At 52.3% G+C, this 137974-nt stretch overlaps 7 protein-coding genes and 2 long non-coding RNA genes across 26 annotated transcripts; 4 read left to right on the top strand and 5 right to left on the bottom strand.

Annotated features, from left to right (window-relative positions):
- Positions 1-36795: 36795 nt before the first annotated feature.
- Positions 36796-41732, bottom strand: Kazald1 (Kazal type serine peptidase inhibitor domain 1). Its single transcript, XM_006988182.4, has 5 exons — positions 40721-41732; positions 39745-40294; positions 38496-38656; positions 38266-38413; positions 36796-38078 (listed from the first exon to the last, which is right to left on the bottom strand). Exons 2-5 carry the CDS (start codon positions 40274-40276, stop codon positions 37990-37992), a joined length of 930 nt encoding a protein of 309 aa, XP_006988244.1. The 5' UTR covers positions 40277-40294; positions 40721-41732; the 3' UTR covers positions 36796-37989.
- A 7650-nt stretch (positions 41733-49382) lies between these two features.
- Positions 49383-53748, top strand: LOC121824129 (uncharacterized). The gene is made up of 3 exons (XR_013048378.1): positions 49383-50889; positions 51148-52162; positions 52874-53748. It is a non-coding gene; the product is annotated as an uncharacterized LOC121824129 (long non-coding RNA).
- A 10955-nt stretch (positions 53749-64703) lies between these two features.
- Sfxn3 (sideroflexin 3) lies at positions 64704-74751 on the bottom strand. Of its 5 annotated transcripts, XM_042264282.2 has the most exons (12): positions 74441-74743; positions 74184-74338; positions 72194-72357; positions 71587-71757; positions 70828-70926; positions 70268-70343; positions 70045-70130; positions 68985-69112; positions 68751-68800; positions 67166-67215; positions 66560-66607; positions 64704-66330 (listed from the first exon to the last, which is right to left on the bottom strand). In XM_042264282.2, the coding sequence occupies exons 2-12, from the start codon at positions 74250-74252 to the stop codon at positions 66234-66236; spliced, it is 1038 nt and encodes a 345-aa protein (XP_042120216.1). In that variant the 5' UTR covers positions 74253-74338; positions 74441-74743; the 3' UTR covers positions 64704-66233. The 5 variants fall into 5 exon arrangements, with proteins under 5 accessions (XP_042120216.1, XP_006988243.1, XP_042120229.1 ...); XM_006988181.4 differs by lacking the exon at positions 74184-74338 and having other exon boundaries at positions 74441-74751; XM_042264295.2 differs by lacking the exon at positions 74184-74338 and having other exon boundaries at positions 74473-74495.
- A 96-nt stretch (positions 74752-74847) lies between these two features.
- Positions 74848-94242, top strand: Pdzd7 (PDZ domain containing 7). 9 transcript variants are annotated; one of them, XR_006065875.2, is made up of 18 exons: positions 74850-74916; positions 75513-75907; positions 81367-81507; positions 81717-81891; positions 82415-82591; positions 82815-82962; positions 84247-84307; positions 84649-85044; positions 85525-85722; positions 87282-87373; positions 87625-87703; positions 88084-88259; positions 90892-90983; positions 91106-91197; positions 91352-91423; positions 91824-92414; positions 92638-92738; positions 93140-93382. XR_006065875.2 is itself a non-coding variant. In XM_076563179.1 (17 exons), exons 2-17 carry the CDS (start codon positions 75679-75681, stop codon positions 93395-93397), a joined length of 2958 nt encoding a protein of 985 aa, XP_076419294.1. In that variant the 5' UTR covers positions 74848-74916; positions 75513-75678; the 3' UTR covers positions 93398-94242. The 9 variants fall into 9 exon arrangements, 3 of the variants coding, with proteins under 3 accessions (XP_076419294.1, XP_076419293.1, XP_076419295.1); XR_006065879.2 differs by having other exon boundaries at positions 74857-74916; positions 87625-87675; XR_013048374.1 differs by lacking the exon at positions 74850-74916 and adding an exon at positions 75272-75409 and having other exon boundaries at positions 87625-87675.
- Positions 94051-105505, bottom strand: Lzts2 (leucine zipper tumor suppressor 2). Of its 4 annotated transcripts, none has more exons than XM_006988176.4 (5): positions 105258-105505; positions 99159-99608; positions 97217-97879; positions 96473-96730; positions 94051-95379 (listed from the first exon to the last, which is right to left on the bottom strand). In XM_006988176.4, the coding sequence occupies exons 2-5, from the start codon at positions 99564-99566 to the stop codon at positions 94687-94689; spliced, it is 2022 nt and encodes a 673-aa protein (XP_006988238.1). In that variant the 5' UTR covers positions 99567-99608; positions 105258-105505; the 3' UTR covers positions 94051-94686. The 4 variants fall into 4 exon arrangements, with proteins under 4 accessions (XP_006988238.1, XP_015862161.1, XP_006988239.1 ...); XM_016006675.3 differs by having other exon boundaries at positions 105268-105405; XM_006988177.4 differs by lacking the exon at positions 105258-105505 and adding an exon at positions 102428-102563.
- On the top strand, positions 104066-104973 carry LOC121824112 (uncharacterized). The gene is made up of 3 exons (XR_013048375.1): positions 104066-104194; positions 104524-104649; positions 104842-104973. It is a non-coding gene; the product is annotated as an uncharacterized LOC121824112 (long non-coding RNA).
- Positions 105506-107964: 2459 nt separating the features above from the next.
- Positions 107965-114989, bottom strand: Twnk (twinkle mtDNA helicase). 3 transcript variants are annotated; one of them, XM_076563182.1, is made up of 5 exons: positions 114867-114989; positions 111663-111903; positions 110991-111098; positions 110608-110749; positions 107965-109086 (listed from the first exon to the last, which is right to left on the bottom strand). In XM_076563182.1, the coding sequence occupies exons 2-5, from the start codon at positions 111782-111784 to the stop codon at positions 108766-108768; spliced, it is 693 nt and encodes a 230-aa protein (XP_076419297.1). In that variant the 5' UTR covers positions 111785-111903; positions 114867-114989; the 3' UTR covers positions 107965-108765. The 3 variants fall into 3 exon arrangements, with proteins under 3 accessions (XP_076419297.1, XP_042120174.1, XP_076419296.1); XM_042264240.2 differs by lacking the exon at positions 114867-114989 and adding an exon at positions 112721-114592; XM_076563181.1 differs by lacking the exons at positions 107965-109086; positions 114867-114989 and adding exons at positions 109386-109552; positions 112721-114553.
- Positions 114608-115750, top strand: Mrpl43 (mitochondrial ribosomal protein L43). The gene is made up of 3 exons (XM_006988173.4): positions 114608-114785; positions 114885-114991; positions 115109-115750. The coding sequence occupies exons 1-3, from the start codon at positions 114655-114657 to the stop codon at positions 115348-115350; spliced, it is 480 nt and encodes a 159-aa protein (XP_006988235.1). The 5' UTR covers positions 114608-114654; the 3' UTR covers positions 115351-115750.
- Positions 115751-117508: 1758 nt separating this feature from the next.
- On the bottom strand, positions 117509-132330 carry Sema4g (semaphorin 4G). Its single transcript, XM_016006672.3, is given in 16 exon segments — positions 117509-119182; positions 119184-119800; positions 122188-122249; positions 122399-122559; positions 122660-122775; positions 123007-123229; positions 123355-123499; positions 123789-123958; positions 124032-124195; positions 124429-124542; positions 124689-124782; positions 124895-124993; positions 128338-128400; positions 128634-128782; positions 128880-129394; positions 132197-132330. Coding segments are annotated over 15 exon segments (2517 nt in total). The 5' UTR covers positions 129004-129394; positions 132197-132330; the 3' UTR covers positions 117509-118966.
- Between the last annotated feature and the right edge of the window lie 5644 nt (positions 132331-137974).

The following is a 137974-nucleotide window of genomic DNA, read 5'->3' as shown; positions in this document are numbered from 1 at the left end:
AACTGGGGTTATCTGGAAGCCCCATTGACTCTCCGCCTACACTCACAGCCCATGATTACCAATTTCCCTGCCCTGCCTTCTTAATCTGGCTGCCACCTTTTCCCTGGACCATAGCCACAGCCTGGTCGCTAGTATCTGATCCCTAAGCCCATCTCCCATGTAGCCACTGAATAATCTTTCTAAACCCTGTGTCATGAGCCTTCCATTAGCTTCCCATTGCCCCAGCATCAAGCTCTTAGCCATGGTTTATCTTGCCAATGCTTTCCCATTACTTCTTTCTCCTCATTTACACTCCAGCTGCATAGAACTGCTTACAGTCTCTCAAGCACCCCACTCACAGAACCCCTGAACTTTGTGTGTATACATGTGGTGTATAGCTGTGTGGTATACCTTCAGCGCTCCCTGGTGATTGGAATCACCTGGGCTATTTATCGAAAATGCAAATTCCTGGGGCTGGGAAAATGGCTCAGCCAGTTACAGTTTTTGCTTTACAAGTGTAAGGACCTGATTTCAGATCCCCAGCTGGCAGGTCAAAAGCAGGACGAGGTAGGGCAGAAGGAGGAGACATTCCTGGAAACGTGTTGGCCACCAGCTTAGACTACTGTGTGAAGTTATACCAAAGGAGAGACAAAAAGAGATAGGAGAGGTATTGAGGTAGAATGTGCCTGAGGACCAACACCAGAGGTTGTCTTCGGAAGGGAGGGAGGGAGGGAGGGAGGGAGGGAGGGAGGGAGGGAGGGAGGGAGGAAGAGGTATCAGAGCTCGGTGTATCGGCTGGGTGAGGTGGAGGAGATGCTCCTCGAATCTTGAGCAGACCAAGGGGGTGCAGTGCAGAGAGAGCGATGCTAGGTTTGGGGACCGTCCCCAGACGGAGCTGAAGTGGACAGGTGCGGTGGCTCTGCCCGCTCACTCTGCCTGTCCCCAGAGCCTGGAACCCCAAGCTTTTTTGTGTGAGCTGCAGTTCTAGAGCAACACGCCATCCCAGCACTTGGTGGGGACACCGGTGTGTTATGGTCGGGGAGAAAGGGCAGCAGAGGTCAGTAGTTCATTGTCTAGACAACTCACAGACACTAGACACATTATAAAGCGTTTCCCTGCACATGTCTGCTCTTGGTCCTCACTGCTGCTCTGGGAAGGGCGTTCTCCATATTTGTTGCACGGCCTCTGGACATTCTGAGATTTCCTCGAAGACGACTGAGAGCAATCACCCATTGCATTCACATTTGTATCCTTATACCCAAGCACCATCAGTTACACTACTAAGTCCTCATGTCCCACACAGTTGCACCAGCACATCTGCTTGGTCACTCTCACTTTTCAAAGAACCACATCTTCATACTTTCACTGGTGCACATGTTCAGCTTAGCTCCCTCATGGGCATATATCTACACACAGTCCTCGACAAACACACCCAACTCCTAACGTGTGCCCACTGCATCTACATTCACCCTCATGAGCTCTTGGTGGTTCCCCCTACTTCCCAGAGGCTACTTCCCCTGCCACACTTCCCTGACAGCATGTGTGTGTGTGTGTGTGTGTGTGTGTGTGTGTGTGTGTGTGTGTGCGCAAGCGTGCACTAAGGCACAGGTCAATACCAGGTATTTTCTTTATTTGTTGAGACAGAGTTGGTCACTGAACCCAGAGTTCATCCATTCGTCCAGGACAGCTGGACAGTAAGCACCAGGCAGGCATCCTTCTGTCCTGACGCCCTTACAAACACCTGCTGCCACAGACGGCTTCCCACATGGGTGCTGTGGATCCACCCTCAGGCTCTCAGGCTCCATGTCTGCACAGCAAGTACTCCGTGTAAGCAAGCCATCTCCCCAGCCCCAATTATCCTTCCAGATGTTCCCAGGTGTGTCCTATCAGACAGACAGACCAATGGCCATTCAGGCTAAGCAATCCTTTCCAGGATAGAGAGGAAAGCCTAGGGTGGGGTAAACACAGGTGTTGGGTGGGAATTCAGAGAGCAGTAGAGGGGGGGGGTCTCCCACCTGGGATACAGCACAGTTAGGGGGTGCTGAGCATGAACCCCTGATGCCTGCTGCAATTTCCAGTGGAGCTGGAGTCTCTTCCTCATTCCTGGATGTCTGGTATAACCTATCTTCAGAAACCCTAGGTAGGCCCTGCGTGGTGGCCCACACCTTTAATCCTAGTACTCAGGCAGAGGCAAGCGGATCTCTGTGAGTTCAATGCCCAGCCTAGCATACCTCGTGAGTTTGCCGGGGTTACCTAGTGAGACCCTGTCTCAAAAAAAGAAAGCAAGGAAGGAAGGAAGGAAGGAAGGAAGGAAGGAAGGAAGGAAGGAAGGAAGGAAGGAAGGAAGGAAGGACAAAAAAGGAAAGGAAGGAGGAAAAGATACTCTAGCTAGAAGGCAGACCCTCATCAAAGACCGGTTCTCCTCTGTGTCTCGTCACCAGCAGCCCCAGTGGCTCTGTGCCCTGCTTCCCATAGTTACCCAGCAGTTTCCTTGTATATTCCCAGACAGTTTGGGAGGAATCAGGAGGTCATCTTCCATTCATTGGCCTACCAGTGGGAAACAGGGACAGTGTTCGAGGACCAGAGTCCACTCCACAAGCGACAGACCAGCAATGGTGACGGGACCACTCCTCCCATAATGAGGACTTCCTCCACCTCAGACCTGGGGGTGCACCCAACCGTGGACGTTCACTAGCCGAAGGATGGAACAGAGCAAGGAATGAGGGATGTTGGGGGAATAAGAGGATGTCGGGAAGGGAGTCCACATTCAAGTGTGTTCATAGCGCCCACGAGCACCCAAGGTCTTAGCTCCAGAAGATTAGGCTATGTACCAGGGCCCTCTGGAGCTCTGCAGAGGGTTGGGGCAGAGCGGGAAGGGGCGATTCCCACTCTTCTTTCCTTCTGCAGACACAGACTAAGGGCTGAGAGGGAAGGGGTAAATGGTCTCTATGGGCTGGCCTGGGTTCAGGAGTCAAACTTTTTGTTCTACAGAACTGAGGCCAGACTCAGCTAGCAGCTCGACAGGGAAGCTTTTCCCAAATCACCACACTCCCAAACTTCCGTTAGATGAGACCGCGGGGACACTGGAAACGGTGAAGGAATCTCTGACACCGAGACAGTACCCCTCTGTGGCCTAGCCAAGGAGACCAATTACCCACGAGCCTCTAATCCCCAGGGCCCCATCACTAGGAACAGCTCTCATCACCTCCAAGCCCAAGCGGATCCCCTTTATCACGCCCCCTGGCACCAGCCTGTCTGAGCCTCCCCCACCTCTGACGCCCAGGACCTTTGTTTTGGTATCTGTGGTGGCTGTGGTCAGAGAATAATTGGGGCTGAAATACACACCCAGACCCCCTCAAGGATAAACAAGTGGGGTTGGGGCAGCCTTGAAACAAATGTGAAGAAAGACACGAAGACAGTGGGACTGGGCAGCCAGACAAGCTGGTATGGAAAGGCCAGAGGCTGGCAGAGAGGAAGGTACCCGGATGCAAGGCCAAGGAGGTCAGCCAGGCGCCCAGGCCCGGGGCAGCTGCTGTGGGATCCAAGAGCCTCTAGTCACAGTGCCGGCCTGCCGTCCGCAAGCTTCGGCCTTTAGGAAGGCTTTTGCCTGGTTCTGAGGGTCTTTGTGCTGTGGTTCTCAGACTCACCTTCCCTGTACCCCCAAACCTGTAGCCTCAAGTTGAATGGTTTTGAAGCAAGCATAGAAACCATACCTGGAGAAATGTTGGTCTTCACTGAAGGTGTGACTTAATTTGATGCTGGCCTCAGGGCGCCTGACAGCAGGAATAAGCATCCTGACTGGACTGAGTTCATCAAGACCCAAAAGCGCTGTGAGGAGTCAAGGGTCCGCTCCATGACTCAGTTAATATACTCAGAGAGCTTGGGAAGTGCTTAGGGAAAGGGTACCCAGGCAAGGATGACCAACAGGATGTAAAGTTCAGAGGGTACCGGTACTCTCCGGCCTTTGAGGCTGTAGGAGGCCTCCTGACTTCTTCAGAGTCCCCTGTGTATTCCAGGTTCCCAGGATTTAATGACCAGAGTCTTGCGCCTTGGTGGGGGAGGCAAGCTTCTGCTGGGCAGTCATGCAATGCTCTATACACCATCAAAATGTAGTGCTAGTCCCAGTCTCAGTGGGTGGGAGAAGATCATCCCTTCCAAGTGTACCTGGGAGATGAAGGGTTGGAGAAATGTCAGATTTTGGGCCCTCTGGCAATCTCAAACTGACACAACCAGCCTCCTGAATCCAAGGACCTTTTCAGGTCTTTGGGAAGCTCACCGCTCTCCAGTCAGGAAAGGGATGAAGGGCTGGGCCTTTGGGGGGCAAAGATCCAGAATCTGGCTGGATAGTCTCGGGTTCTGCCACTTTGTATGAGACAACATCCGGGAGCTCCAGATGCTGAGCTATGGGCTTCACTGTCCCCTCTGACCACCACACTCACAATTCACATGGTGGCTGCCTCCAGGGGTCTCCAGACCAAGAGAAGAGAACTAGGAAGTAACGGAGCTGAGCCTGAGACAAGCTGTCTGCATGTTCTACAGGAGAGGTAGGCCAGGGCTAGTGACTCCTTGGTCCACTATCTACAAAGACTCTCTGGGCTCAATCCTTCTGAGATGATGACATTGTGCCTGTTTTGATATGCAAGACATGTTTTGTCCTCTGGTCTCACTGAAGCTAAGAGCTGTCACTTCAGTAAGACCCCCCCATCTCCACCAACTTCCTGTCTTCCTAATCCCCCAGTGACCCCTCCAGACGCAGTTCCTTGCCCAGCTTGCCCAGGTCTTGTGCCACTGTCTTGGGTTTTAGGACTGCCATCTGGTGGACATTGCTGTAACTACTGCCACCATCTTCTGAGGCCCTTGTGGCCTTCTCCAAGGCTAACTTAGCTGGAGACAGCAGTTAATACCCTAGGGCAGGGCAGGCCAGGGGCACTGGGCAGGGGACACATGTGTGCAGGCTTCCAAACCACAGGAGCTTGCTCTCACATCCTGTTGCCAGGATACAGAACTTTCACAGGCTAGGTCTGATTGGCCGGTGGAGGGCAGGAACCTGCAGAAAAAGGCTCCCCTTGCTCTATTTGCCAGAGCCTTGGAAAACCCAGAGGCCAGCCAGAAGTACCCCTTCCATTCTGTCCTCACTCCTCGCCCACAAATGGGGAGTCTCTAGAAACATAGCCCTCGTTTCCTGGAGCTGAGAACTCCTGTAGGTACCCTGGGAGGACGGAAACGCTTGAATATGGACACACACACACACACACACACACACACACACACACACACACACACACACACCATCCCCAATTCCCTTGTTCCGCTTCTTTCCTCAGCCAATGAACTTCCACAGATGGGTGGACCCGGAAGCCTCAGGATCAGAGGACAGAAGTCATCATTACAGGGTTCCTCCAAGCAGCCCAGCAATGGTGAATAATTTATGTACAAGGTGGAGAAGACAATAAATCAGCAGCAATGATTAACATGAGCTGTTTTATGTGTGAGAAAGATATATGGCAGGATGCTGCCAGGTTGCTGGTGATTAATGCCGGCGTTTGCATTAGCTTCTGGGCCTTTATATTCAATTATGGACTTGGAGTATGTGGGGGGTCCTTGGGGCGGCATCCGCAAGGCTCGACACACAAGGAGGGAATGTTAGATGCCTAAGATCAGAGGTGTGCAACCTGGTCCTGAGGAGGTACCTCTACCACGAGAAGTTAAAGCGCCGAGGTGGAGTGGTGACTAGTTTTGTAATAGGGGTCACTTTGTCCCTGCGATCAATTCTAATGTTAGTCAAGGGTGTGCCCAGGGAAGGGGACACAGAGACTCGAAGTCATTCTTAGGAAGCTGGCTCTTCACAGTTAGAGGCTGGGGTTTCTGGGCTGCCTCCTTCCTCTGCCTCCATGCTGTCTCCACAGCCTGGAAATGAACAGTACCGGGCAGCCAGCTCGGAGGCCCAGCGCTGATCCAACGCTGGGACACTCCCTGTTTGGCATCAGAGCCAGGGCCTCAAGTCCTGTCTCCACACCCCAGGGAAGGATGGCGCTCGGGCAGACTAGGGAAGGAGGTTCCCAATGTTCTCCTCCCAGCTGACCCAGGAAGTCCTGGGAGGCCCCCTCCCCAAATTCCCACACTTGGGCCTCTGGGTCTTCAGCCAGCTCCAGCTGGCCCCCATCAGTGCCTGGGTTCCAAAGATGAATAGTGGCTTTGGGGTTAAGTGATTTCTCCCTGCCCTCCTAGTCCTGGCTCCCATCAGCCTCTCCTTCCTCCTCACCCTCCTCCTCTTTGGTGACCTCTGGGCAGTACGACCTTGCCTCCCCTCAGAGCCCCGGGGTTTCATGAGGCCCAGAGTGGATGTGGGAATGCTTCTGGGAGCTGGGCTGACAGTTGGGCTCAGGGGCCCTCCGGACCAGGTTAGACTGCAGAATACGGGGGGCACACTACTCCTTTCTCAAAGCCAGCCCTAGGGAGTGTTCTGAGCTACTGTGCTGGAAAGCTTGGTTGTGGGGGGGAGTTAGGATTCCGGGGCTGGAGTGGGAAAGGTGCTGGAAAAAAGGAGGGGGGGATATCATTGGCCTGGGTGGGACAGAGAAGCGGCAGAAGCAGTTGATGGGGCTGAAAAAGCTGGCCAGCTTTCCCCTGGGTGACCTCCCAAGCCTATCTTTGTGTACCCCTAAAAAACGGAGAAGCCAGTTCTAAGTCCCCCTAGAGTACTTGCCTGGGTGAATGTGACTGTGCTTGGATCTCTGACCAGTGTGTGGACCCGAGAGTGGTCTCAATCCCCTGGACCCAGCCTCCTGCACAACACTGCTCAGCCTCTAATCCTAGGCTTGGTTGGCTCATCCCCGGGACTCTTTGGGCTCCATTAATGAGCCCTGGCCACCCCAGGACAAGTCCCAAATTAACCCTGCTGCTGACCCTGACATGGACACCTGTAATTAGGCCATGAGCCAGCCACATGGAAGCCCCTGGGGGCTCAGTGGGGTGTGGGTGAGGCTAGCCTGCAACAGAGGCCTAATGCCCAGGAATGCTCTAAAAGCTGTGCCTGGCTCCAGGGCAGCCACTCTGCTCACCTTTAATTCCTCACAAAGCCTTCAGACCGGCTACAGGGGGATTACCTCAGGGGCTCTGGAAGTGTGTAGAGCAGGTCTACTGGGCAGGCCCACCTAGGGTGAGGAGGCCTTAGGCAGCAGAAAGCTGCGTCCCTTTGCACAGATCCTAACAGTTGAGCTGCAGGGTCCTCAGACTCTCAGAGCCTGCACCTTGAAACGGCGGCAGCGGCGGCGGCAGCGCCAAAGCCAGGCTAGAGGTACACCCGCTCCCTAGCTGAGAACCGGCTCCGCTCCTCTCCCCTCCCCCAACTTGTTTTGTTTGCTTTGCTCAGCTTGTCCCGGTAGCTCCATCCGCATTAACCCTTGACCCCGACTGTAACTCTCCCTCCGCTCTGACAACTTTGTTTACCCGGGGTGGCGGTCTGTGATGCATCCCCCCCCCCACACACACACACCCCACGCTCCCTCCCCGATCCTGCCGCCAAGTTGCCAAGTTTTGCTCTCGCTGGTGTGCTTTTCTTGAGACTCCAGCATCCCTGGAGCTGTGGAGAAACCAGTCCTTTAGAGGCAGAGAGCAAAGTGGCTCACGATCTCCGCCTCTCAAACCAGAGGTTGAGACCAAGGCCTCACACATGCTAAGCATATGCCCTACCATTGAGCCACACACCTAACTCAGGCACAATCACTTTTCCTCCCTTCCTCCCTTCCTTCCTCCCTCCTTCCCTCCCTCCCTCCCTCCTTTCCTTCCTTCCTTCTTTGCTTTGTTTTTCAAGACAGAGTTTCTCTGTTGACCAGGCTGGCCTTGAACTCAGAGATCCACCTGCCTCTGCCTCCTGAGTGCTGGGATTAAAGGGGTGCGCCACCATGCCTGGCTCACGATCATCTTTAACATGCACCCTGTCTATATATCAAAGGATTTCAATGAACTTCTTTTTTGACCTGAAAATTGCACTTTTAAAAATGTGTGTCTGTATTTATTGCAGCACTGTACTGCTGAGGACTGGAAACAACCTAAGAATCCAGCTATGGGATAGAGCTGACAAAACAGCCTAGGATAGAACACTGCGCAGCCGTTCAAGAGAACAGCACACGTGTCTCCACAAAGAATCGGGGCCAGCCTGGTTTACAGAGTGAGTTCTGGGACAAAAACAAAAACATCTTTTAAAAAGACAGAGGCTAGAGCAGTGGCTAGGGGTGAAGAGCACTCACTGCTCTTCGAAGAGCCCAAGTTCAGCTCCCGGCACCAACATCAGGCAGACTTTACCTGCACCTGCAGCTCCAGGGAATATAGTGCCCCCTTCTGGTTATTTCAGGCTCCTGCATGAATATGGTGTACATAAACTCATGCAGTCACACACATACCCACAAAAGCAACTAAATTAATAAATCTTTTTTTGAAAGACATGAAAACAGCAAAATGTAGATTTTTAAAAATATACGGAACAGAGGTCAGGGTGCCACTGCTTGGGGTGGAAGAAACTATGCAAATATGTTCTCAAATCAAATTTGATTTGTGTTGTTATTGCTAAGATGTTTCAAAAAATTATGTATATGGGTGTTTTGTCTGCATGTATGTCTGTGCACCACTTATATGCAGTGCCCATAGAGGTCAGAGGTCAGAGGCAGATGTCTGATCCTCTGGAACTGGAGTTAGAGATGGTTGTGAGCTATCATGTGGGTGACGGGAATTGAACCCTCGGTCATCTGTGAAAACATCCAGTTCTCTTAACCGCTGTACCATCCCTCCAGTGTGCCTTTTTTTTCTTTTCTTTTCTTTTTTGAGTTTCACAAATCCTAAACTGACCTCAAACTCACTACACTCACTATGTAGCCAAGGATAAACTTGAACTTCCAGTCTTCATGACTCCTCTTCCTGAATACAGGTGTGTAGATGTGACCACCAAGCCCGGCTTATGCAGTGCTGGGGATGGGACCCAGGGCTTCATGAATGTTAGGCAAGCACTCTACCAGCTGAGCTACATCCCCAGTCCTTAAAACTATCTTTGAAAAGATAAATCCTATCATACCCTGCAGTGGTGGCCTGTGGGAAGAGGAACTGAGTGCACTGAATGCAAATAAAATTCTACAGTTAGCTATACGCCTTGTACTTTATGAGGTCTGCCTTCTAAAACGATGCATTATGTACACAGAAATAAACAAACTGTACATTCCCTTCAACTCAACTGTTCAGTTTTCTAGCTCACAGAAATACGCAAATACACAAAGATAGTACAAGAATGACCTAATGTCCAAATGCAGACATTCTGGAATCAACCTATGTGCTTATCACTAGGTAACTGTTTAAATAAAAGACAGTACATTCCTCCTGTAGAGCAGCAAGCATCTAGAAGCCCAGTGTGGAGTGAGCAAGGAACATAGCAGGAGGGTCTTGAGTTCAAGGCCGGATTGGGCTACATATCAAGACCTTGTCTCAAACAAAACAAACAGAATACTGAGTAGCCAGAGACTAGAGAGGGCCTGCAACGTCTCACTTGCAAAGACTACAAGGACAAATGTAAGTGAAAAGAGCAAGTTACAAATCACTGAAAAAGCGCCATCCCATCTGAGGAAGGAAGGAAGGAAGGAAGGAAGAAAACACATTTTCCATGTGCGAATGTATAAATGTATCTCTAAAATTCTAGAAACATAACCACCAATTCAATGGCGGGGACCGACAGGCTGAAGAGTCTCTGAGCTTCTGCAAGGCGAGAAGAGGGCGTCCAGCATTCCCTGGGTGATCACGAAGAAAACGAGTAAAAACCATAGACCAAAGAAGAGGTCTACAGTTATTCACCTGGTTTCTCCCACCACAGGGCCTCTGGTGTCTTTGCAAGCATAGCATCACAGAATGGGAAACTGAGGCAGCTCACGTTACAAACACAGACCAGAGCCATGCTCTTTCTGCCCTCTGTGCTCAGAGATCTTCTTTCTTCCCTGTCCTGAGTCTCTCTGCAGAGGTGTCTTGGGCAGGAGTTAATAGCTTCCCTCTGGGCTTCGTGCAGGCAGCACATAGTGTTTCCTTCTGTCCATGTCACCCACTCCAGATCCCAGAAGGTGTGCAGGGGACGCCAGCCAGGGGTGGCTCTGGAAGCCAGCACAGATCCAGCCCCGACCTGCTTGCCAGATTCCCGGTCACCTGCTCTTCTTCTAGCACCTTTCTGCCAGCGAGAGCCCGGTGCCTATTCCCCGCCAACACCCCCTCCTCATCACAGAGCACCCCCTTAATTATACTTAATGGCAAAGACCATAAGAGCTTTATTAACTTTATTATGGACCCAATTAGCAGCTAATGCCCCATGACTACTGTCCCCCCCCCCAATAATCCCATTAAACATAATGAAACAGCCTTTCCCACTTCCCTGCTGGGCACAAGCTGGGGGGACAGGGAAATCCATCTTCCTGGGCCTGATTCTGCCCCTCAGGCCCATTGGACACCAGCTCAGGCCCTGGAGCTTCCCAGGGACCAGAGCTGGGCATGCCGAAGACAAAGATTAATCAGCAAGTATTCTGGTGCCAGCCACTGCCTACACACACACACACACACACACACACACACACACACACACACACACACACACATACACCCATACACACATAGCCTGGCTCATATCCAAATAGTTTCTCTCTCAAAACAGAGATGTGGAACACACTCATTCCCCAAGCATACCCACGTCCAGCACACGGATGTTCTTCTTGTCCAAGAGCATTTCAGAGCAGAGAATGTTCAAGTTGAAGGTCCCTGCCTGGGCTTGTCCCAAAGTGCAGGATGGGAGAGTTGGAAAGAGAGAAAAACCAACGGAGAGTGTCTCCCACACCCTCCCAACAGCCCAGGTTTTGCCTGATCTTGCTGATCAATTCCAACACTAATTCAGCACCGGGGCCCTACACCGGGCCCTGCATACAGCCATTACGACAACCTAAGGGAGGAGGTGTCCTCCCAATGTGCAAGTGAAGAGAGAGAGTCACCCAGAGATGGCCAGTATTGTGTATGTGTGTGGTATATGTTCATTCGGGTGTGAGTCCATGTGCACATAGGTGAGAGTCCACACATGCACACAAGCGTGTGGAGGTCAGAGGTCAGCATTTGGTATCTTCCACAATTGTGCTGCACCTTATTTTCTGAGACAGAGGGCTCTTTTTCGTTTTGTCTTTAACGGGCCTGTGTGTATGTATGTGTATTCACATGTGTGTGATTGCATGTGGCAGGTTGATGCTCAATGTCTTCCTCAACTGCTCTCTTCACTTTTTTTTTTAAAGCAAGGCAGAGTCCCCTGATGAACCCACAGTTCACCAGTTTGACTAGTTAGCAGCCAGCTTGCCCAGGGATTCCCAGGACAAGGCCTTTCACTGAATCTGGAGCCCCTGCCCCCTAATTCAGCTAGACTGGCTGGCCAGTGAGCTCCAAGGATCTTCCTGTGTCCTGTTCTCAGTGCAGGGATTGCAGATGCAAACAGACACAACTGGCCTTTTCTATCCTGGTTTGCCTGGAGCTCACTGAAGACCAGGCTAGCCTTAGACTCACAGAGATCCACCTGCCTATGCCTCTTGAGTGTTCTGATTAAAGGTGTGCACCACACTAGACCTGCATCTGGCTTTGGAATGTAGGTTGTGGGTATCCTAACTCAGCTCCTCCTATTTGTTCCTCAAGCACTTTCCCAACTGAACCATCTCCCCAGCCCTGATGACAAGTATTTTGAAGCAGATTTTCTCTGTGATTTATCTTAAAGATTCCCCCCGCCCCCCCAGGCAGAGGTATGTCGATCTTCATGAATTCGAGGCCAACCAGGGCTACATAGTGAGGCTCTGTCTAAAACAAAACAAAACAACAACAACAACAACCACACACACACACACACATACACACACACCCCTCCCCTCTCTCTTTCCTCTGTCCTAGGAAAGAAGAGGCAGAAATAATGGAATATTACCTCTCCCCTAGATGTCAAGGCACAGATACCGTGTGAGGACAATCACGGGAATGTGCTAAGACAACTCCCAGCTCTGATTCCACGTCAGACTTTCTTTTTAGTGCTGAGGCTCAAACCTCGGGCCATACTCGTGTGAAGCAAGTGTTCTAACCCCAGGCTATCACCCTTGTATCCCTCTTTTTTGAGACAAGGTCTTGCTAAGCTGCCCCAGCTGGCTTTGAACTCACTATGAGTTCACTTTTGTCTTGGACTTGAGATCTTACTGTCTCTGCCTCCTGGGGAAGAAGAGTTAAAGGTCTGTGCCACCAGGTCCATGTTCCATATCAGCCTTGCCGGGGAAGGGAGCACTAGAAAGCATGGGACACTTCAGTGCCTACCAGAGGGGCCTGTGTGAATGAGCAGGTCAATGGGACCAGCAAAGGGTAAACCGAGCAGTCACCCCGGTTAGTACCCCCAGCCATGGCAGCAGTCAAAACCCCAAGACTGAGGCGTGGTGAGGTGGTTCAGGGGTCAAGACACTTGCCACCAAGCCTGACGACCTGAGTTATGGGATCCAAATACAGGAGAAAGGAGAGAAATGATTCCTACAACTTACAAGTCGTCCTCTGAACTTCACACACGTGCATGTACACACACACACACACACACACACACACACACACACACACACACACATACACACACGCCTTTCAACCTAGCACTTGGGAGGCAGAGGCAAATGGATTTTTGTGAATTGGAGGCTAGTCTGGTCTATCTAGCAAGTTTCAGGACAGCCAGGGCTATGTAGAAAGACCCTGTCTCAAAACACAAAACAAAGCAAAAATAAATCAGTAAATAAAATAAATAATGAATGTGGGGTTGGAGGGATGGCTCTGTGGTTAAGAGTACATACTGTTCTTGCAGAGAATCCAAGTTCACTTCCCAGCACCCATGTCAGGCGCCTCACTGTGACTCCAGCTGCAGGGAAACTCAGTGTCTCTGGCCTCTGCAGGTCCCCGCTCTCACACGCATAAACACGCCCATCCACTCACACTGCTCCCCCCCCTACACACAATCAAAAACAAAAAAGAAATTTTTTAATTTTTAAAAGAAAGAAGCTGGATGGTAGTGTTGCATGCCTTTAATCCCAGCACCCATGGCGGCAGAGGCAGATCTCTGAGTTCTAGGCCAGCCTGGTCTACAGAGCGAGTTCCAGGACAGCCAGGGCCACATAGAGAAACCCTGTCTCAAAAAAAAAAAAAAAAAAAAAAAAGGAGAGAGGAAGAAAAACCTTAACCTGGGGTTGTAGTTCATTAGTAGATCATTTGTGTGTCATGAGCTAGGCCCTGGGTTTGATGCCCAGCCCTACTCCAAACAAACAACAACAACAACAACAACAAAGCCTTAACGCTGGAGGGCACCCAGCGCCGAGGGTCTTCATCCATCTATACTTTAGGCTCAAGAACCACCTCAGATAGGGTCTGGGAATCCACACACAGTCTCCAGGAACTTGTGCCTCTGCCTTGGCCTCGGCCCACATAAGGAGTAAGCACTGAGATGGACAGGAATGAATCGAGGGCTGCCCTGAGCAAGGCGGGCTGGGCCCAGGAAAGGAGACCCTTGAACCGTTGCTTGGAAAAAGGCTCTCTGTTCCCGCTTCCCCTCCCCGGGCAGACCAGTTCTGGAAGAAGCCACTTGAAATGAGCCCCGGGAGAAGGGCTGGCCTGGCTCCAACTTCGACTGCTACCACCTCAACCCAGCCAACTTCTCCAGCTCCCCTCTAGTCCAGCTCCTGCAGGGAGTCCAGAGGTAGAAACAAGAGATTTCTCTCTAGGCTTGCCCACATCCGGATGCAGCTGAGCCCTGACCCCCAAACAGGGACATCCCTCCAATTGTTCCATCCTGGAAGAAGAGGGCCATACAGCACCCTCTCCTTTCTTAGGAGGTTAACACCTGAGGGCAAGGCACTGGGGAGTCCCCCCCTCCCCATACTCTTTTCTTTGCCTGGGATGAGTGTTCTCTGACACTAGGTTCCTGAAACCCCACCCTCTAAGCAAACAGTAGGACCCCACCCCGCCCCCACCCACTGTGCCTGAAAGAATGAGCAGGTGTCTGGGTACCCTCAAATGGAGACAGAATCAACCAGCAAGGAACTCTGGGGGAGATGGGTGAAACTGGAGGGTCACCAGGAAAGTTAGGTTATGTGGAGACTGCAGTTGGGGAGCACACATTGGCCTTACTGTTTTCTGGCCGTGTGGACCACCCTTCGGCAGGTTTCCCAACCTCTCTGAGATTTTCATTTGTAAGATGGGGGTAAAAATAGAATCAGCCTCATAGGACTTTCTGTGATTGCTAACCTAGAACTGTACAGCAAGCCCTTTGAAGGACTCTGGTCCTTGGAACACAAGAACCTGGAGTTATTGTTACAGAACTGCCCTCTGTGTGTGCGTGTGGGGGAGGCAATGGTCCCTAGATTAGTAATAATAATGATAGTCAGTGAGTGTCTAGCGTTGTCAGGGCCTGACACAGTGGCACACGTCCATAATCCCAGCAACCATAGCTTGAAGCAAGGACTCTGAGTCCAAGGCTAGTTTGTCTCAAAACAAATTATTATATTTAATTTGTCAAAATGTATATATTAGAGCTAGTGCAGAGACCACAGCCTGGCACTTATGGAGGAAGGAAGGACTCACACCAGCTCACCTCTGTTCTAAACCCACCTCCCCTTCCCACCCTCCCACCTCCCCTTCCCATCCTCCCACCTCCCCTTCCCACCCTCCCAACACCCCCCCACATCCCCCCATATACCTATAGCCAACCTTTTCAGACAGCGGGACCAGGCCCTGGGCCACTCCCAGGAAACGCTAAAGGTGGTTCCACTGAGTCTCTGCCTGTACACATGTTCTCTCTCCCCTCCCCTCCCCTCTCTCCCCCCTTTCTTCTCTCTCTCTCTCTCTCTCTCTCTCTCTCTCTCTCTCTCTCTCTCTCTCTCTCTCTTCCTTTCCCTGGAGCTAGGAGAAAGAGACATCAGCTTTGAAGGATGTGAAAATTAGCTGGAGCTGAGAGAGGTGTCAACTTCAAGGCGGCACCCCCACTCCACCCCAGCCCTTCTTTGCCCTAGGGATGGTGTTTCCACAAGTCTCTGCAGGGGGACCCCCACCCCACCCCCAGGTGTGGGCTGAAACTGTCAGGCTGAAGCAGAGTGAGGGGGAGGGGGGGGAATGGCTTGCCAGGAAGAACAGGGCCACAGCTCAGGGGCTTGTGCCAGGGATGGGGCCCCCATACACCCCACCCAGAGCCTGGATTCATGTGCAGAAGTGTTAGCACCCAGAGGGTTTTCTCACACCTTCTGGCCCCCAGTTTCCTTGGCCAGAGCTGAGAGGTTAAGCTACCTGGTTGGCAGAGAAGATGCCGGGTGGGGGCAACTCTTCCCAAGAGATGGAAGAGATCTACGATGTTGTCCTTTATCCCAGAGGACCTTCCTAGCCCCATTTCTGACCTCTCTGAAGGTTTCCTTAGAGTCTCCTCCTTCAAAGGGGGACCAAGAGCTGGGATCTGCTCTGCTTCCTGGGAGGGTCAAAGTGAGCAGGGGTAGGCGCTCCAGGCGGGGAGACTTCGTCCTGTCTCCGTCATCGTTAACAGCCACAATTATTATTATTTAGAGAGATGGGCCGGAGGTGGTCAGGGACGCGGTTGGGGTGAATGAAATTTAGTCCTCTGTACATGCCGTCTCGCCAGGTTAATACTCCTGCCTGTCACCCTGACAGCTGCAAGATTGATTACCCAGGCCTCCCGCTCTTTATAACTCGATCATTCGAATTAATCTCTGGCTGTCGGCCCATCTGATGCCTGAATCACAAATTTAATTTGGAGGTGTGCAGCTCCTCCCCCATCCCGTCTCCTCCTCTTTCTCCCTCCTCCCATCCTCCCTCCCTCTTCCGGCCTTCCTCCTGTGCTGACCTCTTTCCTCAGTTTCCTGCCCACTGGTCTTATGCCCAGGTTTCCTATTCCTCCTGCCCCTCCTCCTTTCCAAAGCCTCTCAGGTCCCTCCAAGGGGCAGCGGCTGAAGTAGGAAACAGATGAGGGGGAGTGGGCGGCCCTGAGTCAGCAGCCCCTCTGCCCAAGCCAGGGGAGGGGTCACGTCCCCCACCCACTGGGTGAGGTGCCCACCCTATCAGACTCCACCCCAAACAGAGGAAGAGGCTTGGCTGACACTAAGTAAGACATATTAATGTACTAAAGACTTAATGAAGTTGGGGAGGGGTGACGGGTGGAAAGTGCTTGCTTTATTAGTTTATGGCCGATTAATGGGGACGCCATTACTGTGATAGAGATGGATTGCTGCTGTCAGCAGCCTGGGCTGAGGGCCGGCGGCCGCAGCTCCTTCCCTCGCGTGGTGGGTGCTCAGACAGAGTCAGAGGGAACTTCATTAGAAGCGTTGTTCACGGGATCCTGCCTGAGGTAGGGGACAAGCTCAGCTTGAGGCTGGAGGGACAATGACGGTGCCTTCTAAGGTGTCGGCACAGGAAGCTAATGTGGGTTGAGAGTTCAGACACCCAAAGGTAACAGCGAGACAGAGGGGTGCTGGGGCTCTGGACCGGCGTACAACAGGAGCTTGAGAGTCACCTCCAACTAGAGGAGAGCTTGCCTCCTCCTCCTTCTCTCCCTTCATCCTGCTGAGGGTCTCAGGAGAAAACAAGGAAGAAAGTTCTCCTCTTGCCGCTTTCCTCAGAGAGGGACCTCGGGCCGGCCGTGATACCAGCTCTGCTAGCCCAGAGGTGGGGCAGTATGTCACTGGGACCCCCAGCACCCAGGTTGAGGACTCTGGGATGGAGGCAAAAGGTGTGTCTCACTTCAGCTGCCTCCTGGCTCCCTGATCCTCGGGAGGCCAGTGACAATCAACAAGGTAGAAGAGAAGTCTGAGGGGCTGAGGAAAGAGCTGAGAGTGTGGGAGTCAGACTAGTTGGCTTTTCAGTTTTCTTCAACCTAGGGGACAGGAAGTCCTGGTCAGTGGACAGCAAAACCACGCAAACATTTCCTGAGGGCTTCCCATCCCCTCAGCTCCTTCTTATTGACATGCCTCCCCATTAACATTTATTTTTTCACCATGAAAGGAGAAACAAGGGCTGGAACCAATCCTGTCCAGCTCCAGGGGGTCACTTTTGATCAGGAAGCCTCCACATTCCCTCAGAGCTCGGGGCCTTTTATGAGCTCATGTCTCTCTCGGCAACGTCTGACATTTTAACATGGCTGCTTTGATTCACGGACATTAAACTGAGTTCAAGTTTTTATTTTTTAAAAAATTATATTAGCAAGTGATGTTCAAACAGGTACCCCACAGGCTGCTCTAGAGCCCAAGCTTGTCCTAAGCATTGCCTCAGTCCAAACCCCATCCCAGGGAAGCATCAGAATGAAGAGATTCTTCAATAAAGAGACTGGCTCAGTCTGACCAAAATACACAGTCCTAAAACAGACATTCGTACATATTTTAAGACATTAAGTGAACCAACTGTGGGAAATGAGCCCAGTTATTCTCTTTAATTTCTTTTCCTACCTCGTGTATGATTGCCCACAGTGGGTTGTAGTAGGCACCCGGTGCCATATGGCCTCGGGCTCCTGGAGGACCTCTACCTGTGTAGGCTTGGGTGTCCATCTGCTGGGCACTGAGGTTGCTGCTCTGTACCCCTCAAGCCAAGGCCCAACCATCAGGCCAGGGGTCATCACCCAGGCACACTCCCCAAGGTAGGAGCTACCTGCTCAGCTAACTGAGAAATAAATACCCTATTTCTGAGAGTAATTTAATTATTGGCTCCTGCGGACTAGTGGGTAATTAAATTCTGTAGCTCCCAAAGTAATTAATTGCTATGCAAATAGTAATGCCCTCTGCTTTAGAGGGAAGGATCCTGGCCTGAGTTTGCCCTGCAATTAGAGGCTAATAATTACCCTGTCAGTTCCCAGCTTCTTCTGGGTAATTGTCTACTGGAGCCCCACTGGTCACTGAGGCCTTTCCTATCACCTGCTGCTATAGCTCTGACTCTGGTGGCCCCAACAGCCAGAGCAAGGGGTCCTCAGAGTGTTGGTTAATTTCAAGGTCCTCTCCATGTCCCTCAACTCTAGGAGCCCTATCAAGACTCCCTGATTTCTAGCCAAAGGAAACAGAGACTGAGCCTTCTCTACCATCTACTCTCTAGGAGGCAGCTCAGCTTCTTGTGGGGCAGAATTCCTGGCAGACAGGTTTGCGTGCCCTACACCGAATGATCTTGTGTGTCAGAGACTGTCCCAAAGACAGTCTGGTCTGTTAATGGTCACACGGAATGTCCCCTGGTGGTTGTTTCGTTTCAGTGTCAACCAGACTAGACAAAGCTATGAGAAGAACATGGGAGCACAGAGGCATTCTGTAGCTTGTAGGCAGATCTTAGCTATGCAAGACCCACACTAATCGATGGCCTCTGTAAAGGGATTTGGAAGCTGTAATTTAAGCCCCTAATCAGTTGACTTTAACCTGGGGAGACTGTTTTCCTTGAGTCTGTTCCATTCAAATGAGTCCTTAAAAGGGTCTGGGCTCTTCCTCATCAAGGAGACTCCAAAGACTAGGTGGCTCTCCCGTGGCTCTCCCGTGGCTCTCCTGTAACTCTCCCTTGGCTCTCCCATGGCTCTCCCGTGGCTCTCCCATGGCTCTCCTGTGGCTCTCCTGTAACTCTCCCTTGGCTCTCCCATGGCTCTCCCGTGGCTTGTCCTTGCCAGATACCCAGCCTGGCTGTTTGTGAACAATAGCTTCGTCAGTACCCAGGAGACTCTATCTTGTCCTGACTCCCATGTTGGGTAACTCACCTGTAACTTCAGTTGCAGGAGATCCAACACCCTCTTCCAGATCTGAGAGTGCTTTTCATGTGCACATACCCACACACATATACTCATAATTAAAAATAACTTTTGAAAAGGAAGATAACTTAAAGGAGGAAGGGTTTATGTGGGATCACATTCTGAGGGTGCAGTCTGTTAAATGGAAAGATCATGTTGGCAGAAATTTGAGGAGGCTAGTCATACTGTGTTTGCAGTCAAAACACAGAGGGATGACTGCCTTTGTACAGCTAGGATTCTCCTTTCTATTCATGTGGAGACCCCAGTCCATGGATTGGTACCTCCCACACATAGGGCAGGTCTTCTCACCTTGGTTAAAGTAAGCTAGGTGATGCACACAGATGTTCTCAGAGGTCAGCCTAATCTGCATAAACTCTCAAGGACACACCCTAATTTGCATAAACTCTTGAAGACACGCCCAGAGGCTTGTCTCCTTGGTGACTCTAGAGCCTGTTGACAGTGTTAACCTGGTATAGCCTACCTTGGACTTGCCACTGAACAGAAAACAGTAATACCTCTGGTGGAGCGGTTTCAAACCTCATTTCCCCACTTACTAGCTCTGGAACCTGCTCAGACATGAAATCTGTTTTATTTCTGTTTCCGGTTCCTTAGTTTCTAAACAGGAATGTACCAGTCAGTCTGAGAATCAGGACAGGTAAGTGTTACAAAGGACAGCATGATCATGGAAGCTGGCAAGCTATGTAGTTGGTGCTCTGGCTCCTTCTTGAGAAGGTGGGCCTAGGCCAGGCAATGGTGACAAATGCCTTTAATCTCAGCCCTCGAGAGGCAGAGGCAGGTGGGTCTCCGTGAGTTTGAGACCAACCTGGTCTACAGAGCAAGTTCCAGAATAGGCGGAGCTCTTACACAGAGAAACTCTGTCTTGCAAAAAAAAGAAAGGAAGGAAGGAAGGAAGGAAGGAAGGAAGGAAGGAAGGAAGGAAGGAAGGAAGGAAGGAAGAAGGAAAGAAAGGAGGAAAGAAAGAAGGAAAAGAAAAGAATAAGAAAGAAGGTGGGCCTCATAGGGTAGAACCCATACATGTAGATAAAATACCAACCAATGAACCAACAAAAACACACTTCATAAAACTAGGGATGTGTCTTTGTGGTAGTGTTTGCCTTGTATATGCAAGGTCTTGAGTTCAATCTCCAGCACTGCCAAAAACTATTAAAATACTAACAAAATCTTCTCAAAGAATTGACTTACTCAATTGTTGGCCAAGACTGTCTGAAATGTGTAGGGCAGAGAGTGAGATGGTAAAGATGTGTCCTCTGCGAGAGCGGCACACGTTCTGAACTGCTGAGCCACCTCCGCAGCCCCGAAGTTTGCTTGTTGTGGCTGTTTTAGGACAACAAGAAGACAAGTAACTAATGCCAACAGCATCCAGTGCAGAAATGGTAAATAGTCCAGGTAACCACTAAGATCCCTGTGGTTCCGGTCAGTTCTCATCTCCGCTCTGGCTCTTGCCATACCCATCAGCCCAGCAGCTATTTCTTGCTAGTCGCTGATTCCCATCTACAGATGCGGAGCTGAGAGTGCCCAAAGTCTGTGATGTGCCTCTAAGGCACAGGCTTTTCCCCTTAAAGCATAGCTCATGAGTTCTCAGGACCATGTCCAGGATTAAAGACCAAAGGCAGGAGTGTCAGGAAGAGCTTCAGACTTTGAGGCCAAAGTCTAGCCCTGTGAATGTCTGGCTTCTGGTTCAGACATATCCTTGGATGAGACTGAGCTGCCTCAGGCAAGACCTCCACACCACCACCACCACTGCTGGGGAGAATGAGAGGGATGGACAGTAGAATGTGGCACCAGGAGAGCCAGAGGTAACCAAAAAACTGAATTTCCAAACTTCAAATGGGGATGTGGACAAACACTATGCACAGGGAAGTGAGTGTCCATGGCTTCCAATACCAGGAAGCAATGTCACCTGATATTAGAGAAGGGACTCATCTATTTGGGAAAATCTGACCTTGGAGAAGAACTTTACTGTTCCCTCTCCTCAGCTTCACCTGGTGCCTGTGCACGCGCGCGCGCACACACACACACACACACACACACACACACACACCACACACACCACACACACACACACCACACACACACAAACACACACACAACACACACAAACACACACACACACACACACACACACACACACACACACACACACACACACAGGTAATGGTGTCCCATGGTCTAACATCTTCTACTTTCCATTTCCCGCCAGGACTGGAGTGAGTTATGCTCCCGTGGGCCCTTCATGAGAAGGGAATTGATTGCCTCTTGCTTGAGATCACTCATGAGCCGCTGCTCTTTGGAGAGCTAAGCCAAGTGTCTGGAGCATGGGAGCAGTGCTCCCCAAATCAGACTGGTGGCTCCTCAAAGCAGGGTTTCTCCTTAAACAGGGCCTCTCCAAGGCCTTGGTATTCACCTCTTCCCCCTCAGTGCTGACCCTGAGGCCAGAGGTTCTCCAAGGACCTGGCAGGTGCACAGGTGTGAGCCCGGCTGTGTCAACTGGTGCCCCTGCCTGGCTGCTGTGACGACCCCTCCATTGACAGCTCTTTAGAATCCATTCAGAGTTCTGGCCCTGCTGTAATCTCTGGATGATGAATATTTCCCCTAATGAATGGATGGGAATTGAATTAGCTGGAATGCCCGAGTGCTTAGACTCTCACTGATTAAACCCCCAGCTGCACAAGGCCTGCCTGGGAGTAGCTCATTACAGCTAATTTTTTCTTCTTTTTTGTCACGTTTAAATGTTGGTGTAAAGTTATTATATAGTGAATTTGTTTAATTGACTTAATTTTTATCATTAGTAGATTACATTTCCTCCTATGGATTTTTTTTTTGAGAATACTGCACATGAGCACTGTATTTACATCATTTCACCTCTCTCTTCCTCCTCCAGCCCCTCCCATGTTCCTACACTCACTCTGCAATTCATGACCTCTTCTTGTTTGTTACATATGTGTATGTATGAATGCATGTACATGTAAATACATGTAAATACAACCTGCTGAGTCCATTTAGTGTTGACCGTATGTATGCGTGTTTACACTGTAGTGTTGACCGTATGTATGTGTGTTTACACTGTAGTGTTAACTGTATGTATGTGTGTTTACACTGACCACTTAGGACTTGATAAGCTATGGGGGGCCCATCCTTGAAGAAGACGGATTCCTCCTCTCTATATCTCTTAATCTATGGGTGGAGCCTTTTAAGAGTCCCCCACTCCACATTAACATGTCAACTGGTGTTATCACTGTTCCGTCTTGTTTAAGTGTACACATAATTTTTTTGGTTTTTCAAGACAGGGTTTCTCTGTGTGGTTTTTGGTGCCTGTCCTGGATCTTGCTCTGTAGACCAGGCTGGCCTCGAACTCACAGAGCTCTTCCTGGCTCTGCCTCCCAAGTGCTGGGATTAAAGGCATGTGCCACTACCACCCGGCCACATAATTTTTAAAAAAGACAAAATAATATGATATTGTTATTGAGTTTCTCTTGTTGCTGCTGTTGTATTTGTTTTTATTTTAAAGATTTATTTTATTCTTAGCTCTGTGTGTGTGTGTGTGTGTGTGTGTGTGTGTGTGTGTGTGTGATACATGTGTGAGTATGTGCACTTGTGTGTGGATACCAGTGAAGACCAAAAGAGGGTGTCAGATCCCCTGGAGCTAGAGTTATAGGTCACTGTGAGCCACCTGACTTGGGTACTGGGAACTGAACTCAGATCTTCTGCAAGAACAGCGTGTTCCCTTAACCACTGAGCTGTCTCTCCAAGCCTGCCTTTGGTTTGGGGTTTAGCATTCCCACTCCACCCCCAGTCCTGGGAGCTGAACCCAGGGTCTTGCAATCACTGGGCAAGCACTCTCTCATTGACCATGCTAAGATCCAAACACTGTTGTTTGACTCATACAAGAGAATGGGCCTGGCAGTGGTGACGCACGCCATTAATACTGCACTCAGGAGGCAGAGGCAGATAGATCTCTGTGAGTTCAAGGACAGCCTGGTCTACAGAACGAGTTCCAGGACAGCCAGGACTGTTATATAAAGAAAGCTTGTCTTGTCTCTGAAAAAAAAGAATGGGAGAAAAATCGAAAGAAAAAATATTTTTTTAAAAAATGCCTGGTTGGTTTTGTTTATTTTTTAAGACAGAGACTCACTAAGTAGTCATGGCCAACCTGGAGTTTACTGTGTAGACCAGGCTGGCCTGGAACTCACAGACACTGCCTGCTTTTGCCGATCTCCCCCAACTCACACTGCCCAGCATTGTGATTAAAGGCATGTGCACCTTGTTGCTTTTAGTTGAGCTGGGTCAGGACTTCCCACCATAGGGCCTCACCCCCACTTTCCAGTCCATTTATATCATGAGCTAGTCTCAGGCTAAAGAACTTCTGAGGCTCAGGAACCCACATCTTTCTCCAGGAGCCCAGTCTAGGTTACTTCTGAGTTCACACCAGCGTGCAAGGACCACTGACTGAACAGGGAGTCGTTTTGGGGAAAGGCAGGAAAGGGAGAAGGTGTGGAAGAGAAGCCCGGCCTGGCCTGAGTACCCATCAGACACAGCTCTAGCCCTTTGTCCTTCATCTGGAACCATCCAGCCACCTCTAAAGGTAATTACAGCCTTTGGGGGTCCATATAGGCCGGGTGCCCCGGTGCAGTCAAAGATCTGTCAGGACCAAGGACAGCGCCCCTGGCTGCTCAAAGCTCTCTGATCTCCAGATCTTCATGCAGCCCTCTTCCTTCTCTGAAATACTTTCCCCCACTTGGTAACAGTCTCTTTTCTTTTCCTTCTCTTCTCCTTCCAATTATTCCTCTTTCCCTCCCTCCTGCTCTTCTTCCTCTCCCTTCTTGTCCCTAATCCCAAGGACAGAGCCTGGCACCTTAATTCTTCACCCCAGAAATCCCTCAAACACAGTTAGTCAAGCTCCTCCAGGACCCTCTGTTGAAAACTGTGTTCCCATGACTGTGTCCTCCCCACCTTATGTGAGCACGCACACTGAAACCAAGCATTCATGTGTTGAGCAGGAAAGAAGGTCAGGGTGAGTGTAAAGACTCTGTGTCTCTCCAGCAGGGCCGAGGACCAGGCTACCTGACCCTCCAGCATGTCCAAGGCTTTCTTTCATTCCCCAGCCCTCTCTTCCTCTCCCTGCCCCCCACACTCTTCCCCTCCCTCCCCCCCCCCCTCCTCCCCTCTCCTCTGTGTCTCTGAAAAGTGGCAGCAGCTGCAGGAGAAGGCGTACCCTTCGATGAGTCTCAGCAATTGCAGTGACTGAGTGTCCTAGCCTTCTTCCCCAGTTAATCTAACTTGGGGAGAGTTGAGGTGTGTTCTGGCTCTGCTGCCCGTGAAAGGCAGAGAATAAATAACAAGCCAGAGGCATAAACAGATGTGCAGATATATGCAGCTGGTACTTGGCTGCCAAATTACCACGGACAGAATGCTGGCGGGGGGCCAGGATGCCTCCCCCTCTGTTTGGAGTTCGGCCACCAAGACCCATCCAAGCTCACTATCCATTTGGCAACCTCTGAGTGAGAGAAGGGATGCCAGGAAAAGAATAGAGAGGCTTCAGGTGCCCTTGGGCTGGGTGAAGAACTCCAGAGTCTTGTCCTAATGACTCAGGCAGGTGGGAGCAACTTGAGGGAAGAAGAGGAACCTCAGGCCAGGGCACCCTTGAGTGGTCTCCCCAGGGTGTGGCTGGGAGTGACTTAAGGGCCAGTTTTTATGACATTGCACCATTCTACATTACCTCCCCTTCTCTCGATCCCAGATGGGGTGTTCCTGGATTTTGATGGCTTCTGACACTGCTTAGAGTTAGTGTGCGGTGCAGGGGGCAGTCCACAGTCAACAGAGCCGATTGGGAACTCCCTACCACAAAAGCACATTGCTGAAGACTCCAGGCCTGGAACAGGGTCGAAGGGAGATGGAGACAGGCTAAGAGTGTGCTGGAGTCAGGAGACCAAGCAGACGAGCAGGAGAGAAAACATGGCTGAAGCTTGTTGGTGCATCAGGCCTTTCTCTAAGGATGCCTCATATCTGAAGTGAGAGGGACACCAAGCACCGCTCAGGAGTTAAAGGTGTCTAGCCACGAGGCTGATAACCTGAGTTTGGGTCCTGAAACTCACATGGTAGAAGGACAGAACCCATTCCTGAAAACTGTCCTCTGGCCTCCACATGTATGCCATGGCATGTGCGTACTTATGAACACACGCGCACACACACACACACATACACATACACACACACACACACACACACACACACACACACACACACACACGGAGAGTAAATGAAATAAATGTTTTAAAGGGAAGAATTTGAAGAGATGGCTCAGAAGTTAGGAATATTTACTGTTCTTGCAGAGGACCTGGGTTCAGATCCCAGCACCCACATCAGGAGGCTCACAATTCCAGTTCCAAGGGACCCAGTGCCCTCTTCTGGCCTTCAAAGGCCCCCGAGTGCATGTGACTTGTATACATATGTTCATGTCAGCCACAAACACATGCAAATACAATAAGGTGAGTGAACCACTCGGATTTTAAAAGATTATCACAAGCAAGGTGCTTGGGTAACAGCATTCGTAGGGACAATGCTGACCACAGCAAGGAGGCAAAGTGGGGGGAGGGGATGGAGGGAAGCAGGAAATGGGCTGCTGAGACCCAAGTGCTCACCCCATTCACCAAGAGCAATCCCGCAGGCCACCCTCTTCCACGCATCCGCATCCGTGAGTGCTTGCTTTAAAATTTGTTTCAGACACACCGCACGCATGTTTGGACTGTCAAAGAATAAATGATAGTAAGAAAGAAAGATGTGTTTACAACTTGAAAGAGGAGTTGGGCATTTAGCTCAGTGACTGTGTTTGCCTAGCAAGAGCAGGACCCTTGGTTCAGTCCCACGAAGAAAACAAAATGAAAATAAGGAAACAAACTTGAAAGACAAGTCAGGCTTAGGAAGATACTTTCTTTCCTTCTGTTTTTGTTATTGGTTTTGTGGCAAATGCTGAACTATGTGGGTTTTTTTGTTTTTGTTCTTTTTTTTTTTTTTTTTTTTTTTTTTGGTTTTTCGAGACAGGTTTCTCTGTGTAGCTTTGCACCTTTCCTGGAACTCACTTGGTAGCCCAGGCTGGCCTCGAACTCACAGAGATCCACCTGGCTCTGCCTCCCGAGTGCTGGGATTAAAGGCATGCGCCACTACCGCCCGGCTTGTTTTGTTTTTTTTGTTTGTTTGTTTGTTTTTGTTTTTGCCCATTAATGCCACTTCTAGAATATGGAACCATAGAAATGCTCATTCTTGTGCTAAATAACATGCTAAGGATACCACAGTGGCATTATTTGTACCACTTGGAAACAATCTAAAGGTCCATAAATAAATAGGGACCACAGCCCTGTGAGGATGTCACATAAAGGGTGAAGTGAGGTATCTGTCCCTCACCTGGAAAAAGCCTCTGGTACTTTACATTGAAAAAAGAAAATTATAAAATGATATTATTCTCTGATAAATCTACATAGTGGTTGTTTCAAAGTATGTGCATGTGTGTGTAGGTGGGGGGGTGGGGGTGGGGGGGTGTATTGAATATGTAAGAGGCCAGGAGAACACACTCTGAATTATCCACAGCAATGACTTAAGGCACAGAGTACTGTTTCTACACACACTTTTGAACTGTGTTAGGCATATGCTCATAGATTACATTTTGTTTGTTTGTTTTTCCAGACAGGGTTTCTCTAGACAGGGTTTCTCTGTGTAGCCCTGGCTGTCCTGGAACTCACTCTGTAGACCACGCTGGTCTTGAACTCAGAGATCCACCTGCCTCTGTCTTTACTTTATTGTCCTTTACTTTAAAAATGTAATCTATGGAGTTGGGCGGTGGTGGCACACACCTTTAATCCCAGCACTCAGGAGGCAGAGGCAGGTGGATCTCTGAGTTCAAGACCAGCCTGGTCTACAGAGTGAGTCCAGGACAGCCAGGGCTACACAGAGAAACCCTGTCTCGAAAAACAAACGAACAAACAAGTAAAGGGTGACTAAAAAGTGATTTTTAAAGGACAGACTAAGGAGTCATCTTGTTAAATAACAGGTGAAGGATTGGGTGGAGAAGAAAGCAAAGATGGGACTCAATCCTGAGACTTGCTCTCCCAGAAGGGGAGGCTAGGAGAAGGAGATGGGCCAAAAGAAAGCCAGTGTGGCCGGAAATGGCGGCACATGCCTTTAATCCCAGCAACTGGGAGGCAGAGGCAGGTGGATCTCTGTGAGTTCCAGGCCAGCCTGGTCTACAGAGCGAGTTTCAGGACAGCCAGAGCTACACAGAAAAAAACCTATCTTGAAAAACCAAAACGGGCAGGGGGTGGGGGGTGGGAAGCAAGCCAGTGTGGCCCAAGAAGCGCTTCAGGCCCCTAAGGTAGGAGATACCCAAAGTCTGCCCCCCAGATGAAAGTGGCCCCACCATTGCCTACCCCTCCTGAGCTCCGGTTCTCCACAAGAGCCCAGCTTTGTCCCCAGGGTCCCAATGTGTCCTGGATTCCAGACTCCTGCTGCCAGGAGAAGACTCTCACCTTCATAGTGGCCCAGAAGACTAGCTCAGAGCTAGGCCTGACCCAGCTCGGGTGACCCAGCTCCTGCAGAGGCGGTCCCACCCCTCTGGGACCTTAATTTCTTTCTGCTCCTCTCCCCCATGCTGTCAAAACTCCCAGTGTTTCTCCAGATGAAGAAACTAATAGCCAGTAATGAACTGCATCTCAGAAAGGCTGTGTGTGTACGTGCTGGGTGGGGGATCCAGGGCGGCAGGCCTCCTGACTCACAGGGGCTCCTCCCCTGGGGAGATGGAACCTGGCAGACAAGGCGTGGGGCTCTTCATCTGAGGTGACTTCCTGACAGAGCTGTCAGCTCCTTTCACTCAGACTCAGCTCTCCCAGCAGCCGCCTTTGCAGCCTCTCTGGGGTTTCTCTCTCTTCAGGGCGACCTCTCGAAGGCTGAGCCTTTTCCCCTGTCCTTTCCCCCAAATAGCAAGCCCTTTCCAGTGCTAACTTCCTGTCCTGCCTCGCCACTTTCCAGCTCCTAGGCTATTTTCTTCTTTTTCTTTGAAAAAGATTGCGTAGTGTCAGCTCTTTTGGCTGGGATGCCCTGGCCTCTGGCTCCTTCCCAACCACAGCAGATTTTACAGATGATTTGAAGCCCGGGGATGTATGGGGAGCATCGATGGGCTTACCCATGTTGGTCTGTGCCTGTGCTGCTTGTGGGTGATTTACAGGACGTCTTCATGTGTAGAATCTAAAGAGGGTCTCATCAGCACCCCCACCCCACTGATAAATGAGAAACCTGGGGTCCAGAAAGGCTGAGTGACCTATTTCCCAACATAGAATTAACTAGTGGTCAAACTAAAATTAGAACCCAAAGAACTTAACTCATGGCTGAGGCTGTGTCCACGGGTCTGTTGGAGTTACTTCTCAAACACGATCACGAAGACAGATTTGACTAACAAGTTCGCAGAGAGGTGGGAAAGCTAGAATCCTGTGGCCTTCCATCTGCACAGGGGCAGGGCCATGTCCCTCTCCACCTTTCCAGCCCCACTGTGGGGCCTCTCCTCACCATTCTCCCCTGCACAGAAGACTCCAGGATCAGCTCCTTCCCTGGAGCGCCAGCTTGGGAAGACTGAGAGTACTCGGCCCTCCTGGTCCCATCTGTGTCTTCCGAGACCTGGCCCACGACACCTCTGTTCCCCTACTGCAATTCCAGCCACCTCCCAAGGGCTTGGCTTGCTTTTCCCTGTCCTTTGTGTCCCACCTAAGTCTGGACTCTCCTTTACCCACACTTCCGCCTTCCCTGCTTGGAAGAAACATTGGTCTTTATTTAACACAAGCTCTAGACATTTGCCATCAACGTGTAATGCCGGCACGGTGTCCCCAACTCCTGCACAAGCCCAATGCAAGTCTCTTTTCCGCGACTCTGTGTGCTCCTGCTGACACCGGATGCTCTCCCTTGGCACACTGACCATCACCTGCCCTCTTCAGAAGCGGTCAGAACTCCTCCGATGGGAGGGGGAGTGAGGAATCTGGGCGCTGCACTTTCTCCATCCTTCTCATCCTCTCTCGTCTGCCCTCGATTCCCCAGGATCAGCCTGGGAGAGGAGGGTTGGCCTGGCGAGAAAGGAGTCAAGGCCCTTCCGGTGTGCTGGCTGCACTCGGGCTGCCCGCGCTCTCCCTCGCCCCTCCATCTCCTCGGCTCCCTCCCTCTGCCGCAGCCCCGCAGCCCCAGCTACAACCCGCATTCAAGCAGCAGCATTTGGGGGTTGAGGCGGGAGAGGTTAATTATTGCTCCCCCGCCCCCCACGCCCCCCACAAGATGTATCTGACTGTCAGAAGGGGTGACAGATGAAGACAAAGTACAGGTACGGCTCCCGCGAACCCGGCCTTCCGTGTACCAGCCGAGTTGAGGTTGGGGGGCGGGGAGCTACCGAAGTTTTAACCCCTCTGACGCCGGTGAGGTGCAGTGTGTAGTCGCGGAGTGTGTGGGAAGCTGGGGTTGGAACCTGGGTCCCGAGGAAAGCCAGTTGAGCCCGGGAAACCCGTAGGGCCTCCTCCTGACGTGCCTGAGTCATCAGGATGGAGGGCAATGCACAGAAGAACTCTACCAAAGACTGCAGAATCGAGGCCACGAAGCCATCCTTTGGAGAAGCTGGCAGCAGGGTCGGAGGCCAGGTGTCTGGAGGAGTCTGGATAGATTTGGGGGTCCAGGAATACTCTTCTGCCTTCTCCCCTCACATGAGTCTGTCCCCAAGGGTCCTTCCTGATCAGGGTGTGTATTTCAGAAAGAGAGTGTGTGTGCGGTGTTGGTGTCTGAACCCAGGTGTACCTGTGGTGATGTAACTCAGTAAGCCTGCTAGTACAAGAGAGGGACAGATAGACAGACAGAGAACGAGAATGCACGCTTGTGGTGTCAGCGTGTGACAGAAAACTAGTACAGCTGTGAAGGTGTGTGTCCTCAGGAGAATGTGGAGCAGGATTTGCAAGTACCGGGGTACCTCTATTGGGGGCGGGGAGCACACCAGATGTGTCAGCATAGAAGGGCAATGCGGGCTGATGTTCGTGTGTGAGCATGGCTGTGTGTGCATGCGTGCTTCAGGCATGTGCATATGTGTGCAGTGCCAGTCCGAGACAGAGGCCTCTTCTTCCCTCTTGCTGGCGGCTCTCTCTTTCCCTGATCTCCTCTCTCCATAAGCAAACAAGGTGAAATAATTACTTTTCCATTTAAACGCCCCATGTTCGAGCCAGAATGAAAACAAAGTGATTTAATAAAAATGTCTTTAAAAAGGAGAAGAGGAAAATGAACGTCCTCTCTGCTCCCCTCCCCGGTGTTCAGGGAGGCCCCAAGCCCTTCAAAGTTAATTAAAACAGGAACTAAAAAATCACAGATTCACTTACCAACCCTTTCCCCATCTCTGCCTTAAAGGTAAGGTGTCCCCAGAACCCTGTCCCAGGTCTGCCCCTAGAAGGGCTACCCTAGCTTGTCTTAACCTCCCAGGAGCCACCCCTCCTTCCTGGTGGACACCCCGTCTTCCTTGGACCCTTTCCTCGGGAGGAATCTTTCTCTTCCCCTCCTCCCAAAGAGTCATCAAAGGCCTTGTCTGGCCATCTGAAGCCCTTGATGGCCACTGGTCCTCATCAGAGGCTTCCGGCCCTGCCTCCTCCGAACAACCTGCCTTCAGTCCCCGCTTTGCCTCCGCAAGGGTCCCCTGAGCCTTCAGCTGCTCTGAGCTTTATCTTTCTTCACTGACCCCTGGCCCTGTCCTCAGCTCCAGCTCAGAGCAGTTCTGGCAGCTTCCGCCTGGGCTGTGTCTGTTCACCATCAGAGGCCCCATTGGAGCTCCGGCCCTTCAGCAGCCCAGATAAAAGAGATGGATGGAGGTGAGTTTGGGGGATGCCCCTCCCCACAAGCCAAAGCTAGAGCCCTGAGTTCCAACAGGGGCTCCCTGTAGAGGGCTGGGGGTAGGGGTGTCCTGCTAAGCTCTTTGGAAGTCAGGTCCCTGTGCATCTCTACCCTGCCTCAGCCCTTCCCCTTCTTCTGAAGGCCCAGTTCCTAAGGCCTCCTCTGGGCAGGCACAGAGTTGCAATGTACTTCAAAGGAGGTCCTGCACTGGGCACTGTGTCCCTTTTCAGCAAACAGGCCTAGAAATGACCTTGGTAGGGTTGACTGTTGGTGGAACACCTACTGTGCCCAGCTCTGACCACTGGTGGAACACCTACTGTGCCCCAGCTCTGACCACTGGTGGGACACCTACTGTGCCCCAGCTCTGACCACTGGTGGGACACCTACTGTGCCCCAGCTCTGCCACTGGTGGGACACCTACTGTGCCCCAGCTCTGCCACTTGTAGAAACGCTAGCACCTGTGAACTGTTGTCATTGTCTCACAGAGGATGGCACAGAAGAAGGAATGTGAAGAAACTGGCCCTGGAGGCTGGGGAGATGGCTCAGCCATTAAGAGTCCTTGTTACTCTTCCAGAAGACCAGCATTCTGTTCCCAGCATCCATGTGGAGGCTCACAACTGCCTGTAACTCAGGGAACCTGACACCCTCTTTTGGCCTCTATGAGCAACTGTATGCTCATGTGCACACACACACACACACACACACACACACACACACACACACACACACATTCTCTCTCTCTCTTTTAAAAATGTTTTAAGAAAAAAAGAAGCTGTCCCAAGGCATGAACTAAGAAGCTGCAGAACTGAGGCTCAGACCCATTGTATGACCCCACAGCCATGCGCCGGCTCTCCCTTCGAGCCCGCAGCTCTGCTCCTAAGACCCATCTCTACCCTTCAGAGCCTATGCCCTTGGAGGTCCCTGCTGCCATCCCAGAATTCAGCCCCTCTAACGCCAGTGCCCACGCTGGGGGAGGGGCAGGAGACCTGGAGAAACCCAAGTCAGCACCTGGGTCACTGAGAGGTCAGTTTAGCCAAGAACTATGGGACCTTCTGCCCAGCTTCAGTTACCTAGGACAGGGAGCAGATGAGAGACAGGAAGCCACTGTCCTAGAGGCCTCAGCCATCATCCCTGGAAGGTCCAGCCCTTCCCTCAGCCCCTCACTGCTTCTCTTAGGGGTTCTTTCTTTTCTCCTTGGGCACTCAGGTGTTTTTTTCAGTTCCTTGAAGTCTGTCCTGCCTCTCAAGGTGCCCTACACTCCGTGGATGGGATGACACTTGATGGTGGGACACAGTTGACCTAAAGCTTGTGTCCCATAGCTATCCACTCTGTCCTGAGAGACTTCAGTTGCCTGGATGGCAGAGAAAATGTCAAGAATAAATCCAGCCTGCATCTGTAACCCCTCCTGATGTCTGAGGGAAAAGCCCAGCCAAGGTCTCAATGCTCAGACTGGGTGTGGTGGTACCCACCAGTAATCCCAGCACTCTGGAGGCAGAAGTGAGCAGACCTTGATGAGTAAGGCCAGTCTGAGTTCTAGGACAGCAAGGCTACACAGTGAGACCCTGTCCTTACCCCACCACCACCACCCTAAAGACCTCAACCCTAGGAAGAGGCAGGACTACATGGAAGAGAAGCAGTGAGGAGGCAAGGGTGAAATAATCGAGCAAAGGTGGGTGAGAAGGAAGGGGGCGTGTCTGCTTCCACAGAGACTTGGGTAGCGCCTGACTCTGGGCCTGGACAGCATCCTTGTAGCAAAAAAAAAAAAAAAAAAAAAAAAAAAAAAAAAGGAAGCTGTGCCCTGATTCAGCCCTAAGGGTGCACTCATGGGGATTATGTTTTCTTCCAGGGCCTTACCCCGCCCTTGTCTGAGTCCCCTGGATTGAGTTTAGACCAGAACTGTAGTGACAGCGTGGTAGGAAATGACCCAGGAGTTGGGACAATGTTTCATGGAACACTGGTCTTGAGAGTCTGCTCCACCTTACCCTCCAGTGAGTCACCTAATTTAGGCTAAGCCCCAAGCCTTAAAGCTCTCCTCCTCTGCACCCAGAGCATCTGAATCCCAGCTTAAGCACAGAAAAGGGGAGGGAGGGCTAGGGGCCCCCTCAAGGGGAAAGGAAGTGGTGGGAAGAGGGGAGGGTGACTTGTCTGAGCTGGCTTCCAGCCTCTGCTCGGCACTCATTGTACCCCTGCTACCAGAGCATCTGTCTCCAGCACCCCCACCCCAATCTAACTCAGTCCCTGAACCTGGCCTCATTTCTTCCCTCAGGTCCTTCTCAATCCCTCCCCAAGCATCCCCCTCCTGATCTGCAACTAACTTAATATCTTTCAGACCTGATCCTTGCCAGTCTCTAAGTGACCCCCACACTGCCCTCAAGCCCACCTCCTGCCTGTGGCCCTTTCTTGAAGGTGCTTTGCCTTGAGAGGAAGTGAGCTGTGACCTGAATAAACTTTTGTTACCACAAACAGGCTTCTATAGCTTCTCCTTCTTAAGAAAGAAGAGGGGAGCTGGCGGTGGTGGCACACGCCTTTAATCCCAGCACTCGGGAGGCAGAGCCAGGTGGATCTCTGTGAGTTTGAGGCCAGCCTGGTCTACAGAGTGAGAACCAGGACAGGCACCAAAACTACACAGAAAAACCCTGTCTCGAAAAACAAAGAAAGAAAGAAAGAAAGAAAGAAAGAAAGAAAGGAAGGAAGGAAGGAAGGAAGGAAGGAAGGAAGGAAGGAAGGAAGGAAGGAAGGAAGGAAGGAAGGGAGAGAGGAAGAGAGAGAGAGAGAGAGAGTGTGTGTGTGTGTGTGTGTGTGTGTGTGTGTGTGTGTGTGTGCCAGAGAGATGGCTCAGCAGTTAAGAGCACTGACTGTTCTTCCAGAAGACCTGGGTTCAATTCCCAGTACCCACATGGCAGCTCACACTCATCTGTAACTCCAGTTTCAGGGCATCTGATGCCCACTTCTGGCCTCTGAGGAAACCAGGCATGCATGTGGTATATAGACAAAATACTCATACATGTGTTTTTTTTTATTTTATGTGCATTGGTGTCTGTGTGAATGTGTCAAAACTCCTGTAATTACAGACAGCTGTGAGCTGCCACATGGGTGCTGGGAATCGAACCCAGGTCCTCTGGAAGAGCAGCCACTGCTCTTAACTGCTAAGCCATCTCTCCAGCCCATCATATATGCATTTTAAAAATAATACATAAATGTCAGAGGGGGGCGCATTTGGTCACTCAGAGGGCTGAGGAAACGCGCAAATATATTCTGAGGTAACCAATGTCTCTTCAGCACTTCTTTCTCTGCCTCCTGATGTCTGCACACCCAGGGCGGGGTTCTAGACAACAGAACCTCCATTTTGTTTTGGTTTTTATGTATTTTACCTATATGGGTGTTTGCCTGCATGCATGTAAGCACACCATGTGCATGCAGTGCCCATGGAAGCCAGAAGAGAGCATATGATCCTCCAGAGCTGGAGTTCCACATGGTTGTGAGCCTCCACGTGGGTGCTGGGAACCAGATCTGGGTCCGCCTCAGGAGCAGCAAGTGCTCTTCACCTCTGAGCCATCTCTGCAGCCCCAGGACACGTGTTCTTAATTATTCTTGCATGTGTGCATGTTTGTGAGCAGAGATGAGCACCATACATGTGGAGGTTCGAGGCAAACTTTGTGGAGTTTACTTCACGCGGATTCCAGGGATCAATCCCAGGTCAGCAGGCTTGACATCAAGCACCTTTACCCCCTAAGCCATCTCACTGGCCCAGGGTCTAAGTTTCTGAATAAAAATCCAGGGACTTTTCTAGCCCACCAGAGTGTAGCCCACCAGGCCTGTCTGCCCTTCACACATACACGTGCAGACAGTTACATGTACTGTGCACATCATCCTGAAAGTACACCCATAATTAGTTCATGTAAATATGTGTGCATTTGCACATGTCTTAAACCAGAATGTAAGCTCCTTGAGGAAAAGACTATTTTTCTCCCATGATATAATCCCAGTTCTAATAATAGTCATGGTTATGTAACAGATGTTCATAGAAATAACGACATTTAATGAACACATATTTGCAAAGAAATGCATACTAATATATCCACATATGCAATGCCTACGCATACAAATGTGTCTATACAACTCAATGTTACCCACATGTATATATACTTGTTTATTTATTTTTATTTTTTTGAGACCAGGTCTTACTATGTAAAGCAAGGTGGCCTGGAACTCACAGAGATTTGCGTGTGCTGGGATTAAAGGCGTGCTCCATCACACCCTGATGAATCTTTTTTTTACAGCCTTTTTATGTAGAATTTACTTGTTTTTATTTTATGTTCATTGATGTTTTGCCTGTGTGTATGTCTGTGTGAGGGTGTGGATCCCTTGGAACTGGAGTCAGAGACAGTTATGAGTTGTCATGTGGTGTGGCTGGGAATTGAACCCTTGTCCTCTGGAAGAGCAGCTAGTACTCTTAATCGTTGAGCCCTCCCGTGAAGCGTCTTTGCACACGAATTTTTCCAATTTAATGAAAACTCTCAAGGTCCTTAGCCCAGGCCCAGCTGCCACCACCGGAAATATCCACTAGATGGCAGCCTTTCCCCGGCGCCTGTACGCCTAAAACTTGCCAGAGAGGTCGCTTTCCCCACTAAAGACACCATTCTCGGTGTTAGATGTACAGAATCTGCCCCCTTCACCTTCAGCTGTTTTGTGAGCGCGTCCTCGGTCCCCAAAGTCTGCAATGTTGGCCTCTTCAAAATCAAGTTCTCCCTTTTCTCTCAAGCTTTCAGGCTTCTATTGGATGGGCGGATCCCCCCCACCCCCGAAATCTCCAGTTCCGTCCAGTCCTCAGATCGATGTGTGTGTGTGTGTGTGTGTGTGTGTGTGTGTGTGTGTGTGTGTGTGTGTGTGTGTGACAGAGAGAGACTTAGATAAGCCCCACACCCTCGATTCCGACCAGCGTGGAGGAGAGAGCCCTAGAACCTTATTAAGCAGAAGGGGCCAGAACAGCGTCTGCGTTATAACCACGGAGATGGGGTCGGTGCCTTTAGTACACATGTGTCTCTCACACACACCTGTACATACAATTTTCTTCACACACCCTGCCCTGAACGGAGGAGAAACGCAGCCGGAGTTAGCCAAAAGCAAAAGAACAGCCCACCCCGAAGGTCGGAGGCCAGGACTCAAGTTGGGGAGGGGCTTGATTCGTATTAATCCTGCTGGTCCGCCTCCCAACCTCCAGGTGGGCGCAAAATGGAACTCACTTGCTACACCTTGAGCAAACTTCAACTCCCAGAGGTGGGCGCTGGGGGTAGGGTGGTGGTGCACAGGGCATCTCCCACCTCCAGGCCTGGGCCTCTCTGGTTCGGCTCTCCACGAGCAGCACACGGCGGCTGTGAGCTGGTGAAGAAGGCTCAGAAACCCGTGGGGTTGCGGAGGAGCCGGGAGTGCCAGCAGCCGCTCGGCTCCCCCGTCCTCCTCCCCTCTGCTCCCTCGGGAGCGGCGGGAAATTATTTATTAAAACACCGCCCGCGCTCTCATTTATTTGCGGTGAATAATCCTAGGCATCTCAGCGCGTTTATTAAACCTTTCCCGTCCCCGCGCCCGCATTACTTTAATAATAAATCGCGTGTCACTTTCCGGCGACATTATTAAACCCCGTCCGCTGCGGCAGAGGCGGGGTGCGGGGAGGATGAAGGCGGTGGGCCGCCGCGGCTGCGCGTCCTTTCACTCCAGGCTTCAGGGCCCAAACCCTCGAGGCGGAAGAGGGGGAAACTGAGGTGTCAAGAAGGTAACCCCCTATAGAGCCTGCCCACGCGACAGATTTCGGGTTTGGGCGAAGAGTCAGCCTGTGCTCTGCAGGTGGGTGAGAGGAGACAGGCAAGCCACAGGGGCACCTTGGCGCTCCCACCGAGCAAAGAACAAGCTACGATGGACGATGGACGCAGGGACCCAGACCCGGGTCCCTTCTCGCGGGGGGTCGGGGGGAACCTTCTTGAAATCACACAGCAGGATGCTCCCCAGCTCGACCCAGTTCTACTCTCCTACTCGCTTGCAGTTAGTTGCAAGTGTTGGGCCCAAACAGCGGAGCATGACCACCGGGGACCACCGTGAGAACCCGATTGGAAAAGTGGCTGCCGCCAGGCAGAAGCTGTTGAAAACGCAGTGCACACGCGCTGGAAGGGTGGCCAGCCCCGAAGATGGGGTTCCCGGCCACGCCCCTCCCAGGGGGCCCAGCAGCTTGCCTTGGGTCCCACAAAGCAAACGCAGACGCTGAGCCAAATGCCGTTCCTCCCTGCGGTGGCGCCAGCTCGGGAGGAGCCCGGGGGCGTAGGAGGTTGTCGCTTTCCACACACAGCCTCTTGGCCTGATGACTAACTCCAACCTACCCTTAGACCATCTCATAAGCTCCTCAGTGTCCCTGGGCTAGGTCCAGAGAATGGAAGGAGAAACTTAGGCCAAAGAGTGCTTTTGTGAAGGACTTCAGATCAGATAAGACAGGTCATAGCTGGGACGGTTGGAAATAGGGTTACTATGATTTTGGGGTTCAGCTGGGAAATGGGAAGGAAATGGGGGAGCAGAGGGAGGGTGTGGCTAACAAGGGTGCCACTTGTTAAACCACTCAGTTTAAACATTCATATTGGGGTCCCACTCACACAGACCTGTTTCCCCACTTTGCCTGGGGAGAAGAGAATAAGGACTAGGAAACAGGTAATCTATCCCTATACCAACGGGGTAGAGGGGATAACTTCTGCCCTCCCTCCAACCAGACGGCTCCAGGCTCCCTCACTAGAGGACAGGAGAGGGCAGTGTAGGCCTGAGTGCAAGCCTTCTTTCCCAGAGCAGGCCTGTTCAGGGCTTGTAGTCACTTGATGCTGGAGTCCTGTTGGAGTGGGAGACCACTCAGGGGGTCTGGTCTTCATGTGCACATCTGTGAGAACTGTCTGCAGCAGTGTGGCTGTTTGGCTATTTTTTTTATTGGTGCCCACTGTGTCTAGTCATGTGCCAGGTGGGCTTTATCCACTGGAGAGGTATAAGACATGGGCTGACCCACCCTCCCTCTGCATTGAACTAAATCAGTTCTACTGTGCTCACACTACAGAAAGGACTACAGTTGGTAAGTGTCCCTAGGAACTCGGTGAGGTGGAAAGCTTCCAGAAGATAAGTTTTGAGAAAAGGTAAACTGAGGCTACAACGAGCATTAAACAATCCATGAAAGGACCCTGCTCGCCCTTTCCAGTCTTCTCCACATCTTCTCAACAGCAGGGGTGGATACCTTATCCACACACCCACACCCACAAATCAGAGATCTGGATCTAGTAGTAATCCTCTTCACTCTCTGCCTCCTCCTGGGGAACCAAATTAAGTGACTGCAGCTGGGAGAATCCTGTGGCGTTCAGCTGGTCTGCGAACACATGTGATGAAGGAGAAAGATCAGAGGAGGCCCAGACGAAGCAGACAGCTCAGTGTGTGGGAAAGCTACGCCTGGGGGGCACAACATTCCCATGCACACTGCTCCTTACACCAATTCAAGGATCCTAAGACACCCCATCCTCCCAGTGCCCAGAGCCCAGAGCTTGGGGCTCCCTTACCTGGTGTGAGCACTGTCAGGGTAGCAGAGGCTTCCACTTGGCCCAGGGCGTTCCGGGCAAGGCAGCGGTAGGTGCCTTCATCACTAGGACGCAAAGCCTGGATCTGTAGCCAGCCGGTCACCTCAAACTTCTGAGGTCCACCCCTAAACTGGAGCCAGATGTGCTGTCAGCAAGGTCATTTGGGGAAGCCCTAGGTTTTCCGAGAGTACGCCCCTGCTCCCTGTTCCTACCTGTACAGAGATATGGGGGTCATCCCCTGGCAGCTGGATGTCCACGCCATCTTTCCTCCACTCAATGGCGGCCATGGGATAGGCAAACACCTCACACCCAAAGATCACATCCTGTCCCGTCACATTCCAAATATTGTGAGGCTGTGATAGGATCTGGGGCTCTGGGGCAGGGGGATGGGAGGGCGAGGCTTGAGAACAGGAAGCTGTAGCCAGCTCAGCAAGAACACAATTTACAAATTAATGCGCACATGTTTAGGGCAGAACACAACTCATGCCGAGGTGAACACACATCTGCAAAGAAAATGTTCCACAAGCACAGGTCCAGACAAACGTAGGTGCAGAGACACACAAGAGCGCAAAAGCAGGAACAGAGATGCACAGGTACACGGAGCAGTGTGCATATTGCACAAACATGCCTACAGACCCTAGCTTAGCTGAGCAACCACACTCTGTCCTGGACTGCTCCCCTGTCCTCACTCTACCCTGGGGCCCCTTTCCTGCGGGCTGTGTAACCAACACCTCTCTCCCCTCCTTCCCCCTTTTCTAAGCAGGCCCAGTTCCCAAAGGCCTGAAGAGCAGCCACATTCCAAATGTCGTGAGAATGTGACACGGCCTGGGCTCTGAGCGGCTGGAGGTGGGACCGGTGCCGAGCCAGGGGAACCTGAAACCACCTTGTTGCACCGGGGGAAACTGTTGGGACCCCCTAGGGGCGCGTTTGTTTTCACTGCAACTGCTGCAGCCCAGCTAGACTTCATTAGGTGGAGGCTGAGGAAGTGAGAGCCGCCAAAGAAAACCTCACTCAGTCTTGAACACCCCCCAACCCCAAGGATGAGGGGCGAGAGAAAGCAAGAAGCCATCTTCCTTTCAACTAATCCCTAAATGCAAGAGAAAAGGGATAGGCGGGAGCTGTGGTTAACAGGCTGTAAAATCCCTCTCGCAGGGCTCCAGCAGTCTGGGCAAAGTCTCGGGGCGGAGGGGGGGCGGGGGGTTGTCTTGGGGTCTTTTCAGTTCTGACCCAGCTATTGGCTATGTGCCTGTTCCCTCGGAAGGCTGGTCCCTGCCAGTCTGGTTCTCAGGCAGCTCATTACATTAAACCTGCCACAAATCTCGACCTGCGTTTTAGTTGGCAGCCTTTGAGCCTCTCGGGCTTACTCATCTTTTCTCTCTGCTGACCAATCCTGTCGGGGATCGGGGAACAGTGCTTTTAGGACGCCCGAGTCCCGGTACAAAGAGCCCTGGGCTTGCGTACCCGATTCACAGGGCCCGGGATGCACCACAGTGAGGTTAGCGTCGGGCCGAGCGCGGGCGGCCTCCTGCAGGCGGCAGATCTGCGTGTAGGTACGGCCGTCGGAGCCACACAGTGGGCGCTGCGAGCGACAGGCACACAGCGGCTCCGGCACCTCTCCTCGGTTCAAGTCACCGCTCGCGTCCAGCCGGCACTCGAGCTGCTCGCCGCAGCGCCCGTAGAAGTTGGCGCTGGGGTCCAGATCGCAGAGCTGGCCCTCCAGGTTGGCGCACTCCCAGCAGCAGCCGCACGCATCCCGCACCCGGCCTGCTAGGCAGCCCCGCGGCGCAGCGCACTCTTCTGGCCGGCAGGGAGCACAGCCCTCGCCCTCGGCTAGGAGCCGCAGCCAGCCTCGCCGCAGGTAATCAGTCCCTGCGGACCGCCTCGCGCTAATGGGGAGCGGGGTCCACACCACCAGCAGTAATAGTAGTAGCAGGGGCAGCGCCAAGGTAGGTGCAGCATGGTTAGCTGGAAGCCCTTTGAGCACTCGGGGCATCAGCGCGTAGGTGGCACCCTGCCAGGAGAGGGAAGCCAGGTCCGGAGGTCAGAAACAAAGCCAGTTCGAAAAGACCAGCCTCACTGCCCCTCGTACAAAAGCTCGTTGCTAACACTGCCCCTTCCTCTGCTACCTTGGAGCCAACTAGAAGCCCCAACAAAGTGTCTGGTTACTCCCTGGGGATTATGCCAGTGGACTGATCTGGTCTTGGGGGAGAGAGAGTGAAGAGAGGTGGGGTGATAAAGCTCGGGATGTGGTCCCTAACACCCATGCACGTATACACACACACACACACGCACGCACGCACGCACGCACGCACACACACCAGCACCCTCTCCATATACCACCCAACTTTGATGCACCATTGCCCCAGAGGTGTACAAAACTACACCTGAAGTAAGTTCAAGGTGGGCTGATGATGATGGGGGAGTCCCAGCGACTCACCTAGTGCCTTGGATTAGGCCCTTCGTAACAGCTGTGATTTCCAATCCTAAAGAACCGGTAGAGGGACTGAAAAGAGTTGCATGCACGCCAGCCAGACCCGCTAGCCACCTCTGCTTCTGTTGAGAATCGCCGGCAGCCCACCGGCTAAGATTCAAAGGGGAGCTCCTCCGCCCCTCTCTCCGCCCCTAGACGTCGAATACCCGCCTTCTTCCCAGGTTCTGAGGCCGGTAATTTTATCCAGTCACAGAGACCCTCCCTGGGCCTTCTACTTCCACCCTAGCCCGAAGTCACAGTGAGTGCACAGGGCAGCCGCAACCAGACACCGAAGCTGGGAAAGCAAGGGTGTGAGAACTGGGGACGAAGAGTCGGGGTGGGAATAGCCGAGGAGCTCAAGCTGTTGGCTGAACCCCTAGGTCCTGTCTCTTCTGATTTAGTTCCTGAGAGCGGCAAACAGCTGCATGCATAATGGGAAGAAGGAAGGGGTTCTGTTGCTAAGAAAGTTTACGTTGGTGTTTGGGCACTTCTGGAGGGCAGGCCCAGGGCCGGCCTCCTCCGGGGACAGTGTGCCGCTGTGCCCACCCAGTTTCTCCACCGGGGCGCAGACTCGTCTATAAGCGTCTCCATCTGCCATGCCACATCTGGCCACCTCCCTCCCACTATAGGGCAGGTGCTTGAACCAGCGAGGAGCCTGGTGATTAGAGGTCGGAACTGGCTAGCGGCCGCAGAGAGGCCGGCGGGCAACTCCCCGTAGGGCGTCTCTCGGGGTCCGGATTACAGGTTGCAAATCTGAGGATCTCAGGGCCAACAGTGTTCAGCCTGGAGACGGCCACCAACGCCACGGTGGCACTTTGGGCTGGGGGCAGGAAGCAGAGCATCCCCGGAGGCCCGCCCACCACCCTGAAAAAGGCAGGCTCCGCCCCTGCCAGCCCCTAAACAGCTTCCAGAAGCAGCGATCCTCCCGGGGTAGGAAACCCGGTTTTCTGGCAGCTGAGGGGCGGGGCTTGTCTCGGCCCCGCCCAGGGGGCGTAACGGGGCCTGACTGCGCGTGCGCACGGGGCCCGCAGCGGCCCGGCTCTCCATGGCGGCCTGAGGCCCTCCTCTTGTTGCGCGGGTCTGAACTCCACCAAGCCCTCCTCAAAGGAGCGCTCCGTCCGCAGAGACGCCGCTCCTGGCCGGAGGGTTCCTGACCAGGAAGGTGGACGAGGGCTGTACACCGGCAACCCCAACCTCCGAGGGAACGGGGAACAAATTTCACGCGAGGTTTCGGAACTGTCGCGAGAATCGGAACGGGAAACGAGGCGTCCAAAAGGAAAAGCCCGCGGGTTTTAAGCCAGGGAAGAACTGGAACCGGCAGGTGCCGATGGTGGCACTAGGCAGTCCCTTGGCTGGGGGACGCATGAAGTGTTGACCTGCAAGCAGAAGTGAACCGAGGGTTGCAGAAGGTTCTGGAAAAGGCGCGAGGGGGCTTGCCTGGCGGAGTTCGGAGGCCCTCGGGGAGGTCCCTGCTGTGGCCGACAGTGGCCCTGGGGTGGCGATCGTCCCCCCGCCGAGGTAGAGCGGGAGCTGTCCAGGAGAGCTAAAGGACTGTGAGCGTCCAGCGCTGGCAGCCCCTGCCAATCAGCAGCGTCAGGGGCCCAGGCGCCCCCTCCACCTTGTCGTTCCCGGTGTTTGCTGTTAGTCTTTGCCATACCTTGCGCCCCTACTAGAAACCACGCCCGGTTCCCCACTGTATTTTATGACTCTCTACCCCCGCGACAGGCTGCTGAGTAAGTTCTTGGGAAGCATTTGTGCATTAAACGTGAAAGACTCCCCGACTCTGAAAGATGACTTTTAACTGAATTTGCTGTCACTGGTGAGAGGCTAGGGATTAAATCGACGGAGAACGAGCGCCCTCTGGTGGGTTTGCAGCGGCGGGGACTAATCACAGTTCATACTGTCTACACTAGGTCTCCTCTGTAACTCTGAAAACCTTCCTACTGGAACTTTTGCATAGCCGATGATTAAACCCGGGGCCTTTTATATGTTAAGTCAGAGCTATGTCCCTTAGCTGCAGTTCCAGCCCTGAAGTAATATTTTAGAAAGGATTTGTTCGCATAAGAATTTGAAAGCCTAGCTAGCGATTGCGGCTCTTCTATTTACTTACTTACTTACTTACTATTTATTTATTTATTTTTTTGTTTGTTTGTTTTTGGAGACAGGGTTCTCTGTGAAACAGTCCTGGCTATCCTGGACCAGGCTGGCCTCGAACTCACAGAGATCCGCCTGGCTCTGCTTCCCTTGAGTGCTGGGATTAAAGGCTTGGGGCACCACCGCTTCGCGAGGCTCTTTTAAAACACCTTTAAACGACAACGGTGTACAATAGAAGTAGCAAAAGGATTTGCGTTACTTATGCTTTAAACTTGACTTGGTTTGACCAGCTTCCTGTTGTTGGGCCAAAGGAAGGTATTTCTAGTCCATAGTCACTACCAGACAGCATCCTTTGCATGTCCAGGAGGGAGGCAAGATTCAGATGAACTCCCGATGGTTAATCTTTTTCTAAAAGTTATTATTGTGCTGTGTCTATCACGTGTGTGTATATGAGTGCAGGCACATGCATGCCACTGCACATGTTTGGAGCTCAGGGGATGATTTTCAGGACTCGAATCATCAGGCATCGTTACCTGCTGAACCATCTTGCTGTTCCCTAATCTTTTTTCTATATTTGTTTTTGTGTTTGTGCATGCTCAAGTGCATACGTACACACTCTGTGCACACGCATGGGGTCCGAGAACACCCTGTGGGAGTGTTCTCTTCTGCCGCCTTGTGAGCTCTAGGAACTGAACTCAGGCCATCAGGCTCTGAGCCATTGCTCCAAACCCCACAATTTTTTTTAAATATGATTATGGCACATGCCTGTAATCCCCGACCTCAGGCAGGAGGATCAGGAGTTCAAGGTTGTCTTTGACTACACAGGGAGTGTGAGTCCAGCTGGGCTACACAATACTTTGTCTCCAAAACCAAACAACAGGGAAAACTCTCGGGACTACTTGGGAGGACTCACTTTATGGCCTCTACTTCATGAACTTTGTTTTGGTAGTTATTGAAAATAGTGGGGTATCATTTTGGGAGAAAGTAAAACACATGGTCTACCCTGGCAGAATAGATACAGATGAACTGTGCTTCCTATAAATATTAGAATCAATTAAGTCAGAAAGGCTCGAGATAGATAATTAAGATGAAATGCTTTGTATTGACCTACGATGACAAATTGGTGCTCTCATTAAAGCAGAAAATACGATTAAAATAAGTATATAGATACTGATCACAGCTGTAGAAAGATATCATAAATATCAGTAAACACCCTGAGAGAATTCTGAATGAGGTTGAGTGTAATGCTCACTATTCTTTATTGTGTAAGATTATTTTTATAATGAAAGAATAGATGCCAATCTCCCATACCACCCCAAAAAATGAATAGAGACTATTTTTTAGGTAAATTAGAATGTTTAAATAAATATAGAAAATTGAGTCAGCCAAATAGGAAGATAAATATTGTAATTTAGCTACAAATAGCATTACAAAATGAAACTAGAATAGCCAGGAGCTGGCTTCTGTAAAACCTAGGCATTCAGACAAGCTGAATAGGTTTTAAGACGTCTAGACAAACACCAGGCTAATGATTTCTTTAGTTTATCCTCAGGGCGGTTTCTTTCTGTCACCCACACCTAGCTTTACTATCTCCTCTTCAGCTTTTGACCACCTGATGACCAATTTTTTTAAGAATAAAGTCAGAAGAGCCGGGCGGTGGTGGCGCACGCCTTTAATCCCAGCACTCGGGAGGCAGAGCCAGGCGGATCTCTGTGAGTTCGAGGCCAGCCTGGGCTACCAAGTGAGCTCCAGGAAAGGCGCAAAGCTACGCAGAGAAACCCTGTCTCGAAAAACCAAAAAAAAAAAAAAAAAAAAAAAAAAAAAAAAAGAATAAAGTCAGAAGGAATGTTTGAAGTAGTTAAATCTATGTTTATTTAAATATTTTATTTATTTATTTATTTATTTATTTATTTTGGTTTTTTGAGACAGGGTTTCTCTGTGTAGTTTTGGTGCCTGTCCTGGATCTTGTTCTGTTAGACCAGGCTGGCCTTGAACTCACAGAGATCCCAATTGCTGTGATTAAAGGCGTGCGCCACTGCCACCCAGCCCATTTATTTAACATCTAAATGACTCTGTGTAGGTGGTGTGTGTGTAAGCACAGATGCACACACACTGCTGCAAGCAAGTGGAGGCCAAAGAACAACTTTCGAGAGGTGGTTTTCTTTCTCCTGCCATCGGATGTGGGGATTGAACTCAGCCTGCCAGGCTTTACAGTGAGTACACACAGCTTCTACACACCAGCGTTTACACACAGCTTCTACACACCCCAGCTTGCCTTCCTACATTTGTTGTTCCAGCTCCCCTCTTTAGACTCACTATGTAGTCCTGAAACTTGCTATGTAGAACAGGCTGGCTTCAAATTCACAGATAATCACTGTGGAATAATCCTCTTGTACACTGTAAAGATTTGTCACTCGAATTGGTTTAATAAAATGCTGGTCAGCCAGTAGCCAGGCAGGAAGTGTAGGCAGAGTGGAGTCAGGAGCCACCAGCCAGATGCAGAGGAAGCAAGATGAGAATGCCACACTGAGAAAAGGTACCAAGCCACATGGCTAAACATAGATAAGAATTATGGGTTAATTTAAGTGTAAGAACTAGTTAATGATAAGCCTGAGCTACCGGCCAAGCATTTATAATTAATATAAGCCTCTGTGTGATAATTTGGGAAGTGGCTGCCAGGTATGTGGGAACAAACGAGCAGGAGAGAAACGTCTGTTTACAGACAAGGACAACTCGTTCCTCAATACACCCTTTATTTTGTTTCCCTTTCCCCTCCACTTCCCCTCCCCCCACTGTGTGGAAACATAACTAAGACAATCCCTAGGCTGCGGATATAGCTCAAAGGTAGAGCCCTTGCTATGAATGACACTGAAAACTAAATTCTCTGAGACATTCCTGGAAGGAAGGAAGCCATCTTCCTGAGAGCCCTACCAAGACCACCTGGGCCAGGAAGAGATCTTGTACTCCACATGTTTGTAACATCTGTTTGAGACAGGCTCACATCACACCTCCAGCCTTTGCTCTTACGATGTAATAAAGTCTAGCCTCTTGCCCCTGGCTGTCAGCACGCAGGCTGCTCAATCCTGGAGTTATGATAAAAGACCATAAACCATCAGGCAGCCTTCACCTAAGAGCCCAAGAAGCCAAAAAGTCCCCCAAATGGGTGGACACTGTCTTGCTGGCCAAATATAAAGAGTTTGCTCCCTATGATGAGAACAGGTTCTACACGTGTGCTGTTTTTGCAGCCCAGCATCTGTGTGTCAAGAGCACTGCAGGGCTTTGGCACCATGACCAAGACCGATGAAGGACATAGAGAAACGCTGTCAAGCCTGGCCATTCCAAGCAGCCGCTCTAAGACTGGGTCTTCCAAGCCCTGAAGAGGTGGAAAATGGCAGAAAGGGACCATGATGGGGTGACACACTAACACCCCAGGTGAAAAAATGGCAGAATTGTCAGACAGGTGGCAGCTGCCAACAAGAAGCACTAGAGCAAGCCACCATGGTAGCACACACCTTTAATCCCAGCACTCAGGAGATGGGGCAGGCAGACCTCTGTGAGTTCAAGGCTAGCCTGGCCAACAGAGTAAGTTCAAGGACATCCAGGGCTACACATAGAAACCCTGTCTCAGGGTTTAAAAAAAGCACTAGAACAAAGGATTCTGGGTCTATAAATTCCCTCATTCAAAACAAGTACATATAATGGAGTCTAATGTTGTCTTCTGAGGAGAGCTGGGAAGTAAGTTAACATTCAAGCTTCTCCTGAACTGACTGTTCTGCTGGCTGAAACTAAAAAGCCCCAGGTAACTGCATTCAGATCTCCAAGCAGAAAAGGTGGGTGCTTTGCCAAGCATTGGTTACATCACCTGTAGATTTTAGGCAACCAGATCCAGGGAGGATCCTGATCCCCGCAGAGCACCTGATATAACCATTCAACGCTGAGTGTGTTCATACGTTTGTAAGCCTCACGTGTGAACATCTCCAGCTTCACAAAACCCGGTTCTCCATGCCTTTTCTGTCAACTCTCCCCTAAGGCAAGACATAGGAAGAGGTGGCGATCCGAACGATGCTCAGCAAAACCGCTCAGTGTAGTCCAAGTGGCAGACCTGTAGAATCCCATCCCAGTTGTGCTCACAAAGAATGCAGAACCGTGGGGCTCCTGGGGCCTAGGGCTTGGATTGCAGTCACATTTCTCTCTGCAGAGTTTAAAAGTAATGTGGCTGGATCACAAGAGACAAGGATGCTATGACCCAGATCTTGTGCTTACGGAGCTAAGCTCACAAAAGTCCACCCACTTTTGTCTGGCACTGGGTGGAGCTAGAGACCCCAAAGTCTAGGAAGGGCCTCTTAGGAGACATTATGTTAAATTACAATGTGAGTTTCCTTGGGGCTACGAGGTCTCGCAGAGGACCTGAGTTGGGTTCTCAGCACTTCTGTCAGACTACTCACAACCACGTGCAACTCCACCTCCAGGGGAACCTACTGCCCTCTTCTGGTCTCCAGTTTCAACTGCACTCAGACAAAAGCACATAATTAAAATTAAAAATAAGTCTGTGGGGGGAAAAGGCTAGACTCCCAGAATTAGCTTTGCTAGTAACAATTACCTATCTAAACTGTTTCTTCCGAAAAAACTAGGGAGCCAAAAACAACTAGTGGTGCCTGCCTTTAATCCCAGCACTCGGGAGGCAGAGGCAGGTGTATCTCTGAGTTCGAGGCCAGCCTGGTCTACAGAGTGAGTTCCAGGATGGCCAGGGCAACACAGTGAAACTGTCTTAGGGTTTCTATTGCTGTGAAGAGACACCATGACTACAGGAACTCTTATAAAGGAAAACATTTAGTTGAGATGGTGGCTTACAGTTTCAGAGGTTTAGTCCTTTATCATCATGGTGGGGAGCATGGCCGTGTGCAGGCAGACATGGTGCTGGCTACACATCTTGATGAGAAGTAACAGGAAGTGGACTAAAACACTAGGTGGTATTTTAAGCATATATTAGACCTCAAAGCCTTCCTCCGCAGTGACCAGTGACGCACTTCCTCCAGCAAGACCACACCCGCTCCAACAAGGCCACACCTCTTAATAGTGCTATTCCCTTTGGGGGCCATTTTCTTTCAAACCATCATAGAAACCCTGTCTCAAAAAAGAAAAAAAAAAATGGAGTGAACTCAGCCTTCAAACATACTGAATTTGTCACTGGGTTTTTAAAAATAGGTATCTTATTTTTTTTTAAATTTTTATTTTATGTTCATTAGAGTTTTTAATGCATACATAAATGTGTGAGGGTGTCAGATCACCTAGAACTGGAGTTATAGACAGGTGTGAGCTGCCATGTGGGTGCTGGGAATTGAACCCAGGTCCTCTGGAAGAACAGTCGGTGCTATTAGCTGCTGAGCCATCTCTCCAGCCCCTGACACAATGGTTGTTTTGTTTGCTCGTTGGTTTTGTTTTTTGATTTTTTTTTTATTTTATTTTATGAGACAGGGTTTCTCTGTGTAGCTTTGTGCCTTTCCTGGAACTCACTCTGTAGACCAGGCTGGCCTCGAACTCACAGAGATCCTCCTGTCTCTGCCTCCTAAGTACTGTAATTAAAGGACTGTGCCACAGCCGGGCGGTGGTGGTGCACGCCTTTAATCCCAGCACTTGGGAGGCAGAGCCAGGTGGATCTCTGTGAGTTCGAGGCCAGCCTGGTCTACAGAGTGAGTTCCAGGAAAGGTGCAAAGCTACACAGATAAATCCTGTCTCAAAAAACCAAAAAATAAAAAAATAAAATAAAGGACTGTGCCACCATAGCGCAACTCTAGCACAGTGATTTTAAAGTTTTTCTGTAGGTGGAATTTTCCCATCCTGGGAGCCACTTCCAAATTACCACACAGAGGCTTAATGTCATTAAATAAATGCTCAGCCAATAGCTCAGGCTTGTTAGCAGCTAACTCTTACACTTAAATTAATCCATATTTCTTATCTATACTTTGCCACATGGCTTAATACCTTTTCTCACTACATGCCTATCTTGCTCTCTCTGTATCTGCTAGTGACTCTCTGACTCCGCCCTTCCTCAGCCCATCATTCTCAGTTTGGCTTTCCCACCTAACTTTATCCTGTTCAGCTATTGGCCAGTTAGCTTGTTTATTAAACCTATCATAGCAACATATATTCACACAGTATAGATAAGGATTATTCCACTTAACTACTAATATTTAAATATAGAGAAATGTATATAAAAACCCAGAATTTGGGGTCAGAATTGTCAGATCAAAACGTTTAGAGATGACTTAAAGGGAACCCCCAGATAGTGCTGAGCTAAGGGGGCGGGGTGAGAAAAATCAGAGCTAATATCTAAGTTACTGGTGCTTGCCAGATTGTTTCAAAGATAAACAGCAAACAAAAATGGAGAATTAATCCCATTCAGCAGCAACCAAATGGGGACAGGAAGATAGCTCTCTGGTAAGTTGCTTCCTGCAAAAATACCAAGATCTGAATTAAGTCTCCAACACTTAAGAAAAAGATCAGGCTGGGTGGTGGTGGTGGTGGTGGTGGTGGTGGTGGTGGTGGTGGTGGTGCACGCCTTTAATCCCAGCACTTGGGAGGCAGAGGCAGGCGGATCTCTGTGAGTTCGAGGACAGCCTGGTCTCCAAAGCAAGTTCCAGGAAAGGCTCCAAAACTACACAGAGAAACCCTGTCTCCAAAAAAAAAAAAAAAAAGGGGCTGGAGAGATGGCTCAGAGGTTAAGAGCACTGACTGCTCTTCCAGAGGTCCTGAGTTCAATTCCCAGCAACCACAGGATGGCTCACAACCATCTGAAATGAGATATGGTGCCCTCTGCTGGTGCGCAGGCGTACATGCAGGCAGAACACTGTATACATAATAAATAAATAAATCTTAAAAAAAAAAAAAAAAAAAAAAAAAAAACCAAAAAAAAAAAAGAAAGAAAAAGATCAGGTTTGATGATCAGGCTTGATGGATCCCTGGGGCTCTCTGGTCATCCAGCTTAGTATAATTGGCAAGCACCAGGTACCATGGAGAGATTCTATCTGGAGGAGGGTGAGCAGGCAGTCAGAAAAGAGAAAAGAGAGGTGGATCGCTCTTGAGAAATAATATCCAAGATTGATATCAGGTCCACATGTGTACTTCCTGGCATACACATACAGGTAACTGTCACCTGCTATTTTGGATAAAGCTGCCTTCTCTAGCTGCAGCAGTCTCTTCCTGGCCTGCTTCCCCCATTTACGATTCCTGCCTGCCCCTGTAGTGTGGTGGTAGATTGTGGACCCTAATAAGATTTGCCTGAGGATCAGAGGACAGAGCCAGCCACTAGATTAAACATAGAGGCCAGGCAGTGATGGCACACACCTTTAATCCTAGCACTCGGAGGCAGAGATCCAGATGGATCTCTGTGAGCTCAAGGCCACATTGGGCTGCATGAAATTAACTCAGTCTAGGAGAGAAACAGAGCCAGGCAGTGGTGGCACACACCTTTAATCTCAGTACTTGGGAATCACAGGCCTCTAACCCCAGCAAGGTATATAAGGTGGGAGGAGACAGGAACTAAAGGGTTTTTCAGGCTGAGGAGTTAGTGAGGTGAGAGGTGGCTGTGGCTTGTTCCTTTGTCTCTCTGATCTTTCAGCATTTACCCCGATATCTGGTACCAGGTTTTTTATTATAAGACCATTTTATAATCCTTGGTGTTTATGTTTCTTGAGCTAGATGGTTCCTTCTGGTCTCCCACTGCAGTAGTACTAACAGCTATCAGTTAGCAAATAGTCACTTACAGGGGCCACCCACAGCAGCACACAACTTACATATACGAGCTTGTTTCAGACTTGTAAAAAGCCTGCAAGGTAAGACTATTAGCTTTACCCCTTAGATGAAATCCGAGGCCCAGATCCCTGGATAAGTTTGCCCACCGTCAACACTAGAGAGCAACATAGCTAAGACTTGAACTTGGACCTGCCCAGGCCTGAGACACGACTCTCACATCTCACTGTTCTGATGGGTACTTATCTGTCAACCTGCGGCTGGAATCAAAACTGCGGTGCATTTTCAAAATTGTATGTATTTATTTTACTTTAGTTGGTTGTTGCCTTTGAGAAAGGATTTCTCTGTGTAGTCTTAGCTGTTCTGGGGTCCCTCTGTGGACCAGGCTAGCCGCAAACTCAGAGATCTGTCTGCCTCTGCTTCCCAAGTGCTGGGACTAAAGGCATGGACCACAACTCTGGGTTATACTGCAGTACATTTTAAATAAAAATTTATTATGTGTAGTATGTGTCTATGTGTGGATATTAATAGGTTTTCTCTGTAACCCCTAGGTGTCTCTAGGATGCTGTAAGCCAGATCAAGCTGAATTGAAAAAGTAAAAGAACAGGTATATTTGAGTAAAGCAACTCCTGGGTGAGTCCTCCAAGCCCAGAGATCGGCCAAAGAAGTCATGCGTCCCAACTAAAGCAGGGAGCATATATACCCTGTAGGCGAGACAGACTTGTCTTCCACAAGCTGGGTTTGTGCCCAAGCGTGGTCAAAAACTGACTGCTTTAGGCGGGGTCTTGGGCTACTGGCAACTTCCGGGGAGGAGCTGCCGAAGTCTCCAAGAATTCGGAACTGGGCTTTTTGGTGCCTTTGCTTTGTTGGATATTCTCTGAGAGGGTGGCATTTGGAGAGAGAAGAATCGGACTTTCCAGATCATGCTTGAGTGAACTGGAGGTTCCACCCAAACAGATCTGTGCATGTGAATGCAGTTATCAACAGAAGCCAGGGATGTTGGATCCCTGGAGATGGAGTTGGAGGTATGGGCATGCTGCTGTGAGCTGGGAACCCAGCTCTGGTCCTCTGGAAGAGCCTTAATACTCAACCACTGAACCGTCTCTGCGGCCCAGCGGTGGATGTTTAAAAAGACTCCAAAGTGCCATGCTGTGGAGATGCAGGGATGTGTGTGGCCAGATGGTAGGAAATGACGAGGTAGGAAGGTGATGAGGAACTTCCTGTGTGGGTCACAGCTTCTCAGCACTGAGGCTTCAGGGCGGGAGCCTAGAGAGGTCTAGGGGTGTGGCTCAGTGGCACAGTTTACACGAGGCCTTGGATTTGGATCTTCAACACTACAGAAAAGTAAGAAAAAAGCAGGTAGGGAAAACCTTATCCTTACCCGTAGCTGGGCCTGGTGATGCGGGTCTCTAATCCTGCTCCATTCTTTTGCAGGTGGGATCAGCCTTCTCACAGGCTTGGGACAGGAACAGCACCTAGGACCTAGGGAGCTGACAGTTTCCTCAGGGTGAGAAGGAAATGGAAGAGAGGACTTGTCCAGAGGCACCCTGTTCCGCGGCACATCAGGTGGGTGGCTCCTAGGCCTAAACCAAGCCTTGTAGCGAATCCAAGGCCTGGCGTGCTCAGGGTTGGCGGCCCGGGCGGGCGGGCAGGGAAGCCCGCACAGGAGCTCCAGTTGCAGGCCAGGCGGTGGGCCCCCTTTCCACCTGCCTTAGGGCACCCCACCGAGGGCGGGAGAGATGGAAAGAGGTAGTCCAAGACGGGTCGGATTTCCAGCCAGCTCCCACCTCACAGGAGGCGGCCCATTATCCGGCGTCGTTAAAGAGCAATTAGATGGAAATTAAGCCGAGAACAAGTATTGATTATCTCATTAAGGCCGGGGGAGCCCGCTCTGTCGGAGTGAGTTTACCGCGGCTCACCCCATTATCTGCAAGGTGAAAACCTGTGGTCATCAACATCCAGCGAAGGATCGATCTTGCCCCAAATCCATTCCTGACCCTCCTTCGTAGAATAAGTGGGTTCTAGAGAGATGACATCGGGGGTGTGAGGAAATAGAAAACTGCATGCACGTGCACACCCACACCAGTACACTCCTTAGCACATTCTCTTTAGTTCCTCTCTCATGTTTTCCTTAACACTACTGGGGCGGGGGGCAGTGACAGTTCACATAACTCCAGGATTGGAGCGATGTCCTAGGTTTTACATCGAAGGAAGAGAACCAGAGTAGAGACTGATTTTTTTAACTTTCTTTCTTTCTTGTCTCTTAATACAAAATAGAGGGTATTTCTGGGCCCCAAATCCTAACCTGGGAAGGAGAAGACCATCGTGGCCAAAGGATAGCCAGGAGCCACCTGAAATCAGGAAGAAAATCGGCGTTGCATAAAGATGTGTGCAAGCTGGCTGTGGGCCTGAGACAAGCAGCTTCGCTTCTCTGGGCCACTTCAAGGATAGGGCTGGACAGTGCTGAAGCCCAGGCCCTAACACTTCATAGTCTGTCAAAGTGCCCGGGACTCCGGCTTGCAGGCACCAAAGGATGCAGCAATGTGCTCCTCACCCTGACTTCCAAGAGCTTCTGGCTTCACAGGAGAGAAGGTTCAGAACTTATAAACACAGAAATAATTAAAAGGGGGCTGGAGAGACGGCTCAGTGGTTAAGAACACTTGTTGCTCTCCCAGAGGACCCAAGTTCAGTTCTCAGCACTCACATGTGACGCCTCCCAGCCACTTGTAACTCCAGTTCCAGGGGTCCTAATCCCTCTTCTGACTTCTATGGACACCCCCGACACGAAGAGATATCCATATACATAAATTAAAAAGTAAATTGTTTAAACAAAGGTGACTCTAAAAAAGAAACACTAAATTATCATCACACGTGACTCAGAAGAGTGCAGGTGCTGAGTGTTTGGAGGGTGTGCACAGGAAGCAGATGTCCCCATTCAGAGAGAGCAAACAAGCCTGTTGCCCATTCAACGTCCAGTTTCTCAACAACGAACAACGGAGCCCATGGTATGCAAAACCATTGTCCTTTCCACCCACCCAACGCCCAGTCTAGTCTGGAAACGGACACCAAAGCTATAATGGCACAAATAAAGTATCTGAAAAGCTGTCAGCGTGCAATGGGTGAATACAAGAGTTTGGGGGTAGTTAAAAAAAAAAACAAAAAAAAACCCACGATGGTCGGTTCATGATTTAAGATTCGAGTCTGGGAAAGCTGAGGAAGTCCCTCTGGAGAGAGCCAATTTCCTCCTACATGCTCCAAGACCAGGCCTTTCTTTGGAGCTGGCCCAGATCTGGGACGCAGCAGGGAACACTGACACTAACAACCCTGCTTTTGGACTCACCTGAGAGCCTAGGACGCGCCAAGGGCTGGGGAGGAGGGGAGTGCGGCCAGGTGGTGCGCCCTGCCCGCCCGCGCCGCCTTGGCCCGCACAGAGCGAGCAGAATCCGGCGCCCCGGATTCTGGGCTCGTCTCCCTGCCCCGGGGCCGGGCAACTATTAATCTTGGTTGACGGTTTCTCACGTCCTAATTGGGAGGTGGGGGGAGCGGCCCAGTCCGCCTAAAGGTAGGAGCGGCTAATGGGCCTCTTCATCACCGCCAGGAACGGGTCCCTGGCGGAGCGCGAGGGCGCTGCAGCAGGTGAGACCGGGCTGGCGGCCCTTTAATGAAGCTGCCTGGGCTAGGGTGCTCAGAAGGGAGATCGGGGGAGAGGGGGTGAGTGGAGGGTAGCCCACCCCCCAACTGACAGCCCAGCTCGGGAGTTCAGCTGGGAACCTTTTACCCCAGGAGGCCTTCTTGGAGCACAGTGCCTGCCGGGCTGAGGAGGGAGGGACGGTGATGGACGTTGGCGGGATTTGGGGGAAGACCTGAGAGCTAGGTCGCCCTGCAATAAACGAGGACACAGCATAAAGTGGGCGCTCCCAAAGTCAATAGAACCTACCGATCCCTAGCTCCCTGGCTCATACATTAAAGACAGAGGCGCCGGGACTGTGCTACGACAATCATAAAGGTAAAATTCAAGCAGGAGCAATAAGATGACAGGAGACGGGCATAGAAGAAAAATGACTCAGAAGGCTCAGTCCAAAGACTGAGTCAGTCTCAATGGAGCGAGTGTAAACACCTGGCCTTCGGACCGCAGTGTCCCAGTCTTTCCATAGCTAGCCTGTATAGCCTGTATCCCCATCTGTGACTCACTTTCCTCGCTGAGGCAGCTTTCTGAGATACACACACACACACACACACACACACACACACACACACACACACACACACACACACACACACACTCCTCCAAAGCCTGTTCTTTCTTTAGCAAGCTGTACTACCATCTACTCAGAGGAGCCCACCCCAATCCAGACTCAAGCTGTCCTGGGGGCGAGGAAGTGCCCACCTCGCCATTCTGGACTCTCCTTGGCCCTCCCTCGGGACAGCTGCATCCGGGAACGGGAACACCGACTCCTCTAAGAGTTTCGCCTTCTCGGGCCAGCTGTCAGCCTCTCTCCCACCCCCTCTTGCTTCTAGCCGCATCAGAAATATATTGTATTCTCACCTAATCCTGTTCAATTGCAGCATAATAAAACACATAATAAAAACCTAATTCATTTTTCTCCCGCGCCCCCCATCTCCAGGCATCTTCTTGCTCGGGATTAAAAATCTGTCTTCATGTTTGTGGCACTGCAGCCCTGGCGCCTCCGCATCTTTAATGTATGAGGCAGGGAGCTGGGGACCCGCGGGTCCTGCAGTATTCACGCCCTGGCGGCGCCTGCTAGTCACCTGAGGATGCTGGTGGAGAAGGGAGGGAGGGCCGTGGACCCACGAGAGGCCCCATTGCCTCCCTTTCTCCCAGATGTCTAGTGGTTGGAAGATTGTTTATCTGCCGGGTCCATCAGATTTCTGGTTGTAGCCTCCAGGGGGCGCATAGTAAAGCATGTCTCTGGAGATCCAGTTTTCCAAGGAGACCAACAATAGTAATGTAGCCCGGAGAAGATGCAGAGCAGGGCCGGGGGAAGAGCGCCCTCCACCCCCTTTTCAGTTCTGATTCTGATGGCTGGAGCTGGCCTGGGCAGTGAAGCTCTGACTTTCAGTCTCCATCTCCATCCACAGCTGCCATGCCCGGGCCCTAGAGGCCCCTGAATACCTTCAGATCACACTGTGGACCAGTGAAGCAAGGGTACGATGTCCCAGATGGAGATGAGTATACAGTGAATGGCTGAGGGTGCAGCCCTATAGAGAGCGCTTTCCTAGCTTGCGGAAAGACCCTTGCTAGCACCACCCAGAGGGGAAAAAATCCAGCAATGGAGCATTTTGTACAAAGACAATACTGCATGGTTTCACAGATCTGAGACTGGAAAATCATTCCTGGAATGTTCCTTCTTACCATTATTTCAGAAAAGTCCCTAAGCTTACAGTTGTGGAACACTCAGTTTTCCAGTGTGTCTTTTTGTTTTGTTTTGTTTTTTGTTTGTTTGTTTTTTCACAGCATTTAGTGGGAGCTGGATGTAATGGCTCATACCTGTAAATTCAACTCCTGGGGAGGTAGAAACGGAAGGATGGCTTGAGCCCAGGAATTGGAGACCAACCAGCAAGATTCTATCTTTAAAAAAAAAAATACAGAAATATCTAAAAGTCCCCTTAAATATTTAGAGCTGAGCAACTTAAATCCTTATACATGAGTAACTCTGTACCTGTTTGAAATACTAAAGTACCTAGCTTGGGAACAAAAAAGGAATGTTTTTATCCTCATGTGTACATGTCCATGCACGTGTATATGGAGGCCTGAGGACAACCTCAAGGGTCATCCTCAGGAACACTATCCACCTCCTTTGAGATAGGGCTCTTGTTGGTCTGAAATTCATCAGTTAAATTTGGCTGGCTGAACCGTGGGCACCAGGCATCCCCTTGACTCTGTCTCTCTAGTACTGGAATTACAAGCACCCAACACCTGACATTTTTACATGGGGATCAAACTTGGGCACACTAAGCCATTCCTCAGCCTCTCAAATGAATATTTTAAAATTTATTCTTGCAGGGTGTGGTGGTGCACACCTTTAGTCCCAGCACTTGAGAGGCAGAGCAGGCAGATCTCTGTGAGTTCGAGGCCAGCCTGGGCTACAGAGGGAGTTCCGGGGCAGCCAGTGCTACACAGAAAAACCCTGTCTAAAAAAGAGAGAAAGAAAGGAAGGAAGGGAGGGAGGGAGGGAGGAGAGAGAGAGAGAGAGAGAGAGAGAGAGAGAGAGAGAGAGAGAGAGAGAGAAAGAAAAGAAGAAAGAAAGATTTTTGTTTTTGTTTTTTTTGTAATCTGTATTGGTGTTTTGCCTGCATGTCTATCTGTGTGAGGATGTCAGATCTAGAATTATAGACAGCTATAAGCTGCTATGTGGGTGCTGGGAACTGAACCCTGGTCCTCTGAAAAAATAGCCAGCACTCTTAACCACTGAGCCATCTTTCCAGCCCTGAAATATATTCCTTCTTAATCCTTGTTGTGTAACAGTTTCCTCCGAGGAGTGAAATATTCCATCCTTCAGGAAGCTCTTTGAGTAGGAAGGTAAACAACTCAAAATAGCTTCAGGAAGTTCCTGAAACTTATCAGATTCACTAGGCCCCTCCCTGCTATAGTGAGCAATAAAAGCGGAGAGTCAGTGAAAGGAAGCTGAACTACAAAGAAGACTCTGAAACCAGAACAGCTGCCTGAAGGAGGCAGAAACCAGCCAAGCTTCCTAAAAGAGGTTTAGACCAGCTGAGGCACCTGCTGAGCTGCCTGCAGGCTGTGCAGTGTGCTCCAGGTTCCAGCTTTGTGAGTTGTCACCCGTGCTGGGGTGGGTTTTGGTGATGCAACTGTCTTTGTGTCATTTCTGATCCTTTAAGCTAATTCCTCTCCCCATCCCTGTAAGTAACCCCAATAAAACTGATGGTTCACCAGGTTGAACTTTGGTGTTATTTATCTATTTTTCGGTCTGTCTGTTCTGTTGTAGCTCTCTCTGGGGTGAGTAGCTATAATGTGATGACTAACATTGTATTGACGGCTAACTTTATGTTCAAAGTTCAAAATGTCAGGGGGTTGGAGAGATAACTCAGAGGTTAAGAGTTCTTCCAGAGATCCTGAGTTCAATTCCTAGCAACCACTTGGTGGCTCACAACCATCTGTAATGAGATCTGGTGCCCTCTTCTGGCCTGCAGGCATACATGCTGTGTACATAATAAATAAATCTTTAAAAAAAAATTAAAATGTTTGTCCTTACAAGAACTATAAAGCAAAATTGGACTTTCAAATGTTAAGAGCTGCTAAGGGTTAATTTTATAATTGCCTGGGCTTGTACAACTTTAACAAAATTGCTATTTCTGCTTCTGTAAGCACAAGCTTGCTTTCTACGAGATGACCTTCTACTTGCATGAAGACAAAATGTAAGTTTGTGTTCTTTGCCTTTAAAAGATCCTGACTAATGTGACTGCCAGCCACATTCAGGAATTCCAAGTCTGGGGTGCAGACCTTGAAGGGGACTCCCACACACTGGGGGTACTCTCCCAGACTCCGGATTCAGCACAAACCACACCCAAACACCTGTTTTCACAGAGAGATTCTTTTTTTTATCAGGTTAAAGTGGCTGCTTTCTGACTCAGGCAAAAAACAGCAGCAAAGAACCTTGCAGGTTAATTTTTAAGAGAGATGGATCCTCCATGCTACACTATTGACCTGGCGAGCAAGACCTGACCACTGGTGCAAAAGTGGAATGATTGTTATGGGGGTAACCAACCACTTTCCATTTTCAAGGTCTGTTCCACAGGAGGGCTCACTCTCTCTCTCTCTCTCTCTCTCTCTCACACACACACACACACACACACACACACACACACACACACACTAAAATCTAAAAAAAAAAAATGACAAATGCTGGAAGAATCTGGCGAAAAAAGGGACCATTATTCACTGCTGGCGGAGTTTAAACTGGTACAGCTATTATGAAAATCAGTTTGGGGAGATTCCAAAACAAAAAAACAACAAACCCCTGAAAATATAGCAACCATAGAGCCAAGTTATACGACTGCTAGTATATATCCAAAGTTTTTAAAACATAATTTTTATTGATTCTTTGGGAATTTCACATCATGTACCTCAATCCCATTTATTTCCTAGTACCTCCATATCCACCCATCACCCTTGTAGTGTCCCCCAAAGGAAAACTAAAAATAAATAATAAAAATATAAAAATAAAAACATAAATAGGAATATTAATTAAAAACAAAAAAGATAAACAAACAAAAAACACTTCACTCCCCTGACTTTCCCACCTCTCCATCACTTCTTCATTCATCTTGGTGGCGTTGGAAGCTGCTGTGTATCATGCAACATACCCTTTTTCCAAACAGCGTTACTTGCCCATGTTCACTGAAATGAGCTGTTGGTCAGGTTCAAGGCCTCTGGCCTCTGGCACACCATCAATACTGGACCCTCACAGAAATGCCTCTTGTATGTCCTGCTATTGCCCCAAGTCATGGAGATCCTGTGGCTATGGTTCCACAGGACCACTCCCTTCACACACTCAAGCAGGTCATAGATGGAGTAGATGTTGGGGAGGGCCAGCGCAGAGCCCAGGATGTGTGTCTGGGTGGTAGCTGAGTTGGTCTGACCAGTCCACGGGGACCACCCACCTCAGATGAGAGGTGGAGCCAGCCCTCCCACACCCATGGTGAAGGGTTCAACTTATGATTCACACTGAGCCCCTGTGCCAAAGAACTCTTAAGTCCTACCATACATATTTGCACATACATGGTTACTGATGTACTGATCACAATCTCAAGAGACTGGAACCAGCCTAAATATCCATCAATACATGAATGAATGAAGAAAAATATGGTGCATATACACAATTGAATTTTATTCAGTCATAAAGAAAAATTAAGTCATGAAATTTGCAGCAAAATAGACGGATGTAAGAAATTACTATATTAAATAAAGTAACCCAGACTCAGAAAGACAAATACCATATACTATTTCTCATAATCAGATCCTAGATTTCCCAAATTTTCATTTCTATCTATGTGTATATATGTGGGGGTGCATGTATAGGTCATTAGGAAGGAGATGATGAAAAGGGAAATGAGGTCTTAAGGAAGAGGGCAATAGAACATGTAAACAGAAAGACAATACCGAGCAGAGCGGAGACAAGGTGGGAGGCCAGCAAAAAGTAGGCATGGAAAGGAGATAACGAAACATTACTCTGTGTGCTAACTAAAAACAAGGGGCTAGAGAGCTGAGTCGGCAGCTAAGAATGATTGCCTTGCAATCAGAAAGACAGAAGTTTAGATCCCATACCCCACATAACAAACTGGGCATCCCCCCAAAATACCTGTAACCCCAGCCCAGCCAAGAACAAATGAGCCCGGGTTCAGGGCTCAAAGGAATGGATGGAAAGTGACAGAGTACGACAACCCATACCCTCTTCTGTCCTCTGTGTACACACCCAGGTGTACACTTATACACACAAGTGTATATAGATTCACACAGACACATACACACATAAATACATCTTGCTATGGGATGTCACATATGCTGTGAATATGTATTGCTCTGATTGGTTGATAAATAAAGCTGTTTGGCCTATGGCAAGGAAGCTGTGAGGCAGGCGGGAAATCCAGGCAGATAGATAGGAAGAGAAAGGAGAGGCGGGGAGACGCCAGGCCGCCATCCAGGGAGCAGCATGTAAATGGCACACAGGTAAAGCCACAGAACACGTGGTGACATATAGATTAATAGAAATGGGCTGGGTTTAGTTGTAAGAGCTAGCTAGCAAGAAGCTTGAGCCATAGGTGATGGCCATACAGTTCGCAATTAATATAAACCTCTGTGTGTTTATTTGGCTCTGAGCAGCTGCAAGACACAGGAAAACTTCCAGCTACAACATCTTTAATTTTTTTTTAAATTAAAAACTTAAGAAGGAGCCGGGCGGTGGTGGCGCACGCCTTTAATCCCAGCACTCGGGAGGCAGAGCCAGGAGGATCTCTGTGAGTTCGAGGCCAGCCTGGGCTACCAAGTGAGCTCCAGGAAAGGCGCAAAGCTACGCAGAGAAACCCTGTCTCGAAGAAAAAAAAAAAAACTTAAGAAGGGTAGAGCAATGGTAAATCCCAGCACTCGGGAGGCAGAAGCAGGCAGATCACTGAGTTCCAGGCCAGCCTGGTCTACAGAGCAAGTTTCAGGACAGCCAGGGCTACACAGAGAAACTCTATCTCAAAAACAAAACAAAACAAAACACCCCAACAGTTGTGACAGCAAGTCCTGTGCAAGCTCAAGTAATACCAAATCCCAACGGGGAGAGAGAGAGGAGCAAAAAGTCCTGTCCCGAGCCAAGACGATATTGGCAAATATGGCTGCTAGGAGATGGGGAGTCAGTTAAGTTTTAACGTCGGTAAGTCAAACATGCTCCAGCCAAGAATATATTGGTGGCACAAACTGGACATGATGGATACACTAAATAGGGTGGGTAGGGAAGGGAATGAATAGGATGAAAACACATTGAACGAAATCTTCAACTAATAAAAATAAAACATTTTTAGAAAAACAAGCTTATAAAAGGGGTGAACAGAATCCCAGGGAGAGAATCAGTAGCAGGTATATGCATGTGTGGCAGGACAGAGCAGATTTGGATAAGTCAGAAAGCAATGTTTCCAGGAATATTGGATTTCTCTTATACCACAATTACACAACAGCAAGTTCCAGTTTGAGTGAACCTTGGTGCACTGGAAAGCAAGCCATGAAAACAAGCCCTTACCAAACCAAAATTCACACAGCCCTCCTCTGGGGCCACTCTAGGAACTGGACAATAATGTAAAAGTGTCTCCTTTCAAGCATGATGCTCCAAGTGAAAGCGCCTTGGAGCCCAACCCCAGAAAATCAGCGGGAGAAAGACAGTAGTTAGTCCGAGGGAACTGACAGAGACAGGCATGGCCTTGTGCAGTGAAGCAGATGAACCACTTGTGGCTTTGATTACCTATATGACGCGCACCCCCACCTTATCCTGCACTCAGATTCTAGACAAACATAAGGAGCGCTGAATCCATCCTTTTACTGGCTGTCTTATCTAGGCATGAGCTTTATGTTGTCCAGAGGACTTTTCAAAGAACATTGTCCCCCAAGATTCTGACATGCTTGCTGAAGAGGTGCTGCCCCATCCTGAAATCACCGGGGCTGGGGCCCATGGTTTCTCTTGTGAGTGTATCGTTTTAGGCTTTGCTGAGATGTAAACTAGACTGAGAACCACGGTGTTCGTGGCCATACCTAAGAATCAACATGCAGGTAAGGTTTAAGAATGCTTTTGGATTACACATTCACTTATCCACAAAATACCCTGGATTTCGTTTGCGTGGTGTCACATGCCTATAATTCCAGCATTTGGAAGGTAGAGGCAGGAAGATCAGGAACTCAAGGTCAGCCTTGGCTACCTATGAGGCCTGAAGGTCGCACGTTGTTGCGAGATTAACAGAGGGGATGCAGCTAGGTGTCTGGATACCTGTCTGGTACCGAAGGATCCTGTAGGCGGGAAGGCGGCTATCCTGTTCTCTGCGGGGTCAATTGCCACTCTTCCTGGGGAAACGGTCCCTGGACTGATGGTTTAGAGGGTCGGGGGAGGCGGCCACGGAGATCAAGAGCCGACAGCCACCCCAGGCAGCGGAAGACCAGGATTTGGGACGCGGAGAGACCTCGCGTGATTCCTCGAAAACCTCGGGATTTCCGGGCAGGAAGTCAAAGGGCGGGCTCAGTGTGGCTTCAGGGTTTCGAAACTAGAGAGGAAGAAGGGGATTTGGCGGATTGAGCGTTCCAGGATCAAGAGCAAGGGAGGAAGCCGGATCACGGCTCTGACAGGGAAGTGGCCTGGGGCGCTAAAGCCAGCCCGTTGCCAGGGAAAACGGAAGTGAGCGGGGCCGAGCCTAACGTTTGAGTGACAGGTGCGGCATCGGGGCAATAGTGTTTCCGGACAGAAGGCGTGACTTCCCTTTGACTGATAGGTCTTGAGGGCGGAGCTTGCAGCTGACTAACCTAAGAAACAAGGCGATTTGGCTCTGGCCCTTCGGCCAGGGGTCCTGGTGGAAGTAGAGTACTGCCCCTCTACTGCTCCCCCCACCTCCTCTGAATGATCATTTCTCAGGAAAATTGCAATCACAAGGAGGCAGCTTGGAGAGTGTACCTAGCCAGGATTTGTCCCGGGAGAGCCTGTGATGGGCCCTATTGCTAACTCCCACAGCATTTGAGAAACTGAAATCAGAAGGGTAAGACAGGAAAGCACACCCTCCTGAGATGACCTGCCAGTCTTTGATGAGGCCTCGTCTGCGGCGTACAGATAGTTCTGTCATAAAACATTCCTACTAATTCTTGTCTTGCACAGATTGCTTCCCTCCTCCCCAAATGAGTTTATCTTGCATGGATTCGCCAGTAAAAGTTCAAGGCCTCTTTTCAGGGCAATGCTGAAAGGCCAAAGGTTAACTGCTAAAAAGAAGCTAGAATTGGCCCAGGGCTCTGGGACTTGGACGGAGGCCTTGGCATGATTGGCAGGGTGGAATGAAATTGAAGCTGGTCATCTAAGTTCCATATTTAATCCAAGAATGAGGTTATTTACTTATGTGCGAGCTATAAAACTCAAATTTGGAAACTCCTTAGTGGCCAAGACTTTTTGTTTTTGATAGGGTACTGAAGACTGAACCTAGGGCTGTACACATGCTAGACAAGCACTCCCCCACTGGGCGATACCCGTTTTTTAATTACTGCAAAACAGCGCCTCACAGAGTTGCCCGGACTAACCATGAGGTTCCTTAGTGATGTTAGTAAAGGGTTTGTGTGTAGTTGTGGACCGTCGGTTTTGCTGGTCTGTAAAAAACTGGGCCCAGGGAGGCGTTCCTGAATGTCAGTGGGACCAGGTCTAGCAGCTGGTAGGAGAAAGGAAACACAGTGGTTGGGAGTCACAGCTCAGCTGGAATCCTGCTCCATCAATTTTCTCTGGTTCTGTTAGAGAGCGTTTCTATAGCCCTGGCTGTCCCGGAACTTGCTTTGTAGACCAGGCTGGTCTTGAACTCAAGAGATCTGCCTTCCACTGCCTCCCAAGTGCTGAGATTAAAGGTGTGCACCACCATGCCCAGCATCTTGTTGCTATTTTTGTTTGTTTGTTATTTGAAACAGGGTCTCATGTATCCCAGGATGGCCTCAAACTTGTTATGTAGTTGAGGATGACCTTTAATTATCAGTTCTAGCTGGGTTTGGTGGTGAGCACCTTTAAAAACCCAGCACTTGGGAGGCAGAGGCAAACAGATCTCTGTGAGTTCAAGATCAGCCTAGTTCTATGCCAGATAGGACTGTATCATGTCTCAGAAAAAAGAAAAAAAATCCTTATCCTTTTGCCTAAATTCCCAAATGCTAGGATTACAGGAATGACCACTTATGTGTAACTTTCTTAATATCTCTAAACTCATGTCTTTTCTAAGAAAGGTAGAATATGCCGTCTCATAGGTTTCAGAGAAATGTTATAAAAGCAAGGAGGCCAGTGAGGTGGCTCAGTGGATCAAGGGGCTTGCTACCAAGGCACCTGAGTTTGATCCCTGGGACCCAAGAGTGGAGAAAGAACCGATTCCTGAAAGTCATGTCCTCTGACCTGTACACACACACACACACAGAGACTGAAGAACCTTGAATGATGAATGGGAAGAGGTAATTTTGAAGAGGCTCCTACCAGGCCAGTTTTCATGAGTACAGAGATGTGCTGGTCCCCTGGAAGCTGCACTTGGGTGGAGCAGGCAATTGTTGGCCTCCTCTCCTGTCTCTGGAGTTTTCCTAGAGACCAGAGGTCACCATCCCATGCCAAATTCCTCAAAGAAACTAAGAAGCCAAGAGCTTGAATTAATAACTATGTGTGCAACCCTCTCAGAGAAGAAAGAAGTAAGACACATTTCCATCTTCAAGGGACTAGGTGCTAGCCAGAGGACCCATTTTGTAAGCTCAGAGAGCCCTCTGCTGGGAGATGAGACTCCCTACAGAGAAGGGTTTGGAGGAAGGAAAGGAAGCTGAAGGTAGGAGAATCTCCTGGACACTTACCTAGACACTCGGGATATGGGACAAGTAAAGATCAAAAACTAGGCAGGATTGCAGTTTATTGACACCATGACATGACAGCTGTGGTCTCAGTGGACCACAGAGGCGGTGGTTAGTAAAAGCAGGAACTGGTCTCAGTGGACCTCACTGGGACCTTTCGACCCACCCCATTCACCTTTTCAGCTAGAGGTCATGGATTCAGAGTGGCGATCTAATTCTACACCCTAAAGTCACCACCACCCACGCCATCCCTAATCCCATCTTCCATTTGGTCCGTCTATTGAGGTCTGGGTCCCTCCGCTTCTTCAAATTAAGGGCAAAGGGAGGACAGGGCCATTGTCAAGAAAGGTGGGCTGCTGGCCATGGTGGCACACACTCTGAATCCCAGCACTTGGGAGGCAGAGGCAGGTGCATCTCTGAGTTCAAGGCCAGCCTGGTCTACAGAGTGAGTTCCAGGACAGCCGGGGCTACACAGAGAAACCCTGTCTTGAAAAACAAAACAAAACAAAAAAAAACAAAAAAAGGAAGAAAAGAAAGAGGGGGCGGGGATGTAGCTCAGTGGTAGAGCACTTGCGTAGCATTATGTTCTTCCAGAGACGGGCTATGTGGAAAGGAAGGAGCTGAGGTGGGGCGTGGTGACTGTGTAAGAGGGGTCAATGAAACACAGAATCACCTGTCTCGAGATTGAACGCTTGAGGCCTGTGTTAAGCACCATCCCACACCAGTTCCCCTGTAAGTGGGCCCAGGTGGTGGCGTGTGTGGAGGGGGACACCCGCTCTGCCTGTGTGGCTCTCTGATCAGAAAAGAATCGGAGTTGCTGGATTTCTATCCGAGTCATGACATCAGAATAGACCAAGAATGCCTAAAACTATCCCTAAAAGCACTCACGTTGCAGTGTGGAGGGCAATACAGGCTACTGACATCCCTTTGTTCCACGAGAAGAGAAGAATGGAACCTTCTAGGACACGGGCACAGCAGGCACAGCTCCCGACTCCCTAATCCCAACACCGCTTTCTCTGCCAGCCCAGATCCTAAGCCAGGTTTTGGAGCCAGCTGCTTGAAACCTGAAGGAGTAAGCTATAATTGGCTTGCTGGTGGCCCTCAGTCCGTGTTGTGGGATCCTGGGGCTTCTCCTGTATCCAGAAGGGTAAGGTGCTATCTGAAATGTCTTGGGCAGAGGAACAGTTTAGGGAAGGAAGTGTCCCCTATGACCTGGCTTGCTGCTAGGTGGGCAGGAGACGAAGGGGGAAGCCAAATATTAAGACATCCTAGAAGAGGCTATCTGCCCTTAGCTTCCAGGACCAAATGTACAAACACTTACATGTGCTGCACATGTATGTCTGCACACATAAGCACGGGAGGGATGGGTTTTGTGACTCACTCTTTGAAACCAGAGAGGAGAGAAGAGGCTTATTATAGGGCTGCCTCCCCCAGGCTGAGGGGTTGCTGGTCTCAGTGGCTGCTCCCCACCTCAAGTCCCCTGACCCGGAAGATAAACAAGTGATAGCATTGTAAGGTGGCACCCAGGAAGCAGCCTAAGGAGGTAAGGAGAGGGGCGGAGGCTGACTCCCCTCAAAGTCCCTTGTTGTAGTAAACCACATCGATGCTGGGGTTCTGTGCTTGGATCTGAGCTCGCAGCTCCGGCTCCAGCCTGGTCACATGTATGGAGCTGCAATAGAACAGCACAGGCTAGATGGATACACCCTGGGCTCAGCATCTCAGACCCAGGGCCCAGCTTCCCCTCACTCCGGGTGAAGAATCCTCCCATGCTTTCAGAAGGGCTGGCTCGCTGTCATCCCTCCAGCTCGCACATCACCAGGCCTCCCAGGAACACACTAAGGGCCTGAGATGTGGAGTCCTGTGTAGAGATTCTGGTCTAGGCCAAGGACATTACTCACCTTCTCTGGGGGAACAGGGCACAGCACAGGGGTGTGGCAAATACCAGGCTAGGGAAGAAGAGCATCGGAAACGTCTGTGAAGCTGGCCTGAGCATCCCCTCCCTGTACCCCACTTCATGGAAATAGCCCCCGGAGTGAAGACATTTTTGTGAGCTTTATCCCAGCTGTAAAAGGTGGAAAATGGAGCCAAGGGACCACTCAGGGATACTAAACTCAGTCCTGATATTAGATTCTGGACAAGGAAAGAGCCTCAAGAGCATTGATCCCAAGCCCTATGATCAGAAAGTGCCAGAATCAGGAATAAAATGGGCCGGGCCTCCTGGATTGTGCCAGAGTTTATTTGCATGGTTTCCTCTGGTGAATAAAGACTGACCTCTTCAACCAAACTATTGCCCTTCAAAGGCAAGAACCCCTAGAACTCTACACACATACACACACACACACACACACACACACACACACACACACACACACACACACACGTATGGGTATCCATACCAACTGGATGTATGACTGAGCAATGTTATGTAAGCACCTCAAAAGTAATAAGTGCCCTCTCATGCCCACAATGATAAAGGCTCTCCCATGCACGTTTGGCACACTTACCAGAAGCCTACCAGCCCCACCTGCAGGGGCGCCCCCAACCAGGGCCGGCTCTGTGGGGAAACAGAGAGACAACAGAATGCTTGTGTCCCCATTTTCCTCCTCTATCTAGCTTTCCCCTCGTGGTTCTAACCCGTCAACCCTACCTCTGAGCCCTTGGACATCTGGGTGTTTCTCCCAGCCACGACAGGCTGGGACCTGCACATGGCAACCCCCGGCCCCAGCCAGACCTGCTGCCTATCCTATCGTACGTTCTCGCCTCTCAGAATTGGTTCCCACGGCACTCTCTAACCCTGTCTTTCTTTTATTACACTTTCTTCAGGAAGCCTCCCCTGAGTCTCCACTCACTTCCAGTCATCCCCAGGGGCATAAATATGTCCCTCTCCATACCTTCCTCCATCCACTTCAGCCACAGCAAACATTGTTCTGGTCTTCAAATGTGTCAGCCCATCCCTGCCTCAGGGCCTTGACACAAGCTGTTCCCTCTCCCTGAAACGCTCTTTGCCAGGCTCTCCTTGTTCTTTGGATCTTCCAAGGCCTATCCTTGCCTAAACTGTTCCCCAGATAGTCCCAAGTATAAGGCCCCACTGGCTTCCTACAAAGCATATTTCATAACTACAATGATATGTGTATGGGTTTTCTGTTTTGTTGGTGGGTTTTTTGTTTGTTTGATTGGTTGGTTGGTTTTTTTTTTTTCGAGACAGGGTTTCGCTGTGTAGCTCTGTACCTTTCCTGGAACTCACTTGGTAGCCCAGGCTGGCCTCGAACTCACAGAGATCCACCTGGCTCTGCCTCCCGAGTGCTGGGATTTAAAGGCGTGCGCCACCACCGCCCGGCTGATGTTTTGTTTTTTGAGACAAGGTCTCACTGGGTAGCTCTGGCTGGTCTGGAACTCGCTATGTAGACCAAGCTGGCCTCAAACTCACAGAGATCCTCCTGCCTCTGCTTCCAGAGTACTATGATTAAAGGCGTGCGCCACCATGTCCAGCCCTATTGCTTGTTCCTTTGTTTGTTGGTTTCTGTACTAGACTGCCTCATGGGGACAGGGTCTCCAACCATCTTTGTTCTGTTTAATGTGTCTGGTGTACAGTCGGTACTTAACAACGTTTGTGAATAAATGATTGGTGGATGAGCTGGACCCTGTATTCCTTATCTTGTCTGTGTACTCATGAGTATGTATGTGAAGCATAAATCTAGTTAATCTTATCAATAAAAACCAGGAGTTAGATATCGAGGTACAACCTGAAAGATCAGAGATGCAAGGCAGCAGACACAGTTGCTTCCTTCCTCTTCCATTCCTCTAGTCCTAAAGGGCTGAGATCCTGTCTCAGCCCGGCCTTGCCACTTCCTGCCCCTCTCTCTACAGTCCTCCAAACCTCTATGGTTAACTAGTGGCTAGCTCCACCCTCTGACTCCAAGCAAGCTTTATTTGTCAGAACACAAACAAAACATCACCCATGTATGTGTGCCTCTTAGTGGGAGACACAGTCAGTGGCATGCATGAATATGCAATCAATCATGCATTGACAGTCGTCCCTCCGTATGTCAGAAACCTCTGGCCAGAACAGGTAAGAGGTGGGGTCCTTACCTTCAGGAAGGCTTTCTTCTCCAGGGTGTTCATGATCACTGGGGGAATGGCTGGGGGAGAGCAGGGCAGTGAGAAAGTTAATGGAGTGAACTTCAGGAACCTGAGGGAAGACCCCCCTCCTTGCTTCTCCCATTCTTCCCAGACTTGCTGGCTCTGAGTTGTCAAAAGCCCCTGAGAACCTCATCCCATCTTCTCTCCCAGCCTCCCGAGCTCCACCAGCCAGCCCCGCCTCACCCATGGCAGGAATCGCCATGCCGATTCTTGATATCACCACCTGGAAGATTCCCTGTTTGGCAGCAGTCACGGAGTGGCCAAGCCTCTGACCCGCCTCATCGGTCACCGGGATGCCCACCTGCAGCTCCCTAAGAAGAGAAAGAGGCTTGGGTCAGATTCTAGGCAGCAGATCTCTGGGGGGCCCTCACCTTCCCCACTCAAAGGCCGGTTCTGAACAGCCCCCAGGTGTAGGGTGGAGCCAGAGAAAAGCAGACAGGTGCTGTGTTAGCCCTTCCCAGCCAGGGAGCATGAGGAGGTTGGTCACTCGGTGTGGGATGAAGAAGATGAGTCTGGAGAGGAACCTGGGTATAGGGTGATTTCCAGAGTGTTGGGACCCAGCATGACAGGGACAGCTATCTCGAGTCATAACTACCTTAAATGCCCGAGTAGCCCAGGTGAGTTTTCTCCTCAGAGCATTCCAGATTAATATAAACAAACAAAATTATTTAGAATATTATTTGAGCCAAGCATTTAATCCCAGCACTCAGAAGGCAAAGGCAGGCAGATCTCTGTGAGTTCAAGGCCAGCCTGGTCTACATTGTGAATTCCAGAACTGCATAGAGAAACCCTATCTCAAAATAAATAAATAAATAAATGGGGCTTTGTGATCAAGACTCTGGTGCCACCACTACCAGAAATGTGATTTTCTTGATGGTGGTACAAGACACACCAGAGCACACTTTTGCTTATTGGAATTCACCTTCATCCTGGCTATCATATACCAACCACTCTTTCTCACCCAAGTCGTGAGGATCTCGTCCTGCTGCTGCCCAGCCCCTCGCCCCTATCAGCAGGTTCCCAGTGAAGCGCCCTCTGTGGGATCTGCCTGCACCCGTCAGTCTTGCCACACCTCGGGGCAAGTTCTCACACAGTGGGACCTGGTTGTCCTGGAACCCGGGTCAGTATAAGGCAGGGCCCAGCAGCTGGCATCAGCGATGGAGAGGACTCGCCCTGTACCCGGCTGGTCTGCAGAGGTGGAGGGTGGCTGGACATCCCTGTGCCAGGAGCCCGGACCACTCACCTCTGCCTCATCAGGGGGATGTTGATGCAGTTGGCAGCGGCCACAGCTGCAAAAGGTACAAATCGGCCGACCAGTGGGGGCAGGTGCTGGGGGAGGAAAGGCGGTGTTCAAGGGCTCTGAGGGCCACAGCGGGGAGTTCAGGCGGGGAGCTTCTTGAGAGGGTGACAAGGAAGAAAATGGGTAAAGGATTAACAAGAGGCCAGGAGTGGTAAGGAGACTTTACCTTGGTGAGAGATTTGAGTCCCAGAGCGGTGGCCACAGCTCCAGTGGTGGCACTCACGTAGGCTGTTCCCAACTGCCTGTGGAGGAAAAGGCCAGATCACAGGGGGAGATGACGAGCCCAGCATGCATTTCCTTTAAGGACATTACGTGTTTCCAATGCAGGGGGTGTCAGAGGGTAGCCTCATTGAAAGCCCCGGCCCTACTCCAGAGTAAACTTATATTAAAGTCCTCCTTTTTTTTAAAAAAAAAAAAAAAAGATTTACTTATTTATGCGTAGGAGTGCTCTACTTGCATGTACATCTGCAGGCCAGAAGAGGGCATCAGATCCCACTATAGATGGTTGTGAGCCATGTGGTTGCTGGGAATTGAACTCAGGACCTCTGGAAGAGCAGCCAGCGCTCTTAACCACTGAGCCATCTAGAGTGGGTCCTCCAAAGCAGATACAAACGGACTGAGCACCCTCAGGTGGTAGTAGTCAGTCAAACATGTAGCTGAAAGGAGATCTGAGCCCTGGCACAGGGGTCCGCAAGACCAGGAACAGCTGGGAAGGGGGATTCTTACCGCACGGTGATAGGAGCGTCCCCACTGCGATTGGAATAATTCACAATAGCGTTGAAGGACTGGTTCACCCACTGCCAGAACACCACAGTCGGAGTCTTCCTGGGGTGCGAAGATAGACTACTTATATCTGTCCCTCCACAGTATCCCCAATCCTTGAACCCCCAATATTGAATTATGTTTTTACTTTTTTTTATGGCTTTTTTGAGACAGGGTTTCTCTGTGTAGCTTTGCGCCTTTCCTGGAACTCACTCTATAGACCAGGCTGGCCTCGAACTCACAGAGATCCGCCTGGCTCTGCCTCCTTATGTACACTGGTGTTTAACCCACATGTGTGCGTGAGGAAGTCTGACCCATTGGAACTTGAGTTACAGAAAGTTGTGAGCTGCCATGTGAGTGCTGGGATTTGAACCCAGGTACTCTGAACAACCTGCCAGTGATCTTAACCACTGAGCCATCTCTCCAGCCCCCAAAACCTAACATTGAAACCCTCAGAGTTCCTTAAGTCCTCAAGAGGGACTTAACTGATGGTCCCAGAACTTGCCCTTGTCACCCTCACAGGTACACCTTACACAAAAGGAGACGAGGTTCTGAGAAATGGAAAGAATTCTTACACACACACACACACACACACACACACACACACACACACACACACACACACATTGTTCTTTACTCAAAAGCGTGCAGAAAGTGACTTCTAGTCACCCAGCTGTGTTCTGGGACACAACACTCAGGACAGGGACATGGGATGAGACTTACCTGTAGAAGGTGAGCATGCACCCAGTAATGGTCATGTTCATGGGCACCTGGGCAGACATGCGGCCAATCAAGACCACCTTCTCCCCTGTGTCTGGATGGAATGCAGAGTCGTACACATACTTGGCTCTCCACAGCTGGTCCTCAGTGAGCCCCGGGATTGCCACACCAGCCCTGTAGAAATTGGCAAGGAACCAGCAGGCTGCTGTAGGGGTCAGACCTGCCCTTCCTGTCTCTGCTACTTGCCTCGGGGAACTCTGGGCAATGGACCAGGAACTTTGACACTCAACCCCAGAGTAAAGGAGCTCCTTGTCCTCAGAGGAGGCCAAACGCCTCTCATATGTGTACTTTGCTCTTTCTACATCTTTTGTGGTCCCACATTTTCTGAAATAACTGGGGACGTTGCCAGAGTTAAACCTCCAGAGAAGAGGGTCATTGCCTGTCTGTCTGCTTGGGACTCTCCTTCGGGCCCCTCTGTCATTAAAGGGGACCTGTGAACTGCAGAGAGGCTGCCTACCCATAATCCAACGCTGTCTCCTCAACCCAAATGTCCTAAAATCCTTTGGGCTAAAGTGCTGTGTCACTGTCATCTGGTGTGAGGCGGGCTCACCTGTAATTCTGCACAATGTTGCGGGAAGCTTCCAGCTGGTCCCCGGACAGCAGCAGATTTCGAGGGTCAGTAACGGTGAAGAAGTGCCTGGCTCTGCCTAGGAATGTGCTCTGGTCCCATCGAGGTTCCTGGATGTTGATATCTAAGGGCAAGTCACCCATCTTCTGCAAGGTGACAAGAACAAGGATCAGCGCCAAGGACTTCACTCGGCGTAAACTTTGGTGCCTCCGCCCTGCTTCCAGAAACGGTGACCAGTCCTTGCAAGAGCTCAAGGTGACTCCAGATAGGTGCGGGTGGGGGAGGAGTTGTTTCCCAAGGAGTGTTTTAGCCAGGGACTCATAGCTACAGAGGAGGGGGAGGGAAGACCAGAACCAGGAGTATATATAGCTTTCCTCATGCTCCGGCCTGGTGCAGATTTTACATGGTGAGGATTTACATGTGTGTGGTTGGTTCACCGGCAGCAACTAATCCGGGCAGCTATCTTGAGCTACGGCTGTAGGAGCGTAGAACACGGATAACACAGCCAAGCCCATTCCAGCCTCAGGCCCCAGCTGCTCTGAAACCTAGATAAGAAAACTTCCAAGGCTGTTTGGGAAGACGGCATCCCACATGCAAGGCCCTGATTGGAGGAGACCAGGATCACTAGCCACCGAGGGCTGATCAGTACCAGATCTCAGAGCCCTCCAGTGGCAGCCATTTGTGAGTATGAGAGCATGCACACATCCCCTTCAATCCCATCTGCTTCAGCTCCTGCAACAACCCAGGACTCTCCCTGGTCCCTGGTTGCACAGGGCTGACACAGATACCCATGCAACTCCCCCTGCGCCATCTACCTCAGGAAAGGGCAAAATTAAGCAGCTGCCCCTCCACTCGGCACAAAAAGGAATGTCAGAAGCAGCCATCTGGCCGTGCTAGGCAAAAATCCTGCAGAATGACTAATCCCTCCAACTCCACTTCCTCCCCCACAGCAGACAACGCCCCTACCCGACTCTCACATACCCGCACACAAAGACATGCACTCCCTCCTTGGCACACAAACAAGTTAGACCCACACTGTATACATTAGCCAACCAGCCAGAATACCGTTACACACACACACACACACACACACACACACACACACACACACACACACACACGAGCAATATCTACCAGGTGCAGATATTTTAAAGTATGCCTACACACAGCCTCACCCAACCAACCCTTCCTTGTGCCCTGCAGGTCCTAGCAGCCCTTGCATTGTGGAATCCCCACCAGACAGAGAGCTCCTTTCAAGGCAAGCCTCCTCCTCTGACCCTAGGCCCTCACCCCCACACTCTGAAGATTCCCAAGGCAGCAAGCACTCACGCTTTCCGGGGTTTTCAGCCTCTAGCTGCTCTCAGACCCGCCTTCCTCACAGCTCTCTTGCTTTCCTCCCAGCCATCACCGGGACGTCACGCGTGACGCTGAGCAGCACGGAAGGGCGGGGGCTCCCTAGGCTCGTTCGCCCAACCCGCCCCCCGCTTGGCAGAATTCCGGGCCGTGGATGTCACATGGAGGGACTCCCCCAGGCCAGGCCGTTGAGACCAGACCCGACCCAGTCGTGGGAAGCAGTTCTGGCTGCCTTCCCAACGAGAGAGAGGAGGGGGGGGGGAGCCGCCCCACTCGCCTCCTTCACTTGCAGTCCCTTGGCTTGCCTCGGGAGGCACCCGACCCAGCAGCACCCGATCTAGGTGCACTGGGCGCGGGCGAGCGGCGTGGAGGGCGGGCCTCTGGCGGTGCGCCGCCCGGAGGGACTCGGGTTACTGCTTGTTTACTTGATGGCTGCCTTGGCAATGGGCCTCTGCCTGCTTGGCCCCCTGGTCTGCTATTTCAGGACCTATGGGCTCCTCTTGCAGATCCTCACCATCGCATCCCTTCCCAGCTACATACCTGTGGTGCCTGCGCTCCTGCGTCCCCACCCCTCTTTGCCACCCAACCCCCAGCTCCGTTGTGCTAGCAGTTTCCTTACGCCCCCAACACCGAAGCTCCAGTCCCTGGGATGTGCACGGTCAAAGTCTCCCGTGATCTCTTCCTGCATCCAAGCTTGAGCATCAGAAAGATTCCTCTCCTTCTAGTGTGCTGGGATCAGCTGCTCTGTCTTGCTGACTTTCCAGAACAGGGTGCCTAGAGAAACACTTTTTCGACTGAGGATGTGAAGGCATTACATACATACATACATACATACACACACACACACACACACACACACACACACACACACCTCACCCATTAGCACCCAGAGCACGGCCGCTGCACACCCAGGCTCCAGCTTTCGTTCCTGCTCATCTCAGGTCCACATTCGGCTCTTTTGCTTGTGACATTCTCCCACAGGCAGACCTCAGGAGCGACTACGAAAGGAGTGGCAATTTCACGAGCCCAGGAAGGTAGGGTAGCCTGGAGAAGACGGGATTCTAGTCGCCAGTGCGGGGCTCCAGAGCTGCCCTAGGTTCCAACGACTGGTGGGGTTCAGAATTGCGGCGGGGCAGAGCCCAGAGGTACCAGGCAGGTGACTAGCTACAATCCGGACCCGCTACCACAGGTGCCAGAAAAGAATGACTGGCGGTCTCAGCAGCCAATGGGATCCCAGGACCGTGGGGGCGAGCCTTATTCCCGCAGCCGCACCGAGCGTGGGCGGGGTCCTTAGCTGGTTCAGTATCTCGCGCTCGCCGGCGGGCAAAGCGGGCGGCTGCGCAAGCGACCAGGTGAGGGGGCCGAGTCCTAGAGGTAGCGGGGCAGGAGGGCCCACAGGGAGAGTCCGTTTTGGGGGTCACAGAGATGCTCCAGAGGACGTGGCCCTTGGTTTTCCACTAGCGATTGTGGGGCTCTCTCTAGCAGATCGTGCAGTCAGGGAATAGGGTCTTTCAGCAGCTTTAGATCCGCAGCCGCAGCCTGGAGCCTGGCGGTCCCTTGGGGGTGGCGGTGGGGGCAAGCTGGGCTGCAGCTGTCCCAGGTCCTGAAGTCCAGCTCTAGAGGCTAACCCCTACCCATATACACACACACAGGAAAGATGCTGCAGTAAACTGTCCTGACACCCATTTTTTCTCGCTCTTTTTAAAGTTGCTGTAATCCCGTCTCCACTCTCTGGACAACAGTGAAGGGTGAAAGGGTGCTCCCCAATGGCCTTATAGGAAAAGCTCCCTAAATCCAAGATGGTTCTGAACTGGGCAGATTTCCTCTGGCCCCAGGATGGGAGAGGTGAGGGTCCCAAGAAATGAGAAGGCAGGATGCTCAAGGCACAGGCAAGTGTGGAGCGCTGGGCAATAGAACAGCACCCCCAAACCCTGTTCTTCCTACACAGATTTGGAACCCACACTTCGAAGACGCATTGAGACTGAGGGCTTCCATCTGCCTCACTGAGACTCCAGCCCGACAGAGAACATGGAGCCTGGAACGCCAACAGCCAACCTCTGGAGGACAAGCAGACTCCGTCCGGACCTGTAGGGCACTGCCCCAGCCTCGCCACCATGGCACGTGGTTTCACAGTGGGCTTTGACCCATTGGGTCTAGGAGAGCTCAGCTCTGGTTCTCTGAGCTCCCTCTCCTCCCGAGGCCACCTGGGCAGCGACCCAGGCTCCACAGCAATGCGATACTTGCTGAGGAAGCAGCAGCAGCGCCTGCTGAATGGGCCCCCCCGCGGAATCCGAGCCTCATCTCCCATGGGCCGAGTCATCCTCATCAACTCCCCCATTGAAGGTGGGTGTGGGGCCCAAGAGTGGCTTAGGTGGGGATTACTGAGGACATCCGGCAGCGCCAACTCGGATGAAGGTTGGTTAGACGAGTACAGTTAGGGGAATTCAAGAGATGCAGTCTTAGGGAAGGGGATCATCTTTCATCTACCCTTGCCTCTCCTCCAGCCAAGGCTTCAGATCAGAGGTGGGAGATGAAAACACTGTGTAAGGAAAAGACATATGTTAGCACCGGGAATTCACAAGGCAGGGTGCTGAGTCAGGCTCTGCATCCCTTGAACTCCGACTTTCTCCTGACTCATGTGTATGTACCTTAGGGAGTGGAGCAGGATGGAGGAGATCTTCTACCAACCAATCAGTTGTGTGACCAGCTCGGTGCTGGACTATGGAGAGTCGGTGTCCAGGCTTCAGGGCATGGGGGGGGGGGCCTGAAGACACAGCAGCGTATGTTCAGAAAAAGGGAGGGGGGGCCAACAGGGAGTTGTCAGGGAGTGTGGCCCAGAGCTGGGTCCTTAGGAGAGAATGGCTGTGCATGGCTGCCTGGTCCTGTGCCATCGCACACCAATTCTGTGTCCACCCTGCTTAGCTCTTGCAGGGGGCCTAGAGAGATGAAGCCCAGGCTTCAGCTTTCAGGACTGTGCAGCGTAGTCCAACGCAGAGATGCAGCGACAAGAACAGATGGTGGGGTTGCAGCTACCCCCCCAAAAGTCAGAGATGAAAAGCATGAAGCATGATGGGACAAGTGCTTGGACTACAGTGACAGATGTGAGGCGGCAAGAGCTTGTGAGCAAGACAGAGCCTTGAGAGCCAGGAGGGGAGCGAGCCCTGTGGGCCCGGGCTCTCTGTGGACAGGGCCAGATAAATATCTCCAACTCTTCTCCTCTTTCTTAGCCGGCACAGCCCCCCTGGCTGCATCCCAGAGTGAACTTTCAGGCCTGGTGTTTCCTCTGATCCAACTAGGAGCCTCTGTCCCCTTCCAAAGTCAGCTGGGCAGGGGTGGGGTGAGCTGCCCAGGATATGGCTGGCACGCTCATTGAGCACGGTAGGCCCCGCCCTCAGACAAGCAGCAAGGCACTGCTGAGGTCACTCTTGCCACTCTGACCAAGAAGCAGAAATCACCGGAGGACAAGAAGGCAGGAGACATGACCTTTCCTTTCTTTCTTTCTTTCTTTCTTTCTTTCTTTCTTTCTTTCTTTCTTTATTTATTTATTTATTTGGTTTTCTGAGAGGGTTTCTCTGTGTAGCTCAGTGTCCTTACTCACTGAGCCATCTCATCAGCGACACCCCCTACCCCCCACCCCCACCCCCGCCAAATCTGTCTTCTTGCAAGCTCTCCCAGGCAATTCTGGCCTGCCCTGAAGTTTTAGGAACATTCTTATGTCTACTGGTCACCATGATTTTTCCTTCAGAGTTTTTCTAGCCTGTGTCTTATTGTTTATCTGTGCATTATTTACTGTCTTTCAGGAGTCTGCAAGCTTAATCATGGGACTTTGCGGTTCTTTCCCACCCATACATCCCTAGTACGTTGCACAGTGCATAGCATCTGATAAGCATTTCTGGATAAACAGATGAGCTAATGAATGAAAAAATGAATGAGCAAACTAGGAGAGAAGAAAGGGCTGGTTAGAAAGGGTCATGCCTTTAATCCCAGCACTGGGGAGGCAGAGCCAGGCGGATCTCTGTGAGTTTGAGGCCAGCTGGTCTCCAAAGTGAGTTCCAAGCCTGATGACCTGAGTTTAATCCCCAGGACCACATTGTACTAAAGAACTGACTCTTGAAAGTAGTCCTCTGATTTCCACACATGTGCCATGACACACACATGTGTGGGTGCATACACACACAGTAAATAAATAAATGTAATTTTTAAAAAGATTGATTTAAGAACGGGGCTGGAGAGATGGCTCAGCAGTTTGGAGTACCGGCTGCTCTTCCAGAGGACCTGAGTTCAATCTCCAGCACCCAGATGGTAACTCACAACCATCTGTAATGGGATCAGTTCCCCTCTTCTGTCAGTATGCAGAAGGAGCACTCATATACATAAAATACATAATTAAATGTCTTTTCTTTTGTTTTGTTTGTTTGGGGAGGTTGGTTTTTTGAGGCAGAGTTTCCCTGGGTAGTTCTGACTGTCCTGGAACTCACTCTATAGACCAGGTTGGGCTTGAACTCAGAGATCTCTTGCCTCGGTCTCCTGAGCACTGGGATTAAAGGCATGCACCACCACCACCACCACCACCACCACCAGCCATAAATAAATATCTAAAAAAAAAAAAAAAAAAGAATTATAGGCAGGGCAATGGTAGTACACACCTTTAATCCCAGCACTCAAGAAGCAGAGGCAGGTGGATCTCTATGAGTTCCAGGTCAGCCTGATCTACAGAGCTAGTTCCAGGACAGCCAGGGCTACACAGAGAAGCCCTGTCCAAACCCCCTCCTCCCCCAAAAGGATAGATTTGGTCTGGACAGTGGTATAACACTTGCCAAGCATGTGCATGATCCCCAGCATCACAGTCAAAAAAAGATGGGGAGGGAGGGAAAGAGAAGGAAGGGGAAAGGGAAAGGGAGAGGGAGGGAGGGAGGGAGAGAGAGACAGAGACAGAGACAGAAAGAAAGATATGAAGGGATCCAAGTCCTCAGATTAGAGACATTCAGGACTTCTCCGTTGTTTCTTTTCTTCTCTTTTTTATCTTGTCTTATTTGTTGCATATGAGTGCTCTATCTGCATGTACGTCTTTTTGTGAGATCTCACTATAGATGATTGTGAGCCACCATGTGGGTGCTGGAATTGAACTCAGGACCTCTGGATGAGCAGCCATCTTAACCGCCGAGCCATCTCTCCAGCCTCCTTGCTGTTGTTTCTTTTAAAGATAGATTCTCACCGTATAGTATTGGCTGGCATGTAGCGGGACCAGCCTCAAACCTGTGACAATCCTGCCTCAGCTTCAGCGTTTTGGGCTTACAGCCCTGGAAAGCTACACTGGCTTGCTTGCTTTGGAGACAGAGTTTCACTAGAGCTGACCTTGAATTCCCCATCCACAGGCTTCGGTCTTGTTGTAGGTGATGAGATGTTATGTCTGGGCTACCGTGCCTAGCTCTTAAATTGAAAACAAAACCCCAAACAAACAGAAATTAGAACTAGACCTGGTGGTGCCCTACTCACAGCTCCAGCACTTGCAGTGGTCTCAAGGTCAACGTGGCTGACATAGCGGAACTATGTCTCGAAACAACACGGCCTGGGAATGTAGCTCAGTGTGGCAGAGGACTCGCCTAATACACAAGGCCCCAAGCTCCTCACCCTCAGGGCTGTGAGTCAGCCAGGACGCCCTCAGCATTCTCATTTTAACAGTTTTCCAGTGATGCAGTGACTGCCACTCCGACACCATGCCCTGGTCCACCATGCCACTCCAAGAAAGTGATGTCTAAGATGGGAGGGGATGAGGATAAGGAGCTGAGCCCCGCCCAACCCACCCTCACCCCCGGCCCCACCCCCGCCCCAAGCCAAAGTGAGATTATTACAGGAGGAGACAGTTTCTAGCGCATATGAGGCACAAAAAACATGTCAGAATGGGAGCTGGAGAAATGGCTCAGAGGTTAAGGCTCAGAGGTTAAGAGCACTGGCAGCTCTTCCAGAAGTCCTGAGTTCAATTCCCAGCAACCACAAGGCAGCTTACAACCATCTATAGTGGGATCTGATGCCCTCTTCTGGTGTGCAGGCATACATGCAGATAGAACACTGTATACTTAATAAATCTCAAGACACCAGAATGGCTGGAAGCCCACCATAAAGGGAGGGCCACCAGGTGGCAGAGGAAGACAGAGGGGGCTGTACAGGGCCAGGGACAGCCTGGAGTTCTAAACCAGGCAGGAATAGCTGATATAGTACACTCAGTTCCTGTAGTAATGGAAAGCAGATGGCTAGGGAGCTGCAAGGAGGGTGAGTAGCCTGGTCAGGTCAGGTGAGGGAGAGGGGATTCCATCCTCGGAGAACCCACACTCCTGTTCTCAAAGCTCAGATGTGGCAGGGATTAGTGGTGCACACCTTTAGTCCCAGCACTTGGGAGGCAGAGGTAGACAGATCTCTGAGTTCGAGGCCAGCCTGGTCGACATAGTGAGTTCCAGGACAACCAGAGCTACACAGTGAGACTTGGTCTTGAAAACTAAAACAAACAAAGGCTCAGATGTGACATTCCAATGGCCCAGGGATGTCATAGGGTCCCCAAGGGGACATGGAGGACAAAGCAGATTGTGGACAGGGAGCTTAAGGCTTTTTAGATAAGGCTAAAGGGGCCCGAGAACTGTGTGATGACAACTAGTTAGGAAGCCCCAGGTTCCCTGTCTTTGTCCTGTACCACCCCGTCCAGACTGTCCTTGGAGATTTCAGCCCCATCTGTCCTGGCCACACACTGAAACCTGATAGACCAAACTGAAGTGTGTGTGTGTGTGTGTGTGTGTGTGTGTGTGTGTGTGTGTGTTCTTTCTCTCAAATAGCTCTGGGGTAAACGTTGCCTGAAGGAAAAGTGAATCTCCTGTTCACCTGGTAGCAGCCTGCCTGGCACTCCTGTCAATTTCACCCAGCGGTCATCCTGAAGGTCGTTGACCTCTGAGCTCCCACATGACCTCCTCTCCATTCGCTGCCCAAATCTCTCCGGTCTCATTTCTCTATGGAACCACGCCCTCTGCCCCTTCCCTGGGCCCTGCTCTGGGCTCTGGGGAGACACTGCAGCATGCTGAATTAGAGGGTCTGTCCTCAGGTAGCCATGGAGTCCCTAGAGCTCTCCCCCAGAATCGGAGTCTATAGCAGAGGCCCAGCAGTTCTTCCGTAAGGTCCCGGGCAGACTTACCAGCTTCAGTCTTCACGCCTCCAGATGGGAAGCCTCGCTATCGGCCCCAAAGAGGAAAATCTGTCCCTGTCTGACTCCTCTGTGCGAGCTTGGTTCTGCCCTTAGGTGACTCTGAGCATCTATCGACTTCTACCGCAAGCTCCACAGCTGTTTGAAGTTAGAGCTGATTCTGTTGCAAGCTGAGAGCCCAGACTCCCCACAATGGGACCTTGAACTTTCCATTATTCTCAGAACGGCAAATTTTCAGAGATTGGACGGAAGAATTCAGAAAACCTCTCTCTCTCTCTCTCTCTCTCTCTCTCTCTCTCTCTCTCTCTCTCTCACACACACACACACACACACACACACACACACACACAGAGAGAGAGAGAGAGAGAGAGAGAGAGAGAGAGAGAGAGAGAGAGAGCATGGAATCTAACTGAGCTGTTCTCGCCTGTTCCCGCACTGTCAGTGAGTGGCCTGCGGTCTCAGAATTACCCAGAAGGGGACTTGTATACCATCTCCATGTAGGGCCTTGTGCATCATCTGGGTGGCTCTGCACAGAAGCCTAGCCAGCCTTTGCAGACACCAAGTTAGGGACCCCAGAATTAACATGGAGGTCATACCTGTGTGGTTATCCTCACAGCCAACAGTGATGAAAGTGACATCATCCATGCAGTTCGGGTGGAGAAGAGCCCCTCTGGGAGGCTAGGCTTCAGCGTGAGAGGCGGCTCTGAGCATGGCCTGGGCATCTTCGTCAGCAAGGTGGAGGAGGGGAGCAGTGCAGGTGAGCAGGGAGCCCTTGGGGGGCATGGCTGGGGTGAGCCACCTCTTCAGTGGGTAGCAGCAACTAGGTGGCCAAGGGTAGGAGCCACCTCCGCTCTGAGGGTGGGGACTGATGGAAGGTAGAGCCCTCTCTTGCTGAGCGGATTGGGGGACACAGCCTAGTGTCAACGGACGTGTGCGGCCCACTGACCCTTCCCCGCTCCGGTGCAGAGCGGGCTGGCCTGTGTGTGGGGGACAAGATCACCGAGGTGAACGGGCTGAGTCTAGAAAGTACCACGATGGGCAGTGCCGTGAGGCTGCTGACCAGCAGCAGCTGCCTGCACATGATGGTGCGGCGCATGGGCCGTGTGCCTGGCATCAAGTTCTCCAAGGAGAAGACCACATGGTGAGTAGCACCCGGGCCTTGCTCAGAAACCACCGCCACCCCCACCCCACCCCCGCCACCCCCCCTCACCCCCTCCACCCCCCACCCCCACCCCGCACGTCCCCTGCCCCTGTCCCTGCCCAGCGGCCCTGCTCTCTAGCACTGAGCCCTGCACTCTCTGGGTATCTCCCCACGGGGACTTGGAAGGATCAGAAATGGGGCTCTGGGGCTCAGGGGCAAAGACAGTGGTAAGGGAGATGCTTAGCATAGCCCAGGCAGCCTTGGGCTCCATCCGCAGCATCAAAAACCAAACAGGATAGGGAAAGGGGCCTCCACTCGTTGCAACTTCTTAGTAGGGAAAGGTGAGGGGGTGCTTCAGATTGTTTCACGGGTTTGATGAAGCCTATATCCCACTGAAGACTCTGGGCCAGGAGAAGTCCTCTCCCCCGCCGCAAGGGAATCAGCTCTTTCCAATCAGTTGCCAAGGCTCTTGGACTGGATGTTCCTGGGGGACCTGGGGTCAGGGCCTCTTGGGTCCCGGCAGGGTGGATGTAGTGAACCGGCGGCTCGTGGTGGAGAAGTGCAGTTCCACGCCATCGGACAGCAGCTCAGAAGACGGTGTGCGGCGCATCGTCCACCTCTACACAACCTCGGACGACTTCTGCCTAGGCTTCAACATCCGCGGCGGCAAGGAGTTTGGCCTGGGCATCTATGTGTCTAAGTGAGTGCTGGGGCGGGGCTGGGGCGGGGCTGGAGGTGGAGTTTGGGGAGGGGTCAACACATGAGGCTTGGCCCTTCAGGATAGCGCCTGGGGAAAGGGTGTTGTCAGTCAGAAGAGGCCCAAGGGGTGTAGGTGGGCACTCCCATAGCCAAGTGAAGGGGGTCTGGGTTAGGGGGAGGGAGGCAGGCCAGGGTCTTATCAAGCCACACCCGTCTATCCCCAGAGTGGACCATGGTGGGCTGGCTGAGGAGAATGGCATCAAAGTGGGGGACCAGGTCCTGGCGGCCAACGGTGTCAGGTTCGATGACATCAGCCACAGCCAGGCCGTGGAGGTGCTGAAGGGCCAAACGCACATAATGTTGACCATCAAGGTGGGCCGGATGATAATCCCGTATCTCCCGCAGGGAGAGGCCAGGCTAGGTCTGGAACTTCCCAGAACACCCTAGCTCCTCACTGGGCTGCTCGCCCTGCCACTAATGGCAACTCCACAGCCAGGGGGAGAGAGAGCAGAAAGTCTTTTCACGCCCATTTGGCAAGAGAGGGAACCGAGGCTTAGAGACGCAGCTGTCGGCTGTCACTCAGCTGGTCAGTAGCCTGGCCTGGCTCTGGCCTGACTCCCCGTATTTCTAGGTATTTCTAGCATCGTAGCTCTCCTTCGGCATGGGGGAAGGCCTCAAGGTGAAGACTAAAGTATGGAGTAGGAGCTATAGCTGTGTGCAAGACCTCAGCTGTGGGGATCCCTGGGGTACAGCAGAGATTGGGGTTCCTAGGAGGTGGTGGGTTTCATTATTCACGTGGCTCTCACGCCTACTTAAGGTCTTTATCTGAGCACAGGGGTGGTGACTCACACTTCCCTGGGGTCCACCAGGCTCCCTGCTCTGTCCTCTCTCTCTCCCGGCTTGTCACCCAGCGTCATCCAGCGCTTCATTGGCTACCTCCTAACTTCCACTGCCATCTCTCCCACGTACATCTTCCCTTTTCTAATTATCTGGAGCATTCTTCCTAACTCCAGCTCTTCCCCAATTCAGTTGATAACTCTGTGCCTCTGTGTGTGTGTGTGTGTGTGTGTGTGTGTGTGTGTGTGTGTGTGTGTGTTGTTTTTCGAGAATCTCACTAGGTAGCCCAGGCTAGATTTTTCTATATAGCCACATCTGGCCTCAAACTCCAGCTCCTCCTTTCTCGGGTCCCAGGCACTAGGGAACCCAGTATTCCAGGTAGAGCCACCCTGCCTGGCTGTTCGATAGTATTTTTGAGCACCTACGAGGTCAGGTGCTGGGCTGCACAGAGATCAGGGTAGACCAACAAGGCCTCTCTGCTCCTGGGGAACAGTGAGCATCAGATTTTGACAAATGCTATCAGGAAATTAGCAGAAGGGGAGTGGGGTAATTGAGGAAGGGCCTTGCAATCAAGGCCAGAGGAGAGTCGCCCAGGCAGTGGCAGTCAAAGAACGAAGCTAGCCATGTGATTAGCACAGGGAGGAGAAAGGGGAGCAGGAGCAAAGGCCTGAGCTACAAAGGAAATCAGCACGTTTAGAAAGTAAGCCGGATGGACCCAGTGGGGAGGGACAGGATGGAGCTGCCAAGTTTACTCCTGTCCTACGCGAATTCCTCCTGACTTCTCTCCTGCTCCTCCAATACCCGCCATGTCTTCTCCAGGAGACGGGCCGGTACCCTGCCTACAAAGAGATGGTTTCTGAGTACTGCTGGCTGGACAGATGTAAGTCCTGAGAGATGAAAGGGAGGAGCCCGAGGGTGGGGCTGGACTCCTTGGGGAAAGAAAGAGAGGGACCAAGATGCCCTCAGGACCTTCTCGCAGCCCAGAGCTGCTTATAGCCTTCACTGAGGATTTCCAGACTCAATGCCAGGGTCTTCTAGGCCTCAAGTCCCCACAGGTGAGGAAAGAAGTGACTTCCCAGGGCTCCCTGATGTAGATGGCAGTCTGAGCAGCTGGCATCTCTGACCCACCCCAAAGCCCAAGGGTAGTGTGTGAGCATGGCCCGGGCCCCAGGGAAGGAAGGAGGCGGGCACCTGAGTGACCTAGCCCCCTCTCCCCTGCAGTGAGCAGTGGGGTGCTGCAGCAGCTGTCTCCGGCCTCGGAGAGTGGTTCCAGCGTCTCCTCCTGTGCCTCCAGTGCCCTGTGCAGCTCAGGCTCACTGCCCTCTGACCGCATGGACGTCTGCCTAGGGCCTGAGGAGCCCGGTGGCCATGGCCCAGGCTGGGGGCGGGCAGACACGGCCATGCAGACGGAGCCTGATATGGGCAGCCGTGTGGAAACTTGGTGCAGTGTACGGCCAACCGTCATCCTCAGGGACACGGCCATCCGCTCTGATGGTCCCTCTTCTGTCCGACGCCTTGATTCTGCACTCTCAGAGTCGCCCAAGACGGCTCTGCTGCTGGCCCTCAGCCGACCCAGGCCTCCCATCACCCGATCCCAGAGCCACCTGACACTGTGGGGTATGTTGGGGGGGTCCCACTTTCCCCATAGTCCCTAGTTCAAACACACCAAGGAGCAATCCCAAATCTGCCTTTGCCCAAATCCCAGGGCCTAGGCCGAGTTCCAGGTCCAGTCCCAGAATATCCGCAGATCCTGCTCTAGGCTTCCCTTCATAAACAGGCCTGGGCCCCAAACCCAGCCTCAGTCCCAGCCCCCAAACTGAGAAGCTCTGGGCCCCAAACCAGACCTAACTCCAATTCCTCCAGCCTGGAATGACCAGACGTGTTTAGTTACAGACACACAGTAGATTCCCCGCGTCCCTGGCGCTGTGTGTAGGGGAGAGGTGGAAGGCAGGACGAAGACCCTACTCCATCCACTGCCACTCTGGAATGGCTGCAGACCCCGTCTGCCCCCCTCTCTCTGCCCTCTCCTATCCCCCTGCCCCCTCCTCCTCTTCTGCCCACCCTCCAGCCCCCCCGGGGGCTCCCTCATGTCTACAGAGGAGAAGAAGCAGCGGAAGAAGGAGAAGTCAGGGTCCCCTGGGGAGAAGGGGGCCTTGCAGCGCTCCAAGACGCTGATGAACCTCTTCTTCAAGGGAGGGCGGCAGGGGCGGCCAGCAGGGGACGCGCATAGAGAGGCCTGGACACTGGACAGCAGGAGCCCCACCAAAGTCCGCCCTCGCCTGGACCTGGAGAAAGGTAGGTGCTGGGATCCATCTGGCAGTTCCAGGTTGAAATCTCACCCTACCCCGCCACTCACCCTCACAAGTTAAACAGAAGAGTTAACACTCATTTCTTGTCTGGCGGTGGTGGCGCACGCCTTTAATCTCAGCACTGGGGAGGCAGAGGCAGGCGGATCTCTGTGAGTTCGAGGCCAGCTTGGTCTACAGAGTGAGCTCCAGGACAGTCAGGGCAACACACACACAAAAAAAAAACCCTGTCTCAAAAAAAAAAAAAATCTGTAGAACTCGTTTCTTTGGGCATATAGAAAATCAGAGGACGAGTGACTATAAGTCAGCACCTTGTCTAGGTCCTAGAAGGTGCTCCGGAAGTCGGGTGGCCACTGTCATCCTGTCATCTTCTCAGAACGGTGAAATGACAGACTCAGGCACAGCAAGAAGTGATTGAGCTCAGTTTGGAGTCACGTGCTTTGGTGGCGGTGGCAATGGAAGGCACCTTTGCTAGGGAGGGCTCCTGGCTTCACACCCTCCATCCAGAGCTCCACAGGCCCAACCCAGTTCTAGAACTGTCCCCAAGGAAAGCCACTTCTCAGTCAGGACTCAGATGGAAAGGACTCAAAGGGAGACACCGTCCCCACCCCATTAGTCATGATGATTGAACCTTTGGGCCCCGGGCCCGCTAGGCAGGCACTGTGCCACCAGGTTTCAGCCCAGCCCCAGGTAGTTTTCCTAAGGACCTTCACAAGAAGCCTGCCAACCCTGTTGAGGCTCCAGACCCAACATGGATGAGGGAAAACTCACAATTGCACGGGACAGAAACTCGAGTCCAGCTAGCTTTAGAGTGCTTCTAGGCTCAGCTCATGACGTTAGCCCATCTGAAGGAGCAATACCAGCAGACATCTCCCTCAGGCATGGGCCTCCACCTTAGAAGGCTTGTCAGCTTGAAGGTGAGATGGCCATTGTCCCTTAGCAACCCTGGACAGGAGGGAGTTTTTGTTGTTTGGGCTTCTTCTTTTGTATTATTATTATTATTATTATTATTATTATTATTATTATTATTATTATTGGTTTTTCAAGACAGGGTTTCTCTGTGTAACAGTCCTGGCTGTCCTGGAACTCACTTTGTAGCCCAGGCTGGCCTTCAACTCACAGAGATCCACCTGTCTCTGGCTCCCAAGTGCTGGGATTAAAGGCGTGCACCACTACACCTGACCTACAGGGAGATTTGTAAACAGTTCTAGCTGAAGGGGCAGTCAGGGCTCTCTCTGCCTCCTGGGGTCATCTGTCATGCTGAGCAAATCACTGTGATGTGAGCGGAAAACAAGACATGAGCTCCGGTAGACAGGTGATTTTGCTGCTTACCCTGGGCCATGTGCCCAGCTGAGAATGGAGGGGTCACCCAGGAGATAAGCAGGGTGCTGCTTCCAGAAGTGGGAGCGAGCATCGGGTAGGTGGAAGCAAGCAGAGGATGAGAAGTTGGATGTTGCTCCGCCTTAGAACCAAGTGTCCAGAGGCCTCAGGGTGACCGTCCAGGAGAGGCAGAGGCAGCCCTCACCTCACCCCTTTCTCTTCTCACAGTTCCCAGGTTGTTTTCTCACGGTTCTCAGCCCACCTCTCTGGCCCCTCCCCTCTCTGTTTCCAAGGCTCCTCCTTCCCTCTGTCTCTGAAAGGTAGGTACCACCAAGCTCTGTCCGTGGGGTTCTTTCCTGCCTTCCTTTCCAAATGCATCTCCATAAGCAGTGTGTTCATACTGCCTCCTCTTCTGGCCCACCACCTTCACTCACCCCCCTCCTCCATTGCCCATGAATGAAGTCCCTAACTGGGCCTGACCTTGAAGGCCCACAAAGGCACTTGTACCTGCCCTGACTACTTCTAACGGAACTCTGGTTCCAGCTGAACTGAACCTCTTTCTTCTTCACAGCAGGGAGCGTGGGGCCTGTGCAGAAGTTTGTCACCTGGAGACTGAGACGTGGTAAATCCAGTATCCCAAGGTCCCCACGGTAAAGCAACAGATGGGGGAATGTGGGAACAGGCTGGGGCCAGCTTATCGGCTTTAGAGCTGAGTCTGTGGAATCAGGCAGAGAACTTGGTTAGCTTACTAGAAAAGATAGGGGCAGAGATGGGACCCCCGAAGGGATTTGGGGGCGAGGGAGCCTGTCTGTGTTTCAGTGGGGGGAAGATTAACATGACGATGAAGGAGGAGCTGGAGTTTGCTCTCTATCGATGGTAGTTTGTTAGGAAAGGCCATGTTGGGGAGCAGGGTCACAGTGGGATTCTGTCCAGGGTTCTCAGCTGGCCTCTTCAGAGCCTCACCCCTGCCAAGAGGAACTCTACCTTACCCTAACAGCTCTCATCACGCCCTCTTACCCCTGCCCTACAGAACGGGAGAGGGGCCGGGCCCTGCTCTCTGCCAGGTCCGGAAGCCCCTCTGGCCAGCTGCCCAATGTGGATGAGCAGGTGCAGGCCTGGGAAAGCCGACGGCCCCTCATTCAGGACCTGGCCCGGCGGCTGCTGACAGACGACGAGGTGCTAGCCGTCACTCGACACTGCTCCCGGGTGAGTCTCTGCCCAAGGCCCAGCCCCTCAATCCAGGCCACTGTCCATTGACCAGTCCCTGGTCTTGTCGCTGGGAGGTCAGTGCCAGTCAGTAAGCTCCCACACAGGAAGAAAAGATAGACAATAATTAGAATCTAAACTCCCCAAGTGACCAGTCATACAGAGCACTGTGAAAGACAGACATGGGTAAGCCAGGAGATCTGGGAGGGCCTCTCAGAGGAGGTGACATTTAAGCTGAGGAGATGAGTGGGAGGGGAGAATCTTCCTAGGCAACTGACTGTACCCCCTCTAAACCCCGACGTCTCCCCCATCTCCCCTTCTATTCCTGCGGCAGGTTTTCCTTGGCTCCCATCTCAATCCTCGCCCAATGCTTACACTCTTTCATTTCCTCCCTCTTCAGCCAGTTGCAGAGGGTCCCAGTGTCTGTGGGAGTCAGTTTTAGAGGACTCCCTGGGCCTAAGTGTTGGGGAGGCTGTGGAATACTACTCCCCCCTCCAGGAGAACTGGAACATCCTTTACTATCATTCTCCCAGGGACCCCAAGGGCCCTGTGGTGGGTTCTCTGCAGGGAACATGCATTAGTGCACACTGTGGGCAAGCTGGGCCATTTTAGAAAATCACTTCTGCCTTCACCTGGTTCATGGTGGGGCTGTGTGTGCATTGTTGTGACGTGTCCATTGGCATGTCTATGGTGTGGGTTGACATGCCTGCCTGCATTTGTCTGTGCATAGCATGCATGTATGTGCCCCTTGTAGTATCACTCAAAGCCTAAGATGGGGTCGTTCACACATCCCTTTACCAAGGACTGGTTTACAACAGAAATACAGATGGAGGTTCCTGTCAGGGGCGCTGGGCTAACCTCTGTCACTCTCTGTTCTGAGCATTAACTGGGCTTTGTGGTCTAGCGCCAGAGAGCTTGCAACTCTGAGCTTTGGCCACTAGGAGGGGCCCTGCACCTGTATCTTTGCAGACGCTTTTCCCTCATCCCTCCACCCACCCACCCCCACCTCTGCAAACTAGGACTTCGTTTTACCATGGCTCTATTTACCCTGTAGGCTCTACAAACGATCCGCACCCAAACCAATGCCCCACCCTAAACCTTCTGAGATGGAGCCCAGGCCTGAGGGCAGGCAAAGCTCCTCCGTGACCACCAAGTGCTGCCCTGAACCTGGCTTCCTGTCCCCTCTCCTAGCCATCCCTCCACATCCACCAGGCCCAGATTACAAGTCACCTCTCTTACTGCTTTACAGTTGCCTTATGAGGCAGAATAGAGAACAAGCTGCTTTCTCCCACCTTCTCGGACTTCCACAATGTGGCATCTCAACCCGCCAACCCCAGCTTTCCTGGGCCACCACTCAGCTGATACAAATTATAAGCTGCATAGTTTTAGGGGGTGCTGGTCACATAGAGCTCAAGCTGTGCAGCCCCGTAGGAGGGTCTTCGTGGCCCTTGACCTTCGTTTACTTGTTATTCTGCAGGCCCTTAGGACATTTTCCTCCTCAGCTCCCACGCTGCTCCGTGTCCACTCTGGAAGAGCTGGTGGGGTAGCCACCGCTTCTGAGGCCCGTTCTGAAACTTCACCCTTCTCTGAAACCCTCGCTGCCCCACTGCAGTGGTTTACAGTTACTGCCGAATGGGGCTCATGTGTCCCCCATCCGTTCCGACTTGAGTCCCTGAGGCTCTGGGAGAAGGTCTTATTAACAATGTGCCTCTAACAGTAGACGCTGAATTCATGCTTGTGGACTTGAGGGGCACGCACATATATGGCAGCGTACCGTTGATATGAGTCCCTGTAACCGTGTGTGTGGTTTAGGGACACACACACACTTTATTTTTTATCTATTGCTAAATATTTGTTGATGATTCACTCAGATGACCAGAGCGCCTGCTAATTCTAATTCTATGCCCATACGAGGTAACTATCCATGGGTCTCTCTGAAGCTGTCTCCTTTTTACCACCAGGGGGCGGTGTGCTGCCCAAGTAGCTTGGCTCCCAGTATTCCCTTCTCCAGAACCCATGGGGTGTGGCATCCGGGCTGGTGGCATCCAGGCAGTGCCAGGCAGAGGGTACTGACTAGAGAGGCTTTCTGTGGAGCCACCCGTTCCCCAAGCTCACCATTCTAGCTCTGAACAAAGGGTGGGCGCAGCCAGGACCACAGCCTCGTGTTGGGCTCACATTCCTTCTTTCTGCCTGGGCGAGGGGTAGGAGGAGAGTCCAGTCGCTGCATGTTATTTTCCGGCATCGGAGCAAGCAAGAGCTGGATGTCCTGGGTTCCAGCCTTTTCTCGTTTTTTTCTCATCTGCATGGCTTTGAGCCAATTCTGAGCCTCAGTTCCTCCCTCTGTAAAACAGGAATCATCTCCGAGTGGCTGCTAAATAAGAGACTATGTAACAGCCTTAGGGAGTTGCCTGTCCAGACGCCAGGACTGCTGTTGCTATTTGTTGCAGATCTGCGGCTCGTCACAGGCATCCACAAAGTCACTGACACACCATCTTGTGGACCTTGGATAGGGTGAACCTATCTTAGAGTGAGGATGGCTGGGTGGGCCCTAGGGCCCCCGTGTGCCCTGGTGTCTCCCCACATCCAGCTTTGGAGTTGCTGCTTCTGTCTGATCTGTGGTGTTTATACACAGTATGTCCATGAGGGCGGTGTGGAGGACCTGGTGCGCCCCCTGCTGGCCATCCTGGACAGGCCGGAGAAGCTGCTGCTGCTGCGGGACATCAGGTTGGGAGGGGCTTGGGAGGGGGGGAGGGGCAAGAAGCCCCAGGGACCCTAGGGCTGATGCTCCTCCAGGCCGGCACCTCCAGAACCAAGCCCCGCTTCCCCCACATCCCTGCCTTCCCCAGGAGTGTGGTGGCCCCCACGGACCTCGGTCGCTTCGACAGCATGGTGATGCCCGTGGAGCTGGAGGCTTTTGAGGCTCTCAAGAGCCGGGCAGGTCAGCAGCTGGCGGAGCTCTGACTCCAGCTCCTGAGCTCCAGTGGCGGGTGGGAGTGGAGGGTGGCTCACGCGGCTGAGCCTGCTGGCATGCCTATCTGGGAGGGCGGCAGGAGTGCCTGGCCTCTGTCTGACCTGTGCTCCCTTCCAACCAGTTCGGCCTTCTGCTTTGAGACCAACCAGGCAGGACACGCCACCTAAGCGTCACCTCATCACCCCTGTGCCTGGTCAGTCAGAGTCCCATAACCTGGGGGAAAGGGACAGCCCTGGGGACATCGGAACAGGGAGGACGGGCCTTCCATCCTTGCCTCCAAGCAGCGTCACTGAGGTCAGGAAGGAAAGCCCTGTCCTCCAGGCCATCGTCCTGTAAAGGGCGTTTTAAGACGACACACTTAAATCTGGTTTCTTGGCTATACTAAAGGAGAACTGGATCACAATACAAAGTGCTAGGATACTATTAGTAATAGGTCATGTTTGTGTGTCCCTTTACAATGGACCTGAGCAAATCCAGGCCTTGTTTACACACACCCGGGAACCCTACAAACAGCAGAAAGGACCAGGGGCTGGAAAGGTTATCCCGGGGTTGATGATCAAGAAGAGCTAGTTGACCTTGACCCTGTCCCCCAGATAGCCGTGGAGGCTTCTACTTGCTGCCAGTGAATGACTGTTCAGAGGATGACGACGGAGAGATCAGGGAGAGGCTAGGGGGGCTTAAGGTCTCCCTCAGTGCCTCTGCCCCTGGCCACCACCATAAAGGAATCCCCCCTCTACAAGATGTACCGGTGGATGCCTTCTCCCCTCGCCGAAGCGCATGTACACCCCCTCCCCAACCACCTCCTGTGGCTCCCCGGCCTCCCAGGCCTAACTGGCTACTGACAGAACCCCCAAGTAAAGAAAGCACTCAGCAGAACCAGAGTCAGACCCCAGGCCGCAGCCGCAGCCGCAGCCGCAGCCGAGGGCGAGGCAAGTCCCCTGGGCGCATGCGATCCCCTTCCCCAGCACCCATCACTAATGCCACCACAGCCAATGGGCGCTACCACAGGCCTCGGAAGGCAAGGCCCTTGCTTCCACGACCTCTGGATGGGCAGGAGGCCAAGGTGGGAGCTAGGCAAGGGCCCTTGGAGAATGGCATTGGTGGGACAACCGAGGAGACGACCTGGAAACCCTCCGCTGGAGAGCTGAGGACAGTCACGCTATCCAAGATGAAGCAGTCTTTGGGTGAGTCCAGGAGGCGCTGGGTAAGCAGGGTGGACGCCTGGGCTTGAGAGAAGATGGGAGGGGGGTGGCAGGGAAGGAATCTGAGTGTGAAGGTGTATAGTTAGGAAATCTAGGTTTGGAGGTGGGAAGAAGTCAAGGCTGATTTGGGGCATGGGAGTCCATGCTTCTCCTGGGACCTCAAGGTTTGGGCTAAGGCTATGACTACGCTTTGGACTTTGCCCAGGCATCAGCATTTCTGGGGGCATCGAGTCCAAGGTGCAGCCCATGGTGAAGATAGAGAAGATCTTTCCCGGAGGTGCCGCTTTCCTCTGCGGGGCCCTGCAGGTGGGTGAAGCACGAAGCCTCCTCAGGCCCAGGGTTGAAGGGTACAGGGCCGGTCCACATTAGTCTTCCAGCCAGGCATGTTCAGACCAGGTCGTAGGCGGCGGCTTGGAGGCAGAGGGGTCAGGCCAGTAGGATGGGCAGGCCTAGAGAAGAATCTGTCCCCTCATGCTAGCCTGGGCCTGAGAATGGCCTATCCTGTTCCACCTCAAGTCCCCAGGGACAAAGGGCCATTGTCTGTGCCCCACCCTGCCCCCAACAGCTCCAGGCACAAAAGTTCTATTGTCCATCCCCAGCACCCAGATGGGGGAGGAGTGTCCTAGCTAGCGGAGGTGAAAGGCCACTGCCCTCAGGTTGGGTGGTGGGTGGGAATGATGTGAGTGCTGACTATATCTCCATGCCAGGCTGGCTTCGAGCTGGTGGCAGTGGATGGGGAAAGCCTGGAGCAGGTGACTCACCAGCGAGCTGTGGACACCATCCGCAGAGCATACAGAAACAAGGCTCGGGAGCCTATGGAGCTTGTGGTCAGGGTTCCTGGACCTGGCCTGCTGCCCTCATCTGCCTCATTAGCCATTAAGGACCAGAGCCTTCCTGCTGGCAGTTCCTCTGCCCATGGACCCCTTGACAATACCCCCACCCCCACCCCAGATCCCTCCCCCTGAGGATAGACAACTACAGCAGGGCCCTCACCCCAGCCCTTAGGGCTCCTCCAAGTGCCCCCAAACTCTCCCCTCTTCTTATGGGTTCCCATGACCCTTCCCACTGACTTTAAGGATTACTGCTGCTCCCCGGTGTCCTGCAATACCGAGGCCCCTCTGTCCTATGTGCCTGACAGCTGAGAGCACCATACTCTGTACACTGGCTGTGACCTACTGCAGGCTGTCTAGAAGTCCCCGGCGTTTTAAGAAAAGCTGGATGTCCAAGGACAAGGCTCTAGAGGGCAGCCTGCATCGTGTGCATCCCCTGGTCCTGGACCGCTTCAGTGAGGGGACAGAGAAAATCAAGTCTGAAGCCTGTAACTGGTGTGAGCTTCTTCAGGATGCCCCTGGCTTCCCATACTCTGAGAGGCGTAAATTCAGTCTCCTTAAGGAGGTCACTATGTCCATCCCCCAGTCTCAAGCAGCATTCAGTACAAAGGACAGGGTGGAAGGCTTTTCCAATTCCTCAGGCCTTAGTAAGACTCCTGCTGTGGTCCACTAGGACCTCTGACTGGACTGGATTAGCCTCCTATCTCCCTCCCCGCCCCAGTAAGAACTCCATGAGGTAGGTGAGTAGCCAGCAAGCAGAGGGACAAACGCTCCAGACAGATGCCAGACAAGGTCGCCTGCAGTTCTTTATCCAGCATACTTTTTTTTTTAAAAAACAAACTTTTTTTTTTTTTAATTTTTTCTTTGGGTTTGTACAAGAAATTTACAGTGTGAAAAATATACAAGTGAAAACGAGGCCATAAACCTGGTATTGGGAGGGGCTGCTTGGTCACAAACACAAATAAACAAGACATTGCTGAGTTCTTCCTTTGGTCTGACTTCAGCCCCCTCAGTCCAGAAGAGGCTTGCAGAGCTGGGACATGGGGATCAGACCCCAGTCCTAGCCCTGTCCCTCCACCTGGGCATGTTGGGGGCAGGCACATCTGGAGCAGCTGGTGCCATTCTGGCTCTCTCTGGCTTCAGGCAGGGAGAATGTGGAGATGGGGTGGCCCCTTTCTCTTCCCAGCTGGAGTGGGCTGGCAGACATCTGGGGACAAACAGGGCTGGCAGTGGCACTGGCCGCTGGGGAGTGAAATGGTGGAGTGGGTAGGAGCCTCTGGGGACAGTGAATGGAACTTCAAGGGGTCTGATCCTGCTCCTTCAAGTCATAAGGCCACCTGAAGGCTTGGCAGAGGCCCTTCGGCTGGGAGACCTGGAGTGCTCAGAGTCCTGGGACCCGGATGGTCTTGTGGCCCTTGCCAAGCCTAGATTTCGGTGGCAGTGATCTCCTCCAGACAGATGCAGGGGGCTGGTTCGGCCAGGCCCAGGTCAGCGAGTTCCCGGGCCTCCAGCTCCAGGCTGAGCTGCTGCAGTTCCTGCTCCAGCTGCCGGTTACGCCGGTACATCTGGATGTAGTTGTGCTGCAGCTGCTTCTGGTAGCGGATCACCTGCTCCTTCTCTGCCTGCCAGGCCAGCCGCTCCCCCTCAAAGCTGTCCCGCTGCTCATCCCCCCGCTGCTGTTCCCGCTGCAGCTCCTGGCGAAGCCGCTCCACCTGAGCCCGCAGGCTCCCTCCTGCTCCCGCTGCTGCCCGCTGCACCTTAACCTCATCGCTCTCTGCCAGGAGGAAAGGGTCGGTGGTGGCTGGGGGCACAGGGGGCACAGGAGGCTCCCGGAGTCCTGCTGCCTCCGCATCCAAATGCCCAGCCTTCTCCCGGAGCCGCTCGGCCTCCTGGCGATACCGCTGTAGCTCCTGGGAGCAGGCCTCCAGCTCCAGCTCCCGAGCTCGGGCTGCCTCCTGCAGGCCCCTGGCTCGGCCCTCGCTGACCCGCAAGGCAGCCCGGGCCTCTCGAAGGGCCACCCGCAGCGCCACCAGCTCGCTGCCCTTCTGTACCAGCTCTGCCTGAGATTCCTTCAGTTGCTGCTTCAGCAGAGAGATCTCACCCGATTTCTGGCACACCTGTGGGTAAAAGGCAGTGGGAAGGATGGTGAGGGAGACCTCTCTGGGTGTTGGGCACTGGGTACCATGCTGGGCACTGAAGGAGAGGAGATGCTCTCTCGCTATTTTACACAGTGAGGCACAGCAGGATGGGAGCTAGGGACACATCCACAGATATACCTCTAGGAAGAGGCGAGAGGAAAAAAGAGAGCCAGATCTTTTCTCTTCGATGCTGGTCTCCTTATACTAGGGGCTGTATAAGCACTGCCTAGGCCTGGAGAGGGTGGCAGGCCGCAGGGGTGGAGTGGGGAAGTCCAGGACAGTAGCCACATGTCCAGGTGAAAGGCATCTTGGGGAAGAACAGGCATCAAAACCAAACTGCTGGGCTGGAGAGATGGCTCAGAGGTTAGGAGCACCAGCTGCTGTTCCAGAGGTCCTGAGTTCAATTCCCAGCAACCACATGGTGGCTCACAACCATCTAGGATGAGATTTGATGCCCTCTTCTGGCATGTAGACATACATGCCGGAACACTATATACATAATAAATAAATAAATAAATCTTAAAAAAAAAAAAAAAAAAAAAAAAAGCCTGGGTTTGTATCTCAGCCCAGCTCCTGCTAATTTAGGTCTAGGCTCCAGCCCTTCCTGAGACTCAGGGTTCCTCATTCATAAAATGGAGGTATTTTTATTTTATTTTATTTTATTTTTTTTTTGTTTTTCGAGACAGGGTTTCTCTGTGTAGCTTTGTGCCTTTTCCGGGAACTCACTTGGTAGTCCAGGCTGGCCTCGAACTTACAGAGATCCGCCTGCCTCTGCCTCCCGAGTGCTGGGATTAAAGGCGTGTGCCACCACCACCCGGCTTTTTTTTTTTTTTTTTTTTTGGGGGGGGGGTATTTATTAACAGTACCCACCTAATAGGGAAGGCAATGAATGCCACTAGCTCTGTGGGCACCAGATCAGACCAGGGAGTTCCAACACAGAGGAGGCACAAGGAAACCCCAACCCAGAAAGACGTGGAAGGGCAGACCCCCTAGGGTAGCGACCCCGGGCCACGTCTGCAGAGTGTGGCCCCGTGGGACCCCTCCAGCCTGCCCAGCACCTAACCTCGCATACCTCCCATTTGGTCTCCTCCAGCCGCGGCCCGAGTTCCCGCTGCTCCCGCTCAAAGGTAGCACAGCGACGCTCCAGCTGCTCTCGCTCCTCAAGCAGCTGTGCGAAGTCATCCTGCAACTGGCGCTTCTCTTGCTGCAGCTGGAACACCTGCAGCTGCAGCAGCTGTTGGGCCCGCTGGACACGCTGCGTGGCCTGCTGCGCCTGCGCTGCGCAGTCCTCCCGCTCTCGTGGCCAGTGCCTCTGCCGCGCTCCGAACGCCTAGAGAAAGAAGGCAGGCTGGAAACCTTCAGGGCCCCCCAGATCCTGAGCTCCAGCCTCCCGGCTTGGGTGGTTCCCTGCCTGGGTTGGCGGAGGGCGGAGCACACACATTCAGTATACTACAATAGTAAAAGCAACCACGGATACATCATTTCCTAGGTGTCAGCATTATTCTAGGCGCTTTATACCTTCCACCTTATTTAATCTCATAGCCTGCCTAGGAAGTCCGAGCTATCCCCATTTAGACAGGGAAACTGGGGTTTGCGAGGTTAAGTGACTTTCTCAAGTGTAACAGATGCTCCGAGCCAGCGCCGGACCCAATTCACAAACCCTACCTCCTTACTCCTTTGAAGGTTAAGCTAACTACCGTGGGGGTGTCACACAATGGGTCTTCATCCTCTCCCTCCCCCAAAGCAATGCTCCATGCATTGTTCCTAGGCCTCCAGATGCTATACCGCACCACCCCGGGACTGCCTTGGGCCGCACCTGACACACGGTAACCTCGCTCTCATCCATACTGTCCCGAAGCTGCTGCAGCTCTGCCTCTCGGTCTCGAAGCTTCCCTTCCAGGACACAGTGTAGCAAGGCCTCATCCGAGGGGGGCGGAGGGGGTGGAGGGGGCGGAGAGCGGTCTCCACCCGAACTGCTGCCCGGGGAGGCCCGGGCACCACTGCCCAAGAGGCCCCCAGCGACACGGCCCCCCAAGGAACCTGTGCTTTTGCTGGAGGAGGATCGGCCACTGTCCGAGTGGGAGGGCCCAGTAGGGACCCCTCGGGCTGGACCGGGCAGTGCCCCTCGGCCAGGGCCGTGGGAGGGCAGGTGCCCACCTGGAGAGCTGGTGGTCGGCTCAGCACCTCCGGTGCTGTAGGTGGGCAAGCTGGATAAAGAATTTCGGCCAGAGTCTGACAGTGTTCCCGATGGGCAGCCACTGGCCCAGCCACTCAGTGCCAAGGGTTTGTCAGCAGCAGAGGAGGAGGAAGAAGACGAGGAAGAGGAGGCGGGCCCCCCAAACAGCTGTGTCAGGCTTCCCTGACTCCCAGATAGCCCAGCAGCTCGAGGACCCAGGAAGCCAGGTAGGGATGGTGCCCCCCGAGGTTTGGGTAGCACTGGCTTGAAGGCTGTTGGCCGGATCAGGATTTTCTCCATGTTCTGAAATGAGGTACCACGTGACAGTGAGGAGGCTCTGCACAATCACTTTCTTTCTCTTTTTTCTGTTTTTAGTTTTTAGTTTTGTTGTTGGTTTGAGGCAGGGTTTTACTCTACTGGCCTGGAACTCACTATGTACCCCTAGGGCTAGCCCTGAAGACAAGCAAAGTCTTCTGCCTTTTAAGAAGTGGGATTACAGTGTGAGCTACCAAGCCCAGCTTGCTTGACCTTTCCAAATGCTAATCAATGTTTGTCTGTGTGTGTGTGTGTGTGTGTGTGTGTGTGTGTGTGTGTGTGTATGAACATGTGCATGTGTGCACACAGGTGTCTGTGTGTGGAGGCCAGATGTCAAAGTCAGGAGCCTTCCTCACTTACTTCCCCCCTAATTTTTGAAACAGTCTCTGACTGATCCTGGAGCTCACCAATTCAGCCAGTCTGACCGGCCAGCAAGCCCCAGGGATCTGAGTGTCTCTGCCTCACAAGTGCCGAGATCACAGTCCTGTACCGTAATACCCAGCTCTTTACTTGGGTCCTGGGGATCTGAACTCAGATCCTCACACGTGTGCAGCAACACATCTTACCCACTGAGCCATCTCCTCAAGCCCCAAGCCTTGATCTTTCAAAACCCTGTCAGACTTTCCACCTGCCCACACAGGCTCCTCCACCCCTGTAAGTTAAAAACAATTGCTCCCACTAACAATAGGCCTTCTAAATGTCCACTTATGTTAAGTAATTCAAAATGCTCATTTTTAATCATTGCAAGAGCCATGCAAGCAAAATACAATCCTCTTCTCATATTAAAAATTGAGGAAATAGAGGCCCCAGTAAAGTTAAAGGCTTTGCCCAAAGACACACATCTGTGTAATCACAGCTGAAGCAATTGGCTAGGCATGGTGGTACACGCCTTTAATCCCAGCACTGAGGAGGCAGAAGCAGGCAGATATCTGGAGGCCAGCCTGGTCTACATAGTGAGTTCCAGGATAGCCAGGGCTATGTAGAGAAAGCCTGTCTCAAAAAAAAAAAAAAAAAAAAACCCAAAAAAATAAAAAAAATAATCAAAGCAACTAGTATCGTATCGTTCACTTGAAGGTTCTGGGTACTATGCTAAGTACTAATTCTAACAGGAACCTACGAAGATTAGCCTATAACCTTAACTATCCAGACACAGAAAATGGGGCTCAGAGACAGTCCACATTCTTTGCTCTATATGTGCTTCCAAATTCTAGCTTCCCTAAGGGGCTCCTGGTTCCACCCAGACCCTCCCAAACGGGCTGGCCCTTACCTTCTCCAGCTTCCCAGAGACAGGGATGAGCTTTGGTGGGGGCCCACGGAGGTGGGCATTGTGTGCCCGCTGCTCTCTCGGGTCTTCAACGTCACTGCTGGGGCTGGGAGGTGACTCTGTCCGGAAGTCCTCATTGATATAGGTAAAGCTGGTGCCTGGGACAGCCTTCCTGGGTGGCACAGCTGGGCAGAGTGGTTCCTGTGCCTCGTAGCCACCCCGTAGCAGCCCATCCTGCTGGCGGAAGAAGGTGGGCCCAGGGACACCATGGTGGCGTGGAGGAGCAGATCCCCCGGGACAGGGCCGGCCCGAGATAAGACTGCTCACGCTGCCCATGGCTGGAGCTTGTGGGGCAGTGGCTGTCTCACGTGCGGGCTCCAGTGGCACTGGCAGTGTGTGTACAATGGCCATGGTGGCAGAGCCTCAGGCCTGGCCAGGGGCCTCCAGGGCAACCTGTGAGCAGGGCATTGGTGTCAGAGCCCCTGCACCTTGAGTTCTCTCCCCCACAGGCCTGCTCCTGACCCCCTCCTCCAGGCAGCACACTCCCAACATAGTAACAAGGCTTCCTCTCCAGGAACTGGCAGGAAGCTCAGTTTTCCCTGGGCCCTACACCACTCACTACCCAGCTCTAGTCTGGACAAGGCTAAGGAATAATTCGGCCAGAGATGATGAAGGAATAGGGGACCCAGGAGGCCATGCAGGTTCCCTGGCAGGGAAGACCCAGTCTTAAGCCCTAACCCGCATCCCCTCTAAAGGCCAAGACTCGGACTGGGCAGAGATCCCTAACTACTAGCTCCCAGTACAAGCCCTACTCTCCTGGGACAGGTGGCCTCGTTACTGGGCTGTTTGGGCAGAGAACACGTCAGGGATGCCATCACCAACTCAGATGGTAATTAGGGAACAAAGAGCCACAGCCAGGCGGTGTCCAGCCTCCCACTGCTGGGCCTCAGTTTCTCCCAGACACGGAGGCGGCAAGGGTGGAGCTGGCCAAACAGGAAAGCTCACAGGTCTCAGGAACCCACAGGTGCCCTCTGGGGTCTCCTACCTCCCAGAGGTTGATGCTGGCTATGCTTGTTTCCATGACAACTCCTAGCTTCTGCCATCCACTCAGGACTAAGGGAGCCTACACAGGCCCCGGCCAAGTGTCAACCTTCACAAACCTTCCTGCTTCCGTTACTCTTCAGAGTAACCCCTATGGGGCTCCACCACCTCTGGTAGGATCTCAAGTAAGCTGGCTCCACCTCCCCAGTCCAGCTCCTTCCCGGAAGGGACAGCAAGCCTCCAACCCGGAACTCCCTCCCAGTCCCAAGGCTGCTGAAGGGACAGCAAGCCTCCAACCCGGAACTCCCTCCCAGTCCCAAGGCTGCTGATGACCAAGACTTAGGCATCTGCTGAAGTCATCATGTGGAGCAGGGGCCAAGAAGTGAACAGAGAATTCCGTAAGAGTGTGTGCATTTACTTGTGGGTGTGAGCACACCTACAGAAGCATAAAAATGAGCAGTATTTGTGAAAATGTGGATGAAAATACGCATTGAGTAGACGTGTGTTTAGACAGGTGTCAGTACATCCGTACATGTATGTGTGTGTGATGTGGGGAACATAAATGAAACAAGGCTGTGCTATGTACACAGGCAGGCCTCAAACTCATGGATCCTCCTGCCTCAGCTTTCAGAGGGCTAGGATTCTAAACCTGTGCCACCACGGCCAGCTGTATGTGTGAATTCTTATGTCTTACAAGACTGAGTTTTATTACTAAGAAAGCATACAAAAGTTACTAATGTATATGTAATAAATGAACCTATGGGGTCTGAATGTTGACTATATGACAAAAAAAAATGTTTTCGCAGATAATACCAGTTTGTCCACATATATGTGAGTTTTTGTGTGAATATCACCAAACTTGGGGTCACTGTCTATGTCCCAAGTCAGGTGAAGTCACCCATCCTCAAGAAGCCATTTTCTTCTCTCAGGATGAAATCCCTAGGGGTGCATTTCAAGCCTCTCATAGATTGAGAGACAGTGTCTCTGTAGGGCACCTTCATTTCTGCCGGGACAGTTCCACCAATTACTGTGTCTATCTTACACAAGTGTGTGAACAGGAAGGTGTGTGAAAGGCACATTTGGAGTGACTTGTAATGAGTGAGCATTTCTGGGGGTGGGGTGGGACCTGGGTGATATTCAAGACCACCTAGGTGGATGGAAGTCCCTCCCCCTTTTTAAAATCCTTTTTTTTTTTTTTTTTTTTTTTAAACTTAAGGGTGTGAGGAAAGGTGAGCTCACAGTATCTGACCCCATTACCCCGTCTGGTCTTTCTATGTTGTCCTCCATCAAGTGTCCCTAAGTGTTAAGACTGAGAAATCACAGAAGTCCAGCCTGAGGGAGGAGTTACTGCGAGCCAGGGTAGTGAGCGAACTAGAGATTCGAGGAGCAATCACACATTTCTCTGTAGAGCCAGGAGCTGAGATTGCCCCCACAAGGTCCGGCCCGGGGGTAGAGATCGCTCCACAGGATGGAGGGCAGAGTGGGAAAGGGCTGGCACGGCTGTTCCCACTTCCCACTCCAGGGTACCCAGAAAGTGAGAGCCCGAAGGAAGAGGGCAAGGGCCGCTGCAGCCAGAGACAGACACAAGTCAAGAGACAAAGAGGCCAAGAGACCCAGACACGAGGAGCCAGAGGCCGACCCCGGAGTTAGGGTCGCAGAAGCCACGCAGGCAAGGGCCCCCAAAGCCAGAGAGACGTAAAGCCGGGCTCTGAGGGCCAGGAGTCTGGAAAGCCAGGCCTAGCCAGCCCGGCTCCCGCTCTCGAGGCCCAAGAGAGAAGGAGGGGCAAGCGGCTCCATTTTGAGAAATGCGTTTGTGGTTGTGGGAAAAACGAACCCCCGGTTCCCCCCCAGCACGCCCTGACCTATCGCTATGGTACACAGACCCCCTGCGCCCCCCACCCCGGCACTGGGCTGGGGGTTCTGGGGCCTGGGGCCGCGCCAGGGCCTGGGGCGAGTCTGGCCCAGGTCCCAACTCTCTGACCTCGGGGTTGGGGGTTGGAGAGTTGGGGAAAGTCCCCCCAACACACACACTCAAACTCCGGAGACCAGTCAAGCGGGATCCGGCCTGGGATCACGAGTTCCCCTGCCGGGACTGAAAGCCCCGGAGTCCCCCCCGGGCCCACCCACCACTGTCCGCTCCTTCCACGGACCGGGGGCGTCCGTGGAATGCCACCTTCCCGCCGGACCGCATCGCCTACAAGTGGGGGCACCCTGAGCCCCGGCCCCCTCACCTCCGCCGCGCTGCTCCATGCTCAGCCCCGGGCCGCCCCAGCAGCACTCCACAGGCGCGCCGCCCGTCCGCCCGCCCGCCCGTCCGTCGGCTCCAGCCCGCGCGCGCGGCCACTCGGAGCGGCCCGGCCCGGCCCCGCCTCCGCCTAGCCGGCGCCCCCGGCCCCGTCCAGCCCCCGCCCGGCCCGAGTGGGCGGTGCGCGCGGAGCGGGGGAGGGGTCCGAGGGGCGTCCCCGCCCCGGGGCGCGGACGCGCGCAAGCGCCCCCACGTCACGCGTGCCCGCCAGGGCGCACGCGGGGGATGGATTGCACGGCGGCGGCGGCGGTGGCGGCGCCCAGGATCCCTCCCGGAGAGGCCCCGCGACTGCGTCCGGGTGGGGAGACTGGGGAGGGGGGAGCTCGATACTCGTCGAGCGGGTCATCGGCTGCCCTGCCGGGGCCCTCGGGCCGGCGGCGGCGGCGGCGGCGGTGGTGGCGGCAGCTGGTCATTGTTCCAGCACAAAGAGCCGAGGCGCCGCGCCCGCCCGCCCCTCCCCTCCCCCTCCGCCCCTCTAGACCAGGCTGCCCTCCCCAGTCCCCAGCTTCCCAGTCCGGGAGGAGGCCGAGGGTCAGCCGTCCCTCTCCGCTGGCCGGCTCCCGGGCACAAGTTGAGGGACTGGCTCGGTGGCTGGCTGTCCCACCCCCAGCAGGCTGGAGGTCACACGCTAGGATTTTTTTCAGAAGCGGCGCCACCTGGCGGCTCCTTCGGCACCTTCTCAGCCACCACCAGCCCCCCCCCCCAACCTCCAGAGCCCCCCACCAACCCCACTCCCTTCCCCGGCGCAGCGAGCCCAGGCTTGCCCCTGGCGTGGCTCCAGGCTCCCTCGCCTAACCTCGGGGTCATCGGCTCTGAGAAAGGTCGCTGCTCAAAGTGGGGGGGGGCGCACCTGGCCCCCCCAGTAATCGCAAGAATGAACGGTTCAAACCTACACGGGCTCCGTCCCCAGCAGACACCCCAGTGTCTTTCTCAGGGTCACACATGTTTTTACCCTCTCCAAAACAACAGTCTCAACACCCACACGACCTTTCCCACATTCTGTCTCAGGCAGCCACAATCACGGTCTCATCCATCACGTGGTTCCATATTCCTTCATTCCGTAATCCTTCGGGCCAACTCACAGAAGGCTCGGCGTTTCGTGCCTGCCCTGCAACTTCACAAGTCCCTTGCATCCAGTCCCAATCTTAAAATACACCGAGTCTCCCAACCGACCCTCTCCCGCGCAGTGACGGCCGTGCTTGGCCACGCAGACAACTTCTGACATCACATTCACAAACTACCCACTTGCCCTGAGGGGTCTCTGTGACCTGCTCGGGTCAGCTGACATCCACATCCTCTGGCAAGGCCACCCTCCCTTCTCTGCTGCCCCCCCAACCCTCCCCCCCCCACCTCGCAGGGCCAAGGCCTGCCAGAACTGGGCTCAGCCCCAGGAAGAAGCATCCCCCCCTCTTCCAGGCCACAGCCTGGCCGGCTCTCAGCTCTATTTTTAGCTCCATGGAAAGGGTTGTTTTTCTTTCTTTTTCCCTGGAAAGGGAAACACAGCCCAGCCACCCTCAGGCTCACTCCAGCCCCTCAGCTTCGTAAGGGCAGACTGAACCCCTCTCCCCGATGGAGACCCCCTCCTCTGGCCTTGCCCTGATCCCTGCCTCCCGGGGCACCGAGAGCCTCCTCCTCCCCTTTCTGGCTGCCTGCCCAGAAGCTCAGGCAGCAGCTGGGCTCAGCGTGTGGCGGGGTGAGGGGTGGGGGGTAAGGGGGGGCCGGCGGGGGGGGGAGAGGCCTGGGGCAGCAGCCCCCTCCTTCGTTTTCCGAGAGAGAGGGATCTGGTCCTTCTTCCTCCTAGGGAAGGCAAACTCCCCTCGGGGGTTAAGGACATATTTACTCTTAGGCACTCTCCGTGGCGAGGGGAGACTGTTGCTCTCGCATGGGTGGGCTTTTTGTGCTCAGTCCTGCAAGTCGGTGGTGAAGGGCAGAGGACCTATAGACAGCTGCTCCCGGAGCTGAGGGTGGGAGACCCAGGCAGCTGTCAGGGGCCATCAAGGTACTCTTCGGATACCTTTCAAGGATGCTGGCTCCGAGAATGTGTCACCGAGCAGGAAGGCAAGGAGTCCAAGCAACCCCACCCCGCCCAATACTCTCCCGGCCTCCTGAGCCACCCAAGCCCCCAGGGGCGCTGAGCTCCCATTCTGGGTGAGAGAGTTGATCATCATCCCAGGTGGAGTATGGAATAAAGCCCCGTACAGGGAAGCAAGCATGCCGGGACTGGGGGAGAAGTGGACGAGAGAGTATCCCCGCCTAGACAGGGTTAGGGGGGCACTGCCCACCGGGCTGCGAAGCAGTCACGTGCTCATCGCCTGTTTACGCCTTGGTCTTCACCTGCAGGCAAGCGGCCGGGAAGCAGGAACCGCCTGATGCGACAAACCCCGCCCGCCCCCGCCGACAGTCTCAGGGCGGCCCCTTTCCCTCGGCCCCGGGCAGAACAACTCAGCGTCCATCTCTCCCGGGGTCGCGCGGGCCGGTGGCACTGCCTCTGGGACTGCTAGGGTACCTCGCTCTGCTTGTCCCTCCCTGAGCGCACGTGTGTTCGTGTCCTGAGCGAATGCATGGGTCGGTGCATGGGTGTGTGTTGGTGCGTCTGTAAGTTTCCCTGTCCCTTTGCTATTCAGGCTTTGCCTGCGCTCCATAGAGTGCGGACCCCTTCCTCATCCCAATCCCGTTTCTCAAGACACGGAAAGTTCTCTCCAGAGCGAGCATGTGCGGAGGCCGGAGTTCCTGCACCCCGTCCGCCCACCACTCACCCAGCGTCACCTGCGCCGCGGCTCCCTCTGTGGCCGGGCTCCGACTCCAGCGTGCCTACTTCCTCGCCGCGATAGACCTCTGGCTCCCCAGCCCTCTCGGGGCTCCGGGCTCCGCGCTCCCGGCTCCCGGCTGCCGGCTCCCGCCAGGCCGGACCTGGAAGAGTGGGGCGGGGCGGCTGAAGCCGCGCCCCCCCCACCCAGAGAGGGGAGTGGTCTGCCCCGCACCCTCGAACAGCCAACCCAGTACCACCCCAAAAGTAGCCCGACCCAGTACCCAGCCCCAAAGTAGGCTGACGGTGGTCTACGCTCTGGCCTGTTGGCTGCACAGCGTACCGACTTTTGACCTAGGGGGAGGGCAGATATGACCGACGGCTAAGCTACCTGGCTGCCTTACTAAGGGCCTATAAATCCGGTCCACTCTGCCCAGAGCCAGAAGAGGGAAAATCCCTGTGAAGCAGACAAAGAACTCTCGAGTTTCATAACCCCCACCACACACACACACACACACACACACACACACACTCGCGCGCACACACTGGGACTGTTCTAGCAGAACTAGTACCGCCCCATTCCCTGGAGTAGTTATCAGCCCAGGTGAGAAGCTGTAGTCCTGGTCCCCCATAGGGCAAGGCTAGGCTTCCCTTAGACTCATAAAGTCCCACCCACAGGCCCAAACAGGAAGTTGGCCTGTATTTTAGGGAGGTGCCGAGGGCTCCCTTCCTCCCTGGCATACCAGGTACATTGTGGAAGGGCTTAAGTTTACAGCTACCTGAACCATACCCACTGCCTGAGCAGTTGGGCCACAGGAGACCAAGGTGAGTTTGGTCTCTTCTCAAATCCACCGCAGTAACAGCTACTGAAGACCTAAAGTAAAGCTGCCTCCTCACAGCCCTGTGCGACACAGTGTCGGTCTGAAAACAGGGCTACAGATCCAATTTGACCCTGCTGGGCCAGACCTTTCCAGGAGGTCTCTGGGACATTAAGTCAGCTGAACACAGAATTACATGGTTCATCCCAGGTGATTTGCCTCAAGCCACTCCTTTGAGTATGTGGATAGAAAGTGCCTCCTGGGAACTTCATATGCAGGCTGCGGGGACCGACCTCTTCCTGCCTTCTAGGCTCCAATGGCTCCTGAACACACTCCGTGCTGGATCTTGCCGTGGGGAGTTTTCGGCAGGTATGGAGTGGAATGTGTTTGTGTACCGGGTGTTTGTTTCCCTCCTCCTGCTCATTCTGGTTTGTGCTGTGTGGGGGTGTCTGCTAGGAGGGTGGGGCAGGACAAACAGCGAATGTGCACGGTTTCTCTGGGCTGACGGTACAGCCCGCACTGGAAACTCTGGAGGGCTCCCTGAGAACACATCAGGCATTCTAGGGAGAGTAGAATATGGAGTCCATGCCCTTATAGGTAGGAATGGTCTCGTTCTGTACATCTGGAAGGCATGGCTGACTTAAATATTTCAGACCCTGGATGAGGCCCAGAGCAGCCAACTGCTGGGAATGATTACTGCAGGATGAGAGGCCCGGCTCCAGCCAGTCTGGAAGAGACCCCCAAGAAGGCAGACCCTGGAGGAGCTACCCCCACCCCTAGGTTCTTCCCAACAACAGCTTTGCAAAAATTCGCTTCAGCTCTTTATGGCTAGAGTTCTCAGAAACCCCGGACTCTTCCCTCTGGTTCTAAAAGCTTCCTCTTGGGTTGACTTGAAAGATTACTCTTCCTCCTGGGAGTAAAAAAACCTCCCCTATACCTGAAGCAGAGGCTTCCCAGCACCCCCAATCTGAACATCTTGAAGTTGGTCCTTTAGAGTATCAGAGGAAGTGAGATAAAAAGGTCATTAGCAATATGCCTGGCAGTCTGGGGTCATTTCTTTTACAGTCGCCTGTAGTGCTTGTTAAACCGAGGCATCCATGTCCCATGTCAGACTCCAGAACTGGGAACATGTAAAGCGGGGAGAGAGAGGGCCCCTAAGCTCTGCATTTTTAACAAATCCCCAGGAGTCCTAGCACAGGGAGAATACCAGAAGTAAACGGATGAGGTAGAGGGTTACAGATAAGAATAAACTGATTGTATTTTTGAGACAAGGTTTTGAGTAGCCCAGGCTGGCCTTGAACTGTGTAGTTCAGGATTTTTTTTTTTTTTTTTTTTTTTTTGGTTTTTCGAGACAGGGTTTCTCTGTGCAGCTTTGCGCCTTTTCCTGGAACTCACTTGGTAGCCCAGGCTGGCCTTGAACTCACAGAGATCCGCCTGGCTCAGCCTCCCGAGTGCTGGGATTTAAAGGCGTGCGTCACCACCGCCCGGCAGTTCAGGATATCTTTGAACTCCTCCCTGCCTCCTACCTCCCAGGTGCAGGCATTAAAGGCACTCACCACCACACCCAGTAGGGCTGATTCTCGAGTCTACATTGAGAATGTGAATGGCTCACCTCCCAGGGGAAAGAGGGACAGCTGGTCAGACAAGGCCTGGGTGTGTGGCCCAGTGACCCACACCTGTCAGGAATAAGCACACCACCCCGTCTCCCTATGCCAAGGGAAGGGCTACGTTTAGTGGGTGGGATGTGGAGACCTTGTACTTCTCCCTGCTATCTGAGGGGTTGAAAGTGGGAAGTGAAAGACTAAAGAGGGGAAAAGGATCCATTTACTCCCAAGTCTGAGGGCAAACCCAGCTAGTGTGGGGAGACATCTGGTGGACAAATCAGAAAAAGCACAGGAACAAAGGCAACTAAGATGTTTCATTCAAACCGGAGAGGGCTCAGAGTCCCAGCTCCAGCTGTCAGAGGCAGCATACAATGGAGTCAGTATCCAGCGGGCAGGCACTGTGGGCTCACAGCTGCTTTCCATGGCTCTCTGGCGATGCAATCTGGGGGAGGAAGCGCTCATCTTTGAGGCCCTGAGAGTACAGGGCTAAGCACCGAGGATTGATTCCAACAGGACAGCTACCTTATGCCTGGCTCTACACAGCAGAGTGGCGTAGTGCCTGGTCTACTTTGTCTCTGAATGCCTAAGTGCTGGAGTTTCAGCACGAAGCCTCTTGGTCTATGACAGGCTCAGGGGCTTGGCCTGTCTGACCTGCTCATTCCCACCTCAGCTTTTAGTCTGCCTCTCTGCCTAGACCCCTTTCCCAGAGGTTCACAAGGCCCCCTCCTGGTTCTCACATGCACTCTGCTCATACACCTTTTTAGACTGATTAATGAAAATCAGTCTGTGAGCAGTCTAACATTCTTCACTTTGACTTATTCCTTTCACCAAAATGCTGGTTCTTTGGAAACAGATATTGTCTTTTCAGTGCCCTATATACATACATATATATGTATACACACACACATATATACATATACACACATATATATATATATATGAAAACCCAGCATACAGGCGGTCCTCAATAGCTGCTGGGTTCCTCACCCTGGAACCCAGCCCAGGACTATATGGAAGAGGAGCCCTAGTGGACAGCCAGGCGTCTGTGTTAGCTTGGTCCATCAGGCTCACTGTAGCCAGCAGCTAAGCTCTGCTTTCACCTGGAGGACTTGGAGGAATCTGACTGGTTGGGACTGGCATCCTGGCCTGAGCAAGTCTCAGAGTTCTGGTGCCCTGCACCTCTTTTGCCAGAAGAGGACTTTTTGGCCACCAGTCCGTTGTCATCCTTGATCTTCTTGAGTCGGGCTTTGCTCTTCGGTGGGATGGAGAAGGTAAGGGAACTCTTGTTGAACTCAAGTGGGAAGACACCTACATCTCCATCAAAGCGGTTCTTGGATACCTGCAGGTACCGTTTTCCGGGCCCAGTCACCAGCTTCCTATCCTGAAGGATGAGAACATTGTCTGCTTCTTGGCTTGCCTGGGGGGGGGGGGAGGCAGGAGAAAGAGGACTTATGAGTGGAAGGAAGGATGAAGAGTCAGGAGGAGTGGCAAGAATGGGAAAGGGGGCTAAGAGCACTGGCTGCTCTTTCAGGGGACCCAGGTTCAATTCCCAGCACCTACATGGTAGCTCACAACCGTCTGGAACTCCAGTCCCAGGAAATCCAATGCTTCCTTCTGCCCTCCGTGGGCACCAACATGCATATAACGCAAAGATAAAAATGCAGGCAAAACACCCATATGCATTAAAATTTTTTTTTTAATTTTATTTTATTTTATTTTATGTGTATTGGTATTCTGCCTGTATGTATGTGTTAGGATGTCAGATCCCCTGGAAGTGGAGTTACAGACAGTTGTGAGCTACCATGTGGTTGCTGGGAATTGAACTCGGGACCTCTGGAAGAGCAGTCAGTGAGTGCTCTTCCACTCAGCCATCTCTCCAGCTCCTAAATAAATTAAATTTTTAAAAATGGGAAAAGGAATAAGTACCCCTCATCACCAAGCTCTTTAAACAACTAACCATAATTGATGCTAGAGCCGCCAAATCTCCCAGCCACGTTACAACTCTGCCACTGTCTCAGACTGTGTGCTCCTTCTGCTTGCCCCGCCTCTCCCGCCAGTGGACCGTCCTACCCACCCATCGCCTCTCCTCTATAGTGGACCGTCCTACCCACCCCACCTCTCCTCTATAGTGGACCGTCCTACCCACCCCACCTCTCCTCTATAGTGGACCGTCCTACCCACCCAACGCCTCTCCTCTATAGTGGACCGTCCTACCCACCCAACGCCTCTCCTCTATAGTGGACCGTCCTACCCACCCAATGCCTCTCCTCTATAGTGGACCGTCCTACCCACCCAACGCCTCTCCTCTATAGTGGACGTTCCTACCCACCAGCTTGTTCTTACTATTCACATGACACTTCACTAGGGACCACTTTTGATTCCCTAAAAAAGTACCACCAATTTTGTTTTTAAACTTCTGCATTATTCTTGTTCCGTGTTTGTTCCAAACCAACATACTTTTGCTCCTCAACCTGAACTCCCCTTGCCTAGCTGGGTCTAACATGTAACAAGAATTTAGCACACCGCTGGATGCTTTGGGATGGGGCTGGTCCTGTGGCCCAGAAGGCTGCCTTCCCATTTATTTGATAATCTGACACTTACTGTCCGGAAACCTCAGTGGAAGTCTTGTTGCACATCCACTGGGAAGTCTCCCCACAGGTCACAGGATGACTCAGACCCCTCCCCTCCTGCTGCCTGCCATAGCTCTCATCCCACTGAGCTACAATCATGACCTACTAACAGGTGTAACTGCTAGATGGCACAGAACCAACTCCGATCCCTGGACTCCTGGCTCATGTATTCCTCATGCCGTGGCCCCAGAAGCAGGGCCTCCTGCCTTTTTAGGGCAGTCAGAAGGACCTGAGGCTGAAGGAAGACTGTCTCTAGCTATGCCTGCCGCTCTAACTCTCCAAGCTTGAGTGCCTTAAAGCCGACTCACTTTGGCTGAGCCAAATATGGAAGCTGTCTGCAGTTCCTTGTCATCGTCCTCCTTCCGTGGGTGAATGACCAGAGTCACGTGGCAGCTATTGTCTGTGGCAAACTTCCGAAAGGCTCCAACGATGTAGTCTTGAGCTGCAATCCTGCAGCAGTGCAATTCGGTGAGGCAAGAGGTTAGTGGGTGGAACGTGCACCAAGTCCCGAGCCAGTCCCTGCGCACGAACTACCCCAGCCCGCTACCCTTCCTTCTACTCAAGGATTCACACTCGGGTCCCTGGCCAACTCCCCACTGCCGAACCTCTCAGAAGGTAACAGCACGATGACTGTACTAGAGGCCAGCTTCACGAGAAGACAGTGTGTGTGAGTCAGACAAGAAGAGCTCACCTGTCGGTGGAGAGCTGCTCATGACCCATCATGAACTGCAGGTTGTCGATGACCACATGGCAAACGTCATAGACGTAGACAGCATGCTGCATCGTGTCTATTACAGACCTGGAAGGAGAAGCAGGGATTCAAACAGTCAACACTCCAGGAGAAGAGCCTGCATCCTGAAAATACTGATATCATTCGCTCTTCTGACTTCCCATTCTTTGGAAACCTCAAGCCTGTCTAAAGAGCCCTGGAAGGCACTCTCACTGGAGCTGGAAAGAGCATAAGAAATATGATGTGGGGCTGGAGAGATGGCTCAGAGGTTAAGAGCACTGGCTGCTCTTCCCTAGGTCCTGAGTTCAATTCCCAGCAACCACATGGTGGCTCACAACCATCTGTAATGAGATCTGGCACCTCTTCTGTATACATAATAAATAAATAAATCTTTAAAAAAAAAAGAAATATGATGTGTTGGGATCTCTCAAAAATGAAAATAAGGGCCAGGCATGGAGGTGCAAGCCTCTAATCCCAGCACTCGGGAGGCAGAAGCAGGTGTTGAGTTCGAGGCCATCCATCCTGGTCTACATAGTGAGTTCCAGGACAGCCAGGGCTACTTAGAGAGACCCTGTCTCAAACAAACAAACATTAAAAATGTTTTTTAAAGTAGCTGGTCTCTGGAGCTCTCACCTGATGCTCTGCTGTCCGTGGAAAGTCATGAAATAGAGAGGCAGGTCCTCAAAGCGGTCTGCCCACTCTTCGTACTTGTCCAGCTGTTCCTCCAGACGTGTCACAGCAAACTGAGTCAGCATGACCCGGGCTAGTCTCACGTTACTGATCTCAAAGCTACCCCAAAGTGTGTTCACCCCCTGGGTACATAAATCCAGGGCATACTCACTGATGAATGTTGTCTTTCCACTGCCTGTTGGACCTATGGGTGGGGATGGACACAGAGGAAAGTTAAGAGGAAAGTCTGGTCCTTGAACCAAGATTCTGGTAAAAGTCGGGAGGGGAAGCCGCCTTTTAACGTGGCCGTTAGGGCCTGGAGAGATGCAGCAGTACTTAAGAGCACTCGTTGCTCTTGCAGAAGACTAGATTTGACTCCTAGCACCCACATGATGGCTCACAACCATCTATAAGTCCAGTTCCAAGGGACATGATGACTTCTGGCCTCTGGGGGCACCAGGCACACATGTTGTGTACATACACACGAAGCAAAACATTCATATACATAATAAATAAATCTAAAAAAAAGAAAGAAATTGAACATAGCCAGTGGCCAAAACCACATACTTTTGTCACCTTATTGTATATAACCTTTTATCCAAAACAGCTTTTTTTTTTTCTTTTTTTAGTTTTTTGAGACAGTGTTTCTCTGTATAACATCTCTTGCTGTCCTGGAACTCTTAGTAGATCAGGCTAGCCTTGAACTCAGAGATCCACCTGCCTCTGCCTCCCCAGTAGTGGGATTAAAGGCGTATACCACCACTGCCTGGCTGTAAAACAGTGGTTTTTTTTTTAAACATTATTTTATTATTTTATGGGTACAAATGTTTTATCTGCATGTATGCTGTGTGCCATATGCACATCCGGTGTCCTCAGAGGTCAGAAGAAGGCATCAGATCCCCCTGGAACTGGAGCTACAGACAGTTGTGAGGTACTGCGTGGGTGCTAGGAAAAGCAGCCAGTGCCCTTAACCACTAAGCCATCTCTCCAGCTCCCAAAGCAGTGATTCCCTAAAGAGTCACCTGTAAAGACCGTCAGCTCGCCCTTCCGATGCCCCTTCAGCAGACGATTGAGGTCAGGGAAGCGACTCCAGCGGACACCAGCTGCTTGCTCCACATTTGATAGCTCTCCTAGAACCTCCTCACGGAGCTGACGGAAAGACACAATAGACTTGTGCCAGGCAGGGAGGGCAGTCCGAAGAATACGAGGAAGACTTAAGCCTTGGTTCAAGGCCTCCAGGGGACGAGGCTGCTGGCTACCAGGCCTCACCAAAGAACATCGCTTGGGGTTGAGTTTTCGGGCAAACAGTTTGGCGGCCTCCCAGGACCGAAGGTCATCCCCTAACCAGAATACAATCCGACGGAACTGTTCCAGGTAGGGCAGTAAAGCTGGGGGTAAGCAGACCGTTCCTCGGGGCAGGGAAAGGGTGGGCAGCCCCATGGACTGGCTCAAAGCCAAGCTGTCCAGCTCACGACTCGTCAGGACCACCTCAGCATCTCGCCGGCTGATGAGTGGTAATCCAAACAGGTTGTGGTAGGCACCAGGCCGGGGGATGGTGGTCTCCACGTACTGCACTCCATTCCCCTGGTCTTCAGCGCTTAGTAGCTTCAGGCCACGCATTCCTGTGCTCCCAGGGGTGAACCAAGGGAACACCAAACTTCGAGTAGATCGAAGATACCGGACACTGAACCTCCTGAGTGTGTCATCTGTCACCTTGGTAAGGCCAAACATCACTCGAGCCAGCCTGGCTTCCTCAGGGTCCGGCAGCTCCCAGAGAGGTATAGATCGGTTCCAGATTCTCAGGACCTCCTCCCTGTCCTCGGCTTCCGGGCCCACAGTAAGTAGGACTCCCTCTCTGGTCCCATCCCCTCGTCCCTCCACACTGGCCTGGAAGTCTTCCCAGCTCCCTTCTGCTTGGCTCGTCATGCAGAGGAAGTGTCCTGTGGTCTTGTCAATGAAGAGGCAGAAGGAAGCAGAGGCAGAGGTAGAATCCTTCAGATTTTTGATGTCTGAGGACTCAACAAAGGGGCTTGGTGCTCGAAGACAGCTGTGGCCATCCTGGAACGGGATCCCGTGCGCCCTTAAGTACTGGCGGATTTCAGCTGTAGTCACAGGCGACACTGGCACCTCTAAGGCCGGGAGAGCTTCCTTCCTGTACCTTCTGCGAGGAGGGCCCGGAGCCAAGCTTCGGGGCAAGCCCCTCCGACCCACCCACACCCCTCGCAGTGGCAGCAAGGTCCGGAGGGGATATGCACATCGGAGCAGGAGCCACATTCCTAACCGAGTGGGATGCCTCCTGCAAAACTTTCGGTATCTGGTTTGGTGCCCTTCACTCACTAGGCCAGACCCTAGGACCCTGCCAGAGGGCACTCACTAGAGTCGGCTTCTCTCTCGTCTCAAATGTCTCCCTTGCCAACACCCTTCCTTATTCCCCTGGCTTGCTACTCTCCATCTCTGCCCATCTACGCGACTCTTCCACGTCTCCGCCCCTCTCTAGGGCCTTTTCAGTCTCTCTCCTCCCCCTGCTCACTTCTAGGACCTCTACGGTCTCCCTCAATCTCAACGGCTTCTCGGCATCATCTCCTTCCCTCTACCTCCCCTCCACGGCCTCTGCTCGGCCCCGTCATCTCTCCAGCCCTCGGCATCGCCAGGCGCTCCCCTCCGCGCACTCACTGGGACCCTCCACACAGCCCCAGGTCACGAGCAGAGGTCCAGTCCTCTCCCTGCCGCCCGCGTTCTACCCTCCGCGCCGGGAACTCCACGCTCCCGCCCCCCGGCTTCGCGTCGCGATCCTCGCTGCCACCCTTCTGCCCGCAACGTGGGTCACCCGCCCGCGCGCCACGCGCCGCCACCTCGGAAGCAAAACTCTCCCGGCCGCCCATGACCCCGGAGCCGGAAGTCGCTGGTGCGTCCCGCCCTCCCTCCTCTCCCGGTCCTGGGCTGCCAAGCCGTAGCCATGACCGCGCGCGGGACCCCGAGCCGCTTCCTGACGAGCGTCCTCCATAACGGGCTGGGTCGCTACGTGCAGCAGCTGCAGCGCCTGAGCCTCAGCCTCAGCCGGGATGCTCCCTCGTCCCGCGGCGCCAGGTGAGGGCCGCGGAAGCGGGGGGACCGGGGTGGGGTGGGGGGCGGGCACCGACGGGACTGGGTCCGGGGCACCGTACTCACCTTCGCTGGGCCTGGCAGGGAGTTCGTGGAACGCGAAGTGACCGACTTCGCCCGACGCAACCCAGGGGTCGTCGTGTACGTGAACCCGCGGCCGTGTGCGGTGCCCCGAATAGTGGCCGAGTACCGTGAGTGGGGCCGCGCGCGCTGGGGCGGGAGGGCGGGGTCCCGGCTTGCCCGCTGGGTGGTTCTTGTGTAACTTCCGACCTGGCCGTGGGCACTGACTCCCCACGTCCCTCGGCCAGTTAACGGGACCGTGCGCGAGGAGAAGGTCAACAGCAAGTCGGTGGAGGAGATCACATCCCTGGTGCAGAAGCTGGCAAACCAGTCCGGCTTGGATGTGATCCGCATCCGCAAGCCCTTCCACACGGACAACCCCAGCATCCAGGGCCAGTGGCACCCCTTCACCAATAAACGGACGGCCCTCCACGGGCTGCGGCCCAGAGAACTTCACGATCCTGCGCCAGATTCGGTACAAGCACAGTAAAGAACCAGGCTTTGGACGGTGAAAGTGATAAAAATTGGTTCCTCTTTCGGGTTTCAAGCTCACGCCAATAAATGGAGACTACCAGCGGGGGCGTGGCCCGGCATAAAGAAGAGCTGACTGTTAACCATTGCTCACTGCTAGCTAGGTACCGTGACCTTGTGAATACTCCAATTCTGATTCTGCTGGCCTCCTTGCAAGTTGAGATGTGAAAAGGCTTCCAAGTGTTGTACAGGGTCCTTGTTTTGTGGAATCAAAATAATAATGATTTCAAAACGCAGTGAAGGGTCTCAAGGCTGGCTTCTGAAGAGCCCGTGATGTCCTGTTGCTCTTGCTGTGGGCAAGGCACCTTATATCTGTGTTTGTGTGCAGATTGGAGTCATTAAACTTACCTAACACCACATTTGGAGATTTATATTTATCATGTGTATAGGTGTTTTGCCTGCTTGTATGTCTGTGCACCATATGCATGCAGCGCCCCCTGGAGGCCAGAAGACGGTGGAAGGTCCCCTGGAGCTGGAGTTACAGACAGTTGTGGGCCACCTTGTAGGTTCTGAGAATTGAACCTGGGTCTTGTGAAGCAGCAGCCAGTGCTCTTAACCACCTAAGTCATCTCTCCAACCCCTCAAGGTCATGCTTCAAAATGTGCTTTTTTTTTCAAGACAGGGTCTCACAGGCTTTGGCTGTCCTGAAACTCTATGTACACCAGGTTAACCTTGAACCCACAGAGATCTGCCTGCCTCTGCCTCCCAAAGTGCTGGGACTAAAGGTCTGCACCACTATGCCCAGGTCAAAATGTGTGCGTATTTTAAGCATAAGGCTTCCTTTTGATTCTAAAACCAGAAACAGAACACAAAACTTTTCAGTGGTTAGTATCAAAATCCTAGATGCACTCCTACCCCCAAATTCTTTGTGCAGAAATAAGCACATATCTTCCCCTGGATCGAGGAATGGGAAGTGCCAAAAATTTTCTTAGGGAAGAGCATAAGGACTGGCAAGAAGTATCTTCCAGCCTTAGACAAGGCAGGGGCTAGAGGCATGGCTCAGAAGTTAAGAGCATTTGCTGCTCCTCCAGAGGACTCAGGTTCAATTCCGAGCACCCGCATGGCGACCTACAACCGTCTGTAACTAGCTCCAGGGGATCTGACTTTCCTGGTCTCTGAGGGTATCAGGCAGGCAGGTGGTACACAGGCTGCATACAGACAAAACACCCAAACAAATCAGGGGGCGTGGTGTTGGCAAGGAAGGGAAAGGCCCCGGTGTGGTGGTACAGCTTCTAGTCCCTAGCACTCAGAAGGCAGAGGCAGCCAGATGGATGAGTTTAAGGCTAGCCTAGTCTACATAGAGTCCCAGGCCAGCCAGGGCTACATAGTGAGACCAAGTCTTTAAAAAAAAAAAAAAAGGCATGCCGGGCGGTGGTGGCGCAGGCCTTTAATCCCAGCACTTGGGAGGCAGAGCCAGGTGGATCTCTGAGTTCGAGGCCAGCCTGGGCTACCAAATGAGTTCCAGGAAAGGCACAAAGCTACACAGAGAAACCCTGTCTCGAAAAACAAAAACAAAAACAAAAAAAAAAAAGGCAAGGCTGGTGACGTGGCTCAGTGGTGAACACAATCATTGACAACCCAAGTTTGGTCCCCAGGACTCGAATAGTGGGAGAAGAGGCACAGATTCTCCTGAGTTGTTCTCTGACCTCCACGCGCACACCCTGGCATGTGTGAGTACATGTGCATACAAACAGTGTTTTGTTATAAAGCAGGGAGCGGGGTGTGCTGTAGATCAACAGTCCCACATATCCTGAGGCCGAGACAAGGAGAGTCACTTGAACCCAGGAGTTTGTAAGCAGCCTGAGCCAACAGTGAGATCCCTACCTGAGCAGATAAAGCCAGAGGCAGAGGGCTGGGAGTAGAAAGCTAGGAATCTTGTGAGTGCTTGAGCTGTTGTGATTTTGTCACCCTCATCATCAGTGACTAATGTTAGCCTCAGCCCATGGCCTCTGAGCCTGCCAGCTCAGTACGAGCAGGAGGGGAGGATCTCATTCCTTATGTAAATATTTGTATGGGGAGCAAGGCCAACCCTAGATGAGGAAATCTCTGCAGCACCTTCTCCTTGGGCCAGAAACCTATCCCTGGTAAAGCCAGTCTAGACCAAGCAGACACCCAGAGCCGTGGGGAAAGGGCTTTTATTAACCAACATGAGGAGGAGCAGAGCCCAGGCTCCCCATTCCATCAATGCATGTTCCACCCACCTGGGTGATGAGTTGGGGGCATTCCTCAAGAAGTACAGCCATTCTCACAATAAATACATTCATTGTGGGGTGGAGGTGGGAGAGGTGTGGGTGAAGGGCAGTAAAAACTCGTGGAGTTCCACGTTCTCAGCTACAAAAATAACAGTCATCCTCACCCAAGGGGAATGGGAGAGCTCAGTCAGAGTTGATTGTCCCATACGGGCCTGGAGACATCTGAGGCCCTTGGACCTTGAAAGTGCCCTGGTGAGGTAGGACAGGAGTGGGAGCCAAGCATCCAAACTCCCAGCCTCTGCCCTTTGCATAGTTCCAAGAACGGGCTTCATGTGCCAGGTGAGATCTCAGATCACTTCCCCTGCTCTGGTCTAGGAGAAGCAGTTGCTTGGTCCCTAAGAGGGAGGCTGGCTCCTTGAGTGCAGTGTCGGTCACTTGTCCTAGTTTCGGAAGGACAGCTAGGCGGGAGGGGAGTCTCCCTGTGAAATATCCATGGACCAAACCTAGTAGACACAGGTCTGACTGAGGCAGCAAGGGGGGCTTCCGAGTGTGCATGTGGGTGGGGATGGAAGCAGATGATATGAGTGTGTCACCACACATGCACAGGAGAAGGATGTGCCTGGAGCTCTGGCACTCTCGCATGTGAATGAGTGCAGTGGGGAGGCTGACTCAGGAGGGCTACACAAGAAGGGAGAGGAGGGGAGTGATGTTTCTTACCTCCCGGGCAGGCCTAGCCCAGACTCCTGCCAAAGGGTTACCACATGGGGCTGGGATTGAAAGAGGACTAGACAGGAAGGTGACAATTGGGAGGGTGGCCCCAATCTAGGAGGAATGAAACAAGGTGCCCCAGGAGGCAGGCAGGACACTGCAGCCCAGCTGGTAACCATTCTTCCGTGTGCACATGGGAATGTAAGCAGGACTCAGGTGGCTGGGAGAGAGAGAGGTCTTGTCTGAATTCAGGACTACCCAGCACACAGAGCTATGCAGAGGGTGGTGATATTGAGGCCATCTGGACCTGCAGAACCCTACCTGAGGAGAAGAGGAAGGTTGGGCAGGTAATGGGGTAGGTAGGAAGACAGTCCGCTCCTCCCAAGCTCTTAGGTTAAGGGTAGAAACTGGGTCTGGGTTTGCAGAGTACTTGGTCCTGAGGGAGCACCTACCTTTGAGGAGCACCGGTAGGCCTGGGCTGCTCACATGTGTGCCTTGGAGACTGAAGAGGGGTTTTGGCTAACCATGATTCTGGCCAGCCCTACAGAGACATCAAAAGGTTGGGGGAGGGAAATGGAGTTGGGAGCATGAAGGGGGTGGCTGTGTTGGGGAGGCAGAGGCCCAGCCTGGGGCAGACAGGCTGGCTTGGAAGAGCATTTGTTTAGGAGGCTAGGCTCAGACAGAGCTCTCATCTAGCTGCTCTACAAGATGTGTGTGTTTCCTCTTCTCCAGGATGCGGCTGAGCTCCTCTGCGAAGGAGCAAGGTCCTGCTGGCACGCCATTGTTGCTCTGCCTCAGGAGCACATAACTGTTGCCATTCATCCTTCGAAGGCGGCTGGGCAGGGCCACCAATCCATTGGTCAGCTCAGCCGGGGGCGGGGGTGGGGGGGGGAGGGGGCGGGGCTGGGGCTCCTTCCCCAGGGATGATCTGGAGGCAGCCACTCTCCAGGCCCCCAGCCCCCTCCCCCTCGTCACCTTCATCCTCCTCTCCAGGACACTGGCCTGAGACTGTCTGCAGCTGCACAGCGGAGCCCCCTGCCCGGCCAGCCCGACCCAATGAGTATTTTCGCCTCCGACCTCGTCTGCCTCCCCTCAGACATGCCACATAGAGGAGGGAAGATGCCAGGATGAGGCAGAGGCCACCAAGTACAGCAATGGCCACCACATACAACAACCTCATGTCATGTGCCAGCTGGGCCCCATGTGTGGCAGGGGCTTGTGGAGCTGGGGCAGGGGTAGCCGGCCGGACTGTGAGGCTGTAGGAAGCCAGCAGCATCCGGAGACCGTTCTCCTCAGCATAGCAACCATAGTTGCCACTGTGCTCCAGTTGTGCGTCTGTTAGCAGCAGCCCGTCCACTCCTACGCGGCAGCCGTCCTGCCCATCACTCAGGACCTTGCTCCCATTGAGCAGCCACAAAGCTCGGGCCAGGTTAGATGGCTGGTCACAGGGCAGGAGGACATCATCACCCCGGAGCACAGAGCGGGTCTTGAGTGGTGGTGGTGGTGGTCCTAGGGAGGATGGGAAAGGAAAGATCAATAGTAGTAGACAGCTAAATTCTTGGCACCAGACACAAAGTCTAGAATCTAAGCAAGCCTGTGTGAGTGCATGCTTCTCAGGGTGTGCACTGGCCCTTCCTAGGAAGTAAGCAGTGTCTTGGGCCTTTTCTCTTTTTTTTTTTTTTTTTTTTTTTTTGGTTTGGTTTTTCGAGACAGGGTTTCTCTGTGTAGCTTTGCGCCTTTCCTGGGACTCACTTGGTAGTCCAGGCTGGCCTCGAACTCGCAGAGATCCACCTGGCTCTGCCTCCCAAGTGCTGGGATTAAAGGCGTGCGCCACCACCGCCCGGCGCCTTTTCTCCTTTTATCTCTAGCTCCTCTCGCCTGTGGTTCCAGTTCCCGCCATCTACCAAGGACTCCTCCTCTTTACCTTCAGCACAGCTTCCTTTCCGGAACACCGGACTTGAATGTTTACCATGTGCTGGGAATCTCGCTAAGGCCAAAACCTCATTCATCAACCACACCAGGTCCTTTCTTTGAATTGCTACCAGCAGCTGCTCAGCAGTGTACCTCAGGAGCCAGGAGTCTCCCTTGCCTCTCTTGCTCACGTCAATCCTCATGAGACTCTCAGACCTGTTCTCGTCTCTCCTTCCTCAGCTGCCTGCCCTCTGGGGCCCTCATTCAGTCTCTATTCCTTGCAACTCTAGCTAATCCCTTGAAAACACAAATCTAGACTGAGGAGATAGGTCAGTGAGTCTAGGTGTTTGCTGCCAGCTTGACAACCCGAGTTCAATCCCCGGGAGCCACCTGTAGGAAGGAGGAAACCGACTCCCATGAGGCATGTGCACATCCACATCACACACACACTTGTGAGCAAACCAAATATAGTTTTAAAAATTTTATTTTCCAAGACAAGGTTTCGCTGTGTAACAGCCCTAGCTATCCTGGAACTCACTCTGTAGACCAGGCTGGCCTTGAACTCACAGAGATCCGCCTGCCTCTGCTTCCCGAGTGCTGGGATTAAAGGCGTGTGCCACCACCGCCCGGCTTAGTTTAAAAAATTTTAATACCTGGGCTGGAGAAATGGCTCAGTGGTTAAGAGCACTTGTTGCCCTTGCTGCAGAGGCCCTGAGTTTGGTCCCAGCACCCACATGGTGGCTTACAAGCACCCCAACTCCAGTTCCAGGGGATGCAACCCTCTCTTCTGACTCCCATGGCACCAAGCATGCACATAGTGCACCTACATACATGTAGGCAAAATGCGCTCATAAAATATTTTTTTAATTTTTAAAAATAAGCCAGGCGGTGATGGCACATGCCTATAATCCCAGCACTTAGGAGGCAGAGACAGGCGGATCTCTGAGTTCTGAGTTCAAGGCCAGCCTGGTCTACAGAATGAGTTCAGGACAGGACAGCCAGGGCTACACCGAGAAACCCTGTCTTGAAAAACCAATAAATAGATAAAAAGCAAAAAAAAAAAAAATGTTTAGAAATATGAATGTGATCAGACTACTCCCCGGTGTAAATCTCTTCAGAGGTTTCCTGCTGCTTTTCATTTAAGGACCCAGACTGTTGCCATGGTCTCTGCTCACCTCTCCAGTCTTTCCCTCCTGAGTTCTCTCTTCCTGCTGACCTCGCGGCTTGAGTGTCATGGCCCTCATGCTCCCACCCGCCTGCTTAGCTTGGAGACAGCACAGCTCAGAACTTGAATCTGACTGCTCCAGGCCAGGCTGACTCTGACCCTGCTGCTTCGTAGTTGAGTAACCATGGACAGTTTCCTTATATTCCCCATGCCTCAGAAGGGTTGTCCCTCATGGGGATGATAATGGTGCCTCTCACAGAGAATGCTGTGAGAACAGACACATGGAAGTATTTAGATCAGTGCTTGGCATATTAGTACTCAGCTCTGATTACTGACTTTTTTATTCCTTCAGCTGTCAGCTCTGCTACATGATCTTTCTTTGGAGAAAAACACATTACCCTTCTGCACCTCGTTGTAGTTGCAATTATTAATAATTATAGGTAGATATTTGTATTTATATCCCCCCACCATTTAGGCATATAGTTTAGAGGTGATCATAGAACCATTACTAACACACTAACTCCCCACCCCCATCTGTTTCTGTCTGTCTCTGTGTGTGTGTGTGTGTGTGTGTGTGTGTGTGTATGTGTGTGTGTTGCTAGAGAGTAAACTCATGTGTCAGGCAGGAAGAGCTCTCTACCAATAAGTGACATCCCCGACTGTCTCCACGTCTTGAGCCTGTGTCCTCATTTATAGTTTATTTGATTTAAAAAAAAAAAAGTAACTATGGAATACTTGTCCTGTGCTGGGTCATCCTCACCAAAACCACACAAGCACAGCCACTCAGAAACATCCACACAAGTCCATGAGTTCCACTTACCTGTATCCCTGCTGCCCTCACAGCCTCGATTTCCTCTCTCTATGTCCTGTATCAGTGCTGTCCTGAGGACAGAAAATCAAGATTCATGAACAAGGAGAAATGTGCAGCAGGATTACCAGTAACAGCTCACATCCCTTAGGGATTGGTGGGCTTCCCTCCTCCGTTCAGGGCACATGTACCCCATCCCTACTTCCAACCTCTGCCCTGGGACCTGTTGGCTGCGGTGGTGGCCACCATGCAGGCATGGGTGCTGGAGTCCCAGCCGCAGTAGGGGTCCCGTGCTAGGATGCAGTCATAGCAGGAACGGTAGCGGGAGCAGCTGGACAGAGGGAACTGGATAACTCCACTAGCAGCCCCCACGTAGAGGCTGTGCTGGAACCAGAGAGAACAGTCGGTCAGCAATACCCCAGCTCTGCCTAGTCTCCCCAGTCCCCCACTCTGTTAGCATATTGAGGCCAGAAGTCAGGTCTACCTGCATCGGAGAAACGACTAGATTGTCCACAGACTGGGGCTCCCTGAACACTTGTGTCTCTTCGATAATGTGCATCCCAGAGCCCAGGACTACAGCCTTGTGGATCCAGCCATCAGCTGATGTAGAATGAACAAAAGTCAGAACCCAGAGTGTGATCTGCTCTCAGTACCCCACAGGAGTCCTAATGGGAACAGCTCAGGAGTCATAAGGTTAGAGACAAGGAATCAGCCACCAGCAGGGGTCCCTCAGGACACTGGACAACTCCAGGCCAATGTGGCAGGAACTACTGTGTTCAGACTTAGCAGTAACCAAGGCCATTAGGGATCAGGGATTTGGGTCAGAAGCACCTGTGCCCAGAAAGAGCAGGTCATAGGTGGGTCCAGCAGGTGTGACGACGTGTGTTCCCGTGAGATGTGTGTAGCGTACATTGCGCTTCAGCAGCAGGGGCCGCCCACGTGTGGGCACCACAGGCCGAGCCATCAGTGGGTGCAACTTCACAAAGTCCAGGACCAGGGATGGCAAGTCTTGGGATGAGTTGTAGCCTCGACTGCGCAATGAATCTGTGATGCACTGAGTTGGGGGGTGGGGGATGAGCCTCAGGACCCCACCACCTGCCTCCCTCTTTATAATGCTGAACTTTCCTCCCCTCCCAAGGCTTTGTCTACTCAGCATAGGTCCCAGTCCTGAGTGCTCACCGAGCCAGGCCGGGGTTCAGGCACCCCACCCTCATAACGGCCCCAGCGGCGGGCACCATCCTGGTACTCCATGAAGGGGCCTGTGAAGACAGCCTGCATCTCAGCCAGGTCATAGCGGCAGACGGCTGAAGCCTCCAGGGTCTTCCTAGGAATGGGACATGGGGGAGGACTTAGTCACAATGAATGGAGCCTGCCTCCAATCCACGCTCCACCTGGAGCTACTGTTACCATGGTCCATCTCCACCTTAGGCCTAGGGACCTGTCTTGTGCATCAGTGGACCACAATGCCCTCTGGCCCTAGGATAGTTTGACATACCTGACTTAATTTTGCAGTCAGCTCTCTCCCTAACAGATCATATCTGCTCATCATTGACCTCAGCTCCAGCTCTGAGATGTCCTCAGTTCCTTTCCTTCCCCAGCACTCCTGAGCTTACCACTGTGTTGTCAGCGTGAAGACTGCATAGAAGTGTGTGGGGGCCGATGTATCAGCATCCAGGCTGCAGACCCCACGTAGTGTCTCGTACTGTGGAATGTGGCAGATGAGACGAGCCTTCAGGAAGGATGTCCACTTCTTCTGTAGGATCTTTTTTCCTCCCAGATCTCCCTGGGGAGGGAGGGACACAGGGTCAAGGTCAGAGATCTAGCCTTTCCCCACACCCTGACTTCATCATATGCACCTTGCACACACGGGCGACTCGAGCCACACGGTGGCTGCTACGACTCTGACTGAAGCCACTTGAGCCTTCTTCACGCTCCATGAAGAAGTAGTAGATCTTGTCGTCGTCACCCACGGCACTGGCCTTGCTCTCCCGCACCAGCGCAGAGAATACAAATTCAGCATCTGTGGGGTGAGTATTTGGGTGGCTATGAGACAGCCTGAGAACTCTCCCTTAGCCACGCCCCTCCCTTAACCACGCCCCTCCATTAGCCACGCCCCTCCCTCCACAATACACAGGTGCAGAATGGAAGGCCTCACCTAGAGACTTGGGAATGGGATGGTCATCTGCCCCAGGGAGAAAACAATAAAAAAATAGACCTCTCCCCTCCCCTCATCCTGTGCCTCATCCTCCTAACCATTGAGCCAGTGCATGGGCGCCTCCTCAGTCCTCAGGGAGTGTGGGTGGCGGCTCCGGCGGATGTCAGGAATGCTCCGGAATTCATACCGCGTGGCTGTGTAGAGGCCTCCATCTGAGACAAGGACATCCAGACATGAGATACATGTCATGTACAACAGGGAACGTGGCATGCATAAATGGCAAATCCTAGCAACAAGATCCACGTTCAGATCACAGCATGCTTGTGGTTGCGCACTGGCTGCAGGAGTGCCAGCTCACCGATGATAAGGCCTGTGAAGCCACGGGCTGGGTCATAAGGACATTTCTCCTTTCCCTCCTCGAAGCTAGTAGGCAAGATGAAGGCCTCAGCATCCTGGAGAATGAGGGTCCCAATCAGTCAATGGTCCTGAAGACAGGCAAAGGCTGCAGCCCCAGGTCAGGCCAGTCTGGGGTTAACAGTCAAGGCCAGGGGCAGAGATACTCACAATGGCTGCACAGAGGGGCTGGAAGGCGTGGGTCCCACAGGCATAGAAGTGGGTGGCATTGAGGCGCTGAAGGAATCGCACATGGTTGAAACACTCGGTCTGTGGACAAAGGGAGGCAGTGATAGAAGTCCTCTGCCTGGATCTACGCCATCTCCGTTAGTCTAGCTTTGCGGTCTGATTCTTGCCTCCCACCGTGAGGATAGACATTCCAAGATGCCTCCGATCACCTGATGCTACTCTGCCAGCTTCTGTGTCTGTGTTTCCTGCCTACTCCAGTGTCTGTCCCTTCCGCCTACCCTTCAGGAGCCATTGGCACTCAAAGGTAGAGAGCATTTCAGGAGAATGACAGCTTGACATGAGCTCAAAAGTTACCTTTTTTTTTTTTTCACGACAGACTTTCTCCGTGTAGCCCTGGCTGTCCTGGAACTCACTCTGTAGACCAGGCTGGCCTCGAACTCAAGAGATTCACCTGCCTCTGCCTCCCGAGTGCTGGGATTAAAGACCCGTGCAACCACCGCCCAGCTCAAAAGTTACTTTTAAGCAATGTTCCTCCCTAATCCTGGAGCTCCCACACATCCTAACTCTCCCTCTCTGTTGCCTCACAAGCAGTATCAATCTCACCCTGTCCAAGAGCAAGCTCCCATTTTTCCTGACCCATATAGTCCCTCTTAAACCTGTTTATCCAGTCTTTCCCCCCTCAGCCGGCATCCATGCTCTGATCCAGAAGCATCTTTGCTGCCGCCGCCGCCCACTCCCACCCCCACATTCAGTCCCTCTCCATGATTCACTGTGCCAAATGGTTCTTGAACCTGGCTCACGTCACATTTTCATCTAGTACAGATAATCACCACCTCTTCCTTGGACCACTCCAGTGGCCACCTGACCCCTTTCCTAACGCGCCATGCTACTGTTGACTCAGTGAGTGAGGGATACTCCAGAGTAAAATTCAAACAGCACAGGGGTTCTGTTGTCAACAGCCTCTCATGTATTCCTGTCTCCCAGGGGGCCTGCGAGGGGGACCAGTGCCACCATGCCCAAAGTTTCCTTCCAGAGATATTCCGTCCGTCAACACCCTCTCACTCCCATCCAATCCACTTCCCAAAGCACCACAAGTGCAGAACAGACCACGGCGTGGTGGCAGCTCCCTATGCTCTGAACGCGCAGTCCCCCACGCCCGCGGGCTTGTTCCCAGATGCTCACTTCATTACTCCAGGCACCCTGGCTCTCTCCACACCCCTCAGGTGCCCCAAGCTGCTGTCCCACTCTCTTCGACCATCCTCCCACCTGTCACTCAGAGTCTGAATCCACGGAGGACTTCTGTGTCCAATTTGTCACCCGCTGCAGCCATTGTCTACGTCTGTTCCTTGTCAGCCTGCTCAGGCCGTCTTTCTAACCCCTAGGATGCCCCGAACTTTCTACTGTTCTTCCTGTCCCTCGACTCAGTCTGTTTTAATCCATCTGGCACATGGCGTGAGACAAGCATTCCTAGAGCGGCTCCCTAAGACAGCAAACGGGCAGTTGGGGAAGAATTCTGTAGTCAATGAGCTTGGGAAGCAGACGCATCTCTCTTTACCGGGTGACTTCTCAGAGTCTTAAGGATGTCACTGTGCACTCTGAGATAGGAATGCTGTCCTTTCCACACATACTAGATGTAGTGCATAGCTATTCTAGCTATGACCTTGAAGCACCACCCCTAGTGAGGTAGCAGGTAACTGTTACACCTGCCTATGACCTTGAAGTACATGCCCCTGGGGCCGCTTGGGACCCTTAAGACCTGGGATGCACATATGCGGCGCTCTCTTTGCTCCCTTGTGGTTTTGGATGCTGAAGACAGACCAGGCGAAAGAACAGCGTGGGACTGTGCCTCAGCCTTCCAGGACCCTACGATAATTCCTCTGTTCTGTATCGTGAGTTTTCCTTCTCTAATAAATTCCTTTGCCCTTTAAGCAGACTCTGTGGATTGCTAGCAATATCTCTACCCATTACTAGTCCACTCAGTTCCTCCTTTGAAAATGAATGTCCTTCAGGATAACACTTTGGAACATGTTCTCTGACGCTTTGCTGCTCAAAGTGATCTGGGAACCAGAGATATCAGCTTCAGTTGGCTTTCTAGAGCAGTACTATTTTGGGTCCTCTCCAGACCTAATGATCCAGAACCTATGATTCATGTATGAGGGCTTCTAAGGCATCAAACAGTATGGGTGTCGTTGTTACAATCAAGTCCAAGTCCCTTGTTGGCATTTATGACACTTTGTGTCCTGGGTTTACCTACCCCACTAGCTCTGTTTATTAACCACAATGCAGTGAGACAGCCTCTGATGGAAAGTCCCAGAGAGGCACACCACAGACTCGTTGAGTCAGAATCTCTAGGTTGGTGGACCGTGAGATACTTTTGCTTTTGTTTTGAGACAAAATCTCATATAACCCAGGCTAGCCTCAAACTTGTTTGGGGCCAAGGCTTTTCTTAAACTCCTAATCCTCTTTCATTTACCTCCCAACTGCTGGGATCATAGGCCTGCACCACCAGGATGCCTAGTGTGAACATGTACTTTTTGTCTATAAGTGTGTGTGTGTGTGTGTGTGTGTGTGTGTCCTCATCCTTCTAAGGGCTTGGATTACAGGCACATGCATCATAACTGGCTTGGAATGTGTATTTCTTTCCTTATTCCATCTATGTATGTGTATGCCTACATCTATGTATGTGTATGCCTATGCTATGGCACACATTAGAAAGACGGTCAGAGGGACATCTGTGAGATCAGGTTCTCTCCTTTCACTGTCTGAGTTGTCAGGCTTGGTGGCAAGTGCCATGAGGAGCCATGTTGCTGGTCCAAGAATGTGTATTCTTAAAAAGCTCTCCAGCCAGGTGTGGTTTAATCCTGGCACTTGGGAGGCAGAGGCAGGCGGATCTCTATGAGTTTGGCTACATAGTGAGACCCTGTATCAAAAAAACTCCAAAATATGTACATAAATATAGGAAACTCTCCAAATGTTTTTTACATAGCCGGCCATAATTCCCCGCCCCCAGACACTCTGCTTTGTAGCTAGAAAGGACTAATGCTTGACTAAGGATCCTTCTATAGACACCAGGTACTTGGACTAGTGTTCCAGCAAAGTCTCGTTTTTCCTATCTGTGAAATGGGGGATAATAATGCATCATAGGATTGTCTTAGAACTAGATCTAGTTGTTACTCATGAGCAGCTACTTATTGTTATGTTATTGTTATGATTATAATTTGAGATTCCCCTGAGGCAGGCCAAGTTATAGACCACGGATGGTTGGGGTAGAAGGGTTACCCCAAGGCCTGCCTTTCCTAATGTTCACTGTGGCTGTGTAGCTGGCTGCAGCACATCTGTACCACTCCATCTGTGTCCCTTCCAATTCTGGCACCCCCTGGTTGAGGAGGAAGAAAGGAGAGCTGGGGGCAGGGCGGACCACATACCTGGTTGTTTTTCCCTTTCTGATGACACTTGCTTTGCATCTCTGGGGAGGCCTCCCAGTGGATCTAGTGAGAATAAAGGGAACAGACTGCAATATCGACCTCAATAGCCACTACCCAGAGAATCAAACAGTGGGGCTCCAGGGTACTGGAGAAACCGGAGTGGGGCGGATTTCAGAAGGAGCTCTGGGCTGGAAGGACAGTGCTATCGAGAGGCCGGAAGGCTGGAAAGGTCTCCAGGGGACTGAGGTCCCAGGGAGCTGGCGACCCTGTGGTTGGTCCAGGTGCCAGGGGCTGACCTCCTTGTGAGCTCCATCTCCTATGTTACGGGCGCTGAGAGAGAACAGGGCGCCTCGAGCCCCCACCAGCAGCCTTTCCGAAGCCTCCTCCAGCAGGAGCGTGGAGTAGTTCTGGGCTTGGCCCTTGAAGTGCCGGATCCGGGAGAGCTCTGGAACAAGAGAGGCAGTGAGACTTCTGGGAGGCTAGTTCCTGCCCCCCCCCCCCCCGCTCTGGCAGCCATAGCCTTTCAAGGTTGGGGATCTAACCTTCATAGGAGATGGTCATCCGAGGGGTGGCATCTAGCTCTCGGGATGGTCTCCGCAGTGAGGGTCCAGGGACTGCTCTGACTGTGAGGAAACTGAAGAGAAGGGGCCAGAGCCTCCCCAACATCTTCCTGGGGAAGTTCAGACTAACAAGACCCCAAAAGCAGCTGGGGCCAGAGTCACAGGACAGGAGGGGAAGAGCAATCACTGGGGTCAAAGTCCAGGTCGTGATCACATGGAAGGTCAGGGGTCAGGAGGCCATGGGGATCAAGTAGTCATGGGGCCATGGAGGATCCTGGAATGGGGGGGACATGGAGCCACAGGGTTGTGTGGCCATGGAATCACAGCTCAGAAGTCAGAGGGAGGGATGGGTCATGGGTCACGTGCCTTTCTGCATCAAAAGCAAATTCCATGGAGAGTAGGCATTGGAAGGTCCCAGCAGGGTTGTAGGCTACTGAAGGGGTCACCTTGCCCCCAACCAAGAGTTTGGGGGGGAGTTCCAGTTCTCTCTTTGTTTTCTGAAGGAGGAAGCAAAACAAAAAAAATCAAAATCCCTCCAAAAAGGAAAGCCCTTTGATCTGTGTGTGTGGAAGATGGACGGCATCACCCAGACTTCAGGAGGCACCGACAGACTGAGGCCTAGCATCCCCAGAACTCTCACATCAGGACAGACTCACAGCCATTCTGTCCATCTCTGCCCTGGTAAAGAGGGCTGTGGTGAACTTACTGTCTTTACAAGACCCTAGACTAGCTTTAACCTATGCCCGTGGTAACAGCCCTCACCCAGTCAGAAGACTGCTTGGGACCATCTTGGTAGAGCATTGGTTCTCAGACAGACAGGCCTGTTCCTCCAGCAGGGCTGCCTGTGGGTGCCTTCTGCAGGAAGGCCTGGGCAGAGGCAGCTAATGGGCCTTTTGTTAATTTTGTCCTGTTTTCCCTTTGTTTTTTCTTTCCCGTTGGCCTGAGAGCTCCCTTTGGAATTTCTCTTTAATTAGACACTTCTCTCTGGCATTTTTCTCTGAGGGGGTGCACATCTCTGCCCTGCCCATGCGAGTCCATACTGCACCCTCTGGCTGGGCATCTACACGAGTCCCTACCTGCTGGCAGGCAGCGCAAGCATGAGGGGGTGGGAGCGAGGCACGGGCATCTCGGTCCCTGAGCTGCACAAGGGTAAAGTCTGTGCCGGAGACTGCACTGTGTGCACGACCAGTTAAGACCTAAGCAACGTGGAGACCGTGAACAATGGGATCCTGAAAACTCCTGGCCACCTCTAGTCCCGCAGCTGAGGTGCAGGTGGATGATAGGAATCTTCCTTATCTCTGGGGGGACTTCCAAAGATTTCCTGGGCTGGGCGAGGTGTGGAAGACGCCTGATCCACCCAATATCACCAGACACCCACAGGCAGGGTCAGAGGGTGTCACCGGCCTCTCCTTTTCCTTCTTGGTCAAATATTAACTATCCGGCCTTAAAGAGAGGGGAGGGATCTGGAGCTGGTCAGAGGAATAGCAGGAATTTGGAGGGTCTGTTCAAGAGTTAAAGGTTAGCACTGTCATGAGAGGAAGAATATAAGAAGCAGAAAAGAGAGCCTCTGAACCACAGAAAGGGCCTCGAGTTCTTGTTTTGGGGGCTGGGGCAACAGAGGTTTCAGGCTGCCTGAGCCCCCCCTGGCTGTGAGGGCACACCTGTTTACGTTTGGAGCCTCCTATTTGCTCAGCACAGGAGGGAGAGAGAGCCCTATGGGCTGGCGGAAGTCAGTGCCAAGGACAGGGCAGGAAGACCACATCCAAGATCAGAGGAACCGCTCAGTGTGGAGTGCATGGCACACGCACACATTTATTTTGAGTCATGGAGGTCCCGAAGAATGTGACACACTTGCACACAAGTGTGCACACGTTCAAGTAGGACAGAGAGCACATGTATTTATAAGAGTCATGCACACACACACACACACACACACACACACACACACACAGGCTTAGCAAAAGTATGCTCACACAAAGGGCCAAGGCCACACACAGTAGTACATAAGGCTGTGTTGACATGCCATCCATTCAGTGGTTCACATCTCCTCAGAGGTGAACAAGCAGGGCTACATGCATTGCCTCCTATTCAACAGGAGTTTCTTGTCCACACACGTGTGTGTACAGGAGCATGCACACAAAATTGTTGACAGTGGGCCAGGCTCAGTGCACATATGTATTCAGAGTCCTCAAACAGAATTACATCCAGGCGGAGGCAAACACTCCGGAAATGCAGAAAGGGGTCCGGCTTTTGCTGCAGGCTTGGTGGCTGCCAGTGTCTGCTGGGGTTAGATGCAGAGCAGAATCCTGTCCCCTTTCCTGGAAGTCCTGGTCCTAAGGCCACCTCCCCCCCCGCCCCCCCGTTTGTGTGTGTGTGTGTGTGTGTGTGTGTGTGTGTGTGTGTGTGTGTTGTGAGGCTTCTGACTTGGGGTGAGTGCCTGAAAGGGAGAATGGGTCAATAGCCCGGAGAGGAGGAGGAGGAGGCCCTCAGATTTAGCCAAGTGAAGATGGAATGCTACCTCGGCAGCCCTCTTGCCCCCTACAGACTGCCGTTCTAAATCTGGGGAGCTGGACTGGAGCGTTCAGCCCCCACTTAACCTGTTGGGAGGGCCGGGTTAATGGGCAGGGGGTGGAGCACGCCACCCCTCCCCCAGGACTAAGAGGGTTCAAGGTCCCCAGTTCACACCCCACACTTCACCCCAAGTTTGGGTTCCTTCCCAGGGCCTGCCTGCTGAACTCTGATCATCTTCTGTTTGATCCTAGGGTGGAGAAAACTGGGGAGGTGAGGATTTCCCCCAACAATAGCCTCAGTGGACTCTCGACCTTCATCCCTGATGTCCACCTGTCTGGGGTTAGCGGTATTTCCCTCTGCCCCGTACGATGGCGGTCTCTCCTGGCTCGAGGGCCCCTCTCCCTCGCCTTCCCCTCCCTCCACCATCCTGGACAGTCCGCGGTTCTCTCCTTTGATAAGATCTAACCTCAGTATCTACTGCTGCAGCTCGAGGACAAGCTCTCCTTCGATCCCGCCGGACGCCAGGAGACATGACCCAGATCCAGGGGAACACTGTTCTCCACGCGGGTCCCTGCCCCGCTGCGGACCCCGACTCCGCGAAGGCGGGTCCGCGCCCTGCGCGACCCGAGGCCTGGCCCGCGCCCCTCCAGAACCTTTTATGCGGGACCGGGGGTCTCGGCGGTGAGCAAGGCCTGGCCTAGCTTGGAGGGTGGAATGGACGTGGACCAGGCTTTGCCCGGCCGCGGCCCCCGGCCCTGCCACCGCCCGCACTCCCCCGCCTCCCTCACCTTTGCGCTGGGATCCGAGGCCATAGAGACAGCGACGTGCGGCTCCGCGGCCCCACGGCACCAGCTGCGGGAGGAAGGGGCCGCGGCCGGAGAGAGGCGGGGTGGAGGCGGAGCCGGGGGTGGGGCGGGGGCCGGAGGCGGGCCGCAGGCGGGGGCGGGGAAGGGCGCCCGCCCTCCTTCGCGCCCCCCACCACGCACAATAGACACGATTTGTGGGAGATGCTCGAGGCCCACGGCCCCTGGTGTCCCCTTTCTTCCAGGCTCAGTCGATCTGGGTACTGCCCGCCCCTTGGTGGTGGTGGTGGGTGCTTGCCACCGCGTGCGCCCTAAAACAAGCTGATCCTGCTGTGGTCCTATGACCCCTCCCATTTACCTATTGCAGGGACGCGTAAACCTCGGGTCCCTGAGTCCTGTACTCTGCTCTCTAACCTGCACCTCACTTCTTGCAAAACATGTTTACCATGCCTTCCTGCCTTTGGCCTAGGGTGCCGGTGTGCAGATGGGAACTACAGTTAAATGCATCAGGCTTCTGCGTAGATTTTGTTTCCTAGTTCAAGGTGTGTGGTTCTCACCCTCGCCAGACTGTTCAGCTTGAGGTCTGAGTGGGTGAGATGGGGGGCCTGGGAGGATGAAGGGACAGCAGAAAATATGCTCTTTATGCATAAAAAAAGCCACAACCAGGCGCACGAGTTCACTCAACAAATCTTAGTCATTCTTATCTCCAAACTTTCCGTGTTCCAGTCAACCGAATAACCTATGCTTCCCAGCTTCTGTCTCCTTGCCCAACTCCTTTAGGATGGTTTGCCCTGCAAATTCAGGCTCTCCTCCTTCCCAAGGGTTATTGGAATGAATATGGGGCTGGGGTTTTGGCTCAAGGGCGCAGTGCATGGCTAGCATGCAGGACACCCTGGTTTCATTCCCAGCACCACAGAAAAACAGAAACAAAATCAACCATGACTTCGGCCTTAAGTCCTAGTGAAACCTGAGCTCTGGCCATGACCCACCCCCACAAAAAAATCCATGACAACATTATGATGGGCAAAAAGGACCAAAACAAGAGTCTAAAGAACAGGCTTGCATGTGCCTGGATGTTTGAATAGGCTCAGTGGCGTGTTAAACTGATGAGAGCCCGAGGAGGAACTTCATTCCTCTTCCAGGATTCCCCAAAGCTTGTACAGTTTGGCACTCAATCCATACAATCTCAGAGTCTGGACTGTGTGTGACTGCAGACTGCTAGACAGAAGGGCCCAGATCACACTTCCAGCCCCTGTCAGAATGTCTCCTGGCACTCTGCAAACAGGATACTTACTGTGTGTGGGGTGCAGCGGGGGAGACTGGGAGATATGCTTATATTCAAAAGTGCACACACTTTAAGCATTTTTCTTTTGTGCATGCATGCATGTATGTCACCACCCATGTGTAGCAGTCCAGAGGATAAATTGCAGGGAGTCTGTTCTCTATCCACCATGTAGGGCTGGGTATCAAGCTCAGAGATGGTCAGGCTTGGTGACTGACAGCTTTTATCTGCTGGACCATCTCACCTGCCCAAGCCAAGCACACGCGTTCTAGACTGCCCGGATTCACTTCTTTTTCTGTACCCTCATCCCATTGAGTTAGCAGCTTCGTTTTATAGCTGGGAAAACAGGTTCTAAGCAGATTGAAACTTGCCTTGAAATATGTGGAGTTGATGGAGGACAGGATTGGAGGAGTCTGAGAAGGGTTAGCGAGGCAAGCTTGGGGAAAATGACTAAACAGACGGGCTTGTTGGGTGGATAGGAAGAAGAGAAGGAACACACAAAAGGCTAGTGGGTTTGATTTGGTGAGACAGGAGTGTTCTTAGTGCAAGATAGAGGAGAGGTAAGCTAATAGCTTGGGAAGATTTTAGGCGTGCTGACAGATTCAGTACAGACTGAATCAAGACTGTAGGCTTTGTGGGAAAGTGGGTTTGGAAGGAAGGGGACGGAAGACTGCCATGCCAGTACCTGACTGTGGAGAAACTGCAGTGACCAGTAGGCTAAGAAGCCTAGCTCTCTAAGTTCACAGACTTGCAATGCTGACTCCATATCCCTCAGGAGGAAGCAAGTAGGCCAGAGTGCTAGGTTCTGCAGCTCACCGAGTTGTAGAGAGCTGAGGAAGCCTTTAGTGAACATGTAAAGAACAGATGAGTCTTGAGTGAATGTGTGGGCATGGCCATGTCAAGGGACCCAATATTTCAGGCTGCTGGGTGGCCTGAGCCTTCAGCAGGTCCAGTGCAGATGTTGGGAGTTTGGGCAAGTACAATAGTGTGTGCAAGATGATGGTGTGTGCAACTAAGAGTGTTTAAGAAGGTTTGACCAGTGTGTGCAAAAACTAGCAACCACATCTTCTTCCTCCTGGATGACTGTAACCCGAGTTTGCTCCCCAATAGAGACCTCCTATCAAGACGAGTTTACTCCTCCCTGTCCTGTACATAATAAATTCACTGAGGGTCCAGTTGCTGGGGGCTGGGGTGCTGCTCCATCAGAGTGAGCACAGACCACCCAATTCTTTTTGAAGAATCTTTTCTTCATTCCCTCTCTGAGACCCAGTCAGGTTTCCAGGTCCAAGGCATGCTAAACACAGGACTGAGCTCTGAGGCGAGATTTTCTGAGTGGTTGTGATGGCTGATGTATAACCTTGCACCCTTTTGTTGTTGTTGAGACAGGGTTTTTCTGTGTAGCCCTGGCTGTCCTAGAACTCACTCTGTAGACCAGGCTGGCTTTGAACTCAGAGATCCTCCTGCCTCTGCCTCCAGAGTGTGCTGGGATTAAAGATGTGAACTATCACTGCTCAGTCCTTGCACCTTTTTATTTTTATTTATTTTGGTTTTTTGAAACAGGGTTTCTCTGTGTAGCCCTGGCTGTCCTGGAATTCACTATGTAGACCAGGCTGGCCTCAAACTCAGAGATCCGCCTGCCTCTGCCTCTTGAGTGCTGGGATTAAAGGTGTGTGCCACCACTGCCCAGCTCTTGCACTCTCTTAGATGAGTAAAATGTGTAGTTTAAAAGCCAGGTTCTAGGATGGCACTTACAAACTGTCTTGGGCATTTACTTCAGTATTTCTGGCAAGACAGATTCAGTACACAATCCATTCCTTTCTGTTCTGTTCCCACTTCGAGCTCAGCATCTCACTTTTCCAGACAACTCTACTCCCTGCAAACCATGCTGGTAAGAGTAAAATTCTTGACTGTGAAGAGAGAAGAGTTGGAATCTAAATGAATAAATAAGCACCAATTGAAACAGGTTTGCTGGAACACACCTTTGATCTTGGCAGTGGAGGCAGGAGGACCAGTTCAAGGTCATCCGCAGCTACATAACAATTTTAAGACCATGGGACACGAGGCAGGTCATTTATTGAGTGGGGTGTTACTTATCCTTGAAGTCACTGCTGGCCGCTTCACAGGGCAGCTATGTCAAGATAATGACACTTGGAATTCTTTGGAGAACACAAACTTTGGCTAGACTGCCTCCCCCAGTTCTGCTGTAAGATAAAGTGACAGAGGCTGGTGGCGCTGGTGTCCTGAGCGACACCTCAGGCTGGTTTGGCTCTAGGGTTGGCACATAGACGTGAACTCCTTGTGTCAGGGACCTGGGAAGATGCAGCCTATGAGCCGGAACTCCTTAGACAGAGGCTCCCCGAGGCATGAGGACACTGGCCTGGTCAAGATGTCCTGCCTCTTGCCCACTCTGGTGCCTTTGCTCCTGCCCTTCCATCTCTACTTGTGGTTGCCTGGCATTTTCCTTATGGGGTGTGTGCGATCTCTTGGCCACACACAGCCAAGGTACTTCCTCAGTAGTGACTGCCACCCATGCAACAATGCTGTGTAGTCTTACTGTGCCCCAGAAGCCTGTTAAATGTTCCAGAATCCTAGCCACTTGTCTTGGACTCGAACCCAGACCCGGGCCTTCTGGTTTGGCCTCCCGACTCCAGCCCTGGTTAGCAAGAAGGGTGTGTCAGGACATGTCTGCAGATGCTGGAGAACCACCCTCCACCATCAGCATACTTGCTGGTGGTGGTAAGACTGGGTCTCACACTGTAGCCCAGGCTGGCCTCAAATTTGTGATCCTCCTGCCTCTGCCTCCCATGTGCTGGGATTATAGGCATGAGTTGTAACACCGGGCCAGCATGCTTGGTTTATTTATTTAGCAAGGAATCATAATCTTATTTCTGGCAGCAGGAACAGGGATGGAAAGCCTCTAGAATTCCCAGTCTGAAGAAGCAGCATCTCCAGCTGTGACTTTTGGAGTTAAGGTCTGATTTAGAAGCACAGCCACAGGTGCCTGCTTCTGGCCAATTTTCTTTTTAAAATTAACCAATTAGTTAATATTTTATGTGCATGGGTGTTTTTTTGTTTGAGACAGGGTTTCTCTGTGTAGCGTTGCGCCTTTCCTGAAACTCACTCTGTAGCCCAGGCTGGACTCAAACCCACAGAGATCCGCCTGCCTCTGCCTCCGGAGTGCTGGGATTAAAGGCTTGTACCACCACCGCCTGGCCTTTTTTCCTACATGTTTAACTGGGCATTAAGTTTATGCCTGGTGCCCATAAAGGTTAGAAGTGGGCATAGGAGTTACAGTTGTTAGTCATGATAAGTGATGGGAATTGAACCCAGATCCTCTGGAAGAGCAGCCACATTAGCTACTGAACTATCTATCTTCTCCAGGGACATCAAATTTCTTTTGAGACAGGGTTTCTCTGCATCACAGCCCTAGCTCTCCTGGAATTCACTCTAGACCAGGCTAGCCTCAAACTCAGAGATCCACCTGCCTGTGCCTCCTGAGTGCTGGGATTAAAGATGTGCACCACCCTTTGTTTTCTTCAAGAGCCTCCTCATAGCTCATGACGGCAGCTAAGGTCTGTTCTGTTCATGCTGCACGCCAGGCTTTGTACTGAGCGGCTACAATGCATGCATCTGAGTCTTCACACACCTGAAATAGTTATTCAACAGGTTGAAGAAACTCAGGTACTTGCCAACAAAGGCAATGGCCAGTATGGTGATCTGAGGCCTGAGGCCAAGCCTACACTTACGTCTTTTCCTTAAACTACAGACCCATCCCCTAGTATTTATGCCCACACCTGCTTCTACCTGGGCTGTCACATCTTCTCCACCTCGTCTACCATAAGGGAGGAGTACTGCATGGCTGTGACACTGTGGCTCTGGCAACAATGCCTAGGCCTTCTGTGAGGTCATACGCTTCTCTTCTGAGGTGTCAGCTTTCACACAGCTGGCACAGCATAGGCTGTAGCTGTCTATCAGGCCCCAGGTGGGTCTCAACCCTTCTGCACTGTAAAATCACCTGTAGTAGGTAGCCATTCCAGCTTTGATCTGGAAGTCCCAACCCTCATTGAGGCTTCAACAACTGTCATGCCTACAAGGCCGGGCCAAGGGAGGCGCCAAGAGACCTGAGATCTGGATGGGCCAGCGTGCTCTCTCTGTTCCTGGACCCTAGAAGGTGGAGGTTGACTGAGCAGAGCTCCAGAGAACACCGCTGGGCTTCGATATACCTTCCCCAGACCCTGCGACCTACCTATCCCTTCATTTGTAAGTTACCCACTAAATAAATCTTCCTTTTAACTACGTGGAGTGGCCTTAATAATTTCGCCAATAATCACCTTTGACCCTGGGGTCTAAAACACAACACCCAGGTCAAGGGTGATTTTCCCACTTCTGTTTTCCTCAGACCCCAGCAGGTAAGAGTCATGAGTTTTGTGTTGCTCCCCACCAAATCCTAACATGTAGGTTCTCAACAGCAGCCAACGGCT

The sequence above is a fragment of the Peromyscus maniculatus genome, chromosome 1 (assembly GCF_049852395.1).
Source record: "Peromyscus maniculatus bairdii isolate BWxNUB_F1_BW_parent chromosome 1, HU_Pman_BW_mat_3.1, whole genome shotgun sequence".
Classification (NCBI taxonomy): Eukaryota; Metazoa; Chordata; class Mammalia; order Rodentia; family Cricetidae; genus Peromyscus; species Peromyscus maniculatus.
The sequence above is the reverse complement of the archived record's forward strand: the minus strand, read 5'-3'. Positions and strand labels throughout refer to the sequence as shown.

Coding starts and splice junctions, on each gene's coding strand:
- Kazald1 (XM_006988182.4), bottom strand. CDS start 40,276: ATGCCCCGAGTGCTCAAAGGGCTTCCAGCTAACCATGCTGCACCTACC. Junction 38,414..38,495: donor ACCCCCATATCTCTGTACAG/GTAGGAACAGGG, acceptor ATCTGGCTCCAG/TTTAGGGGTGGACCTCAGAA. Junction 38,079..38,265: donor CCTGACAGTGCTCACACCAG/GTAAGGGAGCCC, acceptor ATGTGTTCGCAG/ACCAGCTGAACGCCACAGGA.
- Sfxn3 (XM_042264282.2), bottom strand. CDS start 74,252: ATGCAGGAAGAGATCACGGGAGACTTTGACCGTGCACATCCCAGGGAC. Junction 70,344..70,827: donor GACGCTCCTATCACCGTGCG/GTAAGAATCCCC, acceptor TTTCCTCCACAG/GCAGTTGGGAACAGCCTACG. Junction 68,801..68,984: donor CATGGCGATTCCTGCCATGG/GTGAGGCGGGGC, acceptor GCTCTCCCCCAG/CCATTCCCCCAGTGATCATG.
- Pdzd7 (XM_076563179.1), top strand. CDS start 75,679: ATGGCACGTGGTTTCACAGTGGGCTTTGACCCATTGGGTCTAGGAGAG. Junction 81,508..81,716: donor GGAGGAGGGGAGCAGTGCAG/GTGAGCAGGGAG, acceptor GCTCCGGTGCAG/AGCGGGCTGGCCTGTGTGTG. Junction 84,308..84,648: donor GTACTGCTGGCTGGACAGAT/GTAAGTCCTGAG, acceptor TCTCCCCTGCAG/TGAGCAGTGGGGTGCTGCAG.
- Lzts2 (XM_006988176.4), bottom strand. CDS start 99,566: ATGGCCATTGTACACACACTGCCAGTGCCACTGGAGCCCGCACGTGAG. Junction 97,880..99,158: donor TCTCTGGGAAGCTGGAGAAG/GTAAGGGCCAGC, acceptor ACCTCATTTCAG/AACATGGAGAAAATCCTGAT. Junction 95,380..96,472: donor TGGAGGAGACCAAATGGGAG/GTATGCGAGGTT, acceptor TTTTACCCACAG/GTGTGCCAGAAATCGGGTGA.
- Twnk (XM_042264240.2), bottom strand. CDS start 113,972: ATGTGGCTCCTGCTCCGATGTGCATATCCCCTCCGGACCTTGCTGCCA. Junction 111,099..111,662: donor CACGGACAGCAGAGCATCAG/GTGAGAGCTCCA, acceptor TTCTCCTTCCAG/GTCTGTAATAGACACGATGC. Junction 109,087..110,607: donor CCATATTTGGCTCAGCCAAA/GTGAGTCGGCTT, acceptor CCCCCCCCCCAG/GCAAGCCAAGAAGCAGACAA.
- Mrpl43 (XM_006988173.4), top strand. CDS start 114,655: ATGACCGCGCGCGGGACCCCGAGCCGCTTCCTGACGAGCGTCCTCCAT. Junction 114,786..114,884: donor CCCTCGTCCCGCGGCGCCAG/GTGAGGGCCGCG, acceptor TGGGCCTGGCAG/GGAGTTCGTGGAACGCGAAG. Junction 114,992..115,108: donor CCGAATAGTGGCCGAGTACC/GTGAGTGGGGCC, acceptor TCCCTCGGCCAG/TTAACGGGACCGTGCGCGAG.